This window comes from Pleurodeles waltl, chromosome 4_1 (genome assembly GCF_031143425.1).
Source record: "Pleurodeles waltl isolate 20211129_DDA chromosome 4_1, aPleWal1.hap1.20221129, whole genome shotgun sequence".
In the NCBI taxonomy this organism is placed as follows: Eukaryota; Metazoa; Chordata; class Amphibia; order Caudata; family Salamandridae; genus Pleurodeles; species Pleurodeles waltl.
In genome coordinates, this window is record NC_090442.1 from 255,460,350 (window position 1) to 255,604,528 (window position 144,179).

The following is a 144,179-nucleotide window of genomic DNA, read 5'->3' on the forward strand; positions in this document are numbered from 1 at the left end:
TTGCGCTGGATTCGGGGGACGATGGCGAGGGCAAGGTTGGCAGAGCGTAGTTGACGTGAGGGAACGTAGAAGTTGAGTCTGGAGTTCAGGTAGGTGGGTCTGGTTTTGTGTAGTGCCTTGTGTGCGTGGGTGAGGAGTTTAAAGGTGATCCTCTTGTCCACGGGGAGCCAGTGGAGGTCCTTCAGGTGGGGGAGATGTGACACCGGTGGGGTATGTCGAGGATCAGGCGGGCGGATGCTTTCTGGATGCGTTGGAGTCGTTTGATGTCTTTTGTTGGGATGCCTGTGTAGAGTGCGTTGCCGTAGTCGAGTCTGCTACTGACGAGGGCTTGGGTCACCGTCTTTCTGGTTCCTGTTGGAATCCACTTGAAGATCCTGCGGAGCATGCGGAGGGTGTTAATGCCTATGCTTCAATCGAACAAATTAGCTGAATAATTAGAGCAAGTCGAATATCTGTCCACAATTGACTTAACAGAAAGAAATTGGCAGATTATTATCACTCCCTCAGCTGAAAGGCAAGCATAGGCAAAGCCAATAGAGTTTTTTTTCTTTTTTATAAAGAGCGTGCCAAGCTATTGGCTTTGCCAGTGCTTGTTTGTGAAGCATTTTTAAAGAAAAATAATTAAAAAAACAAATCAAAATACTGGACGAAAAGTAAATACACATCTTAAGGCATCTCAAAACTGTACACTGAATTCAGTATTTTATTCTTTTCAGCATGGTTTATTTTGCACATACTTTTCACTCTGGAAATTCAGCCAGAATTTAAAACAGCTAAGGAATAAGTTCAAAGGAAAATGTTGCCAATGCTTAATTTACTTTCCACAGGACTCAGAACTGAAGCATGCTCCAGCCATGGGTCCCCCGCTGTAGTACAAGGAGCAGACCTATGAGCCTCAAAAGAGACAGTCATCTGCCTCAAACAAAGTGGGATGAGTGCAGCAGCTGACCCTTACCCAGTGCAATAAAAGCCTTTGGCCCATATTTATCCTTTTTTAGCGCCGCATTCGCGCCATTTTTTGATGCAAAAGCGGCGCAAACTTGCAAAATACAATTGTATTTTGTACGTTTGCGCCGTTTTTGCGTCAAAATGCGGCGCTAAAAAAGGATAAATATCAGCCTTTATTTGACAAGGCCTCAGCTTTTAAAGACAATAAAATAAAAACATACCAGGGCTGTTGTTGTGCTTTTATGGACAAGCTGAGGAGCAACACCGAGCACTGGTGGAGCATCAACCGAGAAAGAGCACAAGGAAACATTTGCACTCTCCTTGGTGGCTGAATAAAATTGAAAAAGTAGTTCACTAAATGTGAACAGTGGAAGGCTACGAGTCAGACAGTCCAAAGGATGGTAAAGAGGGTATGATTCAGTGGAGAGACAAACACAAGAGGAAGGCAAGCATCAAATAAGAAGCAAAGAAATGAAAGTGACAAAATGCCAACCTATGGTAAACAATGCGCATGGTCTAAGCTCAATATGTTTTTGGTATGGCCCATTTTGGTAGGGCCCACAAGAGGCTTTCGTCTACAGACAGAAGCTGTCTGATATTTGAGACCTATAAATGGCATTTGACAATTTCCAGTTCATCCTTTTGGGCTTCGTGGGGCACCCGCTACACTTCAACAGTTGATAAACCAAGTTTTGTAAGCACATAGAGCATACACCTCATCATATTTTGATCATATTATTACTTTCAACCCTGTTTGGGAAATACATTCACATTGCATTGAACAAGTATTTGATACACTATTGAAGTAAGGGTAACTGGCAAATCCAAAAACGTAGACTTGCCAGTAAGGAAATATTTTATCTAGTTTATATTCGTGGGGATGGAGAAATAAAAACCCAGGTAGTCCAAGTTTTTCAAAGTGTTTCCCAGCCACAAAAAAAGAGCTCTTATTGGACTTGACGGATGTTATAGAAAATTCAGTCCCCATTTTGACAAGTTGGCAAAACAGCCAACCGACTGAGGAAAAATTTACCGTAATAAACTCAAACCACTAAGTTATCTGTGTCATTAAACTAAAACAGAACATGAGCTAACATCCTGAGTTAAGTTGACCTAATTTTAGCAAACCATTTTTTTTGCAGAAGGATGCCTCACATGTAGGATTTGGAGCAATCTTACTCTATCTTACCAGCTGTCACCAATTTTGTATATTACTTGAACATTGTTACATATGGAGAAACATTAGTTCACAATAGAAAAATAATGTTTGGCTGGAAAGTGGACAGTAGAGACTACAGCACCATCACCAGGTTTGATGTTTTACACTGTTATAGAGATCATGCTCCTTCAGTTTGGTTGGCATGTCATAATAATACTAAACCATGTGTTCTTCAAATGTATTTGGCTCTTCAATCTTTTTTGTTCCAGACTAGTCATAGAGAAGATCGTCTCCAAACTAATATGGATTTTCTCAAGACATCCGAGGGACTCATGGCTTGAACGGCCATTGACTTGTGTGGAGGTTTGTGAAAGGAATAAGGTGTCTGGGGTTGACTAACCTAGGTTAATCAAAATGGGCATAAAGAAAGAATGAAAAGTTAGAGCAATGAGGGATCGCATCCACTTAGAAGGAGGGAAGCAGGGAACGCTAGAAACCTGAGGGACACTTCTTCCAGAGGCATGGCCTTGCAGGTGGGGAAAGAGAAAGAATGAGTGACAGCAGAAGATGCAGAGTAGGACCTGGAAAGGAGTATAGAGGAGAGCCAGAGGGTACAAGAGATATAAGTAAAAACCTGGAAACAGCTCAATAGAGAATATGAGTGGGTCACCTGGATAAGAAGAGAAAAGATGAGAAGGCAAGTTGTAGCTGAAGTACGGCTGGAAAGAGTACAGAGCCTAAGGATTCTGCACATTGTGAATGGACTAGCTGCTTCTCAGAGAGAGGGACGCGGGCTCTTCATGCCACAGTTCGCTGGATGAATGTGAAAATATTCACCCAAATCATTTCATAACACAAAGAAGATGTGGCGTGGGAACCACCAAGCTAGAATATTTTAAGGATGTCAGCTGGTTTTCAGGTGATGTCATCAGACTCACTACATCAGGAAAAATGTGTGTCACCTCAAGGGCATAAAGCTTTATTTATTTATGTATTTATTTATTTACTTATTTATTTATAAGGTCACATGTGGATGTGGAAGTAGTTCTCTTGAGTTGACCTATGAAGAAATCTTACAGGTTAGTTGTTTACTTGCTTATGTCTTTGTTATGGGGGGCATTGGAATCGGAGTTCTTGGAGGTAGTGGGCTCTGTTATTTTTTTAAATTGAAGAAATTAGGAAGGAAGAAGGTATCAGGAAAAGGCCAAACTAAAACTTGTCGTTTGTGGTGTTATTTATCATCTTCAATTAACTCATAATAGAACCTTCATTTCCATAGCCAAGAGTGTATTGCCTGAGACAGTGTGCCCCTGGCTCAGGGTCTAGCTTTGGGAGGGAAAGTGCATGTGTTTTAGCTTCATTTTTGGAAAGTGCCAGAGGACATGTAATGTAATAGTGCACATACTGAAACTTGAAAAAGTTAGTTATATCAACAACCAAGTGTTTTCCAAAAACAGATTTTAAAAATATTGGAGACATTGGCTTCAAACCTTCAAGCAATCCTGTAGGAAAACATTGGATTTTGTTTCCCAAAAAATATTTGTGAATTAGCCCTATAAAAATGATGGAGGTTAATGACCCACAGAGCACACCAGCCTACTTTCACTCATGCCTAATGTAACACTATAAACACAACTTAATATCCAACAATGGCTTGTTATGAGTCTCGGCTCTCCAATATTTGAAAGGTATCACTTTCACTGTTATCAACTTTACCCATACAACCCACATGCTTCCATAGACCTCCATTCCAGTAAACCCATAACAGTATCCCACAATTTGTGAACTTAATTTGTCTGCAACATGATCTCCATTTAAAAGTTGCCAGGAACCTCAGAGTGAAATCTGACAACAGTTTGTCTTTCCACTCACAAGCAGCCACGTAGAGGGTACATATTTTAGCCTCATTAAATCCCTTAAAAAGTGTTTTGATCTACTTTCTTTTGAGGCTAGGAAAACAGTTGCATTGGCACTTTTTATCTTCTAGATTAGACTATTGCAACAGTCTGTATGCAGGTTCAGCGAAGCGAAACATACAAAAATTATAGACTGTCCAACATGCAGCAGCCAGACTAGTTTTGAACCTGCCTCGTCGCTCGTCAGAATCTACTTGTGAGAGCCTTGCTCTGGCTGCCGACCCATAAAAGAATCTTGTTTAAAATCCTCCTTTTAGTGTTCAGAGTTTACAGAAACTTGGGACCTAAATATCCAATCACGAGTGTCAATCATTACACTACCTTCAGTCTGCTTAGGTCCTCATCGGCGAATATTGTCAAGATTCCGACCTTCAGACTCAATTGGAAAGGAGGAAAGTCTTTTTCAGTCCTGGGGGCAAAGGCATGAAATCATTTCCCTATGGCTCTGCGATCTCTTAATTCGAGGAGATCTTCTGAAAGCAATTGGAAACTTGGATCATTTGAATTCCGGACTAAGGCCCTCATTACGACCCTGGATTTAGGTGATAAAATGGCAGTAATACCGCCAAAAGGCCGGCGGTAACTACCACCAAATTATGACCATGGAGGAAAGATCTCCGATAGACAGCCAATGTACCACTCCGACCGCCAGGGCGGAAACAACAGCCACCACGGCGGTAGCCGCCTACAGCCAGGTGGAAGTCAATGTTCCGCCCACGATATTAAGACCCTGGAAACCGCCACCTTTTCCGGGGCGGTACCAACAACATCTAAAGCCTGGCGGAAACTGAGCTCAGAAGGGAAAGGACTCACCATTGGAGATACAGGGAACAACCACGGCACCATGGAACCTGAACTGCATGTCTTCCCGATGATATTTTACGTTCTGCTCCACCACGAACACCAACGCCGGCGAAGACAATGATGGTGAGTACAGATGCCTAGCACACAAGGGAGGTGGGGAGGAAAAGGGGAGTGACATGCACAACACACACCCCATACACACACACCATACACACAGCCAGATGCATTACAAAAACAATTTTACCCCGTAACTCAGCTGAATAATGCAAGGACAAAACGATTTCGCAAAAGTGAATGTAATGAGATCAACACAGTACGAAAAATAAGTTAGGCAAGATAATAGATATATACATATGTACCGAAAAAGGGACACAGCCCAGTCCACAATTTGCATAGGCCACATGGCCACAGGCGAAAGTCCGAGGCCACACGTGTCACCTGCTTCAACATGGAGAGAACACTGCAGGGGCATCAGTTGGTAAATAGGCAGGCACCTCAGGGGGACGGGGGGCACTTCAGCCGGGAGATGTAACAAGACCACTAGTTCTGGAGAGGGCAAGGTGCCCTGTGCTTGATCCTGGGGAGTGATGGGCCACAGTCTCTCAGCTGGGTGTCATACCCCCTGGTTCTGGAGGGGGCAACATGCCCTGTGCTTAATCCTGGGGAGTGATGGGCCACAGTCTGTTGAGTGGGTGTCTTGCCCACTGGGTCTGGAGGGGTCAACCTGCCCTGTGCTTGATCCTGGAGAGTGATGGGCCACAGTCTGTCAAGTGGGTGTCTTGCCCACTGTTCTGGAGGGGGCAACCTGCCCTGTGCTTGATCCCAGGGAGTGATGGGCCACAGTCTGTCGAGTGAGTGTCATACCCACTGGTTCTGGACGGGGCAACCTGCCCTGTGCTTGGTCCCAGGTAGTGATGGGCCACAGTCTGTTGAGTGGGTGTCTTGCCCACTGGTTCTGGAGGGGGCAACCTGCCCTGTGCTTGATCCTGGGGAGTGATGGGCCACAGTCTGTTGAGTGGGTGTCTTGCTCACTGGTTCTGGAGGGGGAAATCTGCCCTGTGCTTGGTCCTGGGGAGTGATGGGCCTCAGGCGGTCAAAGTGGGTGTCTGTCCCAGTGGTTCTGGAGGGGACAATCTGCCCTCTGCTTGGTCCTGGGGAGTGATGGGCCGCATTCTGTTGAGTGGGTGTCTTGCCCACTGGTTCTGGAGGGGGCAACCTGCCTTGTGCTTGGTCTTGGGGAGTGCAAGGCCACAGTCTCTCACCTGGGTGTCTCACCCACTGGTTTTGGAGGGGGCAGGCCGCATAGCAGCCCATGGAGGCAGGATTACATACTTTCCGCTGGCAGTGACGGCTGCACAGTGATGGTGTTGCTGGTGGGGGGAGACTCCTGCCCATCCCCAGCAACCTCAGACGGCTTCACAACCATGGTTGGTGGTGGGGGCTCCGTCACAGTTCCTGGTCTAGGCCACTTGTTTTTCCTGCCTGCTAGGGCAGGCTCCTTGGTCTTCCTGCCTGCGGGGGCAGGTTCCTTGGTCTTCCTGCCTGCTGGTGCAGGCTCCTTGGTCTTCCTGCCTGCTGGTGCAGGCTCCTTGGCCTTTAGAGTGGCAGGTGCAGGCTCCTTTCCCTTTAGGGTGGCTGGTGCAGGCTCCTTCCCCTTCAGGACATGTGGCCTGGATCCCTTTCCACCACGTGTGGGGGTGGTGACGACTGGCCCATGGACTGGGTGGCTGAGGTGCTTTTCTGGGTTCTTCCTATCCTGCCCATACGTGCAGGATGGGGGGTGTGGGGTAGGGAAGAGGTCAATGGTGGATAGGTACAGTTTTTTAGGGACACTGGGATGGGAAGAGGGAGAAGGAATGGGCATGGAGGATGAGGGAGTGGTTGTTGGAGATGTCTGTCTGCTGCTTTTGGTGCAGGTGCATGGGCTGTATGCAGTTGTGAGGTGGATGGCACTTGGGTGTCTGAGTGCTTGCGTTTGTGTGTTCTAGGAGGGGGGACGGACACAGTGGGAGAGGACACAGGGGACATGCTGCTGTGGAGGTGTCTGCCAGTGAGGTGTGTGTTCTGCTTGGTGTGGTGATGCTGGTAGTGGATGTTGATGTAGTGCATTCAGGTGTGAGTGTGGGCATAACTGGGTGGGAGGTGGAGGAGGAGGGGGAGGGGGAGACAATGGAAATAGTGGATGTTGGTGTGTCTGCAACTGGATGGTGTTTGTGTGAGTGCTTGTGGGATGAAGTGTGGTGCTTGTGTTTGCCTGTGACACGCTTGGGTGTTGTCTTGTGTGCATGCTCGTCTTTATGTGTGCTTGGGATAGGTTGGGGTTGACCGGAATGGGACTGGGCAGTGGAAGTTGGAGGGGGACGGTAGGAACAGGGAAAATGGCTGCCATCAGAGAGGAGGCCAGAGCCTGAATCGATCTCTGTTGGGCCGCCAATCCAGTGTGAATGCCCTCCAGGAAAGCAAAGCATTAGATTGTTGCATCTGGGCTACCAACCCCTGGATGGCATTCATAATGGTTGACTGCCCTACAGAGATGGATCTCAGGAGGTCAATAGCCTCCTCACTCAGGGCAGCAGGGCTCACTGTGGCAGGGCCTGAGGAGCCTGGGGCAAAGGAGATGCCCACCCTCCTGGGTGAGCGGGCACGGGCAATTCGGTGAGGGGATGCTGGGAGGGCGGTGCTGGTACAGGGTGTGGCAGCTGCACCTGTAGCTGGGGTGGTCACAGAAGTGTCCACCACCACCAGGGACCTTCCATTGGAGGAGGTATCTGTGTCAGAACTGTCCCCTCCAGTCTCCGCTGTGGTGCTCCCCTCACCCTCCGTCCCACTGGTGCCCTCACCATTGGTGGACTCTGCCTCCTGGGTCCTGTGGGATGCAGCTCCCTCTGTCTCCGGTGCCTCTGCTCCTCCGCCAGATGATGCTAATGCACATAAGGACAGAATGACAAAACAAAAACAGGGGGGGGAATAGACAAAGGATACACTTGGTCAATGTCTGCAACAACACCACCGTTGGCGTACACAGCACCCTCACACACAGGGAACAGCCCTACGCAATATGCATTGCACTACCAGAGAAATTGTTAGCGGCCAAGGCATGAGGAGGGGCACACACCGCCAAATGCAGCACACCTTGGATCCTGGAAGCCCTGACCTGTAGTGGATGCCTACGAGCTAGGAAGATACATTTGACCTTCTGCACCCTAGCCACCAGGCGCTGCAATGTCATGCCTGGCCTATGGGCACCCACTGACACACGCCCCCCAACCTGATACCATCCTACCATGCATAAGTTGTAATGATGGGCACTGTACTCACCCCCTTGTGGGTGCTGTGATGCCCTCAAGCGCCCCTCCAGCTCAGGATAGGCCATCACCAGTATGCAGGCCATCAGGGGGGTCAGGGTTAGACAGGCACCCCTTCCTCATTGGGAGGCCATCCCCAATTGGGCCTCCACCATTTTCCGTGCCCAGCTTCTCAGGTCCTCCCATCGTTTGCGACAGTGGGTGCTCCGCCTGCCATAGACCCCCAGGGTCCACACCTCTTTGGTGATGGCATGTCATATACCCTTCGTTTGATGGGCGCTGACCTGCAGAGGCAATACAGACAGAAAAATATATTTAGACAAACAGTCCAGCCTGTTACACATATGTCCCACCATACCCGTTTCCATCACTATTTACACACACATGGCCCAGCACATAACCTGTATGCCGCCCAGAGGACATCCACCCACCCCCCTTACATGAGGCCTTCACACAAAACTCCATGCATTCATGCCACATGCATCGTGCTCACTGTGTACTGATCTGTTGGTCTGGAGGCCCATACAGCAGTCCGTACTAGGGTAGGACCCCATCCCCCAGTCTCTCCAACTCCTCCGAAGTGAAAGCTGGGGCCCTTTCCCCGGTCACACTGGCCATGGTAGGTTCTAGACACAGGTCACAGCAGCACATGCAGTGTAGGTCCTTTTGTATGGATGGTCAGGTAGTAAGTGAAGAATATGATAGAAAATGGCAGTCATGTCCGCGGCGGTGCATACTGTCACCGCCGGCGTAGATCACCATTGGCCTCTGTACCCATAGGGCCCAATTATAACCAATGAGGAGTTGCACAGCGGTTCCCGACCGCCTCCCGCAACGGCGCACAACGTCAACGGAATTACCTCACTTCCACCTGTCCCTCCACACAGGACAGGCAGATGCCATTTCGGGGGGGGTTAGGCCCTGGAATAATGCTGCGTCACATGAGATATTAGGACATACTGGGCAAATCACAATGACCCATTACATGTTTACAGGATGCAAAGTTCTGTTGTAGCTCCATTGTTCAGTTTGTGACCGGATCCTCACTCTTGTGTCCCTTAGATTGCTACCGCTGCAGATGAATAGGAGATGGAGACATACCACAGTGTACAGACCCCTGGTGGACTTGGCAACACTGGAGGACAGGCACATTATCCTCACCTATAGACTGGACAGGGCCACAATCCCAGAGCTGTGGGCCCAATTGGAGCCTGACCTGATATCTGCTATCCATCACCCCGCTGGGACCCCCCCTTTTGTGCAAGTGCTATCAGCTCTCCATTTCCTGGCATCTGGTTCTTTCCAAGTGACATTGGGCCTGGCAGTAGGAATGTCACAGCCAATGTTTTCAATAGTGCTGGCAAGGGTGTTGTCTGCCCCGATAAAACACATGTGCAGCTACATTGTTTTCCCCCACGTTGAAGATTTGGCCACAGTGAAGGTCGAGTTCTATGCAATGGGACATATCCCCAACATAATTGGGCCGCTTGATGGAACACATATTGCATTTGCCCCCCCGCCAGAATGAACAGGTGTTCAGGAATTGGAAGAGTTTCCACTCCATTAATGTACAGATGGTGTGCTTGGCGGACCAGTACATCTCCCACGTCAATGCTAAGTATCCTGGGTCGGTGCATGATGCCTTTGCCCTGAGGAATAGCAGCATCCCAAATGTGATGGCCCATCTACAGAGGCACAGGGTATGGCTAATAGGTGAGCCCTGTTCAGACCCAGTATAGGTGGGTGTATGGGTATGATGTGGGCCATATGGGATAGTGTTTGGCTAAATGTTGTCCCTCAATATTTGCAGGCGACTCTGGTTACCCCAACCTCTCATGGCTACTGACCCCTGTGAGGAATGCCAGGACAAGGGCAGAAGAACGTTATAATGAGGCACATGGGTGAACCAGAAGGATAATTGAAAGGACCTTTGGCCTCCTGAAGGCCAGGTTCCGGTGCCTCCATCTAACAGGTGTGCTACTCACAGAACATCTGTGAGCTGACAATACTTCCTATGACACATAGGTAGGACAGTGTTACTTCACATTTCAATGACATTTGCTTGAATATTTCCCACTTCTATGCCCACTTACTGTTACCTCTGGCAATTAATTTTGCAGAAGTTGGTGACCTCACATATACCCCTTATGTGATCACTGCAGCCAGCTACAGGTCATTAATCTATGCTCATTTTCTGTACAGTTGATTTGCAATATTTGTACCTGTTTCAATGAATACATATTTGATATACATGACATACTCCAAACTTCTTTTTTTCCAAGGGTGTTTATTGAAGTGCTAAAATATGGAGGAGCAAGTGCAATGGGATGGGGTGATGATGGAGTAAAGTCCAGGGTATTGTTCCAGTCTGTTTGCCGCACAGGTGCATTGTCCAAGGGGACATAGGAAGAGGAGCAATGGCAGTTCAAGGTGGACAGGGTGGGACACAAGGGTGTCAATCAGGAGAGTCTCATTTTCTGGCGGGGGTCTTGGCATGTGTCTCTGGCTTCTGTCTGGATCGCAGGGAATGTTTGCGGGGTGGTTCACCTTCTGCAGGGGCAGGGGTACTGGTGGCCAGTTGGTCCTGTGGCGGGGCCTCCTGGCCACTATTGGCAGCAGAAGTGGAAGGCTGTTCACATGTCTGGCTAGTGGCAGGGGGCCGCTGGTGTGAAACTGCCTCCCTCATAATATTGGCCATGTCCGCCAGCACCCCTACTATGGAGATCAGGGTATTGTTGATGGCCTGCAAGTCCTCCCTGATCCCCTGGTACTGTCCCACCTGCAGCTGCCTGTTCTCCTGCACATTGTCCAGGATCTAGCCCATCGTGTCCCAGGAATGTTGGTAGGTGTAAGGAAATGCCTCCTTGGCATGGTTACCCCCTGACTTTTTGCCTTTGCTGATGCTATGTTTTGAATTGAAAGTGTGCTGAGGCCTGCTAACCAGGCCCCAGCACCGGTGTTCTTTCCCTAACCTGTACTTTTGTTTACACAATTGGCACACCCTGGCATCCAGGTAAGTCCCTTGTAACTGGTACCCCTGGTACCAAGGGCCCTGATGCCAGGGAAGGTCTCTAAGGGCTGTAGCATATCTTATGCCACCCTGGGGACCCCTCACTCAGCACAGACACACTGCTTGCCAGCTTGTGTGTGCTGGTGAGGACAAAACGAGTAAGTCGACATGGCACTCCCCTCAGGGTGCCATGCCAACCTCACACTGCCTATGCAGTGTAGATAAGTCACCCTCTAGCAGGCCTTACAGCCCTAAGGCAGGGTGCACTATAACATGGGTGAGGGTACCAGTGCATGAGCACTGTACCCCTACAGTGTCTAAGCCAAACCTTAGACATTGTAAGTGCAGGGTAGCCATAAGAGTATATGGTCTGGGAGTCTGTCAAACACGAACTCCACAGCACCATAATGGCTACACTGAAAACTGGGAAGTTTGGTATCAAACTTCTCAGCACAATAAATGCACACTGATGCCAGTGTACATTTTATTGTAAAATACACCCCAGAGGGCACCTTAGAGGTGCCCCCTGAAACCTTAACCAACTACCTGTGTAGGTTGACTGGTTTGAACAGCCTGCCACACTCAAGACATGTTGCTGGCCACATGGGGAGAGTGCCTTTGTCACTCTGGGCTAGTAACAAAGCCTGCACTGGGTGGAGATGCTATCACCTCCCCCTTGCAGGAGCTGTAACACCTGGCGGTGAGCCTCAAAGGCTCACCCCCTTTGTTCCAGCACCACAGGGCATTCCAGCTAGTGGAGTTGCCCGCCCCCTCCGGCCACGGCCCCACTTTTGGCGGCAAGGCCAGAGGAGATAATGAGAAAAACAAGGAGGAGTCACTGACCAGTCAGGACAGCCCCTAAGGCAACCTGAGCTGAAGTGACTCTGACTTTTAGGAACCCTCCATCTTGCAGATGGAGGATCCCCCCAATAGGGATAGGAATGTGACCCCCACCCCTTGGGAGGAGGCACAAAGAGGGTGTAGCCACCCTCAGGGCTAGTAGCCATTGGCTACTGCCCTCCCAGACCTAAACACACCCCTAAATTCTGTATTTAGGGGCTCCCCTGAACCTAGGAACTCAGATTCCTGCAACCTAAGAAGAAGAGGACTGCTAAGCTGAAAAACCCTGCTGAGAAGACAGAGACACCAACTGCTTTGGCCCCAGCTCTACCGGCCTGTCTCCCCCCTTCGGAAGAAAACTGCTCCAGCGACACTTTCCCCAGGACCAGCGACCTCTGAATCCTCAGACGACTGCCCTGCTCTAAAAGGACCAAGAAACTCCTGAGAACAGCGGCCCTGTTCACCCAAGACTGCAACTTTGTTTCCAAAGAAGCAACTTAAAGACAACAGCATTTCCCGCCAGAAGCGTGAGACTTGCAACTCTGCACCCGACGACCCCGACTCGACTGGTGGAGAAACAACACTTCAGGGAGGACTCCCCGGCGACTCCGAGACTGTGAGTAACCAAAATTGTCCCCCCTAAGCCCCCACAGCGACGCCTGCAGAGGGAATCCCGAGGCTCCCCCTGACCGCGACTGCCTGACTCCCAGATCCCGACGCCTGGAAAAGACCCTGCACCCGCAGCCCCCAGGACCTGAAGGATCGGAACTCCAGTGCAGGAGTGACCCCCAGGAGGCCCTCTCCCTTGCCCAGGTGGTGGCTACCCCGAGGAGCCCCCCCCTTGCCTGCCTGCATCGCTGAAGAGACCCCTTGGTCTCCCATTGATTCCAATTGCAAACCCGACGTGTGTTTGCACACTGCACCCGGCCGCCCCCGTGCTGCTGAGGGTGTACTTTCTGTGCTAACTTGTGTCCCCCCCGGTGCCCTACAAACCCCCCCCTGGTCTTCCCTCCGAAGACGCGGGTACTTACCTGCTGGCAGACTGGAACCGGGGCACCCCCTTCTCCATTGAAGCCTATGCGTTTTGGGCACCACTTTGAACTCTGCACCTGACCGGCCCTGAGCTGCTGGTGTGGTAACTTTGGGGTTGCTCTGAACCCCCAACGGTGGGCTACTTTGGACCCAAACATGAACCCCGTAGGTGGTTTACTTACCTGCAAGAACTAACAATTACTTACCTCCCCTAGGAACTGTGAAAATTGCACTGTCTAGTTTTAAAATAGCTATATGTGTTTTATTTGAAAAGTATATATGCTATCGTGATTATTCAAAGTTCCTAAAGTACTTACCTGCAATACCTTTCATGAAAGTATTACATGTAGAATTTGAACCTGTGGTTCTTAAAATAAATTAAGAAAATATATTTTTCTATACAAAAACCTATTGGCCTGGAATTGTCTCTGAGTGTGTGTTCCTCATTTATTGCCTGTGTGTATGTACAACAAATGCTTAACACTACTCCTTTGATAAGCCTACTGCTCGACCACACTACCACAAAATAGAGCATTAGTATTATCTCTTTTTGCCACTATCTTACCTCTAAGGGGAACCCTTGGACTCTGTGCATACTATTCCTTACTTTGAAATAGTGCATACAGAGCCAACTTCCTACATTGGTGGATCAGCGGTGGGGTACAAGACTTTGCATTTGCTGGACTACTCAGCCAATACCTGATCACACAACAAATTCCAAAAATTGTCATTAGAAATTGATTTTTGCAATTTGAACTATTTTTCTAAATTCTTAAAAGTCCTGCTAGGGCCTTGTGTTAGTCCCTGTTAGCATTTCTTTTAGAGTTTAAAAGTTTTGTGAAAGTTTGAATTAGATTCTAGAACTAGTTTTAGATTCTTAAAAAGTATTCCAACTTTTAGAAACATAATGTTTAGTGCAGAGATGAATGTGGAGGAACTCGACCTCACACCTTACCTCCATCTTAAGATGAGGGAGCTAAGGTCACTCTGCAAACTTAAGAAAATCACAATTGGCTCAAGACCCTCCAAACAACAGCTCCAGGAGCTTTTGGCAGAGTTTGAAAAAGCCAACCCCTCTGAGGATGACAACCCAGAGGATGATGATAGTGACTTGGAGGAGAATTCCCCCCCTCCAGTCCTACTTAGGGAGAACAGGGCCACTCAAGCCCTGTCTCCAAATATACTAGTCAGAGATGCTGCTTCCCTCACAGGAGGGACCAGCACCTCTGAAATCACTGAGGATAACCTCAGTGAAGAGGACCTCCTGCTAGCCAGGATGGCCAAAAGATTGCCTTTGGAAAGACAGATCCTAGCCATAGAAAGGGAAAGACAAGAGATGGGCCTAGGTCCCATCAATGGTGGCAGCAACATAAATAGGGTCAGAGATTCTCCTGACATGTTGAAAATCCCTAAAGGGATTGTAACTAAATATGAAGATGGTGATGACATCACCAAATGGTTCACAGCTTTTGAGAGGGCTTGTGTAACCAGAAAAGTAAGCTGATCTCACTGGGGTGCTCTCCTTTGGGAAATGTTCACTGGAAAGTGTAGGGATAGACTCCTCACACTCTCTGGAAAAGATGCAGAATCTTATGACCTCATGAAGGGAACCCTGATTGAGGGCTTTGGATTCTCCACTGAGTAGTATAGAATTAGATTCAGGGGGGCTCAAAAATCCTCGAGCCAGACCTGGGTTGATTTTGTGGACTACTCAGTGAAAACACTGGATGGTTGGATTCAAGACAGTGGTGTAAATGATTATGATGGGCTGTACAATTTATTTGTGAAAGAACACCTGTTAAGTAATTGTTTCAATGATAAACTGCATCAGCATCTGGTAGACCTAGGACCAATTTCTCCCCAAGAATTGGGAAAGAAGGCAGACCATTGGGTCAAGACTAGGGTGACCAAGACATCCACAGGGGGTGACCAAAAGAAAGGGGTCACAAAGCCTCCCCAGGGGAAAGGTGTTAAGACATCCAAAAACAAAAATAGTAAAGAGTCTTCTACAGGCCCCCAAAACCCTGCACAGGAGGGTGGGCCCAGAGCCTCTTCACAAAACAATTTTGGGTACACGGGTAAAAACTTTGATCCCAAAAAGGCCTGGTGTCGTAGCTGTAATCAGCCTGGACACCAAACTGGAGACAAGGCCTGTCTCAAGAAAAGTACCACTTCCAACTCTACTCCAGCTAACACTGGAATGGCTAGTCTCCAAGTGGGATCAACAGTGTGCCCAGAGCAAATCAGGTGTCACACTGAAGCTACATTAGTCTCTGAGGGTGGGGTGGATTTAGCCACACTGGCTGCCTGGCCTCCTAACATGCAAAAATACAGGCAGCAGCTCTTAATTAATGGGACAAGTGTAGAAGGCCTGAGGGATACAGGTGCCAGTGTCACCATGGTGACAGAGAAACTGGTTTCCCCTGGTCAATACCTGGCTGGACAAACTTATCCAGTCACCAATGCTGACAATCAAACTAAAGTAAATCCCATGGCTATGGTAACTTTAGAGTGGGGAGGGGTCAATGGCCTGAAACAGGTGGTGGTCTCCTCAAATATCCCAGTAGACTGTTTGCTTGGAAATGACCTGGAGTCCTCAGCATGGGCTGAGGTAGAACTGAAAACCCATGCAGCCATGCTGGGTATCCCTGAACTGGTGTGTGTCAATACAAGGGCACAGTGCAAGGCTCAGGGTGAAAAAGTAGAGCTGGAGTCTGGAAAAAGGGCCCAGCCTACCAAGAGAAAAGGAAAGACAACTGGGAAACCAGCTGCAACACAACAACAAAAAGAGAACCTCTCTTCTCAGGAAGAAGTTCTGCCCTCTGAGGGAACTGAGCCTATAGAGTTGGAACCTTATCAGGTTGAGCTCTTAGGCCCAGGGGGACCCTCAAGGGAGCAGTTGTGTAAGGGGCAAGAAACCTGTCCCTCTCTTGAAGGCCTTAGGCAGCAAGCTGCTGAAGAGTCCAATGGCAAGAAAACTGAAACACATAGGGTCTATTGGGAAGATGGACTCCTGTACACTGAGGCAAGAGATCCCAAACCTGGTGCCACTAGGAGAGTGGTAGTGCCTCAGGAGTTCAGAGAGTTCATATTGACCTTAGCCCATGATATTCCTCTTGCTGGGCATTTGGGACAAACCAAGACGTGGGAGAGACTAGTCAACCACTTCTACTGGCCCAACATGTCCCAGAAAGTCAAGGAGTTTTGTGTCACTCCTGTACCACCTGTCAAGCCAGTGGTAAGACAGGTGGACATCCAAAGGCCCCCCTTATTCCACTTCCAGTGGTGGGGGTCCCCTTTGAGAGAGTGGGTGTGGACATAGTGGGTCCACTTGAACCTCCCACAGCCTCAGGGAATATGTACATACTAGTAGTAGTGGATCATGCTACTAGATACCCTGAAGCTATTCCCCTTAGGTCGACCACTGCCCCTGCAGTGGCCAAGGCCCTCATTGGTATCTTTACCAGAGTGGGTTTCCCTAAGGAGGTGGTGTCTGACAGACGTACCAACTTCATGTCAGCATACCTGAAACACATGTGGAATGAGTGTGGAGTGACTTATAAATTCACTACACCCTATCATCCACAAACTAATGGCCTTGTTGAGAGATTCAACAAGACATTAAAAGGCATGATCATGGGGCTCCCTGAAAAACTCAAAAGGAGATGGGATGTCCTCTTGCCATGTCTGCTTTTCGCTTACAGAGAGGTGCCTCAGAAGGGAGTAGGGTTCTCACCCTTTGAACTTCTGTTTGGCCACCCTGTAAGGGGACCACTAGCTCTTGTGAAAGAAGGCTGGGAGAGACCTCTTCATGAGCCTAAACAAGACATAGTGGACTATGTACTTGGCCTACGTTCCAGGATGGCAGAGTACATGGAAAAGGCAAGTAAAAACCTTGAGGCCAGCCAACAGCTCCAGAAGTTTTGGTATGACCAAAAGGCTGCAATGGTTGAATTTCAGCCAGGGCAGAAAGTCTGGGTTTTCGAGTCTGTGGCTCCCAGGGCACTCCAGGACAAATGGAGTGGCCCTTACCCAGTGCTAGAAAAGAAGAGTCAGGTCACCTACCTGGTGGACCTAGGCACTAGCAGGAGCCCCAAGAGGGTGATCCATGTGAACCGCCTTAAGCTCTTCCATGATAGGGCTGATGTGAATCTGTTGATGGTAACAGATGAGGACCAGGAAGCTGAGAGTGAATCTCTCCCTGATCTCCTCTCATCAAACCCTAAGGATGGCTCAGTAGATGGAGTGATCTATTCAGACACCCTCTCTAGCCAACAGCAATCTGACTGTAGGAAGGTCCTGCAACAGTTTGCTGAGCTCTTTTCCCTAACCCCTGGTCAGACACACCTGTGTACCCATGATGTGGACACAGGAGACAGCATGCCTGTCAAAAACAAAATTTTCAGACAGTCTGACCAAGTTAAGGAAAGCATCAAGGTGGAAGTCTACAAGATGCTGGAATTGGGAGTCATTGAGCACTCTGACAGCCCCTGGGCTAGCCCAGTGGTCTTAGTCCCCAAACCTCACACCAAAGATGGAAAGAGAGAGATGAGGTTTTGTGTGGACTACAGAGGACTTAATTCTGTCACCAAGACAGATGCCCATCCCATTCCAAGGGCTGATGAACTGATTGATAAATTAGGTGCTGCCAAATTCTTAAGTACCTTTGACTTAACAGCAGGGTACTGGCAAATCAAAATGGCACCTGGAGCAAAAGAAAAGACAGCATTTTCCACACCTGATGGGCATTATCAGTTTACTGTTATGCCCTTTGGTTTAAAGAATGCCCCTGCCACCTTCCAAAGGTTGGTGAATCAAGTCCTTGCTGGCTTGGAATCCTTTAGTGCAGCTTATCTTGATGATATTGCTGTCTTTAGCTCCAGCTGGCAAGATCACCTGGTCCACCTGAAGAAGGTTTTGAAGGCTCTGCAATCAGCAGACCTCTCTATCAAGGCATCCAAATGCCAGATAGGGCAGGGAACTGTGGTTTACTTGGGACACCTTGTAGGTGGAGGCCAAGTTCAGCCACTCCAGCCTAAGATCCAGACTATTCTGGACTGGGCAGCTCCAAAAACCCAGACTCAAGTCAGGGCATTCCTTGGCTTGACTGGGTATTACAGGAGGTTTGTGAAGGGATATGGATCCATAGTGACAGCCCTCACAGAACTCACCTCCAAGAAAATGCCCAAGAAGGTAAACTGGACTGTAGAATGCCAACAGGCCTTTGACACCCTGAAACAAGCAATGTGCACAGCACCAGTTCTAAAAGCTCCAGAGTACTCTAAGCAGTTCATTGTGCAGACAGATGCCTCTGAACATGGGATAGGGGCAGTTTTGTCCCAAACAAATGATGATGGCCTTAACCAGCCTGTTGCTTTCATTAGCAGGAGGTTACTCCACAGGGAGCAGCATTGGAGTGCCATTGAGAGGGAGGCCTTTGCTGTGGTTTGGTCCCTGAAGAAGCTGAGACCATACCTCTTTGGTACTCACTTTGTAGTTCAAACTGACCACAGACCTCTCAGATGGCTGATGCAAATGAAAGGTGAAAATCCAAAACTGTTGAAGTGGTCCATCTCCCTACAGGGAATGGACTTTATAGTGGAACACAGACCTGGGACTGCCCATGCCAATGCAGATGGCCTTTCCAGGTTCTTCCACTTAGAAAATGAAGACTCTCTTGGGAAAGGTTAGTCTCATCCTCTTTCGTTTGGGGGGGGGGGGGGAGGGGGTTGTGTAAGGAAATGCCTCCTTGGCATGCTTACCCCCTGACATTTTGCCTTTGCTGATGCTATGTTTTGAATTGAAAGTGTGCTGAGGCCTGCTAACCAGGCCCCAGCACCGGTGTTCTTTCCCTAACCTGTGCTTTTGTTTACACAATTGGCACACCCTGGCATCCAGGTAAGTCCCTTGTAACTGGTACCCCTGGTACCAAGGGCCCTGATGCCAGGGAAGGTCTCTAAGGGCTGCAGCATATCTTATGCCACCCTGGGGACCCCTCACTCAGCACAGACACACTGCTTGCCAGCTTGTGTGTGCTGGTGAGGACAAAACGAGTAAGTCGACATGGCACTCCCCTCAGGGTGCAATGCCAACCTCACACTGCCTATGCAGTATAGATAAGTCACCCCTCTACCAGGCCTTACAGCCCTAAGGCAGGGTGCACTATACCATGGGTGAGGGTACCAGTGCATGAGCACTGTACCCCTACAGTGTCTAAGCCAAACCTTAGACATTGTAAGTGCAGGGTAGCCATAAGAGTATATGGTCTGGGAGTCTGTCAAACACGAACTCCACAGCACCATAATGGCTACACTGAAAACTGGGAAGTTTGATATCAAACTTCTCAGCACAATAAATGCACACTGATGCCAGTGTACATTTTATTGTAAAATACACCCCAGAGGGCACCTTAGAGGTGCCCCCTGAAACCTTAACCAACTACCTGTGTAGGCTGACTGGTTTTAGCAGCCTGCCACACTCAAGACATGTTGCTGGCCACATGGGGAGAGTGCCTTTGTCACTCTGTGGCTAGTAACAAAGCCTGCACTGGGTGGAGATGCTATCACCTGCCCCTTGCAGGAGCTGTAACACCTGGCGGTGAGCCTCAAAGGCTCACCTCCTTTGTTCCAGCACCACAGGGCATTCCAGCTAGTGGAGTTGCCCGCCCCCTCCGGCCACGGCCCCACTTTTGGCGGCAAGGCCGGAGGAGATAATGAGAAAAACAAGGAGGAGTCACTGACCAGTCAGGACAGCCCCTAAGGCAACCTGAGCTGAAGTGACTCTGACTTTTAGGAACCCTCCATCTTGCAGATGGAGGATCCCCCCAATAGGGATAGGAATGTGACCCCTCTCCCCTTGGGAGGAGGCACAAAGAGGGTGTAGCCACCCTCAGGGCTAGTAGCCATTGGCTACTGCCCTCCCAGACCTAAACACACCCCTAAATTCTGTATTTAGGGGCTCCCCTGAACCTAGGAACTCAGATTCCTGCAACCTAAGAAGAAGAGGACTGCTAAGCTGAAAAACCCTTCAGAGAAGACGGAGACACCAACTGCTTTAGCCCCAGCTCTACCGGCCTGTCTCCCCCCTTCGGAAGAAAACTGCTCCAGCGACGCTTTCCCCAGGACCAGCGACCTCTGAATCCTCAGAGGACTGCACTGCTCTAAAAGGACCAAGAAACTCCAGAGAACAGCGGCCCTGTTCACCCAAGACTGCAACTTTGTTTCCAAAGAAGCAACTTAAAGACAACAGCATTTCCCGCCAGAAGCGTGAGACTTGCAACTCTGCACCCGACGACCCCGACTCGACTGGTGGAGAAACAACACTTCAGGGAGGACTCCCCGGCGACTCCAAGACTGTGAGTAACCAAAGTTGTCCCCCCTGAGCCCCCACAGCGACGCCTGCAGAGGGAATCCCGAGGCTCCCCCTGACCGCAACTGCCTGACTCCCAGATCCCGACGCCTGGAAAAGACCCTGCACCCGCAGCCCCCAGGACCTGAACTCCAGTGCAGGAGTGACCCCCAGGAGGCCCTCTCCCTTGCCCAGGTGGTGGCTACCCCGAGGAGCCCCCCCCTTGCCTGCATCGCTGAAGAGACCCCTTGGTCTCCCATTGATTCCTATTGAAAACCCGACGTGTGTGTGCACACTGCACCCGGCCGCCCCCGTGCTGCTGAGGGTGTACTTTCTGTGCTAACTTGTGTCCCCCCCCGGTGCCCTACAAAACCCCCCTGGTCTGCCCTCCGAAGACGCGGGTACTTACCTGCTGGCAGACTGGAACCGGGGCACCCCCTTCTCCATTGAAGCCTATGCGTTTTGGGCACCACTTTGAACTCTGCACCTGACCGGCCCTGAGCTGCTGGTGTGGTAACTTTGGGGTTGCTCTGAACCCCCAACGGTGGGCTACTTTGGACCCAAACTTGAACCCCGTAGGTGGTTTACTTACCTGCAAGAACTAACAATTACTTACCTCCCCTAGGAACTGTGAAAATTGCACTGTCTAGTTTTAAAATAGCTATATGTGTTTTATTTGAAAAGTATATATGCTATTGTGATTATTCCTAAAGTACTTACCTGCAATACCTTTCATGCAAAGTATTACATGTAGAATTTGAACCTGTGGTTCTTAAAATAAACTAAGGAAATATATTTTTCTATACAAAAACCTATTGGCCTGGAATTGTCTCTGAGTGTGTGTTCCTCATTTATTGCCTGTGTGTATGTACAACAAATGCTTAACACTACTCCTTTGATAAGCCTACTGCTCGACCACACTACCACAAAATAGAGCATTAGTATTATATTTTTTTGCCACTATCTTACCTCTAAGGGGAACCCTTGGACTCTGTGCATACTATTCCTTACTTTGAAATAGTGCATACAGAGCCAACTTCCTACAGTAGGCTCCCAGGATCTCGGAGAGTCAATTCCCCAGGCCTGTCCTCCCCCTGGTGCACAGCACTCCTTTCAGTTTCCCTGTTGGTCTGTGCTTCTGTCGTCTGAACCGTGTGTCCTCTGCCACTGACCCCAGGTCCCTGATTGTCTTGGGTATGAAGTGTGGCCTGGGGTCACTGTAGAGATGGACACACTGCTGATTGACGTGCCCTCGGGACAGAGGTGTGGGTACGCTGGGTGGGTGCTGTGGTGGTGTTTCCTGATGGGGGAGGCTCTGTGGTGGTGTGTGACTGTGCCTGGGTAACTGGCTGGGTCAGGTAGGTCATCCAGATCCTGAACACCAGAGTTGCTGTCATCACTGTGGGCCTCTTCAGTTGGGGGACTGGATATTGCTGGCACCTCCTCTCCGCTGACATTGGCTGGGGTACCTGCGGGATGTAAATGATGTGTTATGGTTTCTGTGTCTGACATATTGTGCGTCCGTGGCTTGTCCTCTTTGGTTAGATTTGCCCTGGCAAATTTTCACTGGTGTCCGTTGGTGTTTGGTGGGATAGTTGATTCTCTATAGGGTGCATGCTTTAGTGATGAGTGTCCATGCAGGGCTGTGAGTGGTTTCCATGCATTGGTAGAGCATGCAGGGCTTGGCATTGGGATGAATTAGATGTGATGGTGGGGTATTTGGGAAGTGGAGAGATGGGAGTGAGGGTGAGTGTGGGGGTATGTGATGGCATGCAGGTGGGGGGTGATAATTGTTGAAAGTTGACTTACCAGAGTCCGGTCCTTCTCCGACTCCGGCCAGTCCCTCAGGATGCAGTATTGCCAAGACTTGCTCCTCCCATGCTGTTAGTTGTGGGGGAGGAGGTGGGGATTCACCGCCAGTCCTCTATACAGCGAGCTGGTGTCTTGCTGCAATGGAACGTAACTTCTCCTGTAGGTCGTTCTACCTCTTCCTCATGTCATCCCTAGTTCTTGGGTGCTGTCCCACGGCGTTGACCCTGTCCACGATTCTCCACCATAACTCCATCTTCCCAGCTATTGATATCTGCTGCATCTGTGCTCCAAATAACTGTGGCTCTACCCTCATAATTTCCCCCACCATGACACTTAGATCCTCCTCTGTGAAATGGGGGTGTCTTTGTGGTGTCATGGGTGTTGTGTGAAGTGTGTTGGGTAATGTGTTTTGGGGTCTGTGATGTGTGGTGCGTGAATGGTGTATAGGTGCGAATAGTGTGTGGCTCTAGTTGTGCCAGTGGTCTTGTCTGGCAATGGTTTACAATGGTAAATGGTTGTGGGTAATGTGGGTGGGTGTTTTATAGTGGTATGTGGGTGTGGTATGTGTATGGGTGTCAGATGTATGTTGTTTGAATTGTCCAATGTGGTGGTGTTTTGTTTGTGTGTGTCCATTTTGAGCGCGACGGTATGTACCGCCAATGGATTACCGCTGTTGATTGTCCGCCGTGGTGATTCGTGGGCAATAATGTGATGGGCGTTGTTCTGTTGGCGTAATGGTGTGGGTTTTGATATCACTGGCCTTTGGTGTAGTGAATGTGGCTGAATACTGACGAATTGGTGTGTATTTGTGTGTCATAATATGGTGAACGGATATCCGCTGTGGGGGCGGTAAGTTGGTGACAGTCAGCGTGGTGGTAAGTGGGATTTACCGCCAATGTCATAATGAGGGCCATAGTGTGTTATTCTTTGATTTTGTAAGTTAGTGGTCCTCCTGCTGTGTTTTTTGCCTTTGCCTGTGTTCTGCAGAGCTAGGATGCTTCTTAGGGAGTGACAGTGCACTCTATAAAATATTTGATTCATTCATTCACAAGTGAACAGTTTGAGAGTCATGTAAGGCGATTGTGCCAATTATGACTAACATATATCCTACCCTTATTTTAAAGGGCTTTGGATCAGCCTTCTTGAGCCATTAGTTTCTTTTGCTCTGCACTGTTCAGCCACTGACCTAAGACATTGTCAATCACATCTTGGATCAGCCCCCAGACTCACGATTTTTCTATTGGATGTTTGAGTGCGTCTTTCTGCCTCCATTGGAATGCATGACAGAACATTTCCTCCTGACAGCAGTTGGAAAGCCGCCCTCTAGAACTGGGGAGTGAAACTAACAAATACATGTTAAAAATGTTAGTCTACTGAAGAAAAAGACTGTTTTAGTTTATGGAGCATCCATTTTTCAGATGTTTGTATTACCGCTCGTTCCCCATTGATGGTACGCCACTCAATGATGACCTACTGATTGTAAAATGATTGTAATCACAGTAAACATTGTATGAACATGGTAAGAAAATACTGAAAACCATACTCAAGAGAAATTTTCAGTTGCATGCTGTCATCTGAGCATGTCTTTTGTAAAGTCAGTAGTATTTTATTGTTAGAAGTGCAGAAGAGTCAGTTATAGATCCACAAGTTAGGTCTTGCCTGAAACAGCGTGCATGCATTGTCACTTTCCATGCCCTACTGTTAAAAAAAAAACACTTTAAAAAAGGGGCTTTTAACCCCTTCTTGAAATTTATTTTCATCCTTTTCATTGGTGAGCACATGTCTACACAGCTTTGCATCATCTCCATGTTTTTGTTATCTTCCCTCGAGCATGGACCAAGTACCGATTGATTTCTTGTTTATGTTTCTTCCTCCATGCCTGCACTCGGATTGTAGATATTTTTATTTGTGTGTGTTGTTTGTTTTTACATTCTTTTTACATGCTCCTGTGCCTTGTTTTTCCTTTTTTGTTTTGGGCCCGCTTGTTTGCTTTAGAGAGTTTTTAAAATGTACCCTTCCAGTGAGCTGCTTTTCTCCAGCCAGGCTTATCTGAGCCACATAACAACACAACACAATTTATTAAAAATTAATAAAGTTACATGTTGCAGCATTCACTAAGGGTTGCAGCATTCACTAAGGGTGCGTTTGTTTATGGCTCTTCCTACTTTTGGTCGCATTCCTTGTAATCCCGCCTTCCTTCCGAATTTGGGAAAGCCAATGTAAATTGACCAAATGGTGATATCAGCACCCTCCTAAAATGCATCTGTATGCGTTCTGTTAGCAGCTCATAGTGTAGTGAATCCTAGTTTGTTTTACCGGGTTAACAGGAGTTAGCTTAGCCGTAGGCTTGTAAACTCGTGCCCCGTCACCCAGTGACTTTTAACCTACTTAGCTTGCTCTGGCTTAGTCCATTTAATTATTTATTTCCTTTAAAATGGCAGCCTTGTTTATAGTTAGGCCACTTGTTATGGGTTCTATTATCAGTGTCACTGCGCCAAGGCGTCAAGATCAAGCACGAAAGACAAACATACAGTAGGCATTCAAACTTAGGGATTTTCCCTCTCTATACTTTCGAGGGATTGTTGATATTAATTGCCGTCCCAAGCATGCCTGTTATCTATTGTTATGAATAACACTTATGTCAGGGGACCTTGTAGATCTGTATAAATACAACACACTTTTAGACAGATAATCAGAGGGATTCCGACCAGAGGGCATCGCCACCATCGCTGATACCGATGCTGCAGTCATCTTGACACTGATCCAGTCTTCGTGTCCCTGCGGAGTCTGAGATAGAGACCTCATTCCAAGGTAACGAGGGTTGGGGGCTCCTCTCATGGACACGGTTTTGGCAGATTAGGTTTAACGAACCCAGCTCTTCCTTTTTAGGTAGGAGGTTAGACCTACTCTCCTTAGGGTATTAGGGCTTATTCCATCTTTTACATATACATATATTTTTATCTTATATTGCATAATGGTGGGGGTCTTTATAACAATGACTCTCCTCTTTACAATACTGTTGCTTGGTATATTCATTATCCTAATCATTGCAGTTCATGCAACTTATCACAAATTGCAGTTATGTTGAATAAAAACTATTATAACTTTACTGCATCTGTGTTATTGCCTTTGTTTGTATGAGACATTATAGATCTGTGAGAAAAGGATAATTTCCGTTTAACCACGACAACCCTGAGATATTGTATTTTGAGTCCATGCGTAAGCGACTGCTACAAATCACCTTTTACTATTGTGTTTTCGGTGAGGTACTGCTAGTAAGCCGGTAAGGTTTGGACAACAGTTACAAATAGTTGTAGGAAGAGACTTAGTCACCTACGAACGAAAGTACTGTAATCCTGAGACCAGCAGTCTTGCTCAGAGCAAGAGTCCGAGCTACGACATGGAGCCACCAACGATGGTGTTTAGGCACTAATTTACGGATACCCTGACTATCACTGTCTCACAGACAACAGGTACCCTCAGTACTATTATACGGAGACGTCCGTGGTCTTTGGGAGAATCCTCCTCAGCCAAACAGGTAACACCTGCTTAGGCTGTAGGTTGTTCGAGCTCGAACTAACAAAAGGAAAAACTTCCCCTATTTTGGTGTTCCGTTTCTCTAAACAACTATGGCTAATACCATAGACATTCCTGCAAATGCTAGACATGCACTTACACAACATTTATTAGCACATGGCCTTACAGAAGAGGGCGGGAAGTTACTTTGATTACAGAAGCTACTGAAGCATACCAAACGGAAACATTTTATTGTTGGGTTGCCTTTCCTGAGGCTGACCAACGTACGCACACATTTCACACTTATGACATTGCGGACGTACCCGTAAGGTATGAAGCATACCAGTATCATGAAATATCGCTCACATATCAGGAGCATCAAAACTGGTTTGAAGGCGCCCTACCACATATACTGCGGCGGGTGAGGCTAGGTCCTTTAAGTAATGAAGGGCCTACGTGGCCCATGTTTGCCACATATACACCTCACCCAGGCATACAGACTATGCCGCTTGTAGATTTAAGGATATTATATAATGAGTTAGTGGCATTATATAGACGATTGGTCCAGTTCGTAATGCGAACATTGAACACTACACCAGCGCGTCCAGCACCGCCGGTGGCTGGTGGATATCAATTGGCTACTGGGATTAATCCACAAGCAGTGCATACCATTATGGGTAAAGTGCCCTCGGATCGAGAAAAAATACCGTTCCGGATTGCTCAGAAAACAAATCAGCTGGAAGCTGTGTTCCCCCATACGGGGCCACAGGAGAAAACATAGATTGCTCACTATGTGCTTGCCATTCGGGATGGTTCCCTCGGTTGATGAATGTGCCACTTGGGGTACAGTCTTTGCTGCCGTTTATACTACCACGAATGGTACCCCTACACTGGCCAATTTGCCGGAAGTGTTGAAACAAATACAAAATGAGCATGGGGCTGCACCAGCCCTAGATCTGGGGATGAAATTGATGCGTAATTTTGACGCCGTCTCCTCGATAATATTGAGTAATATTAAAGGGGAAGCAGTAGCACTGGCGATACGTCAGCGTCTCTGGGAAACTCCACACCAGGAACAAGAGAGACAGCTACCCAAAATAATCTCTGATACCTATACTAGTATAGGACGGGATGGGCTGGGAGCCAAACCCAAAAAATTAGACATACCAAGTACCACCCATAAGGAAGGTACGAAGCAAGCACAAGAGGGCTCTAAGAAGCGATGGGAAAAACAAAAAGATTTCAAGGATAGGAGAAACAGAAGAGCTGATTCTCCTCATCCGGAGTACTCTGAAAGTAGATATAATCTCAGAAATAGGGATAACATTAGGGCCCATATTTATACTTTTTGACGCTAAACTGCGCTAACGCAGTTTAGCGTCAAAAAGTTTTGCGCCGGCTAACGCCATTCTGAAGCGCCATGCGGGCGCCGTATTTATTGAATGGCGTTAGCCGGCGCAAGCAGACCGGCGCTGCCTGGTGTGCGCGAGAAAAACCACGTACACCAGGCAGCGCCGGCGTAGGGGGAAAATGGCGCATGGGCGTCTTAAAATGGGGCAAGTCAGGTTACGTCGAAAAAATCGTCTTAACCCGACTTGCGCCATTTTTTAACGACGCCCATCCCCCATCAACATGACTCCTATCATTGTAAAGATAGGAGTCATGCCCCCTTGCCCAATGGCCATGCCCAGGGGACTTCTGTCCCCTGGGCATGGTCATTGGGCATAGTGGCATGTAGGGGGGCACATATCAGGCCCCCCTATGCCCAAAAAAATTATTTAAAAAAAATAAAAAAATACTTACCTGAATGTCCCTGGGGTGGGTCCCTCCAGCCTTGGGTGGCCTCCTGGGGTGGGCAAGGGTGGCAGGGGGGGTCCCTGGGGGCAGGGGAGGGCACTCTGGGCTCATTTTGAGCCCACTTGTCCCTTAACGCCATGCCTGACCCAGGCGTTAAAAAGCGGCACAAATGCGCCGTTTTTAGCCACGCCCACTCCCGGGCGTCTCTTTTGCCCGGGAGTATAAATACCACGTAAAGGCCTGGGAGTCATTTTTTAGACGGGAACGCCTCCCTTGCATATCATTAATGCAAGGAAGGGGTTCACGCTAAAAAATGACGCACATTCCGGGAACTTTGGCGCTATTCGCCTCTAACGCCATAGTATAAATATGGCGTTAGTTGGCGTTAGTTTAGCGTCGAATTTGCGTCGAAAAAAACGACGCAAATTCGGCGCAAACGGAGTATAAATACGGCCCTAGATCTCCAGACAGATATACTGATTCACGTCCTTCTCGTTCCTTTCAGGACGCACCGGATAGACGTAGCGAGAGAGGGGGCCGTCAAGATCGACGTCCGGAATACGTGAAAGAAAAGAAAGACTCGCCACAGTCTACTGTTAAAAAAGAAGAAAAGACTCCTCAACAAAAGCCACAATTTAAAAAGAAAAAAGTGGCTGCACTGACCATTAAAAATGCCAGTAGTATTGAGAACACTGTTGAGGAACAAGAAGTGGGCAGTGAATGTGTTGGACAGCGCGGCAGAGGTCACGATATGTCGCCAGAATCTGAAAGATCATCTGGATGCGACAGCAACTAGCGATTACATCGCAGTTGAAACCGCGGATGGCCTCGTACTTCCACCCGATCGGGTTTTTGATTTAACGATTCAGATAGAGGGAGACGTGGAACGCATTATTAGTGTAATATTCTGGGATGAACTTACTAGTGATATCCTGTTGGCCGAAAGAGACTGGCCACCTGAACATGTCCGCATGCTCCCACATGGGGAAGATGTCATTTTGCCTTCTTTCTCCGATCTTGTTCCGGAGACAGACAAACGAACATTAGCTGTTGAATGGGCTTTAGCGCAGGCACCTGCATTATACCGTAATCATGTAGGATGGGACAAGGACTCTCCTTGCCATGTTATTCCCGTTCGGTCTACACTACACCCGCACCCACAATACCCTGTTAAACATGAAGCAAAAGCTCCAGTGACGGAGATACTGTCACAACTTGAATACCAGGGAGTAATTGAGCCCTGTACATCGGCAATGAATAATCCGCTAATTACCGTTGCGAAACCTGATCATTCATATAGAATAGTGGTTGATTATAGGCACTTGAATAGTCATGCACGCACCTATGCTATACAAAATTCACACAGCACTGCGCTAATTAATAATATAGTGCATAAAAAATACAAAACTACATTGGATATATCTAATGGGTTTTTCTGCCAGAATTTAGCACATGAAAGTAGAGACCTAAGTGCATTTTCCTATGGTTCTCAGAAACGCTTTTGTCGTTTACCCCAAGGCTATAAAAACAGCCCAGGACTGTTTTCGGCCCGTGTCACATCAATCTTACAGGAGCTTGATTCCGAGGCATTATCATATGTAGATGATATCTATCTCACTGATGACACCCTTGACATTCATCTTGCCAGGGTCGATCGGATAGTTTTGGGATTTGCCACCTTTGGATGTAAATTTAATTTTAAGAAAAGAAAGATAGCATTTCTTAGTGTATTGTTCCTAGGATATGAACTATCAAACGAGGGGAAGAGCCTGGCCCCACACTTCCTAGAGAAGTGTGCTCAGCTACAGCCTCCGAACACGCTTAAGAAATTGCAGTCATTACTGGGTTTCTTTAATTTTGGCAGAACGTATATTCCAGATTATGCTGAACGCATAAAACCACTATATAACTTAATTAAGCCCAATTATTCTGGCAGGCAATGGACAATTGAACACACACACATCCTAAGGGACATACAACGAGACATGCTAGAAGCTAGACACTTGTACACACGGGACAATAAAACAAATTTGGTCATCAGAATAATAGCTGGTGCCCTAGGATTTACCTATGTCACCTTTAATGAGGGTGACACGGTGCCAATGGCATACAAATCACATTTGTACTCCAATGCAGAAAAACGTTTTGCTCCTACTGAAAAAATTCTGACGGCAGTTCAGATTGCCGTCATAAAGGAGAGACCGCATGCCCAGGGGAAACGCATTGTTGTTGTCTCCCCGGTTCCGGCCTTAGAGGCTGTCACTAAAGCGAGCGTTCCTAACGCTAAGGCATTGCATCCACGCTGGATTCAATGGGCAACATCTCTGACCGCCACTGATGTTGATTATGTGTTTGACCCCAGACTTCAGACACAAGAATTTCTCCAGTATGAACAGGAGTACCCCGCTCCCTTACACATATTGCCAATAGACAGTTATGATACCATCATTTACACTGACGGATCGGCACAACCGGCTGTGGGTACTAAACATCAATACTCGGCAGCTTGCGCAGCCGTGTGCGGGGTAATGGAAGACGGAGTTTTTCATCCTCATAACACGTACACTCAGACCTTAGGGGACTGCACAGCCCAGTTGGCCGAGCTTAAGGCTCTTCTTCTAGCGCTCGAACATTCAGAGCCAGGAACGCAGACTTTGATCGTCTGTGATTCGTATTACTGCGTCCAGTCATACAATGAATACCTCAATCATTGGATACTGAACGGGTTTAGAGATTCTAAAGGGAACACCATTAAACACAAAATATTGTGGGGAAGGGTGGCTGATCTTAAGGATAAGCTGCCATGTGTCCATGTAGTTCATACATTGGGGCACCAACGTGTAGGAATACATGTTGCCGGTAATACATTGGCTGACGAAGCAGCCAAAGCTTCAGTAGCTACAGCTTCTGTGGCTGCAGTGACTCGTTCTCGGACGAGGTTGGATAATGAAATACTGCTTGCTGTTAAAGCCTCGGCTGCAGACAAGCCCCTTCCGAAAGGATACCCTACAAACTATACATATCATATCAGTGCACAGAATGTTGCTTTTGCAACAATTCCAGATGTTGGTGATCGAGTGATCCCAAATGAAGATCAGAGATTGGAATTGATTACAGCTGCACATGAGGGTGTCGCTTCTGCACATGCTGGTATACAGGCCACTATCACCATTCTACAACAACGGTACTGGTGGCCTGGTCTATGCAGACGGACTAAACAGTATGTCCTTTGCTGTGACGTTTGTCAGCAGATTAAGGGCTCGACTATCAGACGCCCTCCGCAGACATCTCTCTTAGTGTCAGACAAACCACTCCATTGTGTGTACCTGGACCATTGTGGTCCTTTGCAACCTGATGGTGCATACAAATACATTTTAGTGGCTGTAGATTCCTGTTCTAGATTCCTGTGGGTATGGCCACAGCGGTCGGCTGACACCCAGACTGTTATAAAAGATTTGCTGATCTTTATCGGTACATATGCGGTTGCAGCATTCCATTCGGACCAGGGCCCTGCATTTGCCTCTAAGGCTTTCAGGGACACCATGAGGACGATGAGTGTTGAACTCCATTACTCCTCACCATACCATCCCGAGGGAAATTCGGTTGTGGAGAGGCGGAATCGTGATCTAAAGCAGTCCTTAACAGCTCGAGTATTAGGTTCAGGCCGTAGTTGGTTACATCACCTATATGGGGTCCAGAGAGCACTGAATAATCTGCCAAGACGGTCCTTGAGGGGCAAGTCTCCATATGAGGTTCTCTTTGGGACAACTATGTATGTTCCCGATCTTGATGCCCCTGGTATGGTGGCAGCAGAAACACCATTTGACATAAAAGAACGTCTCGCTGTTTTACAGGAGCTTCAACAATTCCGTGATGATAAATCATCTGCAAGCGCTGCCACCTTGGGAATAAGGGATTTGGCGAAAACTTCGACTGGCTGGATTCCTAACGTTGGGGATCTGGTTCGTGAGAAGATCGCTGTGAGAAAAGAGTTTGGTCCCGCATACAGAGCACCTGTACCGGTCTTGGGAATAAAAGGCACCAGGACTGTCATCCTTCCGCCATTGTCTGGTTCCAAATCAAACAGATTCATCTCCATTGATGACATCAAATTACACCATGTGGCCGATTCTTCACAGTAGACCAGGAGGTCCCTTGGGTAGTTCCCGATCCCCTCTCACTACCCAACAGGACATCCCTCTACATGATAGGATGACCATCGCTACTACTGACTATACAACTATGTCAGCTGCTGTTCCGGACACTTCCTCAACCATGGGGAGGGCAGAAAATGAACTTTTGTTGGTTCCTGTAACAACTTCGGAGAACACACCGCTACAGGATTTGGCTGTATTTTACACGAACACTTCCACGACTGGTAACGTCATCTATCATGAACTTCCAAGAACAGTGGATGGGAATTCGATGAGTCCTGTGTTTGCGGAGACTTCATCTGGCTATTTTGTGGACATTGATGATTTTTCTTCAGATTCATCCTCAACTGAGACTGACAAACTTTCCAGAGGTAGCAAGTTCTATCAATGGCTTAAAAAGAACTATTTGATATATCCATGGAACTATCTCTGGTTCTGTTTGACATTTATTGCATTGTTTTTATGGATTGGTTTTGTGACTGTTTTCTTTTTACTAATTAATGGTCACTATATTGCTGATCGCTCCTCAGTGGAGCCTGTTGATGTAATTTTAACACCACATCATTCATCACATAAGGTCCGACGTGATTTGTCAATATTACAGCTATTCCGATTTCTGATGGGATTGTTTGGGACAAAGTTCCGTTCGATATATACGGGCCTACAGAGATAATTCAAATACCATACGTGTTCAAAATTTCTATGTCTGATGTAATTACACCTAATGTTGTCTCTGATTATTGGGATATCCAAACAGTGGATTCCATGCTAACTGAAATGAAGGACTACTCCGCTTTTGGAAGTGATGATGTATATGATTTTACAATGAATTATGGTGAAATGTTCTGCTATAATAATTGGGGACATCACTACCTGCACCGTGCAACAAGATATAGGCCTTTTTTTAACTACACACAATGGGAACATTGTTCAACACCACGGGTGGGGAGTCCACAGCATTACAGTGACAAATTTAAGTACTTTTCTGGGCATGATACAACGAAAGCTGAATCATATTATTTTAAATTACCTGAGGCACACATTAGAAAACTGTTGCTAACAGATACCAAACTGATTTATTCAGATCCCTTTGTTTCCCGACTTTCAATTGAGGGTTATGAATATTGGAAGAACACTATCGATTTGAAGAGTGTATGGGGGGCGCAAGATTGGCAGATACAGGGTAGGGAGGCTTTGTTTCGAGCTTGCTTAATTCCTGTGCAAATGATTTTTTTAAATGACACTGTTGAGCAGACATCATGTCTGGGATTAGCTAAAATAAAGGATCTAAACACGCCCAGTATCCCTACACTGACAAAATTTAAAGATTGGCAACACTTTCTAAATGTTTCTGAGGATAGGCTAGATGCATTGGTTAAGGGTGGTGACTATAATTCTTCACTTTCCAGTCCCGGGGGATGGTTGGTATGGTCTACCGATACTGATGAGTGTCAAAGGCGTTTTTTGAACTCTTCAGGGGTTTTTTCCATTCATAGACCAGACCCTCGCTTTTTGTCAGGTCAGCATGCTGGTATAATTACAACTTACAGTGTGGGCAAGCTGTGTCAACAATGGGTACAAACGAACACCTTAACAGCGGTGAAACAACACCTGAATACTCTTTCTGACAGTATAGACCTACAAGATTTCCTATTAGGTCCTAGAAAGCAACGCTCGAAACGTTTTTTATATGCCATGTATAATGAAATTTGGAAACTTTCTCAAATTGAGGCTGCTGCACGTTTACGGCAACTTGATAAAGAGAATTTGGAAAATACATTGGCTGTTGTCGACAATGGCATGAACACACTTTCCAACAGGATTTATTCCCTGTCGAATATAGTGTCATCTGCTATTGATATCACTCAGTCTGATTTGTCTCGGTTATATCATGGGCAAACACAGCTGCGTTCCATCATGCAGCTGAGTTGGGCATTGCAGATGCTGAAAAGTGGCCACATTCCATGGAAATACCTTAATGGGAGTGAACTATTCGCTGCTTTTAATTTTTCCGGGGAACAAGTGACAATGGCTAAAAGAGAGGCTCGTTTCACCTTGCTTCAAGTAGAAAAATTAGATAAGTTGCCCTTCACGGTAGCAGAGAGTCCTTCAACTATCTGGCTCTTACACGGCATTATTAATTTACCGTTTTCAACGTTTCGTTTCTCAAGCTGCCTGAAACATCTTGCAGTGGGACGATATGAACGGCTAGGAGATAGCTTTATTAAGGAAGAGTGGGAGTTGCCCTTTGAGTATCGATGTCTGAACGGCGAACAAGAGGTCTTTCTTAGCGGAAGTGAATGTGAGACTAATGTTCGTCATTCCATGATATGCAAACAGGTGTCTCTTCACGGTCTTTGCAATGCGGGGGTCGCAAATTTGGCCTGTTTTCTGAAGGGTACTCCCGTCCCCTTGATTCGTTCAGTGTTTCATGTTCTTTCTAATGGGAGTTATGTTCTTCTGAGCGATGACAGCTGTTGCGGCTTGCGACCTGGAATTGCCTACGCAATCTCAGTCACGAAGGTCGTTACGTGTTGTGGCCATGTTTTGTTTCCCCCCACACGAGAGATACAAGTATCTGAAATGTGGCCCCACTTTGATACTATTAATGTGAACTATGACAAGTTGAGTAGACTGAAGGCGCTATTGTTTCAAAAACAGGTCGCCTTGACATCCGCAAAAGAGACGTATGCTCTCCAGGTTGCGAGATCATCAGCCGAGATACAATCCCTTTTAAATACCGATTTCCCCTTACACTTTGGAGAGTTGGTATCAAGAATATTCAATGCTTCAAGCACCACTGGGATTGTTCATTTCTTTAAGGCTGTCGGGTCTGGTTTCGTGTCCCTCTTCCAGACTGTCATCGGAGTCATCCAATCAGCCATCCATTCACTCTTTTCCAGTGTGTTTGGTGGCTTTCCAATTATTTTGGCTTTAATTGGCGGACTACTACTGCTATATTTTCTGATTTGCGGTGGTTGTTTCTTTCCAGCGACACAGAGCAATGGAGCCGCTCCCGTCAACCCCGCTGTGCCGTGAACGCATGGTTCGGATCTTCGGTACACCTTTGCTGGTGGAACTAGAGTTTGACTGGTCATTGTCATTCCGGCCTCTACTTTGGTGTGTACAACCGGTGTTCCGCTGCATATGGTGTCTCTTTGAACATCTGCCTATGGTCTGTCTTGCTGTTGCACCGACATCTCCTGTGGACCACGAACTGCTGATGTCCCCGATGAGGGTTCATACACGGTCATGCCCCTTGAGACTGAGGTTGCTCCGCGAGGCCACCTATGAGCCTTCTGTTATACAAACTAACATGGATGAGGACGCTGCAGCGAGTGTCGATGCACCAATGAATATGGCTCACTTCTGCTCTGTGGATCCGTTTGTCCGCCCAGCTCTCAATTTCACTTCAGACGATGTTGACTCATTTTTGAGATCCTTGAATGGTGACTTCGATGACATTCTTCAAGATCCTGCATATAGCACATAATTTGATGAATTAGCTTGCCAGCTCCCGATTCTAATAAAAGAAACAATTATACTAAAAGTTTGCTATACTTGTCATGGTTGATATTAAAATTTCTGAAATGTTTTTAAAAAAACGAATTTTATAACACAGCATTTATTTTTTCGTTAAGTTTTTTGGCTTTTTAGTTCAGTAGCAGCTTTTTAGCGATTGGGTTTTCTTTACCTTCATCATACCTGTTACGGCAATGGGGAGGGTGTAGTGAATCCTAGTTTGTTTTAACGGGTTAACAGGAGTTAGCTTAGCCGTAGGCTTGTAAACTCGTGCCCCGTCACCCAGTGACTTTTAGCCTACTTAGCTTGCTCTGGCTTAGTCCATTTAATTATTTATTTCCTTTAAAATGGCGGCCTTGTTTATAGTTAGGCCACTTGTTATGGGTTCTATTATCAGTGTCACTGCGCCAAGGCGTCAAGATCAAGCACGAAAGACAAACATACAGTAGGCATTCAAACTTAGGGATTTTCCCTCTCTATACTTTTGAGGGATTGTTGATATTAATTGCCGTCCCAAGCATGCCTGTTATCTATTGTTATGAATAACACTTATGTCAGGGGACCTTGTAGATCTGTATAAATACAACACACTTTTAGACAGATAATCAGAGGGATTCCGACCAGAGGGCATCGCCACCATCGCTGATACCGATGCTGCAGTCATCTTGACACTGATCCAGTCTTCGTGTCCCTGCGGAGTCTGAGATAGAGACCTCATTCCAAGGTAACGAGGGTTGGGGGCTCCTCTCATGGACACGGTTTTGGCAGATTAGGTTTAACGAACCCAGCTCTTCCTTTTTAGGTAGGAGGTTAGACCTACTCTCCTTAGGGTATTAGGGCTTATTCCATCTTTTACATATACATATATTTTTATCTTATATTGCATAATGGTGGGGGTCTTTATAACAATGACTCTCCTCTTTACAATACTGTTGCTTGGTATATTCATTATCCTAATCATTGCAGTTCATGCAACTTATCACAAATTGCAGTTATGTTGAATAAAAACTATTATAACTTTACTGCATCTGTGTTATTGCCTTTGTTTGTATGAGACATTATAGATCTGTGAGAAAAGGGTAATTTCCGTTTAACCACGACAACCCTGAGATTTTGTATTTTGAGTCCATGCGTAAGCGACTGCTACAAATCACCTTTTACTATTGTGTTTTCGGTGAGGTACTGCTAGCAAGCCGGTAAGGTTTGGACAACAGTTACAAATAGTTGTAGGAAGAGACTTAGTCACCTACGAACGAAAGTACTGTAATCCTGAGACCAGCAGTCTTGCTCAGAGCAAGAGTCCAAACTACGACAATAGGTTGTGCGCTTCAATAACATGCCATATCATAAAATACCATACCACCCTTTACCCACCCCTGCGCCCTCAAGTCACCCTCACCTCTATCCACCCCTCAACCCTAAACTCACCAACACCTCACTTTACCTCTGCCCACCTCTTAACCCTCAAATCACTCTTACCCCAATTTACCTGTTCCCACTCCCAACCCCCTAGTCACCCTCACTTTCCTTATCTTGCGCCCCCTCTCAACCCTCAAGTCACCCTTACCTCCATTTATGTCTATCCACCTCGGAACCCTCAAGTCCTCTCTTATCTCTACTCACCCCTGAACCTTCAAGTCACCATTACCTCCCTTCTACCTAACTGAACCCTCAAGTCATCCTCACCTCCCGTTACCTCTTTCCACCAATGAATCATTAAGTCACTTTTACCTCCTCAACCTGTACCCACCCCTGAGCCCTATAGTCACCCTCACCTCCCCTTAACTCTCCTCACCCCTCAACCTTCAAGTCACCCTCACCTTTCTTTACCTCTGCCCATCCCTCAACCCTTAAGTCAATCTCACCTCCCTTTACTCTCAAGTATCCACTAACCCCTCAACCCTTAAATCACCCTCACATCCCTTTACACCTGCCTTTCCCTAAACCTAAAAAATACATTTTCTAATAGCGTAAAAAATGTTATTTGAAAATATACCTGTGTGGTAAAGGCCCTAAGGTGAAGGTCATTTTCCTTGATGCAGGGCATAGATGCTTTGGCAGAACTGTAGGTTGTTTTGTGCCCCTATGTATGTTTAGCAAGCACCTTTGCCTCTTTGACCCTCCCCCCAACACTAGCCACCATTACACGCATATGGAAAACCACCGCCGGAGTAAGATCTTTCACCTACCTCACAGCTAAGAGCTAGAACAACCTGCCCATGCACCTCAGACAAAGCCCATCACTCACCATCTTCAGGAAGAACCTCAAGACTTGGGCCCATATTTATACTTTATTTGCGCCACGTTTGCGTCATTTTTTGACGCAAAAGCAGCGCTAACTCACAAAATACAATTGTATTTTGTAAATTTGAACCCTTTGTGACGCAAACACGGTGCAAAAAAAGTATAAATATGGGCTTTGGTTTTTTAGATGAGGCCCAGACCCTCCACCAGCTCCTTGAGACCCTCACGGGTGAGTAGTTGCGCTTTGCAAAAACTGATTGATTGGACACCCTATACTTTAGGTCACACTTAAAACAGTGCATGTGCTGTTTCTTGTGAGACATTTTGTTTCCTTAGTGGGCTTAGAGCATGCCCATTGCTTAAAATTGATTGACTTCATCGTCACTCTCATTTCCTTGCTTCTGTTTTGTCGTATGTTTGTCCCTACCCTGGAGAATGGCCCAAGTACTGCCCAGTGTCCTCACACTACACACCACTTTCAGAGGTACTTTTTCTCCTTTTACTTGCATCCTCTTTTTTCCTCCCCCTCCATCATTGTTTGCTCATCTCCTCCCCTGTTGTTGCTTGCCCCGTCCAGAACCTCACTCCATTCATCTTTGTTGCTTCCTTCCTTCTGTCCTGCCATCAAAAAAAGTACCAGAAAGTCGCACCAGTGGGTGTCAAGATGCTACAGAGATACAAATGGCACTGCACTCCCTGCTGTACATAGCCTTTTTGGTGCTGTATTATTGCAGGACCAAAACTGCGAACCTCAACCTGGACGTAAGGTAATTAAATGATTTTTGGGTGAACCAGAGAATAATCCCATACTAAGAAAATGGATCACTGCCACTCATGGTCACTGCTGGCTGCGTCATAGTCCTCAGCCACGCTGCTGTACAACATGGCTAAAAGAAATTGACAAAGCCAACAGCTTTCTCACAGGTGAGACCTACTGACCTTTCCAATGCCTGCCTTTTTGAGCCAGTATGGTTTGATCCAATAAAAATCACATATCCATATAATAATAACCTCAGCAATAAAGTGCATTTAAAGAAAGGAAGAACACCACCAATAGGATGAAGGCTACAGGTCCTAGAAATAACCTGATTGCCTCCTGTCAGCTTTCCATAGACTTCCTACTGACATTTTGAAGAAGCAAATGTCTGGGCTGCCTAACAGCTGTAAATACATTAAGCCATCTTTACATTTCTGGAAAGCAAGAGCATGTGTTTAAAAAAACAAAAAAAGGGTTGGTAAAATTTACAAAAAAATAAAAAATGCAACAGAGATTGTTCCACCAATCCATCGCAAGAACAGGTCAAAATGAGATGTAGGCCCTCATTATGACATTGGCGGTAAATGCCGCCTACTGCCACGCTGATGGCCGGCAACATACCGCGGTGGTGGCGAATATCCGTTCGCCATATAAAGACACAAATACACACACACCAATCCGACAGAATACTGCTACATACACAAATCCGCCAGCCCAATGGTCTGTGGTATAGTGGCGGTCCCAAAACCCATACCGTTACGCCAACAGAATAACTCCCACCACATTATGACCTGCGAATCACCATGGCAGACATTCAACGGTGGTAAACCATTGGTGGTACATACTGCCGCACTCAGAATGGACATCCACATACAAAACAACACCACATTGGCCAATTCCAAAAACACACACCTGACACCCATACACACACCACACCACTATAAAACACAGACCCACATTACCCACAACCATTTACGATTGCAAATCATAGCCACCAGACTGACACCAAGACCACTGCGACAACTAGACACATATCACTTACACCCATTGTAGGAAATTGGCTCTGTATATACTATTTCAAAGTAAGAAATAGTGTGCACAGAGTCCAAGGGTTCCCCTTAGAGGTAAGATAGTGGCAAAAAGAGATAATTCTAATGCTCTATTTTGTGGTAGTGTGGTCGAGCAGTAGGCTTATCAGAGGGTAGTGTTAAGCATTTGTTGTACACACACAGGCAATAAATGAGGAACACACACTCAAAGACTTACTCCAGGCCAATAGGTTTTTATATTGAAAAATATATTTTCTTAGTTTATTTTAAGAACCACAGGTTCAAGATTTACAAGTAATACTTTAAATGTAAGGTACTTCACTTAGATACTTTAGGAACTTTGAATAAAAACAATATCATATACAGTCTTTGTAAAAATGGCAATAAGCTATTTTCAAAGTGGACACAGTGCAAACATCAAAAGTTCCTGGGGGATGTAAGTAAAGGTTAGGTTTGCAGGTAAGTAAAACACTTACAAGTCTCAAAGTTTGGGCCAAGATAGCCCACCGTTGGGGGTTCAAGGCAACCCCAAAGTTACCACACCAGCAGCTCAGGGCCGGTCAGGTGCAGAGGTCAAAGAGGTGCCCAAAACACATAGGCTTCAATGGAGAACAGGGGTGCCCCGGTTCCAGTCTGCCAGCAGGTAAGTACCCGCATCCTTGGGGTGCAGACCAGGGGGGTTTTGTAGGGCACCAGGGGGGACACAAGAAGGCACAGAAAGTACACCCTCAGCGTGCACAGGGGCGGCCGGGTGCAGTGTGCAAACAGGCGTCGGGTTTTATATAGGAAGTAATGGAGGGACCCAGGGGTCACTTCAACCATGCAGGCAGGCACAGGGAGGGCTCCTTGGGGCAGCCACCACCTGGGCTAGGCAGAGGGTTGCCTGGGGGTCGCTCCTGCACTGGAGTTCGGTTCCTTCACGTCCTGGGGGCTGCGGGTGCAATGTTGGTTCCAGGCGTCGGGTCCCTTGTTACAGGCAGTCACGGGGAGCCTCTGGATTCTCTCTGCAGGCGTCGCTGTGGGGGCTCAGGGGTGTCGTCTCTGGTTACTCACAGGCTCGCAGTCGCCAGGGAGTCCTCCCTGAGGTGTTGGTTTTCTGCAGGTCATGCCGGGGGCGTCGGGTGCAGAGCGGAAAGTCTCACGCTTCCGGAGGGAAATGTGAAGTCTTTAAAGTTGATTCTTTGTTGCAAAGAAGTTGCAGGTTTTTTAACAGAGCCGCTGTTCACAGGAGTTTCAGGTCCTTGGGTGCAGGACAGTCCTCTGAGGCTTCAGAGGTCGCTGGTCCCTGTTGGATGCGTTTGCGTTGCAGTTTTCTTCGAAGTTGGGAGACAGGCCGGTAGGGCTGGGGCCAAAGCAGTTGTCGTCTCCGTCTTCTCTGCAGGGCTTCAGGTCAGCAGTCCTTCTTCTTGTTAAGTTTGCAGGAATCTTGTTTCCTAGGTTCTGGGGTGCCCCTAAATACTGAATTTAGGGGTGTGTTTAGGTCTGGGAGGGCAGTAGCCAATGGCTACTGTCCTTGAGGGTGGCTACACCCTTTTTGTGCCTCCTCCCTGTGGGGAGGGGAGCACATCCCTAATCCTATTGGGGGAATCCTCCAAACTCAAGATGGAGGATTTCTCAAGGCAGGGGTCACCTCAGCTCAGGACACCTTAGGGGCTGTCCTCACTGGTGGGTGACTCCTCCTTGTATTTCTAATTTTCTCCTCCAGCCTTGCTGCCAAAAGTGGGGGCAGTGGCCAGAGGGGCGGGCATCTCCACTAGCTGGGATGCCCTGGGGCGCTGTAACAAAAGGGGTGAGCCTTTGAGGCTCACCGCCAGGTGTTACAGTTTCCTGCAGGGGGAGGTGAGCAGCACCTCCACCCAGTACAGGCTTTGTTCCTGGCCACAGAGTGACAAAGGCACTCTCCCCATGTGGCCAGCAACATGTCCGGTGTGTGGCAGGCTGGCAGAAACTGGTCAGCCTACACTGGAAGTCGGGTATGTTTTCAGGGGGCATCTCTAAGATGCCCTCTGGGTGTATTTTACAATAAATTGTACATTGGCATCAGTGTGCATTTATTGTGCTGAGAAGTTTGAGACCAAACTTCCCAGTTTTCAGTGTAGCCATTATGGAACTGTGGAGTTCGTGTTTAACAAACTCCCAGACCATATACTCTTATGGCTACCCTGCACTTACAATGTCTAAGGTTTTGCTTAGACACCCTAGGGGCATAGTGCTCATGCACATATGCCCTCACCTGTGGTATAGTGCACCCTGCCTTAGGGCTGTAAGGCCTTCTAGAGGGGTGACTTACCTATGCCACAGGCAGTGTAAGGTTGGCATGGCACTCTGAGGGGAGTGCCATGTCAACTTAGTCATTTTCTCCCCACCAGCACACACAAGCTGTGAAGCAGTGTGCATGTGCTGAGTGAGGTGTCCCTAGGGTGGCATAAGACATGCTGCAGCCCTTAGAGACCTTCCCTGACATCAGGGCCCCTGGTACCAGGGGTACCAGTTACAAGGGACTTACCTGGGTGCCAGGGTTGTGCCAGTTGTGGAGACAAAAGTACAGTTTAGGGAAAGAACACTGGTGCTGGGGCCTGATTAGCAGGGTCCCAGCACACTTTCAAATGAAAACTTAGCATCAGCAAAGGCAAAAAGTCAGGGGGTAACCATGCCAAGGAGGCATTTCCTTACACCCATACATCCCTCACGCACCCCACATTACACACCCCACCACATAACTCAACACACTCTCACCAACACACACCCCACAACACCCATGGCACCACAAAGGCACCCCCGTTTCACTGAGGAGGAGTTAAGGGTCATGGTGGAGGAAATTGTCAGGATAGAGCCACAGCTGTTTGGAGCACTGGTATACGAGATATCCATTGCCAGAAAGATGGAGCTATGGGGGAGGATTGTGGACAGGGTGAACGCCTTGGAACAGCATTCATGAACAAGGGACGACATCAGGAAGAGGTGGAACGATCTACGGGGAAAGGAATGTTCCATAGCAGCAAGGCACCAGGTCGCCATACAGAGGACTGGCGGTGGACCCCCACCTCCTCCCCCACAGCTCACAGCATGGGAGGAGCAAGTACTTGGAATACTGCATCCTGAGGGACCCGCTTGAGTAGCCAGAGGACTGGACATCGGTAAGTCAATATTTACTACTTATCATCCCCCCATACATGCATGTCATCTCACATCCTCACCCTCACTCCCATCACTTCACTCCATCCCACATGTTACACCTACACATGTGACTAACCCCAATGCCAGGTCCTGCAGGCCATACAATACATGGACAGTCCTCCCAGCCCTGCATGGACACCCATCACTAAAGCATGCATAGCACAGGGAAACTAACAGTCCCACAATACATCACCATACACAAGCAAAAGTTGGCAGGGCAACACCAACGATAGAGGGGAAGCCAAGGATGTACAAATGTCATACACATGAAGCATAATACATCACCTACATCCCCACATGTACCCCAGCCAATGTCAGAGGAGAGGAGGTGTCACGGCTATCTAGTCCCCCAATATAAGATGCCCCCTAGTGATGACAGTAACTCTGGACTTCTGGATCTGGATGATCTACCTGGCCCATCAGGGACCACTGGACACCCAAGTCCACTCACAGACCACCACAGAGCCTCCCCCATCAGGATCCAACACCACAGCACCCACCCAGCGTCCCCACACCTCTGTCCCCAGGACACATCAATCAGCAGTGTGCCCACCTGTACAGGGACCCCAGGCCACACCTCTCCCCCAAGAGAATCAGGGACCTGGGGTCAGTGGCAGTGGGCACACAGTTCAGGGGACAGAGGCACAGGCCAACAGGGACACTGGGAGGACTGTTGTGCACCAGGGGGAGGACAGAACCAGGGAACCGACTCTCCAGGAGGCACTCTCCGAGATCCTGGGAGCCTACCAACATTCCCAGGACACGATGGGCCAGATCCTTGACAACGTGCAGGAGAACAGGTGGCTGCAGGAGGGACAGCATATCAAGGGGTCAGGGAGGACCTGCAGGCCATTAACACCACCCTGATCTCCACAGCAGGGGTGCTGGCAGACATGCCCAACATCATGAGGGGGGCAACAGCACACCAGTGGGCCCCTACCACTAGCCAGTCCATTGCTCAGGCCTCCAATTCCACTGCCGCTAGTGGGCAGGAGGCCCCTCCACAGGACCCACAGGCCACCAGAACCCCTCCTCCTGCAGAAGGTGAACCACCCCGCAAACGTTCCCTGCAACCCAGACAGAAGCCAGAGACACTTGCCAAGACCACCACCAGGAAATTAGACTCTCCTGATTATCCCCCTTGTGTCCCACTTAGTCACCTTGTCCACCTTGAACTGCCATTGCTCCCCACCCTATGGCCACTTGGACACTGCACCTGTGCTACAAACAGACTGGAACAATACCCTGGACTATGCACCATCATCACCCCATTCCATTGCACTTTTCCCTCAATTTGTTAGCACTAAAATAAACACCCTTGAACACCACTCAACTACTTGTATGTCTTGTTGAAAATGTGTATTTATGGAAACAGTTACATCCATTGCAAATGAACTGTACATTGTGAGAGCATAGAAATAATGACCTGTATCTGGCTGTAGTCATCACATCAGTGCACAGTTGTCATAGCATCAACATCTGTAAAATGACAAACCATAGGTGACAGTAAGTAGAGGTAAAAGGGAGTTAATGCAATCATGCCACAGCCACACAGAATACACCAATAGTCATAGAAATGTGAAGCTGCACTGTTTCACCTATTTGTCATTGAAAGTACTGACGGATAACTGATGTTCTGTTGTCCTCATCCTCACTGTCATCAGGGTCTACTGCTGCCACAGGGGCATCTCCTGTCTCTTCCTCCTGCAGAAAAGGTACATGGCATCTGGGGGCCAGGTTGTGCAACATTCAGCATGCCGCTACTACCTGGCAGACCTTCTCGGGTGGGTAGCACAGGGATCCACCTGTCAGATGGAGGCACCTGAACCTGGCCTTCAGGACCCCGAAGGTCCTTTCGATGATCCGTCTGGTTCACCAATGTGCCTCATTATCCTCACAGGGTATAACCTGGAAGTGAAAGAAACACAAGGGTAGTAAGGGTGACGGATGCCGCACTTCTAGGTAGTAACACAGTAGTTTTTAACAAATATATATGAAAGAGCAATGTCTGGTGCAATCAGGCCGAGTGCCCTACTACCCAGCAGGCACCAAAGCGGGTAACAACATACCCACATCCAAACCTAGAGAAAAATTAGGCCAGAGCACACAGAATGTCGTGTCCAATAGTGTTGCAGGGATGAAAACCCTGATGGTTTGTTGAAGGTAAGCGAAAGTTTGAGGTTTAAGAAAACGTCCAGAGTCTTGTTAGTAGAAAATGCCTTTATTCGTAGGTGTTGTAGAGCATGATAATCATCATAGATAAACAGCCAACACGTGTTTCGTCACACAAGTGACTTCATCAAGGCTAGGCCATCCGGCCAGAGTGATCAATGTTATTTAGATCTGTGGGCTGGAATAGGTGATAATAATCTTTATGGATTAGTGAAGTTCAAAGTGGTAAGGCTGCCTGAGCAGCAGCAGGGTGGTTAGGTAGCACGTAGGTAAAGAAAGGTATGGGAGGCCCTGATAAGCCTTTGAGACAAGACCTTAGAGAGTCCGGCCGGGGAGCTCCTTTACTGTTCACCGCGCCTCCTCGTAGACGTCGTTAGACAACGGCTTATTCCTCAGGACAAAGGCATCATGCACCGACCCAGGATACTTAGCATTGACGTGGGAGATGTACTGGTCCACCAGGCACACCATCTACATATTCAGTGAGAGGAACCTCTTACGATTCCTGTACACCTGTTCACTCTGGCAGGGGGGGGGAACAAACGCAATGTGTGTCCCGTCAGTCACCCCAATAATATTGGGGAGATGTCCCATTGCATAGAATCCGGCCTTCACAGTGGCCAAATCTTCCATCTTGGGGAAAGCAATATACCTGCACATGTGTTTTATCAGGGCAGACAACACTCTTGCCAGTGACATTCCTGCTGCCAAGACCACTGTCACTTGAAAAGAACCTGTCGCCAGGAAACGGAGCACTGATAGCACTTGCACAAGAGGGGAGATCCCAGTCGGATGACGGATAGATGAGATCAGGTCTGGCTCCAACTGAGCACACAGCTCTGTGATTATGGGCTTGCCCAGTCTATAGGTGAGTATAATGTGCCTGTCCTCCAGTGTAGCTAAGTCCACCAGGGGTCTGTACACGGGGTATGTCTCCACCTCCTATTCATCTGCAGCGGTAGGTATCTAAGGGACACGAGTGAGTAGGCCCAATTGGAACAGCAAAACCACAACAGCAGTTCATATGGTGCACTTATGTATTGGGACAGTGTTAATGGCGAAGTATGTGCCAAGCTAATCTGCGACGCAGTAATTGTCGATATGCCTGTTCCCCCCCTCCCCTGAAATGACAACCGCCTGTCCTGTATGTAGGGACAGGTGAAAGTGAGGTAACTCTGCCGACGTTGGGCTTTGTGGCGGAAGGCGGTCTTGCACTGCTGTGCAATTCCTCATTGGATAATATGGGGCTCTATGGAGTACAGTGGCCAATGGGGACCTATGCCAGCGGTGACGGTGTACACCGCCGCGGACCTGACTGCCATTTTCTATCTCAATCCTCACTTGTGTCCTGACCATCAACAAGAGAACCCCTACACTGCGTGTGCTGCTGTGACCTGTGTCTGGAACCTACCGTGGCCTGTATAACTAGGGAAAGAGCCCCTGCCTTCACTTCGGAGGAGTTGGAGCAAATGGTGGATGGGGTCCTACCCCAGTACGAGGTATGGGCCTCCAGACCAATAGGTGAATACACTTTGGCCACAATGTATGTGGCAAGGATGCATGGAGATGTGTGTGAAAGCATTGTGTAAAGGGGGTGGGGGTATTGCCTGTTAGCGGTGTACATGCTGTACGCTGGGCTATGTGTGTGCCAATGGTGATGGAAACGGGTATGTTGGTCCATTTTTGTGACAGGCTGGACTGTTTGTTTAATGGTGTTCTCCTGTCTGTATTGCCTCTGCAGGTCAGCGCCTATCGAAAGAAGGGAATATGGCATGCCATCGCAAAGGACGTGCGGACCCTGGGGGTCTATGGCAGGCGCAGCACCCACTTTCGGAAACGGTGGGAGGAGCTGAGGCGCTGGGCACGGAAGACCGCGGAGGCCCAGCTGGGGATGGCTTCCCAACGAGGAAAGGGTTCCATCGGACCCTGATCCCCCCGATGGCCTGCATACTGGCGGTGGCCTACCCTGAGCTGGATGGGCGCTTGAGGGCATCACAGCAGCCACAAGGGGGTGAGTATAGTGGGTATCAATACATATTTTAGCTGGTGGGGTGGTGTCCGGGTGGTGGAAATGTGTTAGTGGATGCCCCTGAGGCCAGGCCAAACATGGCAGCATGGGTCATCTGAAGAGTAATGGGTATATGGCAAATACAGGTCACCTGCTTGTTAGGAGTCCATTTCAACCAGGGCATTGTGGGTCCCAGGAGTGCTGCAGTTGGTGGTGTGGGTGGTCCTCATCTTGCCTTAGTGACTAGCCATATCACTGGTAGTGCAATGCATATTGCTTAAGCCTGGTCCCTGTGTGTGACGGTGATGTGTATGCCAACTGTGGTGTTGGTGCAGTCATTGACCCAGTGTATCCTTTGTCTCTTCTCCTCTTTCTTGTTTTGTCATCTTGCCCTTGTGTGCATTAGCATCATCTGGCGGAGGAACAGTGGCACTGGTGACAGAAGGAGCTGCATCCCGCATGACCCAGGAAGCAGAATCCACCGACCCCGAGGTAACCAGTGGGAGGGAGGGCAAGGGGAGCACCTCGGCAGAGCATGGAGGAGACAAAACAGACTCAGATACCTCCTTTGATGGGAGCTCCCTGATGGTGGTGGGCACCTCTGTGACCACCCCAGCTGCAGGTACAGCCACCACCCCTGTGCCAGCACCGCCCTCCCAGCAGCCCCTCAGCAAGTTTCCCGTGCCCCCTCACCCAGAAGGGTGGGCATCTCCTTCGCCCCAGGCACCTCAGGCCCAGCCCCAGTGAGCCCTGCTGCCCTGAGTGAGGAGGCTATTGACCTACTGAGATCCATCTCTGTAGGGCAGTCAATCATTGTGAATGCCATCCAGGGGCTGGCATCCCAGATGCAGCAATGCAAGGCATTCCTGGAGGGCATTCACACTGGATTGGCAGCCCAACAGAGATCGATCCAGGCTCTGGCCTCTTCTCTGATGGCAGCCATTGTCCCTGTTTCTACCATCCCCCCTCCAACTTCCACTTCCCAGCCCCATTCTCCTCAACCCCAACCCATCCCAGGCACACATACAGACGAGCCTGCACACAAGACAACACCCAAGAGTGGCACAGGCAAACACAAGCACCACACATCATCCCACAAGCACTCACACAAACACCATACAGTTGCAGACATAAAAACATCCACTGCCTCCACTGTCTTCCCTGCCTCCTCCTACTCCACCACTTCCCTTCCAGTCACGTCCACACTCACACATGCATGCACTACATCAACATCTACTACCAGAATCACCACACCCCTGGCAGACAACTCCACAACAGCCATGCATGCGTCCCCTCTGTCCTCTCCCACCCTGTCTGTCCCCCCTCCTAAAGGACACAAACGCAAGCACTCACACACCCAACAGCCATCCACCTCACATCAGCCCATACACCTGCACCCAAATCCAGCAACCTCCAACCTCCTCCAACAACCACTCCCTCAATCTCCACTCCCATTACTCCTCCCACCCCAACGTCCCTAAAAAGCTTTTGCTTTCCCAACTTGACCTGTTCCCTTCCCCTCCCCCCCTCCTGCCCGTATGAGCAGGGTACCCAGGACACATCCCAGCACCTCAGCCAAAAAGTCCATGGGGACAGTGGTAGCATCACTTACTCGTTGTGGTAAGGATACCACACCTCCATCGAAGAAGGGGAAGGAGCCTGCACCACCAGGCAAGAAGAGGAAGGAGCCTGCACCACCAGGCAAGAAGGGGAAGGAGCCTGCACCACCAGGCAAGAAGGGGAAGGAGCCTGCACCACCAGGCAAGAAGGGGAAGAGCCCATCCACCCCTGCCAGGAAGGGTAATGGATCCATGCCCCATGTACTGGAGGAGACGAAGCCCTCTACTCCAGCGGAGGCTGTCAGGGTGACACCTCGACCACCACCAGCTGTCACATGGCCCCCACCGCCAGCCGATAAATTGCAGCCATCAGAAAGTGCAGAGGCTGCCCAGGAGGCTCCTCCATCCACCACCACACTGCAGTCGTAACCGCCAGCGGACGCCATGTAGGCCACACTCCGGGGCTGCTGTACAAGTTGCCCCATCCAGAAGCAGTGGGCAAGTCACCCACCTGAGAGACTGTGGCCTTGCAATCCACAGGACAGAGCAATGGGCATGATGCCCCCCTCCAGAAGCAGTGGGCAAGTCATCCACCTGAGAGACTGTGGCCTTGCACTCCCCAGGACAGAGAAATGGGCAAGTTGCCCATCCAGAACCAGTGGACAGGTCACCCACCTGAGAGACTGTGGCCTTGCACTCCCCAGGACAGTGCAATGGGCATGGAACCCCCTCCAGAACCAGTGGGCAAGTCGCCCACCTGAGAGACTGGCCTTGCACTCCCCAGGACAGAGCAATGGGCATGGAGCCCCCTCCAGAACCAGTGGGCTTGGTCCCGCATCCAGCTGAGGTGCACCCCCCCTGAGGTGCCTGCCTATTTCCACACTGATGTCCCTGCAGTGTACTATCCGGATGTGGTCAGGATTTGAGTTGGGCCTTAGACTGTGCCCTGTGGCCATGTAGGCCCTTTGAACATTGGACTCGGCAGTGTCCCCTTGTGTACATATCTGTTTCATTGACAAATCAATTTCGTTATTTTGAAGTTGATCTGATTACAATCACTTTCGTCCACCCCTGTTGTCCTTGCATTATTCTGCCGTTTTTCGGGGGAAAATAGTTGTTCATGTGCAGCTGGACGTGTGTGTGGTGTGTGTGTCTGGTGTGTGTCGTGGTGTGTGTGTGTGTGTGACTCTCGTTTTCCTCCCACCCTCCCTTGTGTGCTAGGCGGCTGTACTCACCGTCGGCGTCTTCATCGGCGTTGGTGTTCCAGGTGGAGCATGATGCAGAAGATCATCAGAAGGACTTGAGGTTCGGGTTCCATGGTGGCGTTGTTCATCCCTGTGTCTCCGATGGTGAGTCCTTTCTCTTCTGTGATGCATTTCTGCCAGGTTTTTGATGGTGTTGGTACCAACCCGGAAAAGGTGGCGGATTGATGTGTCTTAATATGGTGGCCAGTACTTTGTCTTCCACCTGGCTGTTAGGGGGTTCTGCCGTGGTGAGTGTTGTTTCCGCCCTGGTGGTTGGTGTGGTACATTGGCTGTCTATGGGAGTTATCACCGCCGTGGTCATAAATTGGCTGTACTTACCACCAGCCCTTTGGCGGTATTACCGCCACTTTATCACTCACCGCCAGGGTCATAATGAGGGCCATAGTGTGCACAGGGTCCAGGGGTTCCCTAGAGGCTTAAGAGAGGCGAAAGTAGATAATACTAATGCTGTCTTTTGTGGTAGTGTGGTCGAGCAGTTAGGCTTATCAGAGGGTAGTGCAAAGCATTTGTTGTACACACACAGACCATATAAGAAGCACACACTCAATGACTTAACTCCAGACCAATGGTTTTTATATATCAAAAATATTTTTTCTTAATTTATTTTTAGAACCACAAGATTCAAGTTGCAGGTAAGTACTTCAATAGATGTGCATTTCACACATGTATCAACAGTACTTTGTTTGAAATCGATAAGTTATACAGTTTTTGAATTATTGGCAATAATCTGTTTAAAAAATGGACAGCGTGCAATTTTCAGAAACAGTTCCTGGGGGTTCGAAATGTTAGATCGTTTTGCAGGTAAGCACAGTTTCAATCTCTGGGTTTTAGCAAGGCCACTGGTTGGGGTTCAAGTTAACCCCAAACACTGACCACCAGCAACACGGGCCGGCCGGGTGCAAAGGTCAAAGATGAGTACATTTAACGTGGGCTCCTATGGAGACAGGGGGTACTCGGAATCCGGCCTGCCTGCAGGTAAGTACACGTGACTTGGAGGGGAGACCAAGGTGGATTGAAGGAGCACTGGAGCGGCTATAAGTTGGCACCAAACACACACCTTCAGTGGCACAGGGGCGGCCGGGTGCAGGGTGCAAATAGGACGTCAAGTTTCCAATGCTGGTCTATGGGAGGACCCTGGGGGTCACTCAGATGCTGCAGGCGAGGTCTAGGGTGGTGTCTCGGGCACACCACTGGTTGGACAGGGAGGAGGGCCGCATGCTGAACGTGGCTGCACCGGGTATCTGTTTCTCCAAGGCCTGGGGGCTGCGGGTGCAATAGGTCCATTGGCATCGAATACCTTTGTTCAGAGCTTTCACTCTCAGAGGGGTCCTCGGGATTCCCTCTGCAGGCATCATCGTGGAGGGGTGGAGAGGTCAACCTAGGGTGGGCACCTGCTCGCAATCGCCTGGGGACCATCTCTAGCTCGGTGGACCACCTGGACATGGGCTGTGGGCGTCAGGTGCAGAGTGGTCAGGGTTCACCCATCCGGAGTGAGGTGGGAGTCCTTAGTTGTTGGTTTTTCTTAGACAGGGCCACTGTCCTCAGGAGTTCTTGGTCTTTTTGGGTGCATGACAGTTCTCTGGAGCTTGGCAGAGGTCACTGGTCCCGCTGGATGCGTTGTTCTTTTGCAGGTTCTTTGAAGCAGGAGACATGCCAGTAGGGCTGGGCCCAAAGCAGTTGTCGTCTTCCTTCTTCTCTGCTGGAGGTTTCAGCTAAGCAGTCTTTCTTCTTCTTGTAGGTCGCCAGGAATCAGGTGAGTTGGGTTCAGGGAGACCCTTAAATCCTAGATTAGGGGTGTTCTGGGGGGTCAGAAGGCAGTAGCCAATGGCTACTGTCCCTGAGAGTGGCTACACCCTCCTTGTGGCCACTCCCTTTGGGGAGGTGGGCACAATCCTAATCCTATTGGTCCTTGTCCTCCAAACCAAGATGAAGGATTCTGCAGGAAGGGGGGGTCACCTCAACTCTGGACACCCTAGGGGTGTTCCTGGCTGGGGTGGTGTCTACTCCCTGTTTTCACTAATTTTCCTGCTGGACTTGCCGCCAAAAGTGGGTCTTTGTCCAGGAGGCGGGCAGCTTCACTAGCTGGAGTGCCCTGGGGCACTGTAATCCGAGGCTTGAGCCTTTGAGTCTTACCAACAGGTGTTACAGTTCCTGTAGGACGTAGGTGTGAGGCACCTCCACCCAGGACAGGCTTTATTTCTGACCACAGAGTGCACAAAGGCACTTACCCTATGTGGTCAGAAACCTGTCTGAAAGTGGCAGACTGGCACTAGAACGGTCAGTCCTACACTAGCAGTTTGGCTAACATACAGGGGCTAACATACAGGGGGCATCTCTAAGATGCCCACTGTGTACATTTTTTTAAAAATCTCAGACTGACATCAGTGTGGGTTAATTGTGCTGGGAAGTTTGATGCCAAACTTCCCAGTTGTAGGAAAATGGCTCCTTGTTGCAGTTACCCCCCCCCCCCACTTTTTGCCTGATTTTGATGCTGACTTGACTGAGTGTGTGCTGGGACCCTGCTAAACAGGCCGGGCACCAGTGTTCTTTCACTAAAAATGTACCATTGTTTCCACATTTGACACATCCCTGGCACACAGATAAGTCCCTTGTAAAAGGTACCAGTGGTACCAAGGGGCCTGTGACCAGGGATAGTCCCTAAGGGCTGCAGCATGTGTTGCGCCACCCTATGGGACCCCTTACCTAACACATGCACACTGCCATTGCAGATTGTCTGTGTTAGTGGGGAGAAAAAGGCAAAGTCGACATGGCATCCCCTCAGGGTGCCATGCACACAAAACACTGCCTGTGGCATAGGTAAGTCACCCCTCTAGCAGGCCTTAAAGCCCTATGGCAGGGTGCACTATACCACAGGTGAGGGCATAGCTGCATGAGCAATATGCCACTACAGTGTCTAAGTCCATTCTTAGACATTGTAAGTACAGTGTGGCCATATTAAGTAAATGGTCTAGGAGTTTGTCAAAACAAACTCCACAGCTCTATAATGGCTACACTGAATACTGGGAAGTTTGCTATCAAACTTCTCAGAATAATAAACTCACACTGATGCCAGTGTTGGATTTACTAAAAAATGCACACAGAGGGCATCTTAGAGATTCCCCATGTATTTTACTCCATCCTTTAGTGCAGGACTGACTGGTTTGTGCCAGCCTGCCACTGGGAGACGAGTTTCTGACCCCCTGGGGTGAGAGCCTCTGTGCTCTCTGGGGCCAGAAACAAAGCCTGCACTGGGTGGAGGTGCTTCACATCTCCCCAATGCAGGAATTGTAATACCTGGCGGTGAGCTTAAAAGGCTCAGGCCTGGTGTTACAATGCCCCCATGGCACTTCAGCCAGTGGAGATGCCCACACCCCGGACGAGCCCCCACTTTTGGTGGCAAGTCTAGAGGGATAATAAGAAAAACAAGGAAGAGTGACCCCTCCAGCCAAGTACACCCCTAAGGTGACCAGAGCTGCGGTCACCCCCTCCTTGAGAAATTCTCCATCTTATTTTGGAGGAGTAGGACCAATATGGATGGGGATATGCCCCCCTCCCCAGAGGGAGTGGGCACATGGAGGGTGTAGCATCCTCAGGGACCATAACCATTAGGGGCGACCCTGTACCTAGATCATCAGATTCCTGATGACCGCACAAGAAGAAGAAGGACTGCTGAGCTGAAAACCCCGCAGAGAAGAGGAGACGACAACTGACTTGGCCCCAGCCGTACCTGCCTGTCTCCTGCTTCAAAGACCCTGCAACCGAAAAGTGACGCGTTCTACAGGACCAGCGACCCCTGAAAAGCCTCCAGGGGACTGCCTGCAACACTGAGGACCAAGAACTCCTGTGGGCAGCGGCTCTGCCCAACCAGAAGAAAAGACATCCATCTTTAAAGGGACTCCCACCTCACTCCAGAAGCGTCAGTCCCCGCTACTCTGCACCCGACGGCCCCAGCCCGTGTCCAGAAAAAACAACTATCCAGAGAGGACACCTAGGTAACTTCGATGATGTGTCCACCCTGGGCTGACCTCTCTGCACCCCCACGACGACGCCTGCAGAGGGAATCCCTAGGACCTCCCTGACCGCAACTGCTCGGGATAAAGATATCTGATGCCTGGAGAAGCACTGCACCCGCAGCCCCCAGGCCCATGAGAAACTGACCACTGGTGTAGCAACAACCAGCAGGCAGCCCTCACCCTTGCTCAGTCGATGGCTTCCCCTATAGGCCCCCCTGTGCCCTGCCTGCAGTGCCTAAGTGACCCCCAGGTCCCTCCATAGAGTTCTATTGAGAACCTTATGCCCCGTTTGCACACTGCACCCGGCCGCCCCGTGCCGCTGATGGTGTGGTTTGTGTGCCTACTCGGGCCCCTCCAGTACTCCTCAAACCCCCCCTGGTCTGTCCTCCGACAAGGTGGGTACTTACCTGCAAGCAGACCGGAACCGAAGTACCCCCTGTCTCCATAGGTGCCCACGTTATTTTGGCTCCTGTTTGACCTCTGCACCTGACCGGCCCTGTGTTGCTGGTGTTGGGCGCTTGGGTTTACCTTGAACCCCCAACGGTGAGCTACCTGTGCCACGGAGACTGAACCCATAGTGTGGTACCTCTGAAACTGTACTGTACTTACCACCACCAGGAACTGTTGAAAATTGCACAGTGTCCACTTTTAAAATAGCTTTTTGCCATTTTAATAAAAACTATGTACAATATTGAATCTAGTCAAAGTCTCTGCTATTACTATGCAAAGCACCTTTCATTTAATGTACTTACCTGCTAAATTATTCTTGTGGTTCTAAAAATAAATTAACCATAGAATGAATTTCTATATAAAAACCTATTGGCCTGGAGTTAAATCATTGAGTGAGTGTTTTCACTTATTGCTTGTGTGTGTACAACAAATGCTTAAAACTACCCTCTGAAAAGCCTAACTGCTCGACCACACTACCACAAATAGATCATTAGTATAATCTATTATTGCCTCTGTCAAGCCTCTTGGGGAACCCCTGGACTCTGTGCACACTGTTTCTCATTTTGATATAGTATATACAGAGCCAGCTTCCTACACCGGTACTGAGTGAAACCATTACGGAGCTGTGACGTTCGTAATGACAAACTCCCAGACCATATACTCAATACTACACTGCACTTACGATGTCTAAGAATGGACTAAGACACTGTAGGAGCATATTTCTCATGCAACTATGCCCTCACCTGTGATATAGTGCACCCTACCTTAGGGCTGTAAGGCCTGCTAGAGGGGTGACTTACCTAAGCCACAGGCAGTGGTTTGTGGGCATGACACCCTGAGACAGGTGCCATGTCGACTTTGTCTTTTTCTGCCCATCGGTACACACAGGCTGCAAGGCAGTGTACTTGTGCTGGGTGAGGGGTCCCCTAGGGTGGCATAATACATGATGCAGCCCTTAGAGACCATCCCTGGCTACAGGGCCCTTGGTACCAGGGGTACCTTTTACAAGGGACTTAACTGTGTGCCAGGGTTGTGCCAATTGTGGAAACAAAGGTACAGTTTTGGGGAAAGAACTCTGGTGCTGGGGCCTGGTTAGCAGGATCCCAGCACACCTTCAATCAAAGTTGGCATCAAATCTAGGCAAAATGTGGGGGGTAACCATGCCAACAGTGGCACTTTCCTACAGGCAGTGCTAGGCTCTAATCCCCTCCCCCTTCCTTGGCCTCAACCGTTCTACTGTCAAATGGTGATTAGCTTTAAGCCCCACCCATATTCTAGATACAAACCCATTTAGCTCCTCCTTCATACAGTAAAAATATATTCAAAGTTGGCAGGTTTGTACAGTAGATGAATGCATCTGTTATTATTCACAAATAATTTACAACTTAAATTTGACCATAAAAAACGAGTCTTGCAACTTTTTTTAAACAAAACTAAGAAATAAAAAAAGCTAAGTAACAAACCAGATCTGTTGGCATTACCAATGCTTGTGTTGTGTTACTTTTAGCAATACTTAGAAGTGCATGTATTTCCTTGCTTTTGTTCCTATTTATTTCTAGGCACACCACTCTTGCACTCCCTCTTTTCATTTTTGACTCTCCTCCTCCGTCCCTCTCTCCCTCCTGGTTACCGTTTTCAATATTTTTCTTTCATTTATTTTTTCTCTTTTTTACAAAGGCATGGCAGCTGTTGCTTGCCACTGGGCCACTCACTTTAATTCTTAATTTTTACATTGCAGTTCGATGTTAAATTAGTAAATTAAGAAATGGCTACCAGGCATAATTATGCATGTGTGCACATACATTATGCATCCATCACATTACCTACGTGCGCATGCATCATGGCACTTGCACACATCGGTGACCACTTCTATTGGGTTTTAACGGACAAACCGGATCACTGACAGAAAATCGGAAACAAAAATATTGTGTAGGTAGAATATTGTGTCAAAAATATTGAGTACTCAAACATTGAGAAGGTAAGTGCAAATAGGTAAGTATAGATTTAATATGCTTAACCCCACATCTGCATACCTTGAAGATATATATATACATATATATATATATATATATATATATATATATATATAGAGAGAGAGAGAGAGAGAGAGAGTGTCAATGTACATATATGTGGCGTTATATAGTGAAATTTTGCCATGACATATTTTGTCCGACGATATTTTTTTCCCGATATTCTGTCAAAATACTGGACAAACTTTTGCAAACATGCCAACATGATGCATGCGTTCACAATAGGCCAATATAAAAAAGCATTGGCAAAGCTAATGCTGCGGTCTGTTAGAGTCGCAAACTAGTGGCTTTGTTAATGCTTGTGTAACATCCATCTGCAGACAGCGAAACTTTGGCAAAGCGAATAGCTGGGCAAACGCATTTTATGAGAAATGCACGTATACAATACCAAAAAAGTCAAATGCGTTGGTTTTGACAGTGCTTGTCTTTCCTTTACATCCTCCCAGACCTTCCTGAACTCTGCAACTGATTCCACTGTCACTCACACGAGGAGACAGTTCCACGCACTGCACTTTTTATCTGCAAAGATTTTCCTTAAATTACTCTCAAGTTTCTAACAGTTATCCTCTGACAGGCCAGATTATGCGTCGAGTTTCTTGAGTTTAGTTTCTGAGGTTCATGTAATACGCTACAAAAGCACTGTAAAGCGGCGATGGTTCCTCACTTTACAAACTGTCAAGGTAGCGCGTGTATGAGCATCGAAAGCTCTCTTCCCAACAATTTCTACAAAAAAGCAAAAAATATGCAGAGAGCTGGCGTGTCTGTGATATATATAGCATCTGTGTTATTCAATTTGATAACATCTAAGTTTCATGAAAAAAGAATTCAACACAGTAAACCTGGTCTGCAAAACTGTGGTCCTGCCAGAAATACTTCCCAAACGAGCTTAACCACATACCTGCCAATTCTACCATCTGACAACACAATGGCCTTTTAATGAGGTCACAGAAACACACATTGCAATTTCTACCAGCGTTTAAGACCCACACATACCACAGGCTTCCCTAGAGAAGCGAGTCTAGTGCACTGCCCCCTCCCAAGTAGCAAAAACAATGTTCTTTAGTTCTGATTTAGCAAAACCAGCCCCTTTGTCTGTATTATAGTTTCCTGTTTTTAGAGTATTATGTAACTTTAATTAAAATTGGTATCAAGGAGCGCGTCCACCAGTTATTTTAACTATTTAAGAGCCAATTTATTCCTGGGGTTTGGCTGTGCTTGCAGTTATTATGAGCTGGCTTAGGGCTTTTCATTGCTGGCCAGCTAGTTTTTTTTCCTGTCTCATGGTTCATCTGTAAAGGTTGATTTGGTGAAGATGATTTCTCCTTCACCCAGTCGCGCTTTCTTTGTGGTCGTATTATTTAAGTTAAGACTGATTTATGGCGAGCAGTACATTGTTATTTTTCTGATTTTAGTTTTCCTGATTTTTGGGTGTAGGCTTGAGGTCCTTGCTTGTGGTATGCCAATCATTTATTTTATTTTCAGGGATTTGTACTGGACTGGTGGTTGCTGGCATACATGCTTTTTCATTGCTCTACTGAAGCTGCAGGGCTTCTGGTTACTTATATGTTAGCCTGTGTTAAACATTTCGAAGATTTCTGTGGTAACGGTGCATAATAAAAATGTGACCTAGTGCAAGTTACAAGCTTTTTAACCCCCCTGTTTAGCTCCCCTTTTTGTTGTTGATCTGAGCTTAACTTGGTCACTGATCTATAATACACATAAAAAATGTACCTCTTCTTTTGCAAGTCCTTTTTTAATATGACCGATCTATTCTTGTCACTTCGCTGTTAAATCAGAGGACTGGACATTACCTGAGAACACTTAAAGCCACGTATTGTTTGTTGAATATATCCTGTTTTATTTATCTGCACAAGATCTACTATTATCCATATGATCCACTATTATGAGGAGAAACTTTAATGAGGATTATCATGAAAATGTTAGCTACTTTGGAGCAGGTGAGAATTCTCAGGAGATAATTGTATGGACACTGGCAATAATAGCATCATACAAGAAAAAGGAACTATGGGGCTACAGCATATTGAATTCACAAAAAAGCATATCTGATAGAGACTTCTAGTTGCAGATTCCTTACCTTAGGATTTCCCCAGGCGTCAGACTGGATCCAGAGATTTTTCTTCGAGCAGTACCCTTGCGTGCCATCAGGTAGTGTCGATTGACGTTGCCGTGATGATGTCAGGGTAGTATGTAGGCAACGCCTCGGCAAAGTGACATCAGTTCTTTTCTTTCTGCACCACGCGCTGATCCGGAGAGAGCTACCCTGGTCATTTTTTGACTGAATTCGACACTTTTGTAGAGTAGTTTTTTGTGCCTTTGGTGCATCGAGGATGTCCCCAAAGACCGGTTTAAAACCTTGCGAGGTCTGTCACTGCATGATGTCGGTGATGGATCCACATCGGGACTGTTTGTGGTGTTTGGAGCGCAACCACGACCCAAAGTCGTGTTCCCAGTGCTGGACCATGCACCTGAAGGCTTTGAAGGAGCGATCCCTAAAGCTCATGGCAGCCGGGTGCTCTACTCTGCATCAATCCCGGTCTCACTTGAGAAGAAGGTCTCAAAACCGGTTACGGAGTCACCACCACTTGTCTTCTTCCAAGTCTTAGGGTCACTCGGGTAAGAAAAAGAAGTCAGAGAAAGCTAGTCATTTTTCGACTTTACCACGTCACTCGGCTGATACGATGCGGGGGGAGCATCAACACTTCAGGCCTCCATCCGCGGAGCCTATTTCTGCGTCCACTCCACCCCTCCCCAAGTTTCCAGGAGCCGGAGAGGCCCCAGCACAATTAACGGAATTTTTATGAGGCCATGCGCCTCATATTTGGGCAGTCTGACCTGTCTGCAGTGCCTTCAGGGTCGCTGGGGTTGGGATGTGGGCCCTTCGGGTTCCGTGCTGGTGGATTCGCCCTCAGCCTCAGAGGGCCCCTCTGGATCTGCTACCAAACCCGTGCCGACGCCGGTCATACTATCGAGATCTTCCACGGTGCTGGCTAGGTCGCCGACGCTCCCGACGTCGGGTTGTGCCCACGATCGACATTGACCCAATCCTGATTCTTGACGACCCGGAGCCAGAACGGCATTAACCGAAGCCGCTTTCGACTTTGATGGGGCCTACTCACCCCGGGCTGGATTGTGACCCCTTTTCCTTTGGGTACCAATACGAGGCAGGATTGGCGGGGTCGCTGGACCCTTATGAATACCAGCTAGATGAACCTAACATTGACTGGGCACAGAAATTGGGCGATGCCAGTGGTCTGGATACTTCTCCAGATGCCTGCATGCTTTCTCTTCCTACCGTGGCTACGGTGGAGGGAGCCTCCTACTCTATGGTGATTAGTAGGGCAGCTGAGGACCTTGGCCTCAAGTTTCCCACTGTAGCGGTCAGGACTAATCTCCAGACGGAGGGGCTTCAGCCTGGGGCTTCGGCTTCGGAGCCTCTCCTCCCATTCAATGTAGCCCTAACTGATGTCCTTCTGGGTACTTGGTCCAGACCCAGCACAGGGGCTCCTGTGAATAGGACAATCGCTAGCCGCCATTGGCCTGCCCCAAATGACCATAAATTCCTGTCCCAGCACCCCACGCCTGAGAGGCATGTTATCCAGGCATCCTCATCATCTGGCGCATGATGGATGCCTTTTGGGCCGCTATACCCACTTTTGTGTGGGATGTGGTCGCACAAGTTTAACCTCAGATCCCGGAGGAGGCCTGAGCTATCGTCTCCCAAGCTGTTGCTGGTGGGAGAGACGTGTCAAAGTTCACTATTCAATGTGGGCTGGACACGACCGGCCCTCTGAGTAGATCGGTTGCATCAATGATGGACTTGAGGCGCCACTCCTGGTTGAGGACATCTGTTTTTTCGGGGGATGTCCAACAGACCGTTATGGACATGCCCTTTGATGGCACCCGTCTATTCGGAGACAAGGCAGACTCTGCGCTTGGGAGTTTCAAGGAGTCCTGGGCTACAGCTCCATCCCTTGGACTTTCTACTGCCCCTCATCCCAAACAGTCTGCATTTCGCCCCTTTCGTGGCCACCGTGACACCCACGTTACTCAGCCCTTGTGTGGTTAGGGAAGCGTAATCCCACAGACTCGTGGGACAGGGAACCAGAGGTCTGCCCAGTCCACCCCCACTCCTGCTGTAGCCTCTAAACCTTCCTTGTCCGTACTCCCATCTCAAACCAGTTGGCAGCAGGATTCACCATCACCTGCCCAACTGGGAATCCATCACTACAAACTGGTGGGTTTTTCAGATCATCCGAAGGGGCTACTCCCTACCCTTTGAGACTGCCCCACCGGCCATGCCTCCATCATACAGCCACTTACTGGAGGATCATCTGGCACTTCTTTGCGAGGAAGTCGCGGCTCTCTTGGCCAAGGGAGCAATAGAGAGGGTGTCTGTGGCAGTAAGTTGTGGTTGTTATTCCCGCTACTTTCTGGTGCCCAAAAATGACAAGGGCTTACGTCCTATCCTAGACCTTCAGCCCCTCAATCTCTTTCTCAAGAAGAAGGAGTTGAAAATGCTCATTCTGGATCAGGTCTTGTCTGCCTTGGACCCAGGAGACTGGATGGTAGCAATGGACTTGCAGGACGCTTATTTCCATATCCCTGCCCTGCCTGCCCACAGACGCTAACTATGATTCGTGGTAGGTCTCAAGCACTTTCAATTTACCATGCTCTCCTTCGGCCTTACCAGTGGCCCTTGGGTGTACACAAAGGTGATGTTGGTGGTTGCAGCTCCTCTGCGCAGGTTAAGGGTTTCAGTCTTTTGCTACCTTGATGACTGGCTGTTGAAGGAGGACACGCCCCAGAAAAGTTGTCTGCCACCTTCAGACTACGGGGAGCCTCCTGCACATGCTGGGTTTCACTATAAACATGCCAAAGTCACAGCTGACTCCCTCTCAGATGCTTTATTTCATCAGAGCTGTTCTGGACACAGTGCATTTTCAGGCATATCCTCCCGAAAAGCGAGTACAGGATATTCAGGCTATGATTTCAATGTTTTACCCTTTAACCTGGATTTCGGTGAGAATGACTTTGAGGCTGCTGGGCCCTATGGCCTCCTGCATGTGACACATGCCAGATGCCATATGCTGGCCCTGCAGTGGGTCTTGAAGTTCCATTGGGCACAGCACCAGGGGAATCTCTCCGACATGGTCCAGATCTTAGAGAGGACTGCGAAAGATCTGTAGTGGTGGCTTTCGAATCAGGAGTGGGTCAGATCCTTCTTACTTCCCCAACCAGATCTTACAGTAGTGACAGACGTGCCACCCCTGGGATGGGGCGGCTACATGAGAGAGGTGGAGATCAGAGGTCGCTGGTGGAGTCTGGACTCCACATCAGTCTTCTGGAGCTCTGGGCGATCAGGCTTGCATTGAAAGCATTCCTTCCCTTTCTCAAAGGGAAAGTGGTGCAGGTGTTCATGAACAACACTTTCACCATGTGGTACTGCAACATAAAAGGCTTAGTAGAGTCCTGGACCCTTTGTCAAGAAGCTCTGCGCCTCTGGACATGGCTGGGATATCAGGGCATTACCCTGGTGGTTCAACATCTGGCAGGCTCTCTGAATGCCTGAGGAGACAAACTCAGCCGTTGATGCATAGTCGATCACGAATGGCGTCTCTATCCGGAAGTGGCACAAGGTCTCTTTCAGCAGTGGTAAGAGTCTTGGTTAGATCTGTTCGCATCCGCAGAGAATGCGCAGTGTTAACTGTTTTGCCAATTGGAGTTTCCAAGGCGGCACTCACTCAGTGACACTTTTCATCTTGAGTGGAACTCAGGCCTTCTTTACACCTTTCCGCCTATACCACTTCTGTCCAGTGTTCTGAAGAAGATCAAGAACGACTGGGTCCAAGTAATCCTTTTGGCTCCAGATTGGGCATGAAGAGTATAGTATCCAAGGCTATTGGGTATGGCCACAGATTCTCCAGTCAATCTGCCTCTTCGGCGAGCTCTTCTGTCACAGCAACTGGGGACAGTCCTCCACCCAAACGTGTCCAATCTTCACCTTCATGCGTGGAGATTGAGCAGCGGCAGTTGACAGCTTTTGACCTTCCGTCCGAAGTCTGTGAGGTTCTCTTGGCAGCCAGGCATCCCTCCACCAAAACGGTATACGCCTGTCATTGGCATAAATCGGTGGCATGGTGTACCAATAAGTCTGTTTATCCCTTCTCTGCTCCTCTCAGTGGGGTTATTTTGTCCATCCTCTCTTTAGCCGTTTACTTTGGGTACTCTTACAGGTTACTTATCGGCTATCTCAGCCTTTCTCAGATTGCCAGACCAACCTTCACTTTTTAAGTCTCCTGTTGTGGGTAGATTTCTTAACAGACTCGCCCATTTGTTTCCTCCCACTCGTTTATCATGCCTCAGTGGGACCTCAATCTTGTTCTTAGCCAGAAGCTAAAAAGGAATGGCTCCTCAAACGCACACCCGACAGCCTCACAGCCCACAAGGATGCCACCCGCAATCACCACCAACTAATCAGACAAGCCAAAGGATCCCAATTCAAAGACTGCCTGGACAACAACGCACACAACAGTAAAGAGCTCTTCAGTATTGTGAAAGAACTCTCCAATCCTAGCGCCAACATCAACGACATCCCTCCATCCCAAGAACTCTGCAACACACTGTCCACCTTTTTCCACCGGAAGGTCACCGACATCCACAACAGCTTCAACGCCACTCCCACGCCAGACCCCACCCCCGTACACCCCACCTGCACAAACCACCTGACGTCCTTGACCAACGTCAAGGACACAGAGACACGCAAGATCATGAATTCCATCCACTCAGGATCTCCTTCAGACCCCTGCCCCCACCACGTATACAACAAAGCCGGCTCCACCATCGCCCCCCAAGGTCATCAACATCTCCTTCGAAACAGTGACATTCCCGGAAAAATGGAAACACGGAGACCTCAATGACCTCAAGAACTTCCGACCCATCTCCCTACTCCCTTTCCCAGCAAAAGTGATTGAAAAAATCGTCAACACACAACTAACCAGCCACCTCGAAGACAACGACATCCTGGACCCCTCCCAGTCCGGCTTCAGACGAAACCACAGCACTGAGACCGCCCTTCTCGCCACCACAGATGACATCAGACGCCAAATGGACAACGGCGAAACATCAGCCCTCATCCTCCTGGACCTATCTGCTGCCTTCGACACAGTCTGCCACCGCACCCTGAAATCACGCCTCCAAGAAATCGGAATTCAAGGAAAAGCCCTAGACTGGATCATCTCATTCCTCTGCGGCAGAACCCAGAGAGTCCGCCTCCTCCCCTTCCACTCCGAAGCCACCGACATCATCTGCGGCGTCCCCCAAGGCTCATCCCTCAGCCCGACGCTGTTCAACATCTACATGGCCCCCCTCGCACAAATGGCCCGACAACACAACCTCAACATTCTCTCCTACGCCGATAACACCCAACTCATCTTTTCACTCACCAAAGACCCGCACACCGCAAAAATCAACCTCCACGAGGGAATTAAATCCATTGCCGAATGGATGAGAAACAGCCGTCTGAAACTGAACTCAGACAAGACGGAGGTCCTCATCCCCGGACCCACCCCCTCCGCCTGGGACGACTCCTGGTGGCCCACCGCCCTAGGAACCCCACCAACACGACTTACCACGCTCACAAACTGGGCTTCATCCTTGACTCCTCCCTCACCTTGTCTATACAGATCAACGCAGTTTCCTCCTCCTGCTACAATACACTCCGCATGCTCTGTAGAATCTACAAGTGGATCCTATCAGAAACCAGAAGATCCGTGACACAGGCCCTCGTCAGCAGCAGACTGGACTACGGCAACGCACTCTACACAGGCATCCCAGCAAATGACCTATTACGCCTCCAATGCATCCAAAACGCCTCTGCCCGACTGATCCTCGACGTACCCCGCCACAGCCACATCTCCCACCACCTGAGAAACCTTCACTGGCTCCCCGTGGACAAGAGGATCACTTTCAAGCTTCTTACCCACGCCCACAAAGCACTCCGCGACACCGGACCAGCCTACCTGAACAACAGACTCAGCTTCTACACCCCCAACCGTCAGCTCCACTCCGCAAACCTCGCCCTCATTCCCCGCATCCGAAGAAAGACCTTCGGCGGCAGATCCTTCTCATACCTCGCAAGCAAAACTTGGAACACCCTCCCCACCAACCTACGACAGACCCAGGACCTGCTCACCTTCAGAAGACTCTTCAAGACCTGGCTCTTCGATCGGTAGCACTCCCCCTCACTCCCCCAGCGCCTTGAAACCCTCACGGGTACTTAGAGCGCTTTATAAATCCAGTGATTGATTGATTGATTGATTACTTACTTGATGCGTGCTCCCTTCAAGCCGTTACACAATTGTCCTTTGCGGCTCCATACTCTTAAAACTGCATTTCTTGTTGCAATCACCTCTGCTCGCAGAGTGAGTGAGCTTCAGGCTCTTTCTTCAAAGCCCCTTTTTTGTCAGTTTTCCCTGACAAAGAAGTGCTCCGTACGATGGCCTCCTTCCTTCCCAAAGTAGTCACACCTTGTCATGTAGGCCAATCCATCACTTTGCCTACATTTTATGCATCCCCACATCCTTCTCAGGAAGAGGAGAGACTCCACCTCCTGGGTCCAAAAAGAGCGTTGGTGTTCTACCTCAATCGTACAAAAGATTTCGGGGTGGACAATCAACTCTCTGTTGGATATGTGGGTGCGAAGAAAGAGAAGGTGGTGCAAAAGCGTACCATCTCACGATGGGTACTACTTTGCATCAAAATGTGCTACGCTTTGGCTAAGAAGCAACCCCCTAAGGGCTTGCATGCATGTAGGAAGCTGGCCTCCTGTGTTGTGGGTACCTAAAGTACTTACACCTTATACCAGGACCAGGTATCCCCTATTAGTGTAGTCAGTGTCTAGAAGCCAGGCTCTCTAGAGGCAGCAGTGGATGAGCAGCTGAGGCTTATCTAGGAGACATGCAAAGCTCATGCAATACCACTGTAGTCGCACACCTCTTACACCCATGAAAGAAACCACTCAGTGTTACAGAAATAAAGGTACTTTATTCTAGTGACACAATACCAAAAAGTACTAGAGAGGCAAGTAACACACCAAATATGTACACTAGTTATCAGCAATAGGCATAGAAAGTGATAGAAAACAGTGCAAATGTAGTTGGACAATAGTAACCCTAAGGGGGGGGGGATCAAACCATATACTAAAGAATTGAAGAGGGGCGTGGCCAGCAGCCAATGAAGCTGCACGTGTAGAGCGGCTCTCCGGGGCCGTGAACGGGACCCGGACCGAATCCTAGCCATCAACCAACCCCGAAACCCCCATCAAACTCAATCCCAACACTGGCGATCCTCTGTACAGCATTCGGAGCAGCAGCGGCATCCCCGAACTAAGAAAGAAGAAAATGCGATCGAACCCCAGAGCTCCAGAAAAACCAAGATGGCGGCCGCATAGGGAACCGGGCCCCGATTTGCAGAAATAACTAAGCTCTTCGACCTTAAGACGCGATCTCGACAATCCGACACCCCAAACTGATGCAGGGAGGAAGCGGCGACCCATAAGGCCTCATTAGGAGAAAGGAGAGGTGCAGCAGCGTGATCGAATCGGTGCGGGCCCGGAGGCCCAAAAACCCAAGGCGGAATTTACACCGCAGGGGGGGGGGGCACAGGCTCCCGCAGGTGGCGGCACCCACTGGGAGCTCCCGACCCGAAGCGGCTGGGGGCATACAGCATCGACTAAGACCCTGGGGACGAGCGGATGGGTCCTTCCGCGGCCGAGAATGGGATGGCAACCCAGATCCCACAAACCTGAGCAACTAATCACCCGGAGGCCAGAGAGACGACAATGGAAACGGGGGAGCAAACTAAGCACTCAACCAACTCAAGCGCAGTGAGTAACCAACGATCCTAGCACCTCCTAGAGGCATAAACACCCCCCTTCCCCAAAGGGCCCCCGAGAGACTACTCCAGAATCCCCACAGAGGCGACTGGGCCCCAAAATCAGACCTAGTAACATTACCGTAAACCAACCCATTGGGGGCCCCCATCCCGACACGGCTGCGAACTTGCAGCACCGACTGGGACCCCAACAGAAGAAGTCCATCTGCGCCCTAGAACGGGATTGCTGCCCAGATACCGTAAACCCAAGTGACCAACCTTCCAGAGATCGGAAAGACGGCAATGGAAACGGGGGAACAAACTGAGTACTCAACCAACCGAAGCGAGTAACCAATGACCCAACCACCTCCCAGAAGTACAATACCCCGCCGTAGTCGTCGTCGGAACTAATAACATTAACGCTGGCCGCGCACTGGCCTAAGCAGCCCTGTCGAACTAAGAGAACGGCACACCGACTGCAACTTATTTTGCCCACCGGCGTCCCGGTGGGTGGCGCCGCCGCGTTGGAGACTGCACAAAACGCTTGCCCCCTCGCTTAAAACCCTAATCATCTATCTGTCTAAAGTAACGACCTCTAGAAGGTCTGCTCTCTGAAGACTATAATCGGACACCCACACTCTAACCTGCCGTAAATAAATGCCCTCACCTCTACCAATACAGGACAAAGCTAACAAAATGGGCAAGCCCAAAAAAAGAGATGGTCAAGACCAAGAAGAACCAACAGCAGACAAGACACCCGGACAATCTCTCCACATGGCTTCCCAGAGCACAACAACTCAACAAGAAACAACCCTGGATACAATCCTACAAGCCATAAGGGAATCTTGCGAAGCACTCGAACAAAAAATAGATAATCTAACGGAGGACTTGTCACTGCTGAGAGACGATCATCGAAAACTCACAGAAATAGTGGGGGCCACAGAAAAAACATTAAACGCGGTGACGTCTACTCAAAAGTCACTGACTCTGGAAACGTCCGATTTAATTTCCAGGATCAAAACCCTAGAATCCAGAGCCGAGAATCGATCCCGGAGGAGCAACCTGAGAATAATTGGAATGCCGGAAGGTTTGGAACTCTCGGCATCGAACACAGAGACATTCCTAGAAAATTGGCTCAAAGACACAGTTCCGCCGGAGGGCTTTTCGGCATTCTTTGCGATCAAAAGAGCACACCGAGTCCCCGGCAGACCACCTCCGCCGGGATCCAGACCCCGCCCGATAGTAGCAAAACTACTGCACTTTAAAGACAGGGACTATATCCTCTCGCAAACTCGTATTAAAGGGGAAATCATTCTAGACAACCAGCGTATCATGGTATTCCCTGACTTCACCAAAGAAACTCAAACCCAGAGAGCTTTATACAATAACCATAAACGAGCCCTACGCGAGAAAGGCATCAAATATGCAATGCTCTTCCCGGCTAAACTGAGAGTTGAACACGAGGGCAAGACGCACTTTTTCTCAACCCCACAGCTAGTAGGAGATTGGCTAGAAACCCTAAATATCACGTCTTTGAGCGAGCTGAGTGGATCATCCCGCGCCCCGGGCAGGAAACGCGGTAGATCTTCTAAAAGAGCACTAGAAACTGCACCCTCCAGACACCAATCACTACAAGGAATGCGCGAAGCAGTAGATGCAGTAGCGGCCTTGAACAGAGGAGCCCCACACCGCTCGCAAACCTCAGGTGATGCTTCGGACCATGACTCGAGCTGCGGGAGTCTTTCAATATCATCCCAAGATACATGCACTAATCTACCAAAAGTGACCCCCAGAACGGCGGAAGATCTCATCTAACCCCGCAAGAACCGGTAAGTGATCACCCGATTTACCAAGCGATCACCCCCTATATACAACCCCTGTAGAGGCTAACCTTCTAGGCAACCTCCAGTGTACAGTAAACCTCGAACACTCACTCACGGGCAGCAAATATACCTCAGCCGGGTCCCCAGAACGTCCCGGGGTGTAAGCTCTCGGCCCTGACGTGCCTCCCACCTCCAATAGGAAATAGGATAGTTTATATGGTTTGGACGGGGAAAGATTTGTCATCCGGTCCTGGGGAGAGGGAGTTGGGTAAAGTTCGAATTAGAGTTGGGAATGGGACAATTCGTGCAAACACAATCACTTTAGAAGGCAGATCTCAAACTAAATATAGGATGACTAACTTAGCCTCACATGCCGCAGAGCCTGTGAGTAACTCTGCAAACATAACTAAGATTAACCAAGATAATGACTACTCACTATAAGATTATAACCTGGAATGTAAGAGGCCTAAATAATATGTCCAAACGATACAAAATTCACAACTACCTCAAGCGAAGGGGGATACACATAGCCCTACTACAAGAAACTCACCTGACAGAGCAGGAAGTTAAAGCCCTTAGCAAAAGATGGAGAGGTCAAATAATTGCTACTAACTATTCAGCCTATGCTAGGGGAGTTCTTATGTGGATCCGTCCCGGGGTCCCTTTCCAAATACTCCACAAGGTTATCGATAAAGAGGGAAGATACGTATTAGCAAGTGGACGATTAGGTGGCAGAGAAGTGACAATAGGAGGAGTATACGCCCCCAACCATGACCAAGGTAAATTCCTCAACAGGTTAGCGCTAGAATTAGGTCCTCTCCTGGCTGGCACAAATATAATCGGAGGGGACTTTAACTGCATCACCAGTAACTCCCTGGACAGATCGCACCCCCCAGTATCACAATCCCAATCACTGAAAACGGCGAAGCAACTCATAGAATGGCAGCAACACTGGCAATTAATAGACTGTTGGAGAACACTTAACCCACACTCTAGGGACTACTCATACTACTCACCTGTACATGATCTACATGTTAGGCTTGCGCAACCCCCCAAAAAACAAACTGTAATAGTCGAAATCGAAAACTCACAGGGCACACACGTTTACACCCAAAAAGACATTAACTCTGTCTTCCGAGAGTACTATGCACTCCTATATGCCCCCCCCCCCACTATAATACTGACCCCCACCCAGTTATGTGAATTAGAGTGCCTCACCACCCCCAATCTGCCAATAGCAGACAATTTGGCTCTAGCGACGCCTATATCGATCGCGGAAATAAAAACAGCAATCCAAAGCATGGGCAGGTGTAAAGTACAAGGAGTGGATGGGCTTCCATTAGAATTCTACCACCAGTATCAAGATATACTAGCCCCCCACCTCTGCGCATTGTATGCAGAAGCATGGAATAATAACTCTCTCCCACAATCCACCAACACTGCCATTATGATCCCCCTGCTAAAACCAGATAGACCCGCCACAGACGTCCGCCCTTATCGCCCCCTATCAATGCTCAATATAGATTACAAAATTTTAAGCCGGATTTTAGCTGATAGATTACTTCCCCATATGCCATCATTGATTCACCAAGACCAATCGGGTTTCATACCCAATCGTAGCACATCCCAAAATATTAGACGCCTCATATCAATACTCCACTCTTTGCCCCCGAACTTACCACAAGCGGCGATCATCTCGGTAGATATTGAGAAGGCATTTGACAGCTTAAGATGGGACTATCTGGAACAAGCTATGCTAAAGTTGGGGTTGGGCAGAGGATTTGTAAGGTGGACCAAACTATTATATACCAACCCTACTGCAAGAGTAAAAACAGGCAACTATATTTCCCCTTCGTTTCAGATTGGCAGGGGCACAAGACAAGGATGTCCATTATCCCCCCTTCTTTTCGCAATCGCAATAGAGCCCCTAGCGCATATGGCAAGAACAGGCCTCCATTATAGGGGCATCCCAATAAATAATTGGACCCACCACATTGCATTATACGCAGATGACATGTTGCTCTTCCTACAAAACTTAGAATCAGATTTACCTGGGGCCATGAGAATGATGGACAGTTACGGTACTGCCTCCGGACTGCGGATTAACTGGAGAAAGTCCGCCATTTTCCCACTACACAAAGAGACCCCGGAGCCGAATGACACAAGAGGCCTCCCCTGGTCACCTAACACATTCAAATACTTAGGAGTAAAAATGTACCACTCAGTAAATGACCTACTAGAAGGAAACATACAAGGAGCAATCAGAGGGATCAGAGCCAGTATGCGCTTTTGGGAAACATTACCACTAACAGTCACAGGCAGAGTAGCTCTTCTCAAAATGATAGTGCTGCCCAGACTGCTGTACTATTTCTCAACTATCCCACTCATAATCCCGAAAGCAGTATTCAAAGAGATAGAGTCCATGTCTACAAACTTCATCTGGGGTCCGAGTAGACATAGAATGGCACTAAGAACACTCCAGAGACCTACAGCTGAGGGTGGTCTTGCCGCCCCAGATATGGAGTTATACTACTGGGCAGGACAACTTCAATGGGTCGCAAAATTAATAAGTAGCCCTCAAATTGAGGCGGAGCTACGCCTTCCCTTAAACTGCCCAATAGACAGGATACAGGGCATACTACTGAACCCCCGGAAAACCAAACAGCTGCTGCCGATAGAATGGGAGTCTGCTAGACACTGTTGGTCTCAACATCTGAAACGCTCCCGCATTAATACCCCTTACACCCCGGAGGCCCCACTGTCCTGCATGATCCATGTCTCAGGGAAGCAAAGTATTTCAGGCCTCAACAAACTAATCTCGCATAATATTACTAAACTAGGAGACCTATGCGGCGGAGGGAAACTGCTCACATACACTGAGCTACAAACACAATATAACCTCCCCCCCAGTTTATTCATTACCCACAACGCCATTATTAAAATCGCTCAAAAAACCTGGAGACCTGGAATCCTTGAACCCCCCACTCATAATAGCAGCAATACTATTTGCTCCATTGGGGACCTAAAAGGGGTAGTATCCAGAATCCACAAAGCGCTACATGCCTGTACATGCCTACCCCTAGAAAAACTTAAAGACAAATGGCAATCGGACTTAAATATCGCTTGGGATGAAAAGCAATGGGATCAGATCGTCTCTCGTATCTATCCAGTTTGCAGAAATGCCAGGTTCAAATTAATAAACGTATACATTTTTCACAGAGCCCACATGACCCCATACATGATCTCCAAAATCTACAGAACAAACTCCTCAAGCTGTCCTAGATGCACGGAGCCAGCAGCCAACCTTATACATATGCTCTGGAGCTTCCCCCAACTTAACACATTCTGGGAAGAGGCCTTTGCTAAAACATCAGCCTGCATTGATAGATTATTAATTAAATCCCCGGCAGTGGCGCTACTGGGGGACTTTCCACGCCCGATAGCTCTTAAAATCTCCAACAAATTTATAGACCTTGCTCTAATCCTAGCAAGAAGGGAAATAACCACAAACTGGAAATCACCAACGGGCCCACAAATATCCAGATGGCAAAACTCTTTAGTGAAGTGGGCAGAAGCAGAAGGAACATCACTGCTTCGTGAGGCAATACGCGAACTCCGACCAAGGGAAGGCACCAAAAGTGCCTTAAAACAACATGGTTGCCTTGAATTTTTGTAAAGACAGTCAATAAGATTATAACTTGTTATCACAATGTACTGTGATATGACCTCAAAACTAACACAGCAACAGATACCACTAAGTTTAAAATGGTAATAACTCTAAATATACCCTGGAAAAATTAAAATCACCAAATGCATTCTCCGAAGAAGCAAACAGCACCGCTACGGACTCAGATACAGACTCCAACGCAACACAGGAAACCTAATGGCTCTGCGAGCGAGGACAGAAACAACTAACAATCGAGACCTGCCAAAAGTGAATAATTTTTACATAATTAGAAGCATGAGGGGAGGGAGGGGGGAACAGTTAATTTAAGCACTGTTACGATAATGTTGTTGTTATTGTTATATTCAAAAATTGGAATAAAATCTTTAAAAAAAAATATATATATATACTAAAGAATTGAAATGCGAACACAGGACCCCCACCTAGGTAAGTGGAATGTGTAGAGGTGAGCTGGGGGTACTAGGAAACCCCAAAGGTAAGTACCACAGAGCCCCTAGCGACCAGGAGGAAAGGAGGAAATTACTAGATTTTCCCCAAACTACCCAGAAGAAAAGAAAACAAGAAAATGCAACACCCAGACAAGACTGCAAGAAACCAGTGGTAGATTCTTGAAGAGGAAGACCTGTGGAAGAAAGGGACCAAGTCTGGAAGTCACAGAAGAGTCTAGGAGGAGCAGGAGCTACTACCCACCCAGCTATGGATACAGGAGTTGGTCGAAGGTGATGTGAAGAAGGTCAGTACTGCAGTCCTGGAGTCGGTGAAGAGTTCCTGAAGGATGCAGACGAAGTCCCACACTGGAACAAGAATTGCAGTCGTGTTCTGGTGCAGGAATTCCACCAACAAGCCTTGCAAAAGGCAAATGTCACGGTTGGCAGAAAGTGGAGCTGCCATGGACCAGCAAGGCCCAGGAGGACTCAACCCAGGAGGGGGAGTCACAGGGGACCCTCAGCAACACAGAGAGCCCACAGGAGCAGAAGCAGCACCCACAGGATGGGACACAGGGGATCCAGAGGAGCCCACGTAGCACTACTGGAGAAGGTCCAATGTCGCAGGAGAACCACACAGAGGGCTGTGCATCACAGGAAGGAGTGCTGGGGCTACACGCAGCCTGAAGATGCTTTGGATGAGATGCACACAAGCCTTGGCAGCTGCAAGAGATGCAGTGCATGGGGGTACTGTCCTATGTTGAAAGGCAAGGTCTTACCTACACCAAGGTTGGACTGCTGGCAGAGAGGACCAAAAGGACTACTCCAGACCATCACCTGTGATGCAGGATCCATGCAGCCCAGGATGAGAGGAGATCCACACATCCGGTCGTCATTGCAGTTGGTGCCTGCAGACCCAGGGGAGTGACTCCTTCACTCTAATGGAGATTCCTTTTTCCTTCTCGTGCAGACTAAAGACTTGCCACCCACAGAGGATGAACAGCAGGGGAAATGTTGCAGAAGCTGGAAGGAGCCGTGGAAAAAATGCTGCAACCAGAGTCTTCGTTGTGGATGCAGAATGTCAGTCACGGTTCCAGTGGGTAGAAGTCGAAGTAAGGAATCTTTCTAGCTGAATCTGAGGACCCACCCAAGAGAGAGACCCTAAATAGCCCTGAAAGGGGGATTGGTCATCTAGCCAGGTGACCACCTATCAGGAGGGGGCTCTCACTTCACCTGCTTGATCGGGCCACTCTGATGCTTCCAGAGGTTCCTGACAACCTTGGATTCAAGATGGCAGAACCCAGGGACCCTCTGGAGGAGCTCTGTGAACCACCCCTGGGGTGGTGATGGACAGGGGAGTGGTCACTCCCCTTTCCATTGTCCAGTTTCATGCTAGAGCAGGGACTGGAGGTCCCTGAAGCGGTGCAGACTGGTTTATGCAAGGAGGGCACCAAATGTGCCCTTCAAATCATATCAGTGGCTTGGGGAGACTACCCCTCCCAAGCCATGTAACACCTATTTCCAAAGGGAGAGGGTGTAACCTCCCTGTCCTAAAGGAAATAATTTGTTCTGCCTTCCTGGGCTTGAGCTGTTCAAGCAGTAGGAGGGCAGAAACCTGTCTGAGGGGTGGCAGCAGCTTTGGCTGCCCGGAAAACCCTGGCAGGCTGGTAGGAGCAATGCTGAGGGTCCTCCAAGGAGCCCCCAGAGTGCATGGATTCATACTTCCAATACTGGCAACAGTATTGTGGTATGATTCCAACATGTTTGATACCAAACATGCATAGGTTCTGAGTTACCATTATGTAGCTGGACATAGGTAGTGACCTATGTCAAGTACACGCATATAATGGCGTCCCCGTAGTCACAAAGTCCAGAAGATGGCACTTGAGATCATGGGGACACCTCTGCTTGTGCATGGGTGCCCTCACGCACAGGTACTTGCACCCTGCTCTCTGGGCTAGGAGGGCCTGCCATAGGGGTGACTTACAGTGACCTGGTGCAGTGACCTATGGTGAAAAAGGGTGCATGCACCCTTTCACGTAGGATGCAATGGCAGGCCTTCAGAACACTTTAAAGGGGCTCCCTATGGGTGGCATAATGCATGCTGCAGCCCATAGGGATCCCCTGGTACCCCAATGCCCTGGGTACCATATACTAGGGACTTACATGGGGGCACCAGTATGCCAAGTGTGGGGTCAAAATGGTACAAGTTACCAAGTTAGAAGGGAGAGAGACTAATCACTGAGGTAATGGTTAGAAGGATGCCAGTGAACACAGTCAAACACACTGACAACAGGGAGAAAATGTGGGTAACCATGCCAAGAAAGAGGGTACTTTCCTACACAGCTCACTCCAGCAGAGCAGCTGCTGCTACCACAGCGTTAGCACGCGGAGTTCCTGTCCTGGATATCTGTCAAGCAGCAACGTGGCTATCCCTGCACACGTTTACAAAGCATAACTGCCTGGACAGTCAGGTCCGCAGAGACTGGCACTTTGGTCGTTCGGTCCTGCAGGACTTCCTAGTATGATCTTGGTACACAGCCCACCACTGCGGTTGGTATTGCTTGGGTATCTATTCTAAGGTAAGGAATCTGCAACTAGAAGTCTATCAGATGAAGAAGTTACTTACCTTCGGTAACGATTTATCTGGTAGAGACGTATCCTAGCTGCAGATTTCTTACCGACCCATCCATCCTCAACGCTTGCGAACTGATTTCTAGGGGCAGGGATTCCCCTTTCAGGGCCTTAGTTTTGGCACACCATTTTCAGTGTTCTTCATGGCTCTGTGCTTTGGAGTGGAAAGTCGTGAAAAGAAACTGATGTGACTACTCTGAGGCACCGCCTATATACGACCCCGATGTTATCACGGCAACTACGACGGACGCAGAGTCAACCAACGCCACCTCATGGCGCTCAAGGGTACTGCAGAAAAAGAAATCTCTGTATCCAGTGTGATGCCTTGGGAAATTCTGAGGTAAGGAATCTGCAACTAGAATACGTCTTTACCAGATACATCATTACTGAAGGTAAGTAACATGTTCATTTTGGGTACGTAAACAATAGCGACCATCTTCATGCCCCTGAAAGCAAAAATTAACCAAAAGTTACCTAAGCTCAGAAAAGGTCAGCCGATAAACTAATCACAGTTAGCTGAGTGCAAGCTCCTCCATATCTAGTTGGTATTACCTTGTCCTGCCCTGCCCAAACAGTAACATATAATCATTGTTAAGTATGGGATATGAGAAAATGGAACAAACAAAGAGTGTACCCGATCAGGCAGCTTTTCAGTTGTCTGTGGAGTCTTGTAAGTGCACCCCTCATCACATCCTCTCATCCCAGGTGTCAATTGTCAGTCAACCAAGTCAGAACCTACCAATTATTGTGTTGGTGCATGTTATGCTGAAGAACATGTTATGTTATGTTATGAAAATGTATAGAGCACCTAGCTACCCTAAGGCCTCCCAGCGCTACATAGAAATCTTCCAATAACAATGCTTTAGGGACCGCAAGTTAGTACAGCCATGTTTTTAGTAGCCGACGAAAGGGTAATTCATGGCTGGTTTGACGAAGGGAGACATGTAGGGAGTTCCAGAGTTTAGCTCAGAGATAGGACATGGATCTTCTGCCCCATTTGACCTTTTTTATTGGTGGGATTTCTGTTAATGCTAGCGATGATGACCTAAGAAGTCTAAACGGCTTAGGAAAGATAGCCAAAGTTCGGAAGTATGGAGGGCCTTTAACATAGAGAGTTCTATGGATTCAACAAAGCGCTTTGAACTTTATTCGTTGTTCCAATGGGAGCTAGTGTAGAGCTAAAAGGGCGGGTTTGGCTGATTTATGCCTGGGTATATTGAAAGGAAGGCGGGCAGCTGTATTCTGCACCACCTGCAATTTCTTTTTGACATAATTTGGGGCCCCCAAAAACAAGGTGTTCTGATAGTCAAGGTGTGAAATTATTAATGCCTGTACAATAAGTCTCTTTGCAATGAATGGGAGTATTTTGAAGACTATTCTAAGGAGTCCGAATATCCAAAACATGTGGAGGATATTTTCTTTGCCTGGTAGTCCATCGTCAACCACAGATCTAGCCATACACCCAGGTTCTTAATAGGATTCTTGGGCGGAGGAAGATCTCCTAACTAGTGCAAAACAGGTGTAGATCGATTTGGATGAGAGTAATGACCCATGATCATAACCTCTGTTTTGTCTCCGTTCAGCATCAGTTTACACTCCGACTTCCAATTGGAAACTGCCAGTAAACTGGGGGCAAGCCGAGGTTCAATTGATTTCTGTGAGGTGGAAAAGGATACTACCAACTGACTCATCTGCATACGATACAAGCAAGAGGCCAAATGGCTCTACTATCCTTGCCAGTGGTAGCATATACATATTAAATGATGTAGGGTTCAAAGATGAGCCCTGATGCACTCCCCAACGGCTATTGAAAAAACTTGAGTAAAAGGAGTGATCGAGTCCCTGGAAAGATCTTGCATCTAAAAACTCAGTGAACCACTTTAAAGCATGCTCTATAACTCCAATTTCCCTCATTCTGTGGAGTAAAATACTATGGTCAACGGTGTCTAAAGCAGCACTGATATTAAGGAGAACGATTGCCGAAACCATTCCTTGATCCAGGCGCTTCCTGATTTCTTGCGTAACTCTAATCAGTGCTGACTCTGTACTATATGAGGGTCTAAACCCCATCTGGGAGGGATGAAGAAAGTTGTTATCTTCCAGAAAGGTGGAGAGATGAGTGTTAACATGTTTCTCAAGTATCTTAGCGAAGGCTGGCAGCATAGAGATGGGTCTAAAGTTATTTAGTGCAGTTGAGTCTAGATTGGGTTTCTTGAGCTGAGGCTTTACGGTAGCATGCTTCCACTGTGGAGGAATGGAGCTGCTAGCCAGTGACAGATTCAACAGGTCGGTCAAGATAGGAACTATTATTGAAGATCCTTGAGCTAAGATTGATGGAGGTGCAGGATCCAAAGGAGATCCGGATTTAAGAGGGCTCAGTAATGTTAAAGTTTTTTCTGGGGAGTGAGGCGGAATCCTTGCTAGGCTCATTGTGTCCCTAAAACATTGCTCGCTTAAATCCTGAGAGCTGTGGGATCCTATCGGAAAGGATGAGTAGATGTCTGAGATTTCTTTTTGGAAGTAGGAGCCTAGATCGTTACTGTGTTTACAGGAAGCTTCTACGTCTCTGATTTGAGAGTGTGGGCATACAATTTCTCTTAATATAAGGAAGATTTATTTAGGAGAATTGGTGGTCTGTTCTATTTTGACCGCATAATAGGCACTTTGTGCTGCTTTAATCTCCACATGGAACCGTCTAATAGACTTCCTACAATCTTCTTTAAGTGGGATATCATAGGATTTTCTCCATTTCCTTTCTAGGCGTCTACAGTCCCTTTTTAATAATCGAAGATGAGTAGGGAACCAAGGGGCCCCTTTTCCCCGATTTTTTCCGATTAACACCCCGCCTTGAAGGGAAAGTCTCTTCAATGCAACAATCAGAAAAAGCCCACAAAAAGAAGACTAGCTAGTGACAGCACTTCCACCAACTGGCTCACCTTCCCAAACTCTGCCATGAACAGAATTTTACATCCAAACACAACATTCTAAGAACAATAGTTGGTAAGGAAAATATCTACAAGTAAAGTGTAGATATAACACGCCTCCTTTTTGTAACAAATTTAAAAGAAACAAATATAAAAAATAAAAAGAGATAAGATGAAAACTTTAAACAAATTCATTACCTCTAACAAGTTTCTATGTTTCTTGCACTGACTTGTGGAGCATTTGCAACTTGTAGACCATCTGCAAAATTGATGCCATCACACTACACCTATCCCAATTTCCTTATTGAACCCCGGTTTGAGAAACATCATCAGCACAACTGTGCCATCTCAATCCTGCTTCCTGTCACCCCTCTCTGGTCTCCACTCTTCTTATTTCCACCACTTTGAAGACCACACCATGACAGATGACCTAGATACATCCTTCACAGTGTCCCCCGGACCATACTCTGTTCTCCCTTATTACACTGTTTCCCATCTTGATCCTTAGGCTATCACCACATTGATGTGAAGTGCCTTGACACAATGTAAATTAGCACATTGCTTCCTACACTTGCTGTAGGAAGCTGGCTCTGTATATTCTATATCAAAATAAGCTATATTGTACACAGAGTCCCGGGGTCCCCCAAGAGGCTTGACAGAGGCAATAATAGATAATACTAATGCTCTATTTATGGTAGTGTGGTCGAGAAGTTAGGCTTATTAGAGGGTAGTGTTAAGCATTTGTTGTACACACACAAGCAATAAGTGAAACCAAACACCCAATGACTTAACTCTAGGCTAATAGGTTTTTATATAGAAAAATATTAATTTGTTAATTTAGTTTTTTAGAACCACAGGATTCATTTAGCGGGTAAGTACATTAAATGAAAGGTACTTTGCATAGTAATAGTTAGGACTTTGAATCAAATCAATATTGTACACAGTTTTCATTAAAATGGCAAAAAGCTATTTTAAAAGTGGACACTGCAATTTTCAATAGTTCCTGGGGGTAGGTAAGTACAGTACAGTTTCTGGGGTAAGTACCACACTTATGGGTTCAGTCTCCGGGACATAGGTAGCCCACGTTGGGGGTTCAAAGCAACCCCAAGCACCCAGCACCAGCAACACAGGGCCGGTCAGGTGAAGAGGTGAAACAGAAGCCAAAACAATGTGGGCGCCTACGGAGACGGGGTACTCCGGTTCCGGTCTGCTTGCAGGTAAGTACCCTTGTTGTCGGAGGGCAGACCAGGGGGGTTTGGAGGAGTACTGGAGGGGCCCCAAGTAGGCACCAAAACCACATGTTGAGCGGCACGGGGCGGCCGGGTGCAGTGTGCCAACAGGGCGTTGGGTTCTCACTAGAACTCTATGGAGGGACCCTGGGGTCACTTAGGCGCTGCAGGAAGGGCACAGGGGGGCCTCTCGGGCAAGCCACCGACTGGGCAAAGGTGAGGGCCGCCTGCTGTTCGGTGTTGCACCTGTGGTTGTTTTTTTCACGGGCATGGGGGCTGTGGGCGCAGTGCTTCTCCATGCGTTGGATATCTTCGTCCCAGGCCCTTGTGGTCAGGGGTTCCTCAGGATTTCCTCTGCAGGAATCATCGTGGGGGTGCAGAGAAGTCAGCCCAATGTGGACACGTTGTCGGAGTCGTCTGGGGGTCCTCTCTGGATAGTTGGTTTCTCTGGACAGGGGCATCAGGTGCAGAGTAGTGGGGACTCACACTTCTGGAGTGAGGTGGGACTCCCTTTATAGATGGATGCCTTTTCTTCTGGTTGGGCAGAGCCGCTGCCCACAGGAGTTCTTGGTCCTCGGTGTTGCAGGCAGTCCCCTGGAGGCTTTTCAGGGGTCACTGGTCCTGTAGAACGCGTCACTTTTCGGTTGCAGGGTCTTTGAAGCAGGAGACAGGCAGGTAGGGCTGGGGCCAAGTCAGTTGTCGTCTCCTTCTCTTCTCTGCGGGGTTTTCAGCTCAGCAGTCCTTCTTCTTCTTGTGCGGTCGTGAGGAATCTGATGATCTAGGTACAGGGTCGCCCCTAATGGCTACTGTCCCTGAGGATGCTACACCTTCCATGTGCCCACTCCCTCTGGGGAGGGGGGCATATCCCCATCCATATTGGTCCTTCTCCTCCAAAATAAGATGGAGGATTTCTCAAGGAGGGGGTGACCGCAGCTCTGGTTACCTTAGGGGTGTACTTGGCTGGAGGGGTCACCCTTCCTTGTTTTTCTTATTATCCCTCTGGACTTGCCACCAAAAGTGGGGGCTTGTCCGGGGTGTGGGCATCTCCACTGGCTGAAGTACCCTGGGGGCATTGTAACACCAGAACTGAGCCTTTGAGGCTCACCGCCAGGTATTACAGTTCCTGCAGTGGGGAGGTGTGAAGCACCTCCACCCAGTGCAGGCTTTGTTTCTGGCCCCAGAGAGCACAGAGGCTCTCACCCCAGGGGGTCAGAAACTCATCTCTCAGTGGCAGGCTGGCACAAACCAGTCAGTCCTGCACTAAAGGATGGGGTAAAATTCATGGGACATCTCTAAGATGCCCGGTGTGTGCATTTTTTAGTAAATCCACCACTGGCATCAGTGTGAGTTTATTATTCTGAGAAGTTTAATAGCAAACTTCCCAGTATTCAGTGTAGCCATTATAGAACTGTGGAGTTTGTTTTGACAAACTCCTAGACCATATACTTAATATGGCCACACTGTACTTACAATGTCTAAGAATGGACTTAGACACCGTAGTGGCATATTGCTCATGCAGCTATGCCCTCACCTGTGGTATAGTGCACCCTGCCTTAGGGCTTTAAGGCCTGCTAGAGGGGTGACTTACCTATGCCACAGGCAATGTTTTGTGTGCATGGCACCCTGAGGGCATGCCATGTCGACTTTGCTTTTTTCTCCCCACCAACACAGACAATCTGCATTGGCAGTGTGCATGTGTTAGGTAAGGGGTCCCATAGGGTGGCACAACACATGCTGCAGCCCTTAGGGACCATCACTGGTCACAGGGCCCTTGGTACCACTGGTACCTTTTACAAGGGACTTATCTGTGTGCCAGGGGTGTGTCAAATGTGGAAACAATGGTACATTTTTAGTGAAAGAACACTGGTGCCCGGCCTGATTAGCAGGGTCCCAGTACACACTCAGTCAAGTCAGCATCAATATCAGGCAAAAAGGGGGGGGGCGTGTCCAAGATGGCGACCGGGTCGGACGTATAACTCGCAGCTCCGACCCGGCCTATAATCAAAATCCTGGAAAGAAGGCGATCCGACCCGCTGCGGAGGTAAAAACATCCCCTCCTAGTTTCGGAGCCGGCGGAGCGGCGGTGGAATCGGGCGCGGACGCGAGGGAGCCAACCAAGCCGAGCGACTCGCGCCGGGCCGGAGAGTTACAAGCGGCACCCGGCCGCACCGCGCGATCGCGCTGCGAAGCATCGTGGATTTCAGAAACGGAAAGCTGAGCCAGCCGGAACCGCGCTGACTACACAACGCGGAGCTACCGCAAAGCAGTAAGTGCAGGAGCTTGAAAGTGGGACACAAGGGGCAACACACGTAGACCTGTGGGAACTGCCCAAGACGCCCAGCTCACACAAGATCCGAGGGACGCTTGCGCCGCCGTCCTTCGCCACGCAATCGTGCTGAGAAGCCTCTGAGCGCTTGCGGCCTGGAAGAGTGTGGCGGTGGGTGCCGCGCTGGTTATGGGATAGCAGAGATCCCGGCTGGAGTTGGAGGCGAAGTGCTGCGGGGAGGACGTCCAGACCCACTATAGTGATGAAAACCATCTCCCACCAGGCAACACACGTAGGCCCGTGGGAGCTACCATAGAAGCCTAACTCGCGACAGTCCCGAGAGACGCTCGCGGCGCCCTCCACTACAGCGAGACTGCGCTGAGAAGCACTCTAGTGCTCCTGATCTGATAAACTAAGCTGGCGGAAACCGTGCTGGCTTTGCATTACAGGGCTACCAAGAGGCGGTAGGTGCGAATCCCTGGGACTCCCGCCCCGGCGAACGTCCGATTGAAGGAAACTGGACGGAATGACCCCCATAGACCTCTTGTGTTTCATTAAAGAACGGATGGCCCCCCAGCTGATAGAATAAACGTCTGGGAAAACCGCTAGACACACAGTAATATTGCTACTAAGGGACCAAACACAACGTGTTGTAGCCATAGTAGGCTGTAGAAATTTGAGAGAGAGAGCGAGATTGATCAACATAAAAGGGGCAAGCAAAGAAAAATAGTACCTAGTAGATAGGCTGAAACAGAGCCGATTCCATAACGGCGCAGAAATTAGCGGAAATAGGAACAGCCATTCGCAGTGCCAACAGGCGAGTGCGTAGTGTGGGGAAGGGTGGAGGCCGCCTGTCGTTCGCAGACACTGTGCCGTGGTTTAACTCCTATGCATCGCAAGTGACACGCCGCCGACGCTACAGCACTTAGCCCCCGTGACAAAACTAATATAACACAACGCTGAATTCGGAGTTTGGCAATAACTTGAAACGTGAACCGTCTGATGGGAAAACCAAAGACCCCACGTGCTCCCCCAGGAACCATGGGCCCAACTAACCCACCTCTAGCACCCGGAGCCACAGACGCATACCAAACCCTTCAGAAAATGGAAGAGACATTGCAAACGCACTCAACACAATTCGAAAAAGTGCTGCAAGCCATACTGGAAACTAAAACAACTCTGGAAGCGAAAATTGGCTCAATCATGGAAGATGTTAACTTACTTCGTACGGACCAGCAGGCGCTAGCAGAAAAGGTCGTTGAACTTGAAAAAGATACGTCCCACCTTAAACCATCTATTTTAGAAGTTAAATCCCAATTAAGCGCCATAACAGCAGAAGTTGAGACACTTAAGCGACGAGCAGAAGAAGCCGAAGGCAGGTCGCGACAAAACAACATTCGGTTTGTGGGATTTCCAGAGCGCGTCGAAGGCCCAAATACAGAACTCTTTATCGAAAAATGGCTGACTGAAACGGTGTTGAAAAATAACGTTCCAAAGTTCTTTTCAATAGAACGCGTCCACAGGATTCCGGGCAGACCCCCTCCACCGGGTGCCTACCCGCGTCCCCTCATAGCGAAACTATTGAATTATCGTGACAGAGACCTTATATTACAATTATTCCGAAAATTAAACCCAATACACTTTGAAAACACGCAAATAACCGCCTACCCAGACTTCACAGTGGAGGTACAAAAAAAAACGAAACTCATTTTACCGGGTCAAAGAGCGTCTCAGAGAACACAATATTAAATATTCCTTGTTGTTCCCCGCTAAACTCCGAGTACAAGACGTCACTCGTACCCTTCTTTACTACTCCTGAGGACGCATGGACATGGCTTCACGCAAAAGGACTAGCTGATCCTCCACCACTTAACGACATAAGCCTACCCCCGAGAAACAAGCGTAAACCTCGCAGTAAACAAGCCAACAAACCTTCCCCTGAACAATCACAAGTAGAAAGATCGCTACTACTACAGTCTGCGCAGCGTTTTGCCAATGTATCACCGACATCTCTCTCCGAGCAATCAGAAGCTGAACCTGAACTAGAGTTAAACTCTGACTCAACGGAAATTGAGCAGGGCCCAAACCTCACTCCGAGAACAGCAGACGACATCTGTTAAATACTTGTTTCCACGTACAGGATACCATTTCTTCTGCTGTTACTACTTAGTCTCTGTCGTTGTTTACAATTGCATAAATACTTTCCCTGGCTTGTGTGTCCGGTCTGCCGCCGCTCGGTCCTGGCAATGAGATCAACATCCACAAAATAGGCCGGTTCTAAAACCACTACAACACCCGTAACCATGGATCACCCTCCACACTATATGGACTGTTACCCCAAGCAGACAAGTTTTATTATACCCCTGTTTTTATCTCATCTGCTACTGTCGTTAAACATAGCAGATTTTGTAGCTGTAGTTGAATGGAAAGTTTTGTTATTATGTATATTGACATGTACTAATTATAGAGCGTCACACCATAATGTAAACTTTAAAAACAAGGCACACACTTCAGTAGCTAGAAAGCTAGTTGTTGGGTATAGATACCAAATAGCAAAGAAAATTTGGGCTTACACAACCCCGAGCGGTATCCCCTCAGAATATCTTACTCAAACCCTATGGCATCGCAAAATAAACAATATACTACACAATATAAAACCCTAACATGGAATGTAAAGGGCATGGCTTCCGCAAGTAAAAGGCATCGGATTTACACATATCTTAGGAGGCACCAGATACACATAGCCATGCTACAGGAGACCCATTTAGATAAATCCTTGTTGGCACTAACTAAAACAAAGTGGAAAGGACAATTATATGGGACCACCTTTTCGTCATATGCCAGAGGAACTGTAATCTGGATAGCCCCCGGGGTTCCATACACTGTGTCCCAAAAACAGTGCGACTCAGACGGGCGGTATGTAGTTCTAGAGGGCACTTTAGATGGCGTCCCATTAGCCTTGATAACCTTATATGCTCCTAATACAAATCAACGCGACTTTCTAGGGACAACGGGCAGTAGCATGCTCAGCGATCCCGCAATAGATGCCATATGGGGTGGAGACTTTATCTGCGTTCTGGATATTTTAAAAGACCGTTCTATTCCCCCACTAGAACGCGCACCGGCTAAACGAGCATCGCTTGATCTGATAGAATGGGCTGTTAATAACATGCTTACTGAAATATGGAGAACTTCCCACCCCACATTACGCGAGTACTCGTTTTATTCACCAGTACACAAACTTTATACTAGACTAGACATGTTCTTCGCTACATCTAACATAATCTCAAAGGTAACTACATCTGGCTACCTAGCCCGCACTATATCAGACCATAATCCACACTATTTCATGCTGCTGTGGGGATACATTCATGCCCGCATTCCAACATGGCGCCTACAGCCAGACGCCTTAACGGACCCCCCCTTTAACACTGAACTGACCACATGCCTATCAACCTATTTTTCTCTAAATAAAAATTCAACATCAACCCGAGCTACCGAATGGGATGCCCATAAAGTAGTAGTTAGAGGGCACTGCCTGGCAGCATCAGTGGGCATTAAGAAAATGCTGTCCTCAGAATTACTAAAATTGGAAGCCAAAATACATAGTGCAGAGATTGAAGCCTCAACAAACAATACACCACCAGAAACACTTATAGCACTGAGGGCAAAATATAGAGAAACGGACGTCAGCCTCGGTAAACACAATTATAGACATTTTAAAATGAGACAACATGCTGAGGGGGATAGATCGGGCAAACTATTGGCGTGGCTAGTGCGCCAATCACTGCAATCATCGCCGATAGGAGCTATCAAATTACAAACAGGAATAGTGGTCAACACCCAAACTGACATTAACAAGGCCTTTTACACATATTATCTCACGTTATACCAATCTTCTACACCTCCCACAGAACAGCAACTTGCCGAATTCCTAACTCAGATTCCCCAAAACTCGAGCATTGTCAACAACGCAGATATCCTAGACGGCCCCATCACTATCGAAGAACTCCGCTTGGCCCTCTCTCAGATGGCACGAGGCAAGACCCCTGGCACAGACGGTTTACCGCCAGAATATTATAACTCGCAAAGTACTCACCTGTTGCAACCCCTGTTAGAGGTGTTTAATGAAGCGCGCAACAGAAAACAACTACCAGACATGAGGGAAGCACTAATAGTGGTCCTACCAAAACCTGGACGGGACCCGTTGGATGTCAGATCATACAGACCACTCTCTTTGCTGAACACCGACTGCAAACTTCTTGGGAAAATTCTAGCAAATAGATTACTCCCCTATCTACCTGACTTGATACATCCAGATCAGTCGGGATTTATCCCGGGTAGAAACACTTTCATTAATATAAGGCGCCTAATTCGTATCATGCACCACACTACTGACCCAGAAAGCGTGACTGTGTCACTGGACATCGAGAAGGCGTTTGATACGCTAGGTTGGGAATATCTATTTAACACTCTTAAGATGTTCGGATTCAAGAGCGGCTTCATTAATTGGATCACAACACTATATTCCAAACCAACAGCCCGAGTTAAAACCGGCCAGATGGTATCGGAAGCCTTTCCTGTGTGCAGAGGAACAAGACAGGGCTGCCCACTATCACCATTGCTATTCGCAATAGCTATGGAACCACTTGCAATTAAGATCAGGAGGTACGCACATAAATGGGGAATAAGGGAGTTTGAAGCATATCATATAATTTCTTTGTATGCAGATGATGCCCTGGTATATTTACGCAACCACTCTGACTCCCTGCCCCAGATAATGCATATATTGGATAGCTTCGCTCTGGTGTCTGGCTTACGTGTGAACTGGTCTAAATCCTGTATCTTTCCCCTCACTGGTTTGCCCTCTGAACAACAAACATCATCCTCCACACATCAATTAACATGGTCGTACCAAACCTTCAAATACCTAGGTGTCCAAGTGTACCATTCTATGGCAGATCTAAGAGAAGGTAACCTAGATAGGCTTCTCCGCTCCACCCGTGGCTCCTTGGCATTTTGGAGTTCCTTGCCCCTTTCGCCCATGGGCCGGATAGCAATAGTCAAGATGATAATATTACCGAGATTTTTATATTATTTCTCGGCACTCCTGTTGGCCTTACCGCGCTCGTTTTTCCATAAAGCGCATTCACTACTAACTGACTTACTCTGGGGTAGAGACAGACGCAGAGTAGCTTTAAACACCACGCAATACCCGCAAGAGGAAGGTGGTTTAGGTATGCCGAACCTTGAGCTATATTATGCAGCAGCCCAACTTCAATGGGTCACCAAATGGCTCAATGAGCCGTCCAACACAGAGGTCACAGCAATAATGGACTACATAACCCCTACACAGATATTGGCATGGTTATTAATAGGGCTCCCTCATCTACGACATAATACTCCCCGGCTTAGTTCGGCCAGGCATTGCTGGAAAAGATATGTACAAGGCAAAATGCCATCACTCCCCTATTCTCCCTTGATCCCAATACCACAGATCCCGGGCTTCCATGCCTTATCCTCCCATCATGACTTACGAACGGTTAATACCCTCTATACAGGTGACCTATATACCGAATCCAGAGCAATCAAGTTTGTAAACTTGACGGCTGCGGGGGCAATGCAGCCACGAGCCTTTCTGACATTCAACGCCATCAATAATCTCCTACGCAATACATGGGGCTGTGGTCAAAGTGAACCAAACGAATCTCTCCTATTTACTGCAATACTCACTATGGGAGAGGCAAAACACACTGTTACCAAATTATACAAAATATTCCTATCAAGAAGCTGTAAAGCTCTAACCCAGGTCAAACTTCGCTGGGACTCCGCTCTTCCTACACCAATAGCACAAAAATCCTGGGACACAGCCCTCACTTCGATTAAGTCCGTATCACGCAACTTTAGACTAAGATACACGCAATTCAATTATTTGCATCAGGCCTACCTCTCCCCAGCTCATATTCATAAAATATATCCAGGAGCTAACTCCATATGTCCAAGATGCGCTGCCCCAGCCGCGATGGTCTGGGAATGTCGCACAATCAACACTGGCTGGAACCAAATCGTCAACACAACCATAGACCTATCAGGCCAACCGCTTATCCAGACTCCAGAATCCTGTCTACTTAATATACGACAACGGAAAAAAAAAAGATAAGCACACCCACAAGTTTGTAGATTTAGCATTCGTGACATATAAACGTCTGATAGCCACACATTGGAAGGCCCCAAATGCTCCCCCCCATTCTATCTGGCTGCGTGACCTGCACGATTACACATTGGCGGAAGCTCAAACTCTGAGGTTATCACAGCACAGAGGTCAGACACAAAGTGGGATTGAAAGTTGGGATCTCTTTGTAGTTAGAATTGAATCTAGAGATGACAAATACCCCCCATAAACTACACCCTTCAATAAACTCAAAACACGCTATCCCTAGATCTACTCAAAATAACTGAAGCTTTCAAGAATAGATCCAAATTACTGCATCACTAGGCCTAGCCCGCATCACATTTACCCAACGACCGACCCAGGATACAACTATCCCCCTATACCAAAGAACACACACAGCAGTGTAGCTCTCGGAGCCAGTACACCACTATCATAATGGACGCCAAAAGACATACTTAAGAATATTATTTATCATGTCAAATGTTATTGGTTATAGAATGTTCATGGAAAGCCAGTACATTGAAATGTATCAATACTGTGTAACGTATAAAAGTTAGAAGATAGGTGACTTTTCGCCTAAATATATGTAATGTACTGCTATGTCCAGACCTTGTTTAACTTTAAGTTTAATAAACAGATTTAAAAAAAATATATATATATCAGGCAAAAAGTGTGGGGGGGGGGGTAACTGCAACAAGGAGCCATTTTCCTACAACTGGGAAGTTTGGCATCAAACTTCCCAGCACAATTAACCCACACTGATGCCAGTGTGAGATTTGTTTAAAAAAAATGTACACAGAGGGCATCTTAGAGATGCCCCCTGTATGTTAGTCCCTGTATGTTAGCCAAACTGCTAGTGTAGGACTGACCGTTCTAGTGCCAGCCTGCCACTTTCAGACAGGTTTCTGACCACATAGGATAAGTGCCTTTGTGCACTCTGTGGTCAGAAATAAAGCCTGTCCTGGGTGGAGGTGCCTCACACCTACGTCCTACAGGAACTAACACCTGTTGGTAAGTTGGTTTTTCTGGACACGGGCCGGGGCCGTCGGGTGCAGAGTAGCGGGGACTGACGCTTCTGGAGTGAGGTGGGATTCCCTTTAAAGATGGATGTCTTTTCTTCTGGTTGGGCAGAGCCGCTGCCCACAGGAGTTCTTGGTCCTTAGTGTTGCAGGCAGTCCCCTGGAGGCTTTTCAGGGGTCGCTGATCCTGTAGAACGCGTCGCTTTTCGGTTGCAGGGTCTTTGAAGCAGGAGACAGGCCGGTAGGGCGGGGGCCTAGTCAGTTGTCGTCTCCTTCTCTTCTCTGCGGGGTTTTCAGCTCAGCAGTCCTTCTTGTGAGGTCATCAGGAATCTGATGATCTCGGTTAATGGTCGCCCCTAAATACTAAATTTAAGGGTGTGTTAGGGTCAGGGGGCAGTAGCCAATGGCTACTGTCCCTGAGGGTGGCTACACCCTCCTTGTGCCCACTACCTATGGCTGATGGGGGGCACATTACTGTCCCTATTGGTCCTAATCCTCCAAAGCAAGATGGAGGATTTCTCAAGGGGGGAGGGGTCACTTCAGCTCTGGACACCTTAGGGGTGTGTCTGGCTATGAGGGGGATCCTCCTTGTTTTTCTCATCATCCCCCTGGACTTGCCGCCAAAAGTGGGGGTTCGTCAAGGGGGCGGGCATCTCCACTGGCTGGAGTGCCCTAAGGGGATTGTAACACCAGGCCTGAGCCTTTGAGGCTCACCACCCGGTGTTACAGTTCCTGCAGGGGGGAGGTGTGAAGCACCTCCACCCAGTGCATGCTTGTTTCTGGCCCCAGAGAGCACAAAGGCTCTCACCCCCAGGGGGTCAGAAACTCGTCTTTCAGTGGCAGGCTGGCACAGACCAGTCAGACCGGCACTGAAGGGTTGGTTAAAACTGGGGGCATCTCTAAGATGCCCTCTGTGTGCATTTTGTAATAAATCCAACACTGGCATCAATGTGGGTTTATCGTTCTGAGAAGTTTGATACCAAAATTCCCAGTATTCAGTGTAGCCATTATGGAACTGTGGAGTGTAGCCATTATGGAACTGTGGAGTTTGTTTCGACAAACTCCCAGACCATATACTTAATATGGCCACAGTGTACTTACAATGTCTAAGAATGGACTCAGACACTGTAGGGGCATATTGCTCATGCAGCTATGCCCTCACCTGTGGTATATTGCACCCTGCCTTAGGGCTCTAAGGCCTGCTAGAGGGGTGACTTTGCCACAGGCAGTGTTTTGTGTGAATGGTACCCTGAGGGGGATGCCATGTCGACTTTGCCTTTTTCTCCCCACCAACAAACACAATCTGCAATGGAAGTGTGCATGTGTTAGGTGAGATGTCCCTTAGGGTGGCACAACAAATGCTGCAGCCTTTAGGGACCTTCCCTGGTCACAGGGCCCTTGGTACCACTGATACCTTTTACAAGGGACTTATCTGTGTGCCAGGAGTGTGCCAATTGTGGCAACAATTATATATTTTTAGTGAAAGAACACTGTTGCTGGGGCCTGGTTAGCGGGGTCCCATCACAATCAGCATCAATATCAGGCAAAAAGTGAGTGTTGGGGGGGGGATAACTGCAACAAGGAGCCATTTTCCTACATTTGCTCTACACATTCTCTACAATAATAAAAACCAGATGAACACAATCACCCACACAAATATCTGGCCGCTCTACTCTAACATACACTTGTGGGTTACAGGAACTATGGACCTCATTTACGAAGCCCTATCGGCATACTACGCCACTGGAGCATCATTTTGTTTAATGCTCCGGTGGCGCATTGTGCCAGCCCATATTTACAAGGCCTAGCAAAGCCACCTTCCATGGCTTTTCATGGCCTTGTAAATATGGACCCCTTTCATGCATAACACTGCATGAAAGGAGCGTTTCATGGGTGTTGCTTGGGGTGTTCCCAAGCAAACCCAAAGGAATCTGACTCTTCCCAGATTTACAAGTCTGGGAATGCTTCAGATTCTTATCCCACCTAAGGGGTGGGATAAGAATGACGCAACGGGGAGAAATGTCTTTTTTCTCCCTATTTTTTCCTATTTCTGTGTGGTGCATTCTACAACACACATAGAAAGAAGGTAACATCACTTGTGATTGTGTTTGTGCAGGAAGATGCCCCTTCCTGCACAAAAACAATCATCCCCACAAAGTAGGCACCCTTGCAGCATGGTGTAAGGGTGCCTGCATTGGAGAATGGAAGCAATTTGTGCGCGAGCGCAGGGGGAGAGAACAGAAATGCGCCTATCTAATAGATACAGTGCATTTCAGCCCTTTCTGGTGGTGAAGGGCGGCGCAGCAGGGCACTTGCTGCATCGCCCTGTGCCATGGGCCTCGTAAATGAGGCCCTATGTATATAACCACTAATATCCGAAAACCTCTGCACGTCCTCAGAAACAACCAAAAATCTACCTTCTTGTGTTGAGTCTGTGCCACATGTTCACCCTGAAAATCATATTCTATTAGTTTGGTACCGAGTCTAGCCAATCTTGATGTACACTTTTAAGAATGCACATTTTTGCCACCTAGAGTGTAGATACGTATCTTTATCGTGAATTGTGATCAGTTTTAAATGTGATTCTTCAACCACACTCATAACCATTTAACTTGTGCAGGTCAACATATCCTTCTGAATAATGTTTTCTATTGTTTAAAAGTGTGGAAGGTACGTGCCACATTCTCATGACTCACTTGCATCAACTGCTGTGTCGAGTTTTTTTGAGACGGTTGAAAGATCGAACCTGCTAATTTCTCCATACAATGCTGTCCATTGCGTTTAGTAAATTAGGTAATGATTCAGCAAGGGTGGACACACTTGGGACTAATTCAATGTAAAATGCACACAGTTAAAGAAAAAACAGGTATTGATTCCTGCAGTGGCGGCTGGTAATTGGAGCAATTCTCAGCGTGCACTCACAAATATACATACATTCATACATACATACACGCCAAACAAAGTAGCTACAGCGGTTATCTCAGCCTCTGAGGTTCCTGGAGGGTTGGGACTGCCACTTCCTCTCATTGGCTGGCCTAGCTGAGAGGATGCAGCAGCCCTTGCTCGTCACAGAATGGGATGAGGTCAGTGAGAGTGCAGGGTTTAAAAATGAAGTGACCAGCTCCGAGACTACAAGTGACACATCAAGACCAGGAGGACCTTGCATTTTTCTGGATTCCTGGAACAAAAGCCTCCTCTTTCTCACTAGAAGCCTAATTTAGGATTCATTCCAAATCATCTGGTTAAATTATTCCATCTGTTGCTTACAATACAAACATTTGTCCCTGCTCAGTTTTACCTTTTTCTGTCTAAAGAATTCTGAAAACGGTATTTAGTCTTTGAATGTGTTTTCCTAATTGTCTGTACATATCAGTAAATCATCTTGGAATGCAAGCTCTCCCTCATGTCCTTTCACCAATATCAGGCAATTTCTTTTTTTTTCTTTTTTATTTGGAAAACACTGTCTGAGGTTACAGAGTGAGATGTTTCAAACCCTATGCCAACACTAGCTGATGATATGCAAGTTTGAGTTTGGAAAAACATTTTGCCCTGCCTATGTCACCATTCCAATAAGATATGTCAATCAACCCAAAATCCATGATTGAGACTGTGCAAATCTTTCTGAAGTTTAAGCTCCAATACATCAGAATAGTTCGTTCTACTGTTAAGCGGAACAATCCTGAGAATCACAGAATTACAATTCTATTTCAGCCTAATTTAATGCTGGAAGCCCCTCAGTTCACCCATGCACTTTACACATGCTTCCTTGTTTTTCTCCCCCCCCCCTCCCCAACAACTTTTACACCCTCTAGTTTTCAGCAATACTTAAAACCTGTCTTGTAAACAACATATTTTGCTACACATAAGAGCTTTTCCTTAGTAGTGATTTGTATCCTTCTGTCTGGTATGAACACCATAAACAAGTCCTGGTGAAATCAACCCATAATGCCATGCCCTTTGTCATGTAGACTATGACATGAATACAATTACTTGAATTCAGTACTGGCCACTATGAACCCACTCAGATTAATTTTGAGAGTAATGTAAGCTTCTGGTTTCACATCCAACTTAAGAACTTTCATGTACCAGACCAGCGTGTCTTGTTCAATATGATACCACTATGAGCTTCAGAATCCACTAACAAATCCATCAACAACTATTTAAATCACTGAATTCTTGCACACAGCTTCTTGTCATCAACTTGCATACTGAGTGCCAGTTTACAGTACATGCTCTGTTGCAATGTTATTTACTCATATATAGTATTCCCCTTTTCTTTTGTTTAGCTAGTATGACCACCCTCAGGCAAAATGCCTCCCCCAACCACACACATTACTCCAGGCAACTTTTGATTGTTCTTATGGCATCTTCCAACGAGTTGATCATGAATGTACTGTTCCATTAAGGACCCGATTTAGAACTGGCAAATGGGTTACTCCATCATAACAAATCGAAATCCAATATGATATAATGGGAGTTCGATTTCAGCAGATGGGATATCCGTCAGCGTTGTGACTTAGTAACCAGACAACCAAGTCCAAAATCCAGCCCTAAGTTTTCAAACTCACAAGAGCAGCCACTATCCTGATTGCCTCCACATAGGAGTCAATAGTCTCACCATGATATTGATCTTTAGAAAAAGCGTATGCCATCTTGCCATAATGCGCTTTGTTTAAATGCTTATAAAGCTTTTTCACAGCTTGTTGAATCATTTAACTCCAGGCGAGTGTTCGAAAATTATTTGACATTCTAATCCAAATAGTTCTCCAGTATACAACTCTTCATGTTAGATCAAGCATGAAAATCATCTATTGGCAGATGCAAATTAAAGACGCAAAACCAATCTTTTCCTATTATAGGTGTTCCCAAGGTGCTGTAAAAATGGTGGTGGGAACATGAGATTCTATGGCAATAATACTTGAATACCTGATGGTTGGTTGTGCCTGGTCTGTGTACCTGCTCTGCCTTTCTCGCAACAGTGATATGTGGCCAGCAGATCATCTTCTGCTGAGGCCTGACCCGTTTGTCATATTAATCTTATTTAGAAAGATGCTGGATGATAGCATTCTCTGATGTCGGAGATGGGAAACATAACACTTGTCCTGAACTTCACGTCACATTGAGTTGGCACTAGAGAGACTAGGTGGTCCTCACGTTGTTCTGATGATATACTGACTAATGCAGTGAGTAATGCAAAAACAAAACAAAAAAACGCACTGGTATGGCAATTCTTGACACTACCAAAAATAACATTGTGCAGGCTACAAAACAAACTGACAGCATATGTAGGCACAGGATACGCATCAAACGGTGGTGTGCAGCAGTACAAATAGGGCACATTGGTATCGTTATCTGTGGTATGCACGTACCTTTCAGTGCTCAGCAGGTACACAAGCACAATTCTCCTAAATCATAGGATGTTGCACTGATTCTGGGGAAGGAAAGTTTTGTAGTGCACCTGGTACAATTACGCTGCTTGGCAAAAGGCTTTGGGTCTCTGGAAGCGAAATTCTAAACAGTCCTCTTAGACCGGTCAGCCTTCTGGTGCTCGTCCTCTAAACTTTTTGCCTACTCGCCTCCAATTTTTTTACTAGATTTTTGCTTTTGTTGGCCTTGGGAACGTGCACTGTACCACTGCTAATCAGTGCTGAAGTGCTTGCGCTGCCTCCCATAAACATGGTATAATTTGCATATTTCATTTACGTAAGTTCCTTGTAGAGTGGTTTACCTTATATAAAGGCATGCACTTATATTGGCACTCTCTTATGTAGCCCTCCAAAGCATGTCACAGGTCTGCCATTGAAGCATTAACCCAGTATCCAACTTCCATGTCAACCTGGTATTTAAAGTCCTTTGCCAAGCTCTAAACTTTCCTTTTATTACACGTAAGTCACCCTTCAGGTAGGCTCTAGGTAGCCCATAGGACAGGGTGCCGTTTAATTAAAAGGTTGGGCATGTACTTTTAAGTTTTACATATCCTGGTAGTGAAAAACACCCAAATTCATTTTTCGCCACTGTGCGGCCTACCCCCTCCCAAATGATAACATGGGGGGATTTCGTATTACAGCTTGTTAAATGTAACTCTTATTTTAGAGAAAGTAGATGTGTCATGCTTTGTCCCTATCAAATTGTAATGATAAAACCCATTCAATGAACGGTGAAGTCAGATTTTATCATGTTTTTGAAAATGCCACTTCTAAAAATTTGACATTTTCCTTCCCTTTGTGTCTGCAGCCTGTTTTGGATCACATGACTAGGTGTAACTGACATACTTTGGGAATTCCTCCCAGACAGTTGCAGGAGTAGGTGTGCCGGAATGGTCCTTCTGCTGGCAGGATGATGGGGCTGAGCACAGCCCCACTCACACCTGTTGTCCACTCCACCAGATGGCTACACTGCCCCAGTAATGTTAACAACACCAACGAAACGTGAAGAAACCAAGCTCCACCCAAGAGCTTGCCTTGGGGATTGGGGCGCCCCGTACGATAATCTGACACCCCAGCCACATGACTACCTTCTCCACAGATGATTATTTTTTTTTTTTCCTCCTAAACTAACACACACCAACATAGGCATTTTGTTTGTTTTACTGCACTATTCGTACAAGTGTGGGGTGTCTGGGCACTTTACACCATGCATTATGGGCAGACAATGGGTCATGTTTGTATATTAGTCAAGTGCTAGAAGTGCAACACATACTATCGATGTGTGCAATATTTTTTCCATCTCTGAGAACTAGACATGCTAGGAAGTCGTAATACCTAGTTTGATTAGCTATGGTCGTTCTTGTTGCAATGTTATTGCATGTGCGTGCCTTTTCGTAAGCATTGCTGGTGGGGCTGTGTGATGGTCCCTGCTGCAGCTGTGTGTTTGGCTAAAACTGGTTGGAGTCTTAGACGCAGACTGCACATGTTCGTGGCAGGAAACTGCTTCTGAGACTCTCCATCCTAGTCCAGACACATGCTTGTAAAAGTGAGGGGGGGGGGAAGGGAGAGTCTGCATCTGATCAACACCTTGTCTGAACCACTTGCTGCCCCTGGGTGGCTTAAGCTGCCAAAGAATTGGAGTAGGTGGGATCTTCGTTGGACAACTGTGATACGATAAGCTGTTCCATGCTTGTGACCAGAGCCTGACTTGGATATCTTCTTTGCTAAACCCGTCTACTTTGAGTGGTGCCTGAGTCTTTGTATTCTCTAATCTGAGATCTTGGTACGGTCATATCCAGGGAAAAAAAAAAAATGGAGCTCAGATAAGTTAGGACTAACTATCTCATATACCCCCCACCCCCTGGTGAGGATTTCAATTTAGTATTTGAGAAATAAACTCCTGCTTAGTTGTGTTTGGGTTTTTTTTGGGGGGGGGGGGGGGGGGGGCACTTATCAAAAATGCTCTGCCAGAGTGGTAGAGGAACTTAGAGTTTGACTAGCAAGCTGGTGGGGGGGGGGGGGGGGTCAGTTCATCCACATCTTGGTGGTATCACACTTGTCAAACTTAAAACTAGCTGTATGATGGTACATTAAGGATCAAGATTAAAAATACAACTGTAGGTCAGATCTAATTTGGTCAGCCTCGCATAACAAATTCAGGCATTGATTTATACCTAGTCAGTGTGCGGCATAGCTAACGTCACTAATCCAGTTTAGCAAAAATATTGCAGAGATGCTGTGACACTAAATTTCCAATAATTACCATGCTCTGGTACAAATAACTTGCAGAGCAACTTAGGCTCATGTTGGACAGTAGAATGTAGACACTGAAAGCATCTGCTGCAGAGAAGTAAGTAGCAGGCGAAGCTGTAAAGTCAATCCAACCGGTGATGCACCTTGGGCAGACAGGCGAGCAGGTTGGTCCCGGTCTCCTCCTGGCGCTTAAAGCATTTTATCACCACAACTATGGGTCGAGGACTGGTGAGACACCCGAGGGCTTCGGGGTGGTTCAGGTATGGTTTCAAGATAGTGGGAGCCTATGTCCCTATTGCTCTGAACAAGAAACCAACAAACTAGCCTTTGGAGTCACTTGTACGAATAGTGCAGTAAAACAACCGAAATGCCTATGTTGGTGTGTGTTAGTTTAGGCGAAAAAAGAAAAAAAAAATCTGTGGAGAAGGTAGTCATGTGGGCGGGGTGTCCGAGAGATTATCGTACGGGGCGCCCCCATCCCCAAGGCAAGCTCTTGTGTGGAGCGTGGTTTCTTCACGTTTCCTACGGGTTAGTGCCGTTAACATTACTGGGGCAGTGTCGCCATCTGCAAGATGCAATGACCTCGGATAGCTTTGGGGGTGGTCAAAATAAGCGCCCCACAGAAACCAATGGCTTATGAGCTCTGGACAAAAGCCGGCCTATTCTCTGGACTTTATGTACAGCTTCAAGATATGTGGATAGCCAGTACCGACATTTCTATTTAACCGCACATTAAAAATATGCCGATGCTTTATTGGGGTCATTACATCTTTATTAATCCAACTTAAAAAAATAGTACAAGATAAATACAAAAAGATAAAAATGTGGTGGTGTGTACTTACAACCTAACCAGTCCACTACATTCATTATATTGCAAAACGCGATTTACATAAGCAATGTTCACAGAACCTCCCCCGTCCCACAGGCGCACCTCGGAATGTGCGGGCATCATTGATTCCATGTGTCCAAACATGAAGTTTGCAGATTGATGAATAGTTGTACGTAGAACGACGAACACCAGTGACGAAGACCATAAATGCTTTAGATGCATTCACATGTTGTGGAATCACAGCCGGTTCATTCTAACGGAGAAGAGAGACAAACCATGTCAGGTCACTTGCCAAACTTTCACACCGTCAACACGCATTCCCCCCCACAACCAGACCACTGCCATCTAAGCCACTAAGCGCGTGCTACCCAGAAAAGACTCGGTGATTCCCAGTACATTGCGACAGATCGCACACTGCTCTCTACTATCACACGTCAGCCCCCACCCAGGTAACAATCACTTCTATGATTTAGGGCAGTATGTCACCGGAGCCCGTGTAGGACACATAATGTACAAGTACAGCGCCTTGGTGGATCCGAGGATTTAACAGAGTCCTTTACAGACTGGACTCCAGATCGGTGCCTGGTGACTGGGAAAGATGACCCACTGGTAGTAATCCACCCCGACTTTGAGTTACACCTCCCAGCCAACAGGATTTCCCTGCCTCACGTGCGTGTTCGTAAAGTACCTTTACAACACCACGTGTAGCTGTATAATGTCAACTAGGAGTTCCATATAAGCAGAGTGCACGGCCACATACTCGTCAGCTCATGCATGCTCACATCCGGCGGGGAATCCTCAAGTGCGGACCTCGAGGGTTACACAACCTGCTTTCAGTTTACGCCACGGCCCATACCTCAGACTTGGGGTTTGGCAGCGTACCGCTCCGGCTGCCCTCCCTGTAGTACGGACGAGTAGGCCGGATCAGCGCTGGACTGGGCTTTCGGCACCGTCTGCTGGGTGGTTGTCTCGTGTCGAGTGGTCTGAACCCCGGCGGACGCTCCGCCCCTGCACGAGAAGTGAGCACAGGGTGAATGATCGGCAAATACTTCACGTATTACTCTTCCTCCCACCTACTTGGCCAATGATGGGTTATCTGGTAAGAGCCACTGAAGGGTGCGGGATACTTACATCACATTGGCTGCTATGGCAGCCACGAGCCCCGAAAGCAGGAAAAACAAAAGCACGCTCAGGATGGAGGTGATTACGATCATTCCGCCGCTTCTGCGGCCAGGCCATGTGTCGATTGTGTCTGAGTTTTTAACTAGGGGAAAGAAAAAAAAAAAAAAAAAAAAAAAAAACGAAATTAGGTGCATGGCACTCAAATAAGTCACTGAATCAACCACCATCACTGCTCCACCCCTACGTGCAGACGCCACCCACAGTTCAATGGAGAAACATGCAGGACATCTACACGAGCCGTAGAATGGTTCGACTAAGTCCCCTCTGCCTCCGACAATCCCACCCACTATACAGGAGGTCCATGTTCTCCTGCAGCCGGGAAGAAGGGTCGGTACTGCCGACAACTTGGCAAACTTTCTCCCCACCCTGCATCAAAGAGGGAGGTTTGCTTTACCCCGCAACACACTTCAGCTGCATGGTGTTTCTTACCAGCCTTTGTGGTGATTTTATCGGACCAGAGGGTCTGCCCAATACGGCCACCATTTTTCAATAATCCATACACGAACCTAGAGAAAGTACAGTAGATAAAGCCATCGGTAAGTAACCCAAACGGATGACACGCGAGTCCAGTCTTTCACAAAGGTCTTTTTGTCAACACCCAGCAATGAGGAGAAGCGCCCCACACCCGGCCTAGTCCGGCCCATGCAAGCCAGTGCAGACCTCTGTGCAGTCTTCTATTGGGGGTCTTCCCCAGTGCCCGGTTTGGTGTGCCTTAACCCTGCAGCGGGGTAGCTCTGCTGTTTGCGGGTCACTACAAGGGGGGCGGGGGGGGGGGGGGGGGTTAAGCTGCCGAGGCGAATCTAGTGGCAAACCTATCAAGAGGTACATCTTGCTTCCTTATAGTAATTTGGGCGTGGACCTCCCAGTCACTTAGTTGCCCAGGAAGCAAGTGTCGGAAACTTGACCCATCTGTACTGGTAAGGATGTCTAAAGGTGATTGTGCCAGTAGTGTCCGCCGCCCCGTGTGACTGATAAATACGCCCCTCCCCCCGTCAGCTCACGTACCTGTAAGATGTATTGCTTTGCAGAGGCGGGTTGCAGGTCCCGTTGAAGTTGGGGTCATTCAGACAGGTCGTGTTGTCCCCCACTCTCACCAGGTATTGTTGCAGAGTGCTGGCCGAGGCGCCCGCACCACCCAGGGCGGAACAGTCGGGGACGGCAAACTTGGCTATTACGAAGGGCGCCAGGGAGCCTCCGCTGGTTTTTTGGAAAGTGTCACTGGTGCTGAGGTTGTTGTTGGAAGCTGGGGACAGAGGGGGCACGCGTTACTGTCGAGTCCAACATCCTCCCGCAGTGCATGAGCGGCAGCCCTCGCTTGACAGTGACGCGCACGTCCCACGGACAAGCAGCTGGTACCGGGGCAGAGAAATACCTTATCCCAACTTAACCATCCAACCACTAACACGCATCCACCGATGACCCAGCGTGCCACGGGGCGAGGGGACCCTGTTGTGGGACGAGGCCGTTCACGATCACCGTCTAGAAACCCTCCTAACCCCTTTACGCCCCCCACGCGAGGTACCGATAGAGCATCTGTACTCACCAGTCGCCTGCAGTCCATACAGGGTCACAGAGTAAAGCGAGTAGTCGGGTGTGGCTCCCGCGGCGGTGTCTCTGCGAATGGCGCCGTCAAAGACACAGGCCGGTCTCTGCAGGGCAACCGTGGTGAGCGTGGGGTTGTTAGCCAACATCATTGGAGTTATAACCTCTGGTGCGGGATCCACTCCCGAAAAATAATCTGAGGAAAAAAGAAAGCGTCATTCGGGCAAACGGATAAAATGCAAGCAACAGCAGGAGTATTAATGTACATTGCATGATTAGCAGCACAGGTTTGTTTTTTTGTTTACAGAGACCAAAATGCACGCAGCGTCCGACTGGAATATAACCCAATTTAGTAACCCTATTAATCTGCACTCCTCACATGCCACTGCCCTTTCAGCCCCTCTCCAGCACCCTACTTGTCGTATAATGTATGTTAACATTACGTCTCTGGAAGGTGCAGTGTGAACTTAAACGACAGATACCAGAAGTTAGGCGTAATTAATGTTTTTCGTCAAAAAAAGACAGACTAGCCCGTAAATCACTAGATGGCGCTACCGGTAGACACGACAACTCTAGCCCCAGCGATGGGGATAGCAGGTCAGGTGAAGGTGAAAGGCGGAGACACCGAGCAAGGCGCGTGAAGACATCAGCCGAACCACCTTCTCCCCCAAATCCTGCTGCGCTCTGACTGCTTCCTTCCAGAAAGGCCTATACGATGAAGGGCGTGCACTTGTTAGTTTCCCAAACCTCCACGCCAATGGCCCCAAGCCTTTTGACTTCTGTGGACCCCCACGTTAGCGTAAGGTGAGCCCGGGAACCCCCACTGAATCATTACTGGAATCCTACCGTGCATCCAACGGTGAAGCACAAGCTCACACTACAGTAATTCGTGCACGGATTTCTCGGTGTGAGACGCCCACAACAGAACGAAAGCGAATAGGTCGGAAACTAAAAGCCGAAATAATTACCTTCACACTTCTCGATAAGTTATCGCGAGTAAAAAGTAAATAGTGCCAGGACATGGATTCAATAACGGGAGTCTAACGTTTATTGTAGGGGCAGCCTTCGCCCTTAGATACAATCTTTAACCGCGCCACTATAATACAGTATATAGTTTCCCCAGAAAATTTGGGAGCAGGGTAGCAAAAGCTAAACTAGGGTTTAATGGCGCCCTCACTCACCTATTGCGGAGCAGACGGACAGCAGTGCCCAGCACAGGGGCAGGATGCGAACGAATGAATACATGGCGAGGACAGGGGCGCACAGGTTTGGGGCTCCAAGAGGTGACCGTCCGTGAAGCACAACAGCAGATATCTGCTCGCGCGCTGCGCCGTCTGTGGGGGGTCACCTGCCGGGCCCCGCCCAGAAATAGCGCAACCAATCGCAGCCCCGCCTGCTTGAGGCAGAGGCGCGTTGGGTGGCGTCAGCTGCTCACCTGCAGCAGGGTCCTGCGAGGGCACGCAGGGTGGGCGGAAGGGATGTATTGGCTTTTTTTTAGGGGAGGAGAAAGGAGGATTGTTTTTCGGGGTCCCAGCAAGCATGCGGTGAGTCAGTGCTGCAACGAGACCACCTCCCATATAGTAATGTTAGACCAAAGGGAAGTTTCTGTCCAAACGTTTAAACATTTTCGGTAGTTCCCTATTTCGGTTGCTGCAATGAAACACCCTAAACCCCTCTTGAAACCATGTGCCGGAGTGCCGACACTTCAGTGTTAACATTGGTCGAGATAACGCTACAAGACCTGGGTTGGAATTTGCGCAAGATTCACGGCTTGATGTGTAAAACGTGGAATAACGACTGAAATTAAAACATAATCAATTTGAATATTTTTCTTCATTTTTACTATTTTGCACGCGCAATTACAGCAGTCTAAAAGTCGTCAGTAATTGCAGGTGCAATTACATTTAGTGGATAGTATCAGCCTATATGTGATAGTTCAGGGATTAGCTATCGAAGATGTTTGCCAAATGTAGCATGTAAACAGTGAAGAAGGTTGTGCTAGTGGGGACCCTTGACACTGCTGCCAACGTTCCCAGCTCTGGGAGAAGATAGATAGGCCAGTCCCGTTTTTTTAAAAGAGTTATATGTAAGTAAGTGTAGGCTTATTTAACCCAGTATAAAACCAGGGCTACTGGTCCCAATATTATGAAATAAAAATAAAAAAGTGTTTGGACTACTTAGTCATACGTGGACCTGGGAAACTGCATTGAGGAGCTCCCAAACATGGGCACCAGCATAAGTGTTTTCAGTTGGGGCCATAATTTTAATGTCATCCCCACCCGCAGTGGCCCGTCTGCCATGGTCCCCAGCGTCCCACAGTCCTCAGCGTCCTGGACTGTTTTTGGCAGGGGTTGCGGCCATACTAGTGCAGGCAGGGTAACACTACTGCGGCTCTAGTGTTACACTGCACTGTGGGCTTGCACACCAGGGTGTACCTAAATGGGGGGGGGCAGGCGCCCCCCCCCCCCTTTGCCTCCCTCGGAGGATGCCCATGGACCTTAAGTGATTATTGTCAGTGGGGTTAGGAAGGAGGCCAGTAGGCATGATATTTCCTTTCTAAAGTGATCCTTTGGAGAAATGTTCCATAAAAATATCATGGCTTGCTATGTAAACTGCCACTGAGAAGTCAAGGAAGAGCAAAATGTAAGCCAGGCCCTGTTGCCGTTCAGGTAGCAGTGCCTCCCTTACTTTCTCAGACTGTTTTCCATTCTCTATCACTGGCCAATATAAAACTGGAAATCTCACAGGAGGGTGTTGTGTGTTTGGTAACCAGAGAGTTATCAGATCAGTGGTCGAAGTACATCTTAAAATGTATGGGAACTGTGATGTTGCACGCAGTGGGGTCGGGGTCAGTGAGCCTGGGAGCAGGGCCAAAGATGTGGCTAAAACACCAAAATATTCTGTACGTTTTTTTGTCTTTTATCGTCAGGTAGCTACTTATAAAATAATGTGTAGCTTAAATTAAAAATAAATAAAAAGTTGTTACTCAGTAGGAAATGCACTATAGTGCATTATGAAACCTCTCTTAGTTAATACACTGCAGAGGTGTCTGTGTGTAACCAGAAAGCCACAGAATTAAATCTTGGTTGGGGCGGTGGAGAGTAGTGACTTGTGTATCTTTAGTGTTGCAAGGTCACAGTCTGTGACAGAAAGCAATCTAAATACGTATATCATTATTTTAAGAGTGCATTACACACAGTATATGATAGACTGCTACAAAATACACAAAAAGGTTTACGGTAAAATGGTGCTTTCAAAATATAGATTTTAGTACTACTTAGAATGTACATAATGCAATTATTTTTATATTACTGTCCCTTCAACACCTCCAGGGGTACTAAGTGCTATATACATACAATCACAAATAAAAGGATGCACTTCATAGCTCAGTTGTTAACTCTTTGCACTACCTCTTAAAAAGGATAAATCTTTGTCAACATAAAGCTTTGAGTGGTTCAATCGTTAAGGCCAGTACTGGCTCCCAAACATCCTTTACATTTGCAGATTACCCTTTACATTTGCACATTAACTGATAGCGCACATTTGCATTTCTTTCAGGAAAGCAGCTACAATGGCAGGAAGGCTTGTTTAGCTGTCTGCCCGACTTGAGTTTCACAGCATAGTAGACTCACTGTTTGACACTTGTAGGAGGCTGGCCTGGTTTGTAGTGGTTACCTAAGGTACTTACACCTTATACCAGGTCCAGTTATCCCTTATTAGGGAAATGTAGGCAGTGTTCTAGCAGCTTAGGCTGTCTAGAGGTAGCTGTAGCAGAGCAGTTTAGGCTGAACTAGGAGACATGCAAAGCTCTTGCAATACCACTATAGTTACACAGTATGTAAACCCAATAAAAGACAATACTCAGTTACCAAAAATAAAGGTACTTTATTTTAGTGACACAAGGCCAAAAATATCTTAGAGGCAAAACTCCTTCTGGAGGTAAGTATTATACACAATATATACACTAGTAACCAACATCAGGTAAGGAAACAGTCATAGAATAGTGCAAACAGTAGAAAATACAATAGGTTGAAATGGCCCTAGGGGCAACACAAACCATATACTAAAATAGTGGAATGCGAATAACGAATTGCCCCCTAGGCAAGTGTAGTGTGTAGAGGGGTGCTGGGAGTGTAGGAAAACAGCAGAGGTAAGTAAAGTAGCTGAGCCCAGGAAAGCAGGAGTAAAGTACAGCAAGTTTCCTCAGGACACACTACAAGTTGTGATAAGAGATTTTGCAAGAACCAAGCAAGACTGCAAGCAACAAACAATGGATTCCTGGACATGAAGACATGTGGAGAGAGGAGACCAAGTCCAGAAGTTAAAGAAGAGTCCAGGAAGGACAGGAGCCCCTGCCAACCTAGAAGAAGGTGCAAAAGTGGATTCTCCGCTCAGAAGAAAAGTACAGAAGAGCACCAAAGAAGATGGCTGCAGGTTCCTGCTTGGTCAGGTGATGTCCCACATCGAGTTGTTGGATGCAGGCTGTTTGCGTCGCTGAAATCCGCCAACAAGCCTTGGTTCAATCAAGTATGCGGTTTGTGTCAAAAAGGAGCTGCCTGGACCAAGGAGGGACCTGGAGATCTCAACTCAGACTGAGGAGACAGAGGGGGCTCTCAGCACTTCAGAGAGGCGCCAGAAGACCAGGCAGCACCCACAGGAGTCCCAGAACATGGGAACAAAGACAATGCAAAGTGCAGTCCTTGCAGCACTACACAGGAAGGTCTCACGCTTCCGGAGAACAACTCAGGGAGCTGTGCTTTGTAGGATGGAGTGCTTAGGACCTGGGCTACGCTATGCCCGAAGGATTCTTGGAAGAAGTGCACAGAAGCCAAAGGAGCTGCAGAAGACACGGTGCACATGGGTACTGTCGCAGCATGGGGAGGCAAGCTCTTACCTCCACCAAATTTCGACAGGTGGACCTTTGGACAGTCTGGGTCACTTCGGTCCACCACCTGTGCTCCAGGGAGAATGGTCGTCATTAGGAGAGGAGTCCCAGAGTACCAGTTGTCGTCGCAGAAGGGTGTCTGCATAAGCAGGGAAGTGACTCCGTCACTCCACAGGAGATTCCTTTGGTTCTTCTGGTGCAGGATGAGGACAGGCATTCCTCAGAGCGTGCACACCTTGGAAACTGTTACAAATGCTGGCTGGAGCTGAAGTTGCAGGTCACAGGAGTCATCTTGGATACTTTGTTGCAGTTACAGCGATTCCCGGAGCAGTCTGTGGTTGGTCCGATGGTCAAAAGCTGAAGCAGAGGATGCAGAGGAGTCCTGGAGGAATTTTGCAGACTGAATCTGAGGAAACACCCAGAGGATATACCCTAAATAGCCCTGAGAAAGGGATTGGCTCCCTACCAGGTACGCACCTATCAGGAGGGGTCTCTGATGTCACCTACTGGCACTGGCCACTCAGAGGTCTCCAGAGGGTCCCCACACCTTGGAATCCAAGATGGCTAACGCCAAGGACACTCTGGAGGAGCTCTGGGCACCACCCCTGGGGTGGTGATGGACAGGGGAGTGGTCGCTCTGCTTTCCTTTGTCCAGCTTTGCGCCAGAGCAGGGACTGGGCGTCCTTGAACCGGTGTAGATGGGCTTATGCAAGGAGGGCACCATCTGTGCCCTTCAGAGCATTTCCAGAGGCTCTGGAAGGCTACCCCTCCCAAGCCTGTAACACCCATTCCCAAAGGGAGAGGTTTAACACCCTCCTCCCAAAGGAAATGCATTGTTCTGCCTTCCTGGGATTGAGGTGCTCAGTCCCCAGGAGGGCAAAAGCTTGTCTGTGAGGTGGCAACAGCTGGGGCTGCAGTGGAAACCTCAGAGAGCTGGTTTGGCAGTACTGGGGGTCCATGGTGGAGCCCCGGGGTGCAAGGGATTGCCCCCTAATACCATATTTGTATTGGGGGAGCAATTCCATGATCTTAGACAGCTCACATGGCCATATTTGGAGTTAACATTGTGAAGCTACATATATGTATTAACATATATGTAGTGCACGCTTAGAATGGTGTCCACGCACTCACGAAGTCCGGGGAAGTGGCCCTGGACAATGTGGGGGCACCTTTGCTAGTGCAAGGGTGCCCTCACACACAGTAACATTACACCTAACCTTCAGTAAATGAAGTTTAGACATGTAGGTGACTTATAAGTTACCTTAGTGCAGTGAAAATGGATGTGAAATAGTGTGTGCACTATCTGACAATTTGAAGCCTCGATAGTGAGGCCTGCCTTTTGCAGGGCCTCCAAAACGTTCCTCACATGGAGCTAAATATAGGAATGTCATCCAAGTATGCTGCACTAAAAGCTTCCAGACCTTGGAGAACTGTGTTCACCAGCCTCTGGAAAGTGGCAGGTGCATTTTTCAAACCAAAGGGCATAACTGTAAACTGATAATGCCCTCCAATGGTTGAAAATTCAGTTTTTGGCTTAGCATCCTCTGATAACTTGATCTGCCAAATATCCTGCAGTCAAATCAAAGGTGCTTAGATACTTGGCAGAGGCCAGTGTATCTATGAGCTCATCTGCCCTGGGTATAGGGTGAGCATCTGTTTTAGTTACAGTATTGAGCTCTCTAGAGTCCACACAAAACCGCATTTCTCTCTTTCCTTCTTTGCTATGAGGTTTGGGGACAAGCACCACTGGGCTAGCCCAGGGGCTATCTGAGTGCTCTATAACACCTAGGTCCAACATTTTTTTTAATTTTTTTTTTTATTGTAACCGAACGAGAGAACGAATACATAAAGTAACCACTAAATACAAAAACAAATATATGCATAATTGTCCAAAATCATACACTGATACTTTCTGCCACAGATTCCTTCTGTGCTACCAACTGCTTAGACCTCATCCATTTACCCAGTACCCCCCAAATGGCTTGCCCTTTCCGTCTCCCTTCTCTCCCTTTACGTTCATATGATGAATGTTCGAGTTGATATCCTGAGAGGAGACGATCTAACCAAGATTGAAATCCAGGGGGTTGCTGATCAAGCCACGTAGAAGCAATACAGAGTTGATATACAGCCATAGAAACAAAAATAAACTTAGAAACCTGTGGTCCGGCTGCATCAGATACCCCAAATATTACAACCTGGAGAGTTAATTCCAAATGTAGCTTGGTTACTTCACTTAGAAACTGCCCGATATCCCGCCTCATAGCTTCTAGCTTTATACACGTGGCAAACATGTGAGTTAGGTCAGCACCGAAAAGCTGACATCTTGGACAGTGTGTAAACTAAAACTTACTGATAGAAACTCTGAAAATACATCTTCACATTGTTGCTTAGCTAAAAAACTTCAAACAGGGTGGTTTACATCCCCACAGGGAAGTAACCATATAGTGGATGATAAAGGGAGTAACCAGTCTATTGCAGAGCTACTCTCTACTTATCACCACTTAGACAATAAAGTCTCAACTGGCCAAGGTTAGCCTTATTGTCCTTCGTTTGGGGGGGGGGGGTTGTGTGAGAAAGTAGCCTCTTTCTAGCCTTGTTACCCCCACTTTTGGCCTGTTTGTGAGTGTATGTCAGGGTGTTTTCACTGTCTCACTGGGATCCTGCTAGCCAGGGCCCAGTGCTCATAGTGAAAACCCTATGTTTTCAGTATGTTTGTTATGTGTCACTGGGACCCTGCTAGTCAGGACCCCAGTGCTCATAAGTTTGTGACTTATAGGTATGTGTTCCCTGTGTGATGCCTAACTGTCTCATTGAGGCTCTGCTAATCAGAACCTCAGTGGTTATGCTCTCTCATTTCTTTCAAATTGTCACTAACAGGCTAGTGACCAATTTTACCAATTTACATTGGCATACTGGAACACCCTTATAATTCCCTAGTATATGGTACTGAGGTACCCAGGGTATTGGGGTTCCAGGAGATCCCTATGGGCTGCAGCATTTCTTTTGCCACCCATAGGGAGCTCTGACAATTCTTACACAGGCCTGCCACTGCAGCCTGAGTGAAATAACGTCCACGTTATTTCACAGCCATTTTACACTGCACTTAAGTAACTTATAAGTCACCTATATGTCTAACCTTTACCTGGTAAAGGTTGGGTGCTAAGTTACTTAGTGTGTGGGCACCCTGGCACTAGCCAAGGTGCCCCCACATTGTTCAGGGCCCATTCCCCGGGCTTTGTGAGTGCGGGGACACCATTACACGCGTGCACTACATATAGGTCACTACCTATATGTAGCTTCACAATGGTAACTCCGAATATGGCCATGTAACATGTCTATGATCATGGAATTGACCCCTCTATACCATCCTGGCATAGTTGGCACAATCCCATGATCCCACGGGTCTCTAGCACAGACCCTGGCACTGCCAAACTGCCTTTCCCGGGGTTTCACTGCAGCTGCTGCTGCTGCCAACCCCTCAGACAGGTTTCTGCCCTCCTGGGGTCCAGCCAAGCCTGGCCCAGGAAGGCAGAACAAAGGACTTCCTCAGAGAGAGGGTATTACACCCTCTCCCTTTGGAAAATGGTGTTAGGGTTGGGGAGGAGTAGCCTCCCCCAGCCTCTGGAAAATCTTTCATGGGCACAGATGGTGGCCATTTCTGCATAAGCCAGTCTACACCGGTTCAGGGACCCCTCAGCCCTGCTCTGGCGCGAAACTGGACAAAGGAAAGGGGAGTGACCACTCCCCTGACCTGCACCTCCCCTGGGAGGTGCCCAGAGCTCCTCCAGTGTGCTCCAGACCTCTGCCATCTTGGAAACAGAGGTGCTGCTGGCACACTGGACTGCTCTGAGTGGCCAGTGCCAGCAGGTGACGTCAGAGACTCCTTCTGATAGGCTCCTTCAGGTGTTGCTAGCCTATCCTCTCTCCTAAGTAGCCAAACCCTCTTTTCTGGCTATTTAGGGTCTCTGTCTTTGGGGATTCCTTAGATAACGAATGCAAGAGCTCATCAGAGTTCCTCTGCATCTCTCTCTTCACCTTCTGCCAAGGAATCGACTGCTGACCGCGCTGGAAGCCTGCAAAACTGCAACAAAGTAGCGAAGACGACTACTGCAACTCTGCAACGCTGATCCTGCCGCCTTCTCAAATGTTTTCCTGGTGGTGCATGCTGTGGGGGTAGTCTGCCTCCTCTCTGCACTAGAAGCTCCGAAGAAATCTCCCGTGGGTCGATGGAATCGTCCCCCTGCAACCGCAGGCACCAAAGAACTGCATCACCGGTACCCTGGGTCTCCTCTCAGCACGACGAGCGAGGTCCCTTGAATCCAGCAACTCTGTCCAAGTGACTCCCACAGCCCAGTGACTCTTCAGTCCAAGTTTGGTGGAGGTAAGTCCTTGCCTCCCCACGCCAGACTGCATTGCTTGGAACCGCGACTTTTGCAGCTACTCCGGCCTCTGTGCACTTCTGGCAGAAATCCTTTGTGCACAGTCAAGCCTGGGTCCACGGCACTCTAACCTGCATTGCACGACCTCCTAAGTTGTCCTCCGGCGGCGCGGGACTCCTTTGTGCAACTTCGGGTGAGCACCGTTTCACTCCACTTTGTAGTGCCTGTTCCGGCACTTCTGCGGGTGCTGCCTGCTTCTGAGAGGGCTCCTTATCTTGCTCGACGCCCCTTCTGTCCCCAGACGCAATTGGCGATATCCTGGTCCCTCCTGGGCCACAGCAGCATCCAAAAACCCTAACCGCACGATTTGCAGCTAGCAAGGCTTGTTGGCGGTCTTTCTTCAGTAAATCACTTCTGCACAACTCTCCACGGCGTGGGGGATCCATCCTCCAAAGGGGAAGTCTCTAGCCCTCGTCGTTCCTGCAGAACCTTCAGCTTCTACTGTCCAGTAGCAGCTTCTTTGCATCCACAGCTGGCATTTCCTGGGCATCTGCCCATCTCCGACTTGCTTGTGACTTTTGGACTTGGTCCCCTTGTTCCACAGGTACCCTCGACTGGAAATCCATCGTTGTTGCATTGCTGGTTTGTGTCTTTCCTGCAGAATTCCCCTATCACGACTTCTATGTCCTTTGGGGAACTTTAGTGCACTTTGCACTCACTTTTCAGGGTCTTGGGGTGGGCTATTTTTCTAACCCTAACTGTTTTCTTACAGTCCCAGCGACCCTCTACAAGGTCACATAGGTTTGGGGTCCATTCGTGGTTCGCATTCCACTTTTGGAGTATATGGTTTGTGTTGCCCCTATCCCTATGTGTCCCCATTGCATCCTATTGTAACTATACATTGTTTGCACTGTTTTCTAATACTATACTGCATATTTTTGGTATTGTGTACATATATCTTGTGCATATTTGCTATCCTCATACTGAGGGTACTCACTGAGATACTTTTGGCATATTGTCATAAAAATAAAGTACCTTTATTTTTAGTATATCTGTGTATTGTGTTTTCTTATGATATTGTGCATATGACACTAGTGGTACTGTAGGAGCTTCACTCGTCTCCTAGTTCAGCCTAAGCTGCTCTGCTAAGCTACCATTATCTATCAGCCTAAGCTGCTAGACACCCTATACACTAATAAGGGATAACTGGGCCTGGTGCAAGGTGTAAGTACCCCTTGGTACTCACTACAAGCCAGTCCAGCCTCCTACAGACAGTGTGTCCCCTCTGTCCTGCCCCACTTAGCTATTTTCCCTACGGTGAAATATAAATCAAAAACAGTTTTATAGTGCTGTGCCTGGAGTGCTGCAGAGATCAGGATACTGTGCCCCAATCTAAATGACTCATAAAATTCTGCCCCTCTGATACTTAATTGAGCTTCCCACTTCTTATAGTATTTCTCCACACCCCCTTGTTTCTCATCGTTCAATCTAACATAGATTATCCTTATAGTAATCCTTATTCTGGTTACCACTATATCCATCAATGGACATTTAGCAAACCCTGCTGCCCCCCCATTTTCCTATGCATAAAGTCTCTTATTTTAAATATTTAAAAAATCCCCTTTGCTCCAGACCAAAATTCTCCCGCAAGTTCTCAAATGTATCTATCATGGATCCTGCAGAAAGATCTCTTAACCTTTGTACCCCTGACGGCTCCATTTCACCATGACATTATCCCTAAATATCTCAGGGAGAGAAGGATTATTTTTTATCAAAGTGTACCGATTAAATCTACCGAGTCCCATTCTCTTCCGCAGGGGGTCCAGGAATTTAAACGCAGCCTCTAATACCTTAAATCTCGTCTTCTTGTAATAACTAGGTTCTATAAATGCCAACAGCACGCCACCAGCCGATTGCCCAATTAACAATTCATAAATATCTGGGACATACCCTTCACCTCTCCAAGATCCTCTGCTATTAAACAGAGGACGCATAAACTGTAACACAGCCGCCAACTGGTATAATTTAAGGTTTGGCAAGGATCAGCCACCCTTTCCCCTTGATAATGTCTTATATCTGCTACCCCTCCTAATTTTGCCGTACAACCAAATAAACCTCATCACGAGTTGTTCCAACATATTAAACCAGGATTTCCCAAACTCCGGCAGGATAGCGTGAAATAGGTATAAGACCTTGGGGAGAAACATCATCTTAATCATATTACACCGCCCCATGATTGACGTATGCAAATTGTTCCATCTACCAAAATTATATTTGGCCTTTTTAATAATTGGTATTAAATTAACCTGAACAATCTGCTCCACATTAGGTCTAATATCAATCCCTAAATAGACTGCATAATCGACCCTGCGAGTATCTGTTGTAGCACCATACTCATTTACCACTATCTGGGTCTTGTCCTTATTAAGTGAATAACCCGATGCCTTCCCAAATCTACATGCCACCTCTTCAATTTCCTTAAAAGCCAAATCTGGGTTAGCAGTGACAACTGCAACATCGTCGGCATATGCTAATATCTTTGTATCCCAGCCAAAGCAAGTTACCGGATGAATTGCTGTGCTCTTTTCTAGAGATCGCAAAAATGGGTCTATATTTAATGCAAATAACAGGGGTGAGCACGGGCATCCCTGTTTTGTACCACATTCAATTCGTATCTCATTAGAAAAGCCACCGAGCATTTGAATGCAAGCACTTGGGTGCTTGTATAAGGCCTTAACTGCCGTAGTAAATGGCTTCCCAACCCATATTCCTCTAGTGTTTTATACATAAATTCCCAATTGACCCTATCAAATGCTGTTTTAGCATCCAGCAAAATCATTGCCATAGGCTCCTTTGTGACATAAGTGTGATCAAACAAAGCAATAACTCTTCTAATATGGTCTGTTGTATCCCTCCCTGGAACAAACCCATGCTGATTCTGAGTCACTAGCTTACAAATATCGGAGGTCAAGCGAGTCGCAAAGATTTTAGAACAGATCTTCGCATCACTATTCATAAGTGTGGTAGGTCTATACGCACCCAAGCTGAGCGGATCTTTACCCTTCTTCAAAACATCACTATATTAGCAGTGCCCCAGGACAGGGGAGGATTACCCCCTTGCTGTACTTGGATGAACAGTTCTAACATCACCGGGAGCAGCAATGCCTTAAAGTGCTTATATAATTCAAGCGGGATACCATCTGTCCCTACAGCCTTCCCTCTTGGCAGTGTTCGCACCGCCCCTTCTAATTGCTCCATAGTAACCTCCTTTCCTAATTCCTCCTGTTCTTCAGAGGTGAGCCTGCCACTCATTGTCTCACTTAACCAACCGTAACCGGACTATACCGCACCCACAGGGATGGCCTTGTATAGCTCCGCATGATACTCCCAAAAAGCTTCCCTAATTTGATCGGGATCTGTGACTACCTTCCCCAGCCTGATTTTAATCTCCGAGATCGAACCTGATATAGCCCTCTGGCGTGCCCGTACCACTAATAAATGACCCACTTTCTCACTATGTTCATAACCCTCCTTCCACCTTGCCAGATATTTTTCTGCAGCACTTTCCGCTGAGCGTTTACCTATTAACATTTCAGCTACCGCTATTTGCTGTATTGCATTTTTCACATCCAAGCCGCCCTAAACCGCCATAATAAGTTGTTTTTCTGCTCCGTGGAGCTTTGTAAATAATTCTAGGGTCTGGTCTGCTGCTTGTCTCTGGCGCCTAATACTAAAACTGAGTGTTTCCCCCCTTATCCCCGCTTTCACTGTATCCCAGACAATCTCAGCTCGGGCGGACCCCCTTAGCCATATTTCCATATGCTGCACATATGCAGGATTGTTCAGCAGCCCTCTCTCAAATGTCCAGCTCCTCCCATAGCTCCGGCCACCCATAGTCTTAATCTCCAAAAGTAGAGGGTTATGATCTGACATAAACCTTGGATATAGTTCTATTACTGCCCCCTCCAAACATTCTGGTGAAATAAAAAAAATAATCTAACCGGGTTGGTTTCCTATGAGGAGCTGAGAAATATGTATATTCCGGATCCGGCCCCTTCAATGCGAGCCATGCATCTAACAACCCTACTTCCTTTTGCAGATTCCTAATAGCCTGGAATACTTTGGGTTTATGCCCCAAGTAGCTTTTGCTATTAACGTCCATTAAATTTTGTAGACCATCCCATGGCCCATTAAAATTCAAATCCCCACAGATAATATAGGGGGCTGGCCATATTGCTAGTTCCACTGAGATTTAATCCAGTAAAGACGGGTCATCATATACAGGCCCGTATAACGAGCATACCATGAGCCTCCTTTGGCCCATCTTACATTCTATTAACTCCCACCTCCCAAGTTGATCCGCCCTACATCGAGTAACCTTGCATTTAGTATTGCTTACTAGGATAGCTACCCCTTGTGTTTTAACAATTAGTTCAGTACACACCAGCAGCTGCAGCCCCAGAGACTTCAACATAGCTTTATCAGAGTATTCTATATGGGTTTCTTGCAGACAATAAATATCCGCTTTCAATAGTTTCAAATCTTCAGCCACTTTCCTTCTCTTACGGGGATTATTTAAACCACATATATTAACAGATACTATCCAAAGTACTGTCATTTATACCCTTCAAGCAGATTTCCCCTTAAAATCACCCTGTATAATTATGACCTATCCATCCTTATAGCAACCCATATAATCTAAAATCTCGGTCTTCCCACCTAAACCACCAGATATTAAACCACCACTCACCAAGTGACAACCCTTCTCCTGCATTCTCTCAGGTAACACATTTTCTTTTTTTGACCCACCTAAAAGCCCTCCAATCTCAACCCCCCCTCCAACCCTCGTTCCCCTCCTTCCCCCACCCCACAAAAGCTCCCAACCCCTATCTCCTTCTTCCCCGTCCCCTACTCTTAAACTTACTCCTCCCCTTACATCCCCCCTACCTAATAGCAAGCCCACCCACCCCCCCCATCCCTAGGAGCAATCAGACCGCTACTGGTCTGAGTGATGATGACCCCAGATATCCGCTGTGAACCCACCCTGTACTGCCGGAGTCCCTGCATGAATGATTCCCCCTATCATCATTACACTTGTGGAGCTTACAGCCTCTACTCCAATTTCTGCCCATTCAGTACTCTCAGTTCCATCAGATATTCCCTTGCTTGTATCTCAGACGTGAACATTTTGGATTTCCCATTAACCACAACCTTCAGCCATGCTGGAGCCTGCAGAAAAGCTACTCCTCCCCTATCCTGAAAAGGCTTGATCAGCTGTCGCAGCCTCCACCTTCGCTCCATGGTGACATGCCAATAATCCGGTCGAGTGACAAAGGAGACATCATCCACACGGCGTGGAGCATCCGGACGGGATTTTAAAAAAATGGCCTTTCTTAGCAAATAATTACCAAAAAAAAACAATATGGCTCTGGGGTGCTTAGATTCCATATAGCGATCTCCCACACGCCTAGCTATTGGAAATCTATGGATTCTTTGAACCTCCATCTCCCAGTCCCATCTTGTGAGCTCTGGAAAAGCGTTCCGCAGAAGCTTAATCATATATGACCTAATGTAATTACCCTCCACGCCTTCTTCTATACCCAAAAATCACAAGTTATTTCTCCTCTGTCGATTCTGATGATCTTCAAGCTTCCACATAATGTCCGTTAGTTGCCCTTCATGTGTCTCAGCCTGTTCCTTCAATGCCTCCACTTCTACTTCCATAGCAGCAGTCCTATTCTCCATTGCATTTAATTTTTCTTCGATTTCTGTACAGGTTCTTGCGACTTTACGGACCGTACCCTGCAATTGCTTGATGGCAATCCGAGCCCTCCGGCTATCTGCTATTGTCTCTACTTGCAGCTCCCTTATCGTATCATATATCATCTAGAGCATTTTCGCATCTGTCCTGGTTGCATCAGTACTTGGGACCAGACCATCCTCGCCCCCGTCAACCTTGGTAGAGAGTCAAGCTTAGACTCTCTCTCCAATCCCGTCAATCCAGTTGCTGAATGGTCCCATTTGAGTGCCCTGGCGCTCTGTCCTGAAAGCTCTTCTCCACCAATTGAACCTGATCGTGATTTTATACACCTACGATGTCGCCACTGTGGTCACACTGTGGGCCCTGCCGCTGATGATACACTCTCAGACTCTGACAATGTGTTGCCCTCTGCTATGCTCTGATTGCAGCCACTGCTACTAGCTTCAGAATCTTCAGTTAACTAATAAAATTTATGCCCACCGTCCCTGGACCAATCCGGGAGCTTTTTCATTTTTACCAATTTTTCCGACTTCCACTTCAGAGTTTTTGCCATTGCCATCGCCTCCTGCCAGTTTTAATCCTTCTCCATCCATGGAGCGGAGTACGAGAGGCCTATCGGCTAAATCATGAGTACCCTGAGCGGACTGATTAGCTTGTTTAGACTTATCCAATTGAGGCTGCATGATATCACTGATGGATGCCCTGGCACACACACCATCTGCATCCGTTTGCTCCTTGAAACTGCTCATATCATCTGGTTGCCACCCCTCCCCATCGTGTGGCTGAGACGGAGGAGAGTTGTTCCCAGAGGGCCCCTCCTTAGCTTGGAGGGGTTCCTCTCTCTGAGTCATTATCTTACTGTTCTCTTGTAAACAAAGCGCAGTATCTTCGGGTGGGGATACAAAACTCTCAATACCATCCGCTTGCGCCCCACTGGTCAAAAAGCTCGTAATAACAGGCTGTGATTTGCCCTTCCCCCTGGTTTCTGCTGGGGCCCCCCTGATGATTTCCTTGCTGTTCTTACCTTCCTTGCCATCCTTACCGAGGCCACCACCAGCTTTGCTGCTCAATTAAATATGCCCCGAAGCAGGTCGTCTACTAGCCGGGCCAGTATCGTTCCTGTCTCTCCCCACACGTGTTAGCTGGCCCCCTCCCCCTTGTCACCAATATTCTGCAAATTTTTTGGTGCCATATTCACATTTGGTATCCACAGTAGGGTACCTATAGCTTTTGCCGCCTTTCTTACTGCACAATACCAATACTCTGTTTTCCTTATAGCAAACTTAATGGTGCTTCTCAGTAGTCTAGTCAATATCCATCCTGAGTTGACATGGGAGCCAAGCCAAGCTCTCTCAACTTTGGCAGTGCCCAATCAACATTAATATCCCACCATCCGCTTCCTTAACCAAAAAAAAAGAAAGCCCATTCAGTAGAGTTACGTCTTCTTCACTAGCTTAAGCCTTTATATAAGCGCCATTGCCTAAAACTGGCTTGATATGTTTAAATCCTACCAGGTGGAGCGTGGTAGGAAGATAACAAAAACACAGGTCCCAGGATCGTCTTCTGAGAAATCAGAGGGGAGGGGCGGGGGAAGAAAAATACAACGAGCCCTTCGCATGCGGCTCGCGTGCTGTTTTTGGCATCCTCTTCTCTACACACACCGCAGTTGCTCTGCTCTGCTCGCTACTGGTGTCCAGGGGGGCGGGACTAGTGGTCGTTGTAGGAGGCTGGACTGGCTTGTAGTGAGTACCAAGGGGTACTTGCACCTTGCACCAGGCCCAGTTATCCCTTATTAGTGTATAGGGTGTCTAGCAGCTTAGGCTGATAGATAATGGTAGCTTAGCAAAGCAGCTCAGGCTGAACTAGGAGACGTGTGAAGCTACTACAGTACCACTTAGTGTCATATGCACAATATCATAAGAAAACACAATACACAGTTATACTAAAAATAAAGGTACTTTATTTTTATGACAATATGCCAAAGTATCTTAGAGTGTACCCTCAGTGAGAGGATAGGAAATATACACAAGATATATATACACAATAGCAAAAATATGCAGTATAGTCTTAGAAAACAGTGCAAACAATGTATAGTTACAATAGGATGCAATGGGGAAACATAGGGATAGGGGCAACACAAACCATATACTCCAGAAGTGGAATGCGAACCACGAATGGACCCCAAACCTATGTGACCTTGTAGAGGGTCGCTGGGACTATTAGAAAATAGTGAGAGTTAGAAAAATAACCCTCCCCAAGACCCTGAAAAGTGAGTGCAAAGTGCACTAAAGTTCCCCTAAGGACAAAATAGTCGTGTTAGAGGGAGAATGCAAGGAAAACACAAATCAGCAATGCAACAACGATGGATTCCTGTCTGAGGGTACCTGTGGAACAAGGGGACCAAGTCCAAAAGTCACAAGCAGCTCGTAGCTGGGCAGATGCCCAAGAAATGCCAGCGGTTGGTGCAAAGAAGCTCTTACTAGGCTGAAGAGCTGTGAATACTGCAGGAACGACAAGGGCTAGAGACTTCCCCTTTGGAGGATGGATCCCCCACGCCTTGGAGAGTCGTGCAGAAGTGTTTTCCAGCCGGATGGACGCCAACAAGCCTTGCTACACGCAAATCGTGCGTTTGGCGTTTTTGGACGCTGCTGGGGCCCAGGAGGGACCAGAAGGTCGCAAATTGGACCTGCAGAGAGAGGGGACGTCGAGCAAGACAAAGAGCCCTCACTGAAGCAGGTAGCACCCGGAGAAGTGCCAGAAACAGGCACTACGAGGATGCGTGAAATGGTGCTCGCCGAAGTTGCACAAAGGAGTCCCACGTCGCCGGAGACCAACTTAGAAAGTCGTGCAATGCAGGTTAGAGTGCCGTGGACCCAGGCTTGGCTGTGCATGAAGGATTTCCGCCGGAAGTGCACAGGGGCCGGAGTAGCTTGCAAAGTCGCGGTTCCCAGCAATGCAGCCCAGCGAGGTGAGGCAAGGACTTACCTCCACCAAACTCGGGCTGAAGAGTCACTGGACTGTGGCGGTCACTTGGACGGTGTCGCTGGATTCGAGGGACCTCGCTCGTCGGGCTGAGAGGAGACCCAAGGGACCGGTAATGCAGCTTTTTGGTGCCTGCGGTTACAGGGGGAAGATTCCGTCGACCCACGGGAGATTTCTTCGGAGCTTCTGGTGCAGAGAGGAGGCAGACTACCCCCACAGCATGCACAAGCAGGAAAACAGTCGAGAAGGCGGCAGGATCAGCGTTACAGAGTTGCAGTAGTCGTCTTTGCTACTATGTTGCAGGTTTGCAGGCTTCCAGCGCGGTCAGCGGTCGATTCCTTATCAGAAGGTGAAGAGGGAGATGCAGAGGAACTCGGCTGAGCTCATGCATTCGTTATCTAAAGTTTCCCCAGAGACAGAGACCCTAAATAGCCAGAAAAGAGGGTTTGGCTACCTAGGAGAGAGGAAAGGCTACTAACACCTGAAGGAGCCTATCACAAGGAGTCTCTGACGTCACCTGGTGGCACCGGCCACTCAGAGCAGTCCAGTGTGCCAGCAGCACCTCTGTTTCCAAGATGGCAGAGGTCTGGAGCACACTGGAGGAGCTCTGGACACCTCCCAGGGGAGGTGCAGGTCAGGGGAGTGGTCACTCCCCTTTCCTTTGTCCAGTTTCGCGCCAGAGCAGGGGCTAAGGGGTCCCTGAACCGGTGTAGACTGGCTTATGCAGAATTGGGCACCTCTGTGCCCAACAAAGCATTTCCAGAGGCTGGGGGAGGTTACTCCTCCCCTGCCTTCACACCATTTTCCAAAGGGAGAGGGTGTCACACCCTCTCTCAGAGGAAGTTCTTCGTTCTGCCATCCTGGGCCAGGCCTGGCTGGACCCCAGGAGGGCAGCTGCCTGTCTGAGGGGTTGGCAGCAGCAGCAGCTGCAGTGAAACCCCAGGAAGGGCAGTTTGGCAGTACCAGGGTCTGTGCTACAGACCACTGGGATCATGGGATTGTGCCAACTATGCCAGGATGGTATAGAGGGGGCAATTCCATGATCATAGACATGTTACATGGCCATATTCGGAGTTACCATGGTGAAGCTACATATAGGTAGTGACCTATATGTAGTGCACGCGTGTAATGGTGTCCCCGCACTCACAAAGTTCAGGGAATTGGCTCTGAACAATGTGGGGGCACCTTGGCTAGTGCCAGGGTGCCCTCACACTAAGTAACTTTGCACCTAACCTTTACCAGGTAAAGGTTAGACATATAGGTGACTTATAAGTTACTTAAGTGCAGTGTAAAATGGCTGTGAAATAACGTGGACGTTATTTCACTCAGGCTGCAGTGGCAGGCCTGTGTAAGAATTGTCAGAGCTCCCTATGGGTGGCAAAAGAAATGCTGCAGCCCATAGGGATCTCCTGGAACCCCAATACCCTGGGTACCTCAGTACCATATACTAGGGAATTATAAGGGTGTTCCAGTAAGCCAATGTAAATTGGTAAAATTGGTCACTAGCCTGTTAGTGACAATTTGAAAGTAATGAGAGAGCATAACCACTGAGGTTCTGGTTAGCAGAGCCTAAGTGAGACAGTTAGGCACCACACAGGGAACATATACATGCACACCTATGAGCACTGGGGCCCTGTGTGACAGGGTCCCAGTGACACATACATATAGGCCACAAACCTATGAGCACTGGGGTCCTGACCAGCAGGATCCCAGTGACACATAACAAACATACTGAAAACATAGTGTTTTCACTATGAGCACTGAGGCCTGGCTATCAGGATCTCAGTGAGACAGTGAAAACAGTGACAAACACCCTGACATACACTCACAAACAGGCCAAAAGTGGGGGTAACAAGGCTAGAAAGAGGCTACCTTCTCACAGTCGTCCCGCTACGCGGTAACCATCTTGCTCCGTGCTGTAGATATAAACTCCGATCCAACATTTTCTGAACCTCAGACTTAAAGCAGTCTCTGACATGATCAGGCTTCCTATAAATCTTACTTTTGACAGGCAAACTGTCTCCAGTATCAATTATATGCTCACACCAAGAAGTCGTACCTGGTGTGAGTGAAAAGAGTTCAAAAAACTGGCCTAGTAAATTCTTGCAGTCCTCCCTTTGCTCTGCTGTGAGGCAGTCTGGAAGCACAACTCCTTCCACTAAGCCATCAGCTTCAGTGTTGGAGAAGAGGTCAGGGAGAGGTGGGTATGCTAAATCTCCCAACTACTGATATCTTTCAACCACAGAAACTAAGCCAAAACGTTTGAAAAATAATCAAAAGTGAGCGAAAATCTAATTAGTAGCCGATCTCTGGGGGCTGAAATGGTTTGCAAAAGCAGCATTTCGGTTCCTGGCACAAGTTCCTGTACCCTTTTTACGCCCACACCCATACTGCTGATGATTTCTTATCTTCCCCTATTTTCAGATGTTGAAATTGCTACTCCTCTTGACATGATCCTATAGCCTATTAACATTCGTTACATTGATTAGTATTAAATACCAGTCATTTTTGACCAATGGAGTTTGAACCAGTCCTTTGTTGGATCCCAATTACTTAGAACATATATCTGAGTATTGGTGCATGTGTGGAAAGTCACAGTACTCCACCAAAACAGCACGTGGAGATTTCATATAGGTGTAAAAGAATATTGGGAATGTTGTCAGCCATGGAGGATTCAGCACCCAGCCTTCATCTGTGGAGCATTAAACTCACCGTCGTGGTCTAGTGTTAAATCTGCAGAGCAAGGCAATATTTTTCAAACTCCTGTAGTCTATCAGTTAAGGTGGTAAGCTGATGCTATCAGATGCAGTGGACATGTGCCTCTGTCTTTATCTGTTCTGATATCTTTTAGTTCTGCTTCGGTTCACTTATCACAATTTAAGGTCAAGTGTCTATCTCATAGGGGACGGTTTGTTTTAAAGTGACTTTTCATTTGTACAGTCAAATGAAGTTAAATCACTTTAGCCAGCAGAAGCCTTCCCTGTGGAACATTAACTTTATATCTCTGGGGGATTCAAGAAAAGCTTGTTTTTCAAAGGTGTAATTCCATATCTGCCTGCTTCAGTCAGACTGGTGCTGAATTTTGTGATAAAGAACTTCTTACTAATCTGGTTACCAGCTCCACTTTAAGCGGGGCACTTTGTAATGAGTTTAGGAGGACAAGTACGGCTGAGCAGCAGGTCAGCTTTATGTAATATACTCAGAGTTGAGAAAAACTCTGGTGAGGAACATAACAGTAGAGCAATCCCCAGTTGTGTCCAGGTGATCTGTTTCGTGTGGCTTAATCACATTCAGAAACAGCAATGCTCAAAGATTTTAGCTGTTCTAGAAATAGAACAGCATGAGGAAATAAGAGCCAAAATAAGTGTTTTTTTTTTGCAGTCAGCATTTCTAGCTTACCTTTGGTTCATTGTGATGTGGGAGGGCTTTTCAAAGCTGGCTTGTACTTCGTCATTGACATGAGGAAGCCATCAGTCAATCTGTTTTGTTACACCAACGAATACACCCTTGCAAGAAAAGAGTATTGAGACCAATCTAGCTGTGCCGGTCTACTTTTAGCAGAGGTCGCATGTTTCAGCGACATACTCTGAGTTTACAGGTTGAAGGAAATTCATCTTCCCAGAAAGAATGTAAATAGGCATCTATTTTTGTTTTGTTTTTCTTTGCAAAACATTTCATTGTCCTGTATGCCTCTGTAAAAGAAGAAGCCAAGTAAAGAGGGCATAACAACAATGAATGCAGAGCTGTGCATCTCACTGTCTTTTTACTCTGTAAACGTTTAAAGATACTCTTAAAACAATCAAAACCTTGTAACATTGTAATGGTCCTTTTCAATTGGTGCCTGTGGGAACTACTTCAAGAGTCTCGTGGCAACCAGGATTCATTTTGTGTGAATCACCACTGGTGTTCTTAGGCTTAACACAAATGTTGGCCCCAAAACTCATCACCAAACACACCCATTCAGCACATGATTTTCAGGGTATTGGAACAGAGCAGTCCAAGGCTTACATGAGGAGATTGTGTGGAACTGAATGTCTACACTCAATAGGCATCAAGCATCCGTCCATAAATACCTGTTCTTTCAGTGGTTTATAAAACGAAAAGTACCTCATTACTACCCACACATTTAAAATTTAAAAACACTGACCATGATCAACAGAGGGCATTTCTTAAAGTACTAATCATAATAGAACCCAGGGCATTGTTGGGGACATACTTTGGTAGTAAATTGCATTTGTGCTTTGCCCATTGGAGGGAAATCTCTTTGGCCCTTAGGGGAGCTCATGTAACTCAATTCACTCAAATGTCACTCAATAGTCCTGGTAGACCGCCCTTCCCCCTTTTTTTGGGTTCAGTGTCACAGTACCATCTGACCAATTTTGTGTAGTTTTTTTGTGAGTAGGGCAAGCTTACTAGTGCTGTTGTTGGTAGGGGCACAGCCGGCCCTGTTCTGTGCACCCGGCATGACACACCGAGTGGAGATGATTCTGTGTCTGCCCCACCCCAACCAACGTGGTTATGCTTTTCTTTCGCATTGAGAGTGTTGGTTTCTAACAATCAGGTGAGTAGTGGCAGTGAAGAGGAAGCTGCATCATTGGTGTGCTGCTTGAGCTCCTGACAGTTTTGCAGGTTTGCACAATGTGCTCTTCCTCTGCCTCAGGCACAGCCCACCCCCAAACAAGCTAGGTGGTCCCAATGGTCGTAGTGGTGATGTCCTTGTGCTGGTGCAGTCTCTTTATGCCCCTTATAAGTTTCCTCTTGTACAGAACAGCTTCCTCCAGCGTACCTTCATGCTTCTCAGCCCTGGGGCTTGCTCCATCAAGCATTGCCACCCCTTGTGAAGAGGATCTTCCTCTGCCTCAGGCATAACCCACCACCCAAACAAGCTAAGTGCTCACCGATGGTGCAGTGGTGTTGTCCTTCTGCTGGTGCAGTCTCTTTATGTCCGTTAGACGTTTCCTCGTCTCTTGTATGCAACAGATTCCTCCAGCACCTGCATGCTTCTCAGCCCTAGGACTTGCTCCATTAAGCTCCCTCCAGAACATTCCAATTTAGTTGTCTTGCACTTGCCTGTGATGGAGGCACCGCATAGACCTTGAACGTCACCCACAGTACGGTGGTGCTGGCCTCTCCTGATGTCACATTGGTAGTGTTAAGTAATTTGTCCAGGAGGCCCTCGCTTTCACTACAACATCTTCCTCATGCAAGTGCACCTCCAGTGTCCCCCTCCCCCGAGTAGCTGGTTGGTTCTCTCTTTAAAGTTGGGTCCAGGCAGCTCCTGTTAGCAGACTTGTCAAATTTCCATAGGTTACTGCCCCCAAACATGGAAAGTGGAGTTGATGGTTGTAACCCCAACCCGACTCTCTAAGGATTCTCCCACTCTCCGCTGGTGTGGGACCTCAGGCTTCTGGGCAGGAAATCTTGGCACATAGACCAGATGTTTTTGGCCCACATTTATACTCAGGTTGCAGACAGAATTTTTTCATTCGAACAAATCAGTCCTTTGACCATTTATGGGTAGTTCTATATTTTTGCTATTTCCACAAAGACTTTCCATACTTGGTATTTGTCTAGAATGTGAGCAGGAATGGAGTAGAGCTTGGCATCTCTTGTTAGGAGGAACCCAAAACAAGGTCACAAACGATGCGGGCTGTCCCAGTCAGCTACCTGGTAACCTCTGGGGGTAGCCACCACCCATATGGGCTCATACCAGCAGACACCATCTCTTTCCTGGCTGTCACAACCCCTTTCTGAAGACCACAGGGCAAGTAGGGGATACTGGGCCCAGCTGTGGGTAATGAGGCCTTTCATGCCTGATGTCCCAGGGCCAGACCTCTATGGTTGCAGAGCAACTGTGCCAAGTACCCTTTTAGCACTTGACTGTCAGGGTTAGCATGGCCTAAGGATTCCAAGACTCCTTCTGGGTTGGGGGTACTCACAACTCAAAATGCGTGCTGCAGAAGCAATAAACTGTTGACCAGCCAAAAACTAATTTTTATGAAAGAAGTATTTATTTTACCGCTATTAACACAAAGGGTAATATGTCATTCGCAAACTACTACACAGTCCTCTTGAGTTTAGGGCTCTAGTATTTCATAGACAGTTCCCTGTGTTCCACTCCATCCTCGCTCTAGGGATTGTGGTTGTTCCTCATTCAATTTAGACAACATCTAGGGTAAGCCTCACTAGTAGTCCACGTCTCAAGAGTCTACTCCATCTCTGTATCAAAGTCAGCAGTGTTCCAGTGCCTTAGCGTTATCCAGCAAACAAGTTCCCCCAAGGTCAACTGGCCCAAATTCAGTCTTACCCCCACCTGCAGAATGGGAGTGTAGGAAGTTGGCTCTGTATTTACTATCTCAAAGTGAGAGACAGTGTGCACAGAGTCCAAGAGTTCCCATTAGAGGTTGATAGTGGCAAAATTACATAATTCTAATGCTCTATTTTGTGGTAGTGTGGTCGAGCAGTAGGCTTATCAGAGGGTAGTGTTAAGCATTTGTTGCACACACACAGGCAATAAATGAGAACACACACTCAAAGACAACTCTAGGCCAATAGGTTTTTATATAGAAAAGTATTCTTTCCTTAATTTATTTTAGAACCACAAGATTCAGAATTTAAGTAAGTACATAAATTGTAAGGTACTTTACACAGGTAAGTATAGAACTTTGATTTAAAACAGTAGTACACACAGTTTTGGTAAAAATGGCAATAAGCTCTTTTAAAAGTGGACACAGTGCAAAAATCAACAGTTCCTGGGGGAGGTAACTATTGGTTAGTTTCTCAGGTAAGTAAAGCACTTACAAGTTCAGTCTCCTGGGCATAGGCAGCCCACAGTTGGGGGTTCAAGGCAACCCCAAACCCTCAGCACCAGCAACACAGGGCCGGTCAGGTGCAGAGGTCAAAGGAGGGCCCAAGTAACATAGGTGCCTATGGAGAACAGGGGTGCTCCGGTTACAGTCTGCTAGCAGGTAAGTACCTGCGTCCTCAGGGAGCAGACCAGGGGGGTTTTGTAGAGCACTGGGGGCGGGACACAAGTAGGCACACAAAACACACCCTCAGTGGCACAGGGGCGGCCGGGTGCAGTGTGCAAAGTAGGTGTCGGGTTTGTCATTGAAAACAATGGAGGGACCCGGGGGTCACTCTGGCGATGCAGGCATGGTACAGGAGGGCTTCTCGGGTCAGCCACCGACTGGGCTAGGATGAGGGCCGCCTTCTGGTCACTCCTGCACTGGTAGGTGGTTCCTCTCGGCCCGGGGGGCTGCAGGTGCAGTGCTTGGTCCAGGCATCGGGTTTCTTTGTTACCAGGCAGTCGCGGTCAGGTGGAGCCTCTGGATCCTCTCTGCAGGCGTCGCTGTGGGGGTGCAAGGAGTTCACCTCAGGGTATCCACGTCGTTAGAGTTGCCTGGGAGTCCTCTCTGTGGTGTTGGTTGTCCGGAACTCGAGCCGGGGGCGTCTGGGGCAGAGTGTGAAGACTCACGCTTCTGGCGGGAAGTTGGAGTCTCTTTAAAGTTGATTTCTTTGCTGTTGTTTCTGGACAGAGCCGCTGTCCTCTGGAGGTTCTTGGTCCTTTAGGTTCAGGTCAGTCCTCTGAGTCCTCAGAGGTCACTGGTCCCGCTGGATGCGTCGCTGTGCAGGTTCTTTGAGTCAGGAGACAGGCTGGTAGGGCTGGGGCCAAGTCAGTTGTCGTCTCCGTCGTCTCTGCTGGACTTTCAGGTCAGTAGCCCTTCTTCTTTCTTCAGGTTGCAGGAATCTGATTTCCTGGGTTCAGGGTCGCCCCTAAATACTCAATTGCCAATGGCTACTGTCCTCGAGGGTAGCTACACCCTCTTTGTGCCTCGTCCCTGAGGGGAGGGGGGCACAACCCTATCCCTATTGGGGGAAATCCTCCAAAACAAGATGGAGGATTTCTTAAGGCAGGGGTCACCTCAGCTCAGGACACCTTAGCTGTCCTGACTGGTTGGTGACTCCTCCTAGTTTTTCTCATTATCTCCTCCGGACTTGCTTCCAAAAGTGGGGGCTGTGTCCGGAGGGGCAGGCATCTCCACTAGCTGGAATGCAGTGGGGCGCTGTGACAACAGGCATGAGCCTTTAAAGCTCACCACCAGGTGTTATAGTTCCTGCTGGGGGAGGTGAGAAGCACCTCCACCCAGTGCAGGCTTTGTTCCTGGCCACAGAGTGACAAAGGCACTCACCCCATGTGGCCAGAAACCTGTCCTTTTTGTGGCAGGCTGGCAGGAACTGGTCGGTCTAACACTAGGAATTTGACTGGTATACAGGGGGCATCTCTAAGATGCCCTCTGTGTGCATTTTTCAATAAATCCCACACTAGCATCAGTGTGGATTTATTGTGCTGAGAAGTTTGATACCAAACTTCCCAGATTTCAGTGTAGCCATTATGGAACTTTGGAGTTCGTAATTGACAGACTCCCAGACCATATACTCTTTATGGCTACCCTGCACTTACAATGTTGAAGATTTGGCTTAGACACTGTAGGGGCATTGTGCTCATGCAACTATGCCCTCACCTGTGGTATAGTGCACCCTGCCTTAGAGCTGTAAGGCCTGCTAGAGGGGTAACTTACCTATGCCACAGGCAGTGGGATGTGGGCATGGCACCCTGGGGGGAGTGCCATGTCGACTTAGTCATTTTCTCCCCACCACCAAACACAATCTGTGAGACAGTGTGCATGTGCTGAGTGAGGGGTCCCCAGAGTGGGAATGGTCCCAGCACACTTTCAATCATAACTAGCATCAACAAAAGCCAAAATGTTAGGGGGTAATCATGCCATGAGAGGCATTTTCCAACAGGGAGCATCCAGAGTTCCTGCGGGTGTCGGAGCAGTAGTGGCTGGTTCAGATAAGTTCACTGCACGCAGCCATGTGGGATGTACTCGATGATACCCAAGTTCCTCACTCACAGTCAGACTACTGCAGCTACCAGAGGTTCCTTCCACCTCCTCCCGGCAGGTTAAGTCTTTGATGAATGAATTAAATTCCACTTATTTTAGCACAACAGCTGCTTTGAAGAAGCATTCCAGTGCTTAACCAGTAGGGCGACAATGACCCCTAGATTAACCATGACTAACCAGAAAAGTCTTCAAGTCTTTTTTAAACCATGTTTCTGAGTGCAATTTCTTAAGCTCCAAAGGCAAGCTGTTCGCATAGGTGAAGGCAGGACTCTCTGTTCTTGGTCGCTTTACACCAGGTAAAGCCAAAATCAGCTTGTTGATAAAACACAGATATCTTCCTGGTCTGTACCAATTGAATCTCTGACGAAGAAAATGGGGGTACTTCTTATGAATTGCACTACATGTAATTAGGAGAGCTGTAAACATTATCTACTTTCCCACAGGAAACCAATGCAGCTGTTAAAGACAGTGTCTGGTGGAGTGTCTGATCCTTAGAAAAAGGCAAGTGGCAGCATTTTGAAAAATCAGAAGAGATTTGGCTGAAATACCTAAGAAAGAAGCTCTGGAATAATCCAACCGGGAGGTTACCAGAGCCTGTACACTTGGATAGAGATTTTAACAAACCAAAACAGAGAGCAGTAACATACTGAATATGAGTATGAAAGGAGAGGACCAAATCAAATTTTATAACCGGATATCTGACAATCTGAACAGGCACTCTACTTTATGCCACTCCAGTCTACACCATTCTAATTCATGCTACTGTACTTTATGCCACTTTATTCTGTGGCACTCTACCCTATGCCACTGTCCTGTATGCCACTCTACAGTATGCCACCCTAATCTTCACTACTCCACTCTACGTCACTCCACTTAACGCTACTCTTCACCACTCCACTCTACCCTATGCCAGTCTACACCACTCTACTCTCCACCACTCTACTATGTGTCCCTCTAGTTTATGCCACTCCACTCAGTGCCACTGTACTCTACTTTATGCCACTCCATCCTAGCCACTTCACTCCATTTTAGGTCACTCCACTCTATGCCACTCTAGGACACACCACACCACACCACTCCACTCTACTCCAGCACACTCTGTCTTACTCCACTCTACTTTATGTCACTCCACTCTAGGCTACTTTACTCTGCACCACTCTACTCAGCACCAGACTACTGTATGCCACTGTACTCTGTTCTATGTCACTCCATTTTGTGCCACTCCACTCTACTCCTCGACACTCCACAGAATGCCACTTTACACTGCTCCACACAATACCACTCTATGCCATTCTGCTCTACAGCACTCTACTCTACACCACTCCACACCACACAATGCCACTCTAAAGCGCTCTATGCCATTTGACTCCACACAGTACCTTTCTTCTGTATGCCACTCCACTCTGCAAAATGCCACTGTACAACACGCCACTCTACGCCACTCCACTCCATTTCACTCTAATCCACCTTCCTTCTCTCTACTCTAATCCAATCCACTCTACACCACTCTATGCTACCCTGCACCACTCCATTCTACTCTAGTCCATGCCACTCTACTCTCCGCCACTCCACACAATGCACTCTAAGGTGTTCTACAACACTTCATTCTATGCCACTCTACTCTACACACTTCACTCTACACCACTACACTCTACTCCACTCTACTCTATGCCACTCCACACCACTGTATACCACTCTATTCTATGCCACTCTAATCCACACCACTTTACTTTACTGCGCTCCACCCCATTGTATGCCATCTGCTCTATACCACTCTATGCCACTCAACTCTAGGCCCTCAACTCTACTCCACTCCATACCACTCCACTCTATGCCACTCCATTCTTTGCTATGCCACTTCACTCTACTCTGCACCACTCCACTCTACTTAATACCACTCTACTTCAGTCCATGCCACTCTACGCTACTCCACTCTACGCCACCCCACTCTACTCTTCGCCACTCTACCCCACACAATGCCACTCTACGTCGCTCCACACAATGCCACTCTACTTCGCTCCAAACAATGCCACTCTACTCTATGGCACTCTACTCTCCATACCACACAATGCCACTCTACAGCAATCTACGCCACTCTGATCCACACAGTGCCACCCTACTCTATGTCATTCTCCTACACCCTGCAAAATGCCACTCTACTCTATGCCAATCTACTCTATGGAACTCTAATCTACTCCACTTCACTGCATTCCATCCACCTCTACTCCACTGTCTCTATGCCACTTCACTCTTTCCCACTCTACTCCACGCCACTCTACTCCATTACATCTCACTCTATGCCTCTCTACTCTACAGGCACTATATTCTATGCTACTCTGTGCCACTCCACTCCATTTCACTCTACTCCAGTCTACACCCTTCTACACCACTCCATTCTACTGCAGTCCATGCCACTCTACACCATTCCACTGCACACAGTGCCACTATATGCCACTCTACGCCATTCCACTCTACTCCACTTTATGCCACTCCACTTTTCTCTATTACGCTCTACTCTGTGCATTCCATGCCACCCCACACCATTGTATGCCACTCTACGCCACTCCACGCCATTCTAGTCCACTCCACTCCACAGTATGCCACTCTAGACTATGCTACTCTACTCTATGCAACTTTAATCCATTCCAATCTATGCCACTCCACTCTATGCCACCGCAATCTAAACATCTCCAGTCTACTCTATGTCACCCCATTCTACCCCACTGTACCGTATGCGTCTGAATGCCATTCTGGTATATGCCAGTACACTCTATAACAATGTAATCCATGCCACTCTACTCTACTCCACTCCATGCCACTGAAGTCTACTCTATGCCACTCCACGCCACACCGCTCTACTCTATGCCAATCCACTCTATACCACTCCAATCTTGCCTGCACAGCATATGCGCTGTGCTGTAAGACGTATTCTTTGCAATTTAGTGGGCTTACAACACTCCCACAGCATACTATTAGTTGTTTTTGTTGTCATTCTCATTTAAAATCTTTCAAGCTCCCATAGGTTTCCCTTCTTTTGTGCTAGCTCCTCCCTGGAGTACAGACCAACTAATGTGTTCTTCCTCGTCTTTGTTCTGCCTCATATTTTGGCACATTTATTTTTCATTTTATGAATGTTTCAGTATTACTTCTGGACGTGCATTGTGGTATACTACTTACAACACAGACATACACCTTCTTATTTATGTTGCTTTTATCCTATTTACAGTATCTATTGACACTTTACTTACACCCACATCTGTACTACTGTATGTCACTTTACTCTGCACTACTCCACTCTATGCTACTCCATGTTACACCACTCTACACCACTCCACACCACTGTACTCTATGCCACTCTATTCTGTGCCACTCTATGCTACTCTACTCTGTGCCACTCCACTTCCCTCCCGGCCACTCCACTCTATGCCACTCCACTCCAATCCATGCTGCACCACTCTACTCTTTGCCACTTTACACCACTCTATCCTACTCCACGCCACACCACTATACACAATGGCACTCCATGCCACTCCCCTGTATGCCACTCTACTCTACACCACTGTACTCTATGCCAATCCACTCTACACCACTCCACTCAACACCATTCTTTGCCCCTCTAATCTAGGCCACTCTACTGTACTTTATTCCATACCACTGTCCTCTCCCCCACTCTACTCTATGCCACTCTACTCCATTTCATTCTACTCTACACCACTACACTCTATACCATCCACTGTATGCCACTACATGCCACAGCACTCTACTCCACCCTATTCTATGCCACTCCACTCTATACCAATCAAATATACGCCCCTCTGCTCAATGCCACTCCACTATGTCACTCTATGCCATTTTGCTCCATGCCACTCTACATCACCACACTCTATGCAACTCTACCCCTTGGTACTCTACTCCATGCCATTCTACACCACTCTACTCCACTCTATGACACGCTTCTCCACTCTGTGCCACTCCACTCTACACCACTCTACTCTCTGCCACTCCATTCTACCCTACAGTACTCTATGCCACTTTATGCCATTCTAGTCTAAGCCACTACACTACATACCAGTCTAATCTACACCACTCTGTTCTATGCCACTCTACACAACTCTACACTACTCTGCTACACTCTATGCCAACACCACTCTGCTACACTTTATGCCACTTTACTCTATGACACTCCATACAGTATCTCTCTACTCTAGGCACTCTGCTCTGTTCCACTTCACTGTACTCTATGCCACCCTATGCCAATCTGCTATACACTAATCTCTTCTATGCCACTCTACTCTATGCCACTCAATGCCACTCTACTTCTCTCTAGTTTATACCACTCCACTCTGTGCCACTCCACCCAATGCCATTCAGTGCCACTCTACACAATTCCACTCCACACCACTCCACTCTACACCACTCTACTCTGCTCCACTCTACTCAATGCTACTGTACTCTATGCCACTCTACTTTACACCTCTAAACTCCATTGGATGCCACTCCACTCTCCGTCACTCCACTTTATTCCACTCAACCCCACTCTATGCCACTATGCTCTATGCCACTCTACTCCATTCTACGCCACTCCACTTGATGCCACTCCACTCTACGCCAGTCTACTCTATGCCATTCTACTCTATGCCACTTTCCTCTATAGCACTGTACCCTATGCCACTGTACTGTCCACACACCTCTCTGCAGTATACCACCCATTCTACACCACTCCATTCTGTGCCACTCCACTCCACTCTATTCTACACCACTCTACTCTATGCTGTTCTACTCTACATCACTTTACTCTCCACCACTCTACTCTACGACAGTTTACGCCACTCAATGCCACTCTACACCTCTCTACTCCACTCTCCTCTGTGGCACTCTTCTCTATGCCACACACTAACTTTTGTGCTCTATGCCACACCACACCATAAATGTTTGTACTCTATTCCACGCCACACCACTAACTGTTAGCCATGCATAACAGCAGCCAGGCTGCTGTACAATATGACCAAAAGACTTTGGCAAAGCCAATAGCTGTCACATAGGGGAGAACTATTGGCTTTGCCTATGCTTGTTCTAGTTTCTAACCCCTCCTCTTATTTTGGCCTCTCAGCAGCAAAGGGGCTGCTAATATACCAAGGATGAGTCAACTCTGATGTCATGGTTGAGGGTTTAATGGTGTGTGGTGTCATTTCTATTACCCATTGCATTTTGATGAAGTCTCATTGCAGTTTATGAAAAGTCACAGCGCCTGCTGTCAGAATTATCAGACAAGATGAAAGGCAGCTTCCTGAGACGAATTTAAACTACCACGTACAGTTAAAGGGAAGGTTATCCTTCAGGTTCCCTTCTATCCCTTTTCCTAACAAAGAAATATCAGTAGGTTATTGACAGGGACATAAAGATAGTAGTATGTTTTTTAACTACAATTCTGGAGGTCAGCACAGGGGAGAAACTACAGCAACTCAGCACATTCGTGGTCTTCCATTGGCTCCCTCATTTCTTATCATCTTTTCTCCCTTCGCAAGCTCCCCGTGCCAAGATGCAGCTTTCCCTTAGGATAACAGCCGTGTTATCAATGCAAAATAAAGTATACATTTAAAAACACCTTGATTCTACATGTTCCGGAATGCAGCATGCTGTTAACAATGGCTGTAGGGCTGGCTGTAGGGTTCCACTGGACAAGACCTCTTGGCAGCCATGGTAAGGGTGGTGGTGAGAATAGCAGTCATCTCAGAAGGAGAAGGCTCCTGAGAGAGTGTCCATGCCATTGGTATTCCTTGTAATTCCTCGCACCATAGAAACTCCTGGGTCGGTAGTGCTCGCGCACGCACATTGGTGTCAGCAGAGAGTTATTGTGGGGCAGCGAACAAAGACATCTGGAAAGGAAATAATGACCATGATTCAGTAGGGCATGGTATTTCTTTTTTAACTAGGTATTTCAGGTACGTAGAATTAAATGCGGACATAAACTGATGATGACACAGTAAGGGTTTGTTGCAGTTATGTTATTCTGATGAACTCGCCTGTGGGCCTTTTTCACGTGTGGCTAAACTCCAAGGAACCCTTCAATGCATGATGAAGTACACTGGTCTGATGCATTTTCTCAGCTCTGTGCAGGGTACTCAAGCTGAAAGGTGATGCCTCGCTGCATGAATAAGCTGAATAGGCTAGATGGGAGAGAAGAGGGTGTGAATTAGGCCTAATCGGGTGTGGTTCTCTTTAACCAGCAAAGGTGTAATCATATGCACTTAAGGAGCTGGGGGCCTTACCCCGAGGGTCGTGGTCAAGTGACCGGGTCAGCAGTGATCGAAAGCCAAGATAGCTGCGAGGTAGGGGCTGCTCCAAGTCCACTTTCCACGACGGTATTATTAACCAGATCTATTTATAATTTCGGGTTTATACACATAACGTCATGTATATGTAAAGAAACATAGCAATACAAATTCCTAAAATGGACTAGTGATAATATCCAGAAACTTCACATGCAGAGAGAAGGTAAACAGATAAATGACACATGCAAATGTGGGTCGGTCATAAAGAAATAATAAACACAATGTTTTCGTATCAGAGCACCCACTCATTTAGTATGACTCAGTGTGATAGGAACGGCATTCAGTAACAAAAATGTGTGTACACGTGATTCTTTAAGCCCTTTACATTTGATGTAATATTTGCAGTGCATCGTGTAGTGCTACGTTCAATACGAACACCCTAAAATAAAGGGGATAGTGTGGCTTACGAACGCCCTACACTGGCAAATGCACATATCTGAAGGTAACAAGTTCCAAGCCCTGCAGGGCGGACCCATACTTCCATCTTCCGAGGTCAGTAAATTGAGTACCCTGAGCTGGGCAATAGAAATATATATATGTTATAAACAGGGCTTATAAAGGGCTGACGTGTGGCATGAAGCACTACATAAAACAACTGGTATATGTTTTTTTTGGGAGCCACAGTGATCTTGCTGTGTCATCACAGGTTATACCCTTTATCTGAGAGTGGCCGACAGGCAAGAAAAACTGGCAATGGAAGTCTCGTATTTAACTCCAAGAAGACAGAGTTTGTTATTTTATTTTTCCTATCGGTTTGGTTAGTCCTCAGTTTAAATCTTGGCATTCTACACCTACTTTGAATATTGTCACAACAACAGTTGCGTATTCTACAAAATCCTTTTTTTTCTTGACTGAAAGTTGCCCATGGGGACTCATATTTGCCAAAAAGCATCGTCTGCCTATTTCCAAATGTCCATGCATTGGTGAATTACTCCCCCTCTTAAATCTTTACCTTGTCACTTAAGGGTCGAATTCACTTTAAGTTAGAGTGCCTTACTTACATTATTTTGAAAATGCGACAATCTATGTACTTGGCAACACAACTCCAGGCCTTTGGTGATACACTGTCATGCAGTGGGGTAACAAAGGCCAACGCAGCTCCAGGGGGTCCTCTTAGCAGAGTACTCTGGCCTGAGAGCTCCTAGTTAAGTCTGGAGGGAGTGGGCAGGCCGGCATGTACTGTGCGGGGGGTCGGAGGGGACTCGTGTTTGGTTACGCCAAAGGCAGAGAGCCCTTTACTAGGTGCAGAATTCCAATGGCCAAGAAGTCTTTCCTTTGATGCACTTCAGCTCTGTTACCTTCTGTCCGACCTGTCCTAGTCTTTTGGTTTTTAAACATTTTTCCTCGATCAAACGACATCTAATTTGCTTTTAGTCCAATTCAGGAAATTATTGTTGAAATTTCTATTGTGTTATTGTTTAAATGCATTCACTGGTTGTGTTTTTATGTATGGGACCCTTCACCATTGGACAATACACTTTATAAATGACTAAAACAATAAATAATGTATGTTATAATCCCTGAACATCCAAAATGTAACTTCACATCTTTTATGAGACTATAGCGCCAGTTGCTAGGCCTGCGTGTTTTCGCTTTTCCCGAGAAGATCTATTTTTTCGGTTTAATTATTTTAGCAGATACAAGTAAATTCAGAATACCGCAAAACGAAACCCCAATATTGAGTCACACAAAACGAACATTCTGCATATGCCAAACACACGCATAGACAAGACTTTGCTGATTCAGCACTTAATTGGTTAAGAAAATAAGAATATCACACTCTCCACCCAGCACAGGTTAGCAAGGAAAATGGGGAGTGAGGGGTTAAATAAGTGAAGACACCAAATAACTTTAACAGTTAAACAACGTTAAAGTGACCCTGCAAAGCCATAGTGCACTGCTTCCTCCAGCCTTGTTGAATAGGTAGTATCAAATGGTGTTGGAAGCCATGTCCCCTCTCCAGGCTCCAAGTAGGTAAATACATACAGTCTTAATGGACCACATATCCTCTCTCACCATTAGATGGCCTTGTGCTGTCTCATCATTCACAAACATGAATTTTGTCCTTGTTTAGATTTATAACCTCACCTGAAACCACAGCATTGCTTCGAGTCCTCTGGCAGTTGGCAGTACACTCTTTCTTCAGCGACTGGAGGTATCGCAGGTGTCATTCGGTTGCCAGGCTCAAGTTGGACAATACATGGATATTTGTGTCATTTGATGTCATTTTTCCCAACGTAGAGACCAGGTTCATGACCAGTTCACACTGTTCTGAGCTGGCCAATTCCACCAACACTATTCTCATGACCATTTCGTTACCATCCAAGTTCCATCTGGACCAGCAAAAGACTTTTACCACCAACAATAACTTATGTAACGCACGTGACCTTTCTCTAATGAATCTGTGTGTCTCTGTACAAAGATCTATCATGCTTTCAGGAAGCGTGACTCTCCAGATCCAAATTTTCCAAGATTTGGATTTATTTTCCAGTGCTTCAGCTTTGGACTTCAAGTTCATTATGATGTGTAGGCATTTCAAGATGTTGGTACCTTTGCTTTTTTGTCTTCATGCTCTGCCACTATTCTTTTCGCCGTGGACATCCTCTTGTCCACAGAGCTGCCAACTCTCTATGTCACAGAGATGCAACCTTAAATATTCTCCTTCGTGCTTTCTAGAGAGGCCAATCTCTGACCTATGTGATGTGCTGTGCCTTGCCAGTCTCTTATGATCTCCATGATCAGACGTGTGCAGTCCCCGAGCTATCTATGAAACAGCTTCTTCGCTGTCGGCATCCTGTGAGCTTCAAGTCGTCAAAGTAAAGAAATCCTCTTTGGGTGCTGTTATTTATTGTTTACTGTTAGGGGGCATGTTGCGGCCACTGGACTAAAGATGTGCACGTCCAACTGGTCGCCAGCCACATCGTCATATAGCATGCGGAACTACTGCACACACATGTGCATTCCTTGCCACCTTCTAGGTATCCTCCTCTCATAGCATTGTGTTTCGATTCCACAGCTCCCCTGCAGGACTCTGGCATCTGGTTCTCCCAGGTGAAGCACACATACCTCCCTGGATGCATTGAACTCCACTGTCTTAGCATACATGCCCAAACTGCGCCACCATCTTTCCTTCCACAATGTTTCATCTTGGTACAATATCAGGACTCGCTGTTGGCCTGGTCCCCAACAGGCCTCAGATGGGAAAGATCCGGAACGATGTGTTCGGAACAACACCTGTGTTGTTCACGCAAGCGGAACGACGCTTGCCTGAACAACGCAGTCCTTTTTCTCTGCCTTAACCACACGTGCTGAACAATGCACACGCGTGGTTAAGGCAGAGAAAAAGGAAGATCCATCGGGAGAGGACACAGTCAGGTAAGTGGGGGCGGGGGTGAAGGGGTTGGGGTGGGTAGGGTATTTTTATTTTTTAAAGGGGAGGGGATCGGTACTATGGTTTTTATGGCGGGGTGGGGGGGTTGGAGTTATTTTGTTTTTAGGGGCGGGGTGGAGGTCAGGGTGATTTTGTATTTTGGGGGTGGGGGTTGGGTTTTTAGGGGTGGGAGTCATGGTAAATTTGTATTTAAGGTGAGTGGGGGTTCAGGTTTTTAGGGGCGGGTTCGGGGGTCAGGGTAATTTTGTATTTGGGGGTTGGAGTAATTATGTTTTAAGGGCGGGTGCGGTGAGTTTTTAGGGGTGTGGCTCGTGGTAAATTTGTATTTAGGGTGGGTGGGGGGTTGCGTTTTTACGGAAGGGGTTGGGGTAATTTTGTATTTAGGGCATATGGGGGTGTGTTATTAGGGGTGGGTGGTCGGGGTCATTTTGTACTTAGGGTTCAGGACAGGTTTTTAGGGGTGGGGGTTGGGGTAATTTTGTATTTGGTGAGGGGGTCAGGTTTTTAGGGGTGGGGGTTGGGGTAATTATGTTTTTAGGGTGGTAGGGGGGCGGGTTTTTAGGGCTGTGGCCCGGGATAATTTTGTATTTAGGGCTGGTGGGGGGGTTCAGGTTTTTAGGGGAGGGCTGGGGTAATTTTGTATTCAGAGCAGGCTGGGTGGTCGGGTTTTTAGGGGCGGGGTGGGGGGGTTGGGTAATTTTGTTTTTAGGGGTTGGAGTGGTAGTCAGTTTTAGGGCTCAGGGTGGGTGGGAGGTATCGGGGTAGTTTTTAAAGGTGGTGGGTTGGGGTGCTTCTTTTTTTTGGGGCAGTGGTGGGGGGTTTCGGGGTAATTTAGTTTTTACGGGTTTGGTTGTTTTATTTTTGGGGGTGGGGGTTGGTTTTAGGGCTCAGTGGGTGGGGGTATCGGGGTAGTTTTTAAAGGTGGGGAGTCAGGGTACTTCTGTTTTTTGGGGCAGGGTGGTTTTTTTTAGGGTAATTTTGTTTTTAGGGGTTGGGGTGTTTTATTTTTGGGCGTGGGGGTCGGTCTTAGGGCTCAGGATGGGTGGGGGCATCAGGGTAGTTTTTAAGGGTGGAGGGGGTCAGAGTACTTCTGTTTTTAGGGTGGGGGGGTGGCATGCGACAACCACGCATGCTTTATCATTGTGAAGGCATGCGTGAAAACAACGTGGTCATTGTTTCCAAACGCGTTGTTCAGGCATGTGTGGTGGCCGCATGCTTGGTTCCATCATACAACCACCTCAGACGTTTACTGTGAGCTCTGTGGCATCAAGCTTAGAGCCACATCATCGCTAGAGAGAGGTGCTCTTGCTGTGTCAAGCACCACATTAAATTTCTCACTGGGGCACACCCAGAGGTCGAAGCAGATGGGATCTGAGTGGCACGACGTGCCCACATTTTTTTTTAATATGACAAAAACAGTTCCTCTACTTTATATTAAAAGGGAAACATCCCAGGGCTGTTATGCCTTAACTGAAAAGGGAAGGTGAGAGAGACTTCTGTGCTGTGAAGCCGAGGGAGGAACAGACAGCTGAACAAGAAACATGCCTTCTTGCCAGGGTGTCTGCTGCCTGAAAGAAATGTAAATGTGCACATTTGGGTTATCTACAAATATAAAGGCTGCTTGGAAGCCAGTAATGGCTTCAATTGATGGAGTCACTTCAAGAGTATTCTTTTTGAGAGTTGTTGTAAGGTGACCTGATGAGCTGTGAAGTGGTGCATTTAAACAACAGCAATAAAAATGGATTGCACTAGGTGCAGTCTACATATTACTCAGATCTATATCTTGAAAGCACTTTTCTCAAACATACATTGTTTTTCTGCACTCTATTGTAACCTGTCTTATTCTGTGTGTAATGCAATTTTAAAATAATGATGTACATACTCTCAGTGCTTTTTTTCACAGGCTGGAGCCTCGTAACATTAAAACACACATTCCCCATTGCACCAACCAGAATTCAATTAGGTGGCTCTCGGGGTATACACACAGATATCTGCAGTGATCAAATTATCCAAGAGAGGTTTCCTGATGTAAAATAGTGCATGTTTTACTGATTAATTTAACTTGCATTTTATTTTTGCTTTTAGGTGTGTGTTATTTTATATATAGTTACCTGAAAATGAAATACCTACAAATTAGGTACAGAATATGTTGTTGATTTTATCCTCCCTTTTATCCTGCCCCACTGATCCCATCCCCACTATACTCAGGATCACAGTTCCCATACTTTTTTTAATGCTGTTCGACCGCTGGGTGCTACACAGGCTTAAGGTGCCCCGCTGCAAGTATTTTTTGATTCTTTTCCTGTGAAAGCGATTGTAAACGTGGGCACTATTCACTGCCGTCGGTTCAGTGTGCACAGACCTGACACACCAGTTGCCTGAACCGGTCTAGCAAGAATTAAAAGGCAAACTTAGGCAGGTGACTGGAAAGTTTAAGGTTTGATTGATTACTGTTAGACTTATACATTCCTCTCTTCGTGATAATAGCACGCCAAAATGCAGGATGAAAGTGTAATTTTAGCATATTTTTTATGGGTAGGAAAAGGAGCTTTGGGTGATCTATTCCAGTTTTACATTCACAGATGCTATCTACTTGTACTTTTTGTGTTTTTGCTGAGGATAATTTTTGTATGCTGAAGACATTTAGCTGAAATAATCTATATTCTGCAAGAAACAGAAAGTCAAAGTAATCATCAGTTGCATAAACCAATCAATCAATCACTCATTCAGGAATTTGTAAAGCGCACTACTCACCTGTGAGGGTCTCAAGGCACTGAGGAGGTGGGGGGGGGGGTGAGGTCCTGCTACTGCTCGAACAGCCAGGTCTTGAAAAGTTTCCTGGAGGTAAGGAGGTCTTTGGTTTGGGGCAGATGGGTGGGAAGTGTGTTCCATGTTTTGGCAGCGAGGTGCGAGAATGATCTACCGCCAGTTGTAGTTCTACGGACGCGTGGGATGGTTGCGAGGGCAAGGACGGCCAAGCGGAGATGCCGGGTTGGGGTGTAGAAGGAGAGTGGTCTGTTTAGGTATTCTGGTCCCAGGTTGTGTAGCGCTTTGTTAGGAGTTTGAAGGTGATTCTCTTGTTGACTGAGAGCCAGTGCAGGTTTTCCAGGTGGTCTGGGATGTGTGTTAGGGTTTGTACACAGCAAAGAGCATGTCCCCTCTCACTGCACTAGTGGGTTCTGTAATAGCTCCCTTTTAAACTTACTATTGAAAGCCTTTCTTGTTATCTCACCTTCCCCCCCCTAGGCTTCTGTGTATGTTGTTTAACATGCTGTTTTGTTTACACATTGGGCCTTGCTTTTACCAAGGCTTCTTTAAAATACTCCTCCCTAGGCCATGTGTTAATCCAACTCATTTGCATAATAACTGAAACTCTGCACACCTTTCAAGAACATGTGCAGCATGTGAGGACCACACCCAGCTCTTCAAACCACACCCAGCTCTGCACACCTTCCAAGAACATGTGCAGCATGTGAGGACCACACCCAGCCCTTCAAACCACACCCAGCCCTGTCTATAAAAGGCATCCCCCGAGACTCACCCAGTGCTTGTGCTCGTCTACCTCCCGCTTACCTGAGAACAGATCCCTCGGCGCTGGCACTCCTGCTCTTTCATTGACTTCAGTGGGCACAGCTTCTGGCTCTTCCTTCTTCCGGTTTCCGGTTCCTCCTTGCTTCATCCTCTCTCCTATGAGTAACCTGCAAAAGAGAAAGAAGACAAGGTTAGACTGATCAGTATCTCTTGCTAGCAACAAGTAAGTGCAAAACCTTTTATTACCTGAAAGAACTTTGACAACAATTTCTGGATTCCTGTATAGACAATTTGAAACGAAATACCTTCCACGAACATTGTGATTCAAACTCTTTGTTACAAGACTATTTTGCAGAACTTTGTGAAGCAAACATTGTTTTTTCTCATGGAACTTTTAAGAATCGAACAGTGGAAACCATTAACAGCAAGGCAAACAGTAAATCAAGGACTTGCACAAAATACATACTGTATTTTGATGTAAAAGTACAGTATTTGTTTTATAAAAGATTCTGGAAATATGGGAAAAGTGAGTCTGCTATTGGGAATTTAGGCTTTAGTTATATTATGATGAATGTTTGATATTGGTAATTCTGATAACGGTATTTGTTTAATGTTTTAGAAGCTTTACAGTAATAGAAAACACATCCCAGAGCAGTAACACATTCCAAACCTGGAAACTAGAGACCAGGATACAAGAGGTACTTTTAGAAGAGAATTTCTAATAAATAAAGGGATAGTCAGGAACCCATTTAGGAATAGGTTGCACTTATCTGTTCTTTGTTTATGTTTCATTAGGCACCAGTTTCTACAGAAGTCAGAAAGGGCCGCAGATTTGTGCAGCACTTCAACAGTGGAAACGCAAGAACGGTGTTGTCTCTTTTTTTTTATTTTATCCACTTCCCCCCTTCCCTTGAGCTTCTGTTCTTAGTGCACTGTTTTAAAAACTAGTGTGCTGGAACAAGCAGTTTCAGGGTGGGGTCGGATTGTCTTCAACCTCCATCAGAACTGAACAAGAACTCAGGTGAGCTGGGCTTTGACAGAAGCACAAGCCTTAAAAAATTTCAGTTCTGGTGGACGATGAATACCGGGGAAGAAATAGAGGGCATTGACGTCACAGATATGGCGCAGGCCCTAAATGAGGACTTGGCTCATAATGAATCAGTGTCTGGCATCTTGCAACATATGCAAGAGGAAATAGAGAGATTAAAGATGGAGAATACCTCTTTAAAACAGGATTTAAGCAGGTATAAATTTAGGGGATCTCAGTGGAACACAGCTTCTACGCCTTTGTTTAAAACCTCCTCAGAGACAGGGGCGCCATCAAAACATACAACTTTGCCTTCCCCAGTTGAGGTTACTGTTAATGTTCCTAATGTTGTGCCCTTAGCAGCACCTGAACGTTTTCATGGAGATAGTAACAAATTCCATGTTTTTATCAATCAATGTCAATTACACTTCATTTGTACGCCACAACAGTTCCCTACTGATGATACGAAAGTGGCATTCGTCTTGTCTTATTTGGGTGGCACAGCAGCCAATTGGTCAATTCCTTTCGTGGATAGAGATGATCCCATCCTCCATAATTGGAATCAATTTAAACGTACCATGACCAGCCTTTTTGCAAAACACACTTTCATGCAGGCAAATGATAATGAGCTTTTAAATCTTAAACAAGGTAACAAGGATTTATTGACCTATCTCACTAGTTTTAATCGTTTACTCACCGAGACACACTGGCCAGAAGAAAAGCGTGTCTCCCTTTTTTATAAAGGTTTGAGAGACGAGTTAAAAGACGCGCTGGCTCATATCGTTGATTTGCCAAAAGACTATTCGGACTTTGTAGATTTAGTTGTGAAATTAGAACATAGACTAGGAGAAAGAAAGGGAGATAAATACAAACTGGAATCACGGTTAACTTTTATTAGACACAAGAAGAAAGACACAGATAATAAACTCCCTGAACCAGAGCCTATGCAAATAGGGACACTCAGAGATCCACTCACATCAGAGGAAAAAGAAAGAAGGAGAAAATTTCGATTATGTTTATATTGTGGCAGGGCAGGTCACTTTCCCAGAGGATGTCCAGTAAAGCCTAAAACTCCACGAAAGGGTGCTGTTTCCTCCACCTCCTCAACTGAATCGGGAAACGATTAAGCTCGACAAGGGGAGAGGTTACTTGTTCGAGAAAACATCTTAATCAAACCTCTAATGCTGCAGCCTTCAGGGTACCGCACATACCTAGACATTTCATAATTCAGGTCGTTTTAATTGTTACTACCCAAGTAAGGCATTCTCTCCCTGTCCTACTGGACTCAGGCGCGACAGGAAATTTTGTAGATAATAAGTTAGCTGAAATCTTAGGACTTCCTATGTGCCTAAAGCCTTGTCCAGAAGCAGTATGTGCAGTGGATGGGTCAGAATTGACCTCTGGATTAATCACAAAACAAACAAGTCCACTTGTTATGGTCTGTCAGAACGGGCACACAGAGGTGATTAGCTTTGATCTGATAGATACTCCTAATTTTGGTTTGATTCTCGGGGTACCCTGGTTAACAACTCATAACCCAAAAATTGATTGGGTGAATAGAACGGTTACTTTGGATTCCTCTTTCTGTAGAACCAATTGCTATCAAGAAGCAGGTACAGAACAGAGCACAGTATTACACTGTGCTAGTGTTACACAAGATGAATCAAGTCTCCCTCCTGAATATTCTGACTTTAAAGACGTCTTTGATCCAGTAAAGGCTAGTGTGCTGCCCCCACATCGGTCTTATGACTGCCGTATAGATCTTATCCCAGGGGCCCCTTTACCTAATAACAGAGTATATGCTTTGACTGACGAAGAAACCAAATACTTAAGAACCTACCTAGATGACCTACTACAGTCTGGGTTCATCCGTCATTCCACATCTCCGGTGTCATCTCCACTCTTTTTTATCCCGAAGCCGGATAAATCCCTGCGCGCGTGTATCGATTATAGAGGACTAAATAAGGCTACAATAAAGAATAAATATCCTCTTCCTCTAATACCTGTGTTGTTGGATCAATTAAGACATTCTACTGTATACACTAAACTAGATCTGCGGGGAGCTTACCACCTGGTCCGAGTAAAAGAGGGGGATGAGTGGAAGACAGCTTTCAAGACAAAGTTTGGTTTATTTGAGTACACAGTAATGCCCTTTGGGTTATGTAATGCCCCTGCGGCCTTTCAGTTCTTTATAAATGAGGTCCTACACGAATTCCTGGACGTTTGTGTCATAGTATACATAGACGACATCCTCATTTACTCTAAGAACTCAGAAGAACATACCCAACATGTTCGTGCAGTATTATCAAAGTTAAAAGAAAATCATCTTTTTGCTAAGTTAGAAAAGTGTACTTTTAATGTCAACAAGGTGGACTTTTTAGGATACTGCCTGTCACCTCAAGGAATAACTATGGATGTAAAGAAAATCAGTGCTATTGGTGATTGGCCAGAACCATCCTCTGTAAAAGATATTCAGAAATTTCTGGGTTTCGCCAATTTTTATAGGAGGTTTATTGCACATTTTGCAGACATTGCGGCCCCAATAACTACCTTGTTGCGGAAAGGGCAACGATTTCTTTGGACTGATGAGGCGGCACACGCCTTTCAACTCCTAAAACAAAAGTTCACTTCAGCCCCAATTCTGAAACATCCTGATCCTGACTTGCCCTTTTTTGTTGAAGCGGATGCTTCACAAGTAGCTTTAGGAGGAGTTCTCTCTCAACGAGATGCAGTAGATGGCCAGTTACATCCTATAGCCTTCTATTCAAAAAAGTTATTGCCAGCTGAACAAAATTACACTGTGGCTGAAAGGGAACTACTAGCTATCAAAGTAGCCTTTTCAGAATGGAGGCACCATTTAATGGGAGCCAAGTACCCAGTTACAATCTTTTCTGACCATAAGAACCTACAGTTTTTTGGATCACTTAAAGCACTAACACCACATCAGATGCGCTGGTTAATTTTTTTTAGCACATTTGACTTTGTTATAACCTATAGACCAGGTGCACAACAAATTCAATCTGATGTGTTATCTAGATACGGACATACCTCAGACATGAAAAAAGATAAAATAGGAGAACCCATTATTCCTCCCCAAAAGTTGTTGGCACCAGTACAACAGAAGGATTTCATCACAGATCTATATAATGCACACATGCAAATAGCACCTCAGGATTGGTTAAAGGATTCCCATAACACAATACAACGAGGTTTATTGTATCACGACAACATGCTGTTAGTGCCCACCTCTGAATTACAAACACAGGTGATAATTTGGCATCACGCCTCACCGTTGGCAGGTCATCCTGGTTGGGTAAAAACCCTGGAAAATGTGCAAAAACACTTTTGGTGGGACACTATAAGAAAGGACATTAAGCAATTTGTCACTACCTGTCCAATTTGTGCAAGACATAAATCTTCTCATAAGGCTCCTGACGGCTTGTTAATACCAATGCCAACACCCAAACAACCTTGGCACACTGTGAGCGTAGACTTTATTGTAGGTTTACCACCTGTAAAATCCTTCACAACAGTGTTGGTTATAGTGGATTTTTTATCTAAAATGGCACATTTTGTACCATTACGGAAATTACCCACGGCGGCAGAATTTGCCGATATTTTTATAAGGGAAATTGTGCGTTTACATGGTTTGCCAAGCAAAGTGGTGTCAGACCGAGGGAGCCAGTTCAACTCCAGATTTTGGAAAAAATTATGTGAAAAACTGAAAATAGATGTGGCCTTATCCACTGCTTTCCACCCAGAGACAGATGGACAGACTGAACGACTGAACCAAACC

The 144,179-nt window shown here is 47.4% G+C and overlaps 1 protein-coding gene across 1 annotated transcript; it reads right to left on the minus strand.

The window, feature by feature from the left end:
- Positions 1–96,383: 96,383 nt before the first annotated feature.
- Positions 96,384–100,522, minus strand: UPK3A (uroplakin 3A). The gene is made up of 7 exons (XM_069228261.1): positions 100,368–100,522; positions 99,188–99,382; positions 98,650–98,887; positions 98,074–98,150; positions 97,594–97,726; positions 97,319–97,470; positions 96,384–96,715 (listed from the first exon to the last, which is right to left on the minus strand). The coding sequence occupies exons 1-6, from the start codon at positions 100,429–100,431 to the stop codon at positions 97,320–97,322; spliced, it is 858 nt and encodes a 285-aa protein (XP_069084362.1). The 5' UTR covers positions 100,432–100,522; the 3' UTR covers positions 96,384–96,715; position 97,319.
- Positions 100,523–144,179: the final 43,657 nt, after the last annotated feature.

Excerpts from the sequence above, each read along its gene's own strand:
- UPK3A (XM_069228261.1), bottom strand. The coding sequence starts at position 100,431 with ATGTATTCATTCGTTCGCATCCTGCCCCTGTGCTGGGCACTGCTGTCC. Across the intron at positions 99,383-100,367 it reads GTCCGTCTGCTCCGCAATAG|ATTATTTTTCGGGAGTGGAT; the intron begins GTGAGTGAGGGC and ends TTTTTTCCTCAG. Across the intron at positions 98,888-99,187 it reads GTATGGACTGCAGGCGACTG|CTTCCAACAACAACCTCAGC; the intron begins GTGAGTACAGAT and ends CTCTGTCCCCAG.